Source organism: Cimex lectularius, unplaced genomic scaffold, assembly GCF_000648675.2.
Source record: "Cimex lectularius strain Harlan isolate CLEC.00 unplaced genomic scaffold, Clec_2.1 scaffold162, whole genome shotgun sequence".
Taxonomy (NCBI): domain Eukaryota; kingdom Metazoa; phylum Arthropoda; class Insecta; order Hemiptera; family Cimicidae; genus Cimex; species Cimex lectularius.
In genome coordinates, this window is record NW_019393086.1 from 674,268 (window position 1) to 818,446 (window position 144,179).

General features: G+C 34.7%; 2 protein-coding genes across 2 annotated transcripts; both read left to right on the plus strand.

Annotated features, from left to right (window-relative positions):
* Positions 1 to 15,392: 15,392 nt before the first annotated feature.
* Positions 15,393 to 119,494, plus strand: LOC106666137. Its single transcript, XM_014393073.2, has 3 exons — positions 15,393 to 16,500; positions 51,541 to 51,654; positions 119,159 to 119,494. Exons 1-3 carry the CDS (start codon positions 15,425 to 15,427, stop codon positions 119,220 to 119,222), a joined length of 1,254 nt encoding a protein of 417 aa, XP_014248559.1. The 5' UTR covers positions 15,393 to 15,424; the 3' UTR covers positions 119,223 to 119,494.
* LOC112128097 lies at positions 56,574 to 58,069 on the plus strand. The gene has a single exon (XM_024229889.1). It carries the CDS (start codon positions 56,644 to 56,646, stop codon positions 57,979 to 57,981), a length of 1,338 nt encoding a protein of 445 aa, XP_024085657.1. The 5' UTR covers positions 56,574 to 56,643; the 3' UTR covers positions 57,982 to 58,069.
* Positions 119,495 to 144,179: the final 24,685 nt, after the last annotated feature.

Below are 144,179 nucleotides of genomic sequence, written 5' to 3' on the forward strand. Positions count from 1 at the left end.
ATAGTATGCGCTTGAACTGAGTCTCGAGTGTCATACCCTATCGCTCCTTATCCAAGATGAGATTTGTGTCCAATGTTGGTTATTTAGTTTTGACTAGTTGATCTGCCTGTTCATTTCGTTCTTCAAGTCCTGTTACCTCTAGGCAACCTTATTGTGTTTTTCTAGGACAATTTAGGGATTCCCAGAATAGTGAAAACATACTCGATAATGGCATGATTATTCCATCTATCTAGTACATCCTTTTTGTTTCTATTTAATCAATTTAAATTTCAAAGTGTTTTATTCTTGGGGATCCTAGTGTCACAATTATCAAATGAGTTGACAGAACCAGTTATTTATTTCATTTTCTTCTTTAATAGTTCAACTATATTAATAAAGAAAGAATAAAATATGAATTTTGGGTTTTGGAGGCAATTTAGATTTGGATTTATACAGGCTCAAATCCGCACATGTACATACATACAATCAAACAGCTCAGTTGAGCCTATTCTCTTCTCGTAGTCCCACGGCAATTCCAGATTTTGTTAATTAAAGTAAATATCCGGCAGACTAGAATCAACCAACCCGTTGTCCGGGGACAGACCTCGCTCCGTCCATCACCGACGTTGGGCTCCGGGGGAGGGTGTGCGTCAACAGCTAGGTCAATTCGCACCCAATACATGCAGTTCCATTCGTACTCACGTTCATTCTTAAATACATTCACTCCTATTTACATACCATTCATTCAATTAGGATGATGGGATACACGATATTCCGCCATAGACCCTCCCACAACACACATTCACGCTAATAAATACTTTCACTCTCAATACAGCTTTACACATATTTTACATCTAACATAATTGAGGGTCGATGGGGTACTCGATCCACTCATATCACATATTCACGCTAATAAATACATTTGCTCTCAACACAAGCTATTATTTCTAAATACAATAGAACAACCCCGTTTCCTCTTAAGAATTTCAAGCACAATTTTTAAATTGGGTGACATTCCCAGCACTCTCTGTATATAGCAAAGAAATTGCACCCTTCAATTAGGTGGGACACAAGGAGCAACTTTTCTCTCCATGCCGGACGCGGTTGTCCCAAAAGTGTGTCAACCTCGCATGACCTTTCATTAAGTACAATAAGCTACCAATTAATTACTATTTGTAAAACAGTACATTTGACGCTCTTAGAAGATATTTCATATAAAGTGGTTGCTAAAAAGAAGTATAAAGGCCAGAACAAGAAACAATTAGATGGTCACATTTTGTCGGATTATCAACGCATTAAAGATCTATAAAACATTCTTGCAAGTGAGCAGTTTGAGATACTCTGGTTTGGCGTTATCAAAATTAAGCCTTTTTCTGAATTTTTTGGGATGAAGGTAAAACCATACATAATTTGTGGAATATAAAGTATTATTATATTATATACATAGAACAGTTCCGTGACTGACTGACAGACTACGCACAGACCAAAACGTTGGATCTAAAATGCTGAAATCTCGACAGTGCATTCCTACAATGACACGGGTAGCCGCTAAGAAAGGATGTTTTGAAATTCCATCCCTAAGGGGATCATATGGACAATTTTTACCATGTATAAACCGAAGTGAACTGAAGAAGAGAATAATTAGAGAAACGATACAATAAATTAGAAAGCCATACTAGCACTGCATCGCATTAGAAAGGTACATTAAAACAAAGTCCCACGTGGACGAAGTCGCGGATAAAAGTAGTTATACTACATAAAATACAAATGAAGTATTATACATAGTAAAAAAGCCTTGTGTCATCTGCTGATGGGCTCTGCTCGCGAGCGGATCAAAGAGTTAAGTCGCTTTAGCTTTTCTGACCGAGCGATGAATCTTTATGAAAAACAGAAAAAAAAGAGCGGTAGCTATTATATCCCCTCGAATCCGATACCAACCCTTCAGCGATCGTCTCTTAATTTTAAATTTTGTCTTTACCACCACTCAGCAACTTGATAAGAGACTTCACCCGTTTGCTTCTCCAGCCGTTCTCACCGCTTTCCGCTCTCATCATTCCAAGCAGTTCGTGAGTTTCATTCAGTCAAAATTTTCAGTTGCTCGTCGTCGAGAGACGAAATCTCAGAAACCGTGCATTCGCTAGTACGAGCGGGCCGTACTTCGAAAAGTTTAAATTCGTGCAAATAAATTTGATGAATATCTAGTTCGGGCATATTTAATTTCGCAGTCCTCACTTTAATAAAATTCAATATAAACTAAAATATTTTGTATAAAAGATAACAGTTAAAAGTATTTATTATAAACCATAAATTAGATTTGAAGATTTAGCTTTGTTTACATGACAAGCACCTGCGAAAATAAAACAAATTTTCAAACCTCGCATTAATTTTGCACCAAGCCAATACATGCACTTCTATTTGTTTATATATTTTGTTTTTGTTTTATTCACTTGTAATAAAATTACAGGGAGTTAATTGTTATGGAACGAAATGAGGAAGTGTTCAACATTCTTCGTTTATTTATTTATTTTTAAAGTTTTATTATTGGCAATAATGTTCGTCATTTCTTTCATATAACAACCCTGTAATTTCGACCGAAAGTCGAAAAAACCTAAAGTTTACGCGTACGTAAGATAAATTTGGTGAGCGCGAGCGGTGAGCCATGAAAAAGCGGTGATTCATTTCACTGTGTGAGCGGTTTTGTCCATATCTAGTTTTTCTCTAAAACTCGGAACAGGAAGCCCTTAATTTGACGACCAATACATGCGAAGCATCCCATTCCCGTCTTGCTAAAGATTTCTCTTCGTATCAACCTAATATCCATATATTTGTAGCGGGGCTGTTGGTTATCCAAAGAATAACGTATATCCAATTGAACACTAGGGGAAATACTACAAAGTTCTCGAATTCCACAGCAAGGAAAAGGCTCGAATTCTTACAAGAACAAGTTTTGATGTTCAAAACCGGTCAAATCACCCCTCTTGATTATGTCACACGAGTTTCTTGGCACTGCCGCCGTGCATGATACTTTCGACAAGTGTTTCGTAAAAACATATTTACCTATATGTGCTTTGTAATACATGATATTGAAGAGCAGTGGAATTTCCATCCAACCCATCATCTACCTGCTAGGTGACCGGTAGAATTTACAAAACCCCTACTAATCGGTGAAATTTACAATCAGACAGGAAAACATATTTGTAATTTGAAAGTTCAATGGGATTTACACTTATATTTCGAAGTTTTATTTAATTTTGTATTTGTTTATTTCTGAATTTGTATAGTGTAAGAAATATATATATACCNGTGTGTGTGTGTGTGTGTGTGTGTGTGTGTGTGTGTGTGTGTGTTGTTTTGCGTAATTCCAAGCTAGGGAGAGAGCTAGGCCAATGGAGATATTGGCCATATTTTAGATAGAATTAAGTGATTTGTGAGATAGGTTTTAAGGTTGGATGATGAAATCTGGGCCGATGAGGTCTTGTACGGTTGAACCATCATCACACTTTTGAACTGATTGCGCCTTAAGAACTCTGAAATGAGGTTATGAGATTATTTTAAGAATTGACTGTTACAAAATTGAATCAGAGAGGGCTTAAAAAAGAAATAACTCTAACTTTGTGTCTTTAATATTGCTGCTTTAGAATTTTCATAATCGACTATGGAATCATTAAATTTAAAAAAAGGAAAGAAATATTGAAAAAAAAAACTAGGAAAAGACAAAGCCCGAAAGGCTTTTTGTACTCGGAATTGCGGCACTTAGCCGCAATAGGAGAGATGTAATTAAGTTAATACATCAGTGAGGAGCGATTGAAGCTTGAAATCGCCTCTGTTCTTTTAAAGACCGGCCAACGGGATAAAGGGACCCCGTCCGCCCAAAAGGGCCACCCTGCTTCGAAAACCTCGGGCGATAATTGGTTTTGACGTTCCTTCGTTATTGTTGGCACAATAGAAAAAGCGAGAAGAAAAATCGTAAAAGCGACTCATTAAAAATAACTCTCTTTTCTTGTGATAATACTTTCGTTATCGTATTTCCCTTTCGTTAGAGAATAGTTGTAACAAAATTTCACTTATGTCCCTTGGATAAACGCGAAATTAGGTTTGGTGTATAATGGGGCACAGTTATATATTAAAAACGTAAGTAAATACTCATTTTAATCGTAAGACTTTCAAAGAATCCCGTTCATCAGGACGTTCAAACTATTATTAATAATAAACAATGTTATGAAATATGAACATCTATTACAATAATAAAACTGTTGCTTTGAGCTGGGTCTGAAACTTGAACTTATTGAAGTGTCTACCAGAAAATATCATATGTGTCTGATTTACACTAGAAACCCATCACCAACAGAAAGAACGCGATGCTCTGTCGGTGGAAAATAGTATGAAGCACCGTCAAGAAAATTGCAAAATATAAGCAATTAAATTGCAAGATGGACAAAAGTTGGAAAATCAAAATTAATAAGTTTAGTTCTGCATACAATAATTTTACAACATAGCAAAGTAGCTAAATGTGAGGCTTGATTCTAAACCGAAATCTAAAATTGAGAGCACACATGAAAAAAAATTTTAAAGCTATTTCTGCGATCATGTCACTTTTTTGAAGCCATTGTGAAAATGCATTGTTTTGGTGTTTCCGATAGAGACATCCTAGGACCAATAGAAATGATTAAGGTGGGTGAGTTTGCTGTTTAATCTCTTTAAAAGGTAGTTCTTACTCACAGTTTGTTGTTTTCTGTCTTGTAACATTGAGGTTCTTTACGTCCACCTAGCCGTCAGGTCTTATCACACGTTTAGTTTCTCAAGCTAGGAGCGACCCACCTCTGCGCGCGGTTGGCTATAAGACCGTGAGGTACGGTGTAGAATCTACAGACTAATCAAACGGACATGCTGTTTTCTCCCGCTCACCCCTTCGGAAGGGGTGGTAAACTCTACCATGTGTCGCGCGTAATTAATAATAATAATACCCGATAGGGCCGAAATGCATCATCCGGTCTCCAACGAACTCCATAGATAGAGACAACAACTCTATCTCCGTGGGCGTGGGGGCTCCGCAGCGTCGAAACCTCCGGTCCGTTCCGGAAGTTTAAGTGGAAATTCTAACCATTTCCTAGGAAAGATCGTTCCTTCACCACACAACATCCGTCTCCATCCACCATTTCTCACGCATTCGAGGGACTACGTCAGCGTGGTCTTTGCTCCTCATGCGTTGTACGCTTCGGCAGTCCGATCGATCCGTCTCCCGCGAGGTCGGATGTTTACTCGGAGGTCATACGCAATGGCTTACGCGGATGGCCACGGATAGAACAACAGCCTCTCCTCTAAGTTCCCGCCAGGAGCATCGCCACCAAGCCACTAGGAGTCCATTTCCACGTAGTTGGGCTTGGACTTGGAACATTTCGCTTCCCCTTAGTGCAGATGGTTATGCCCCCTCCCCCGTCTATACAGACAGGATCTGGTACCCTAACCCAGCACCCGCCGTCCGAAGTCAGTTCGCAAGCCAACAACTCCCTTAAAACATCTCGACGGGCTAGGTAGGCCTAGTCTTTGCATTCTCGCACGTTACACACTTCCTTGGTCCTATCATCCAAATGCACGTAGAGGATGCTTAAGGCGATCATGCGCGCCAGTACAAACCGGCCAGCGTGTGCTTTAGAGAGTGTGTCACGTTCTCAAGGCCACACCATTATTTTGTGCCTGGAAATGCAGGCAATTGTAGAGTAAACCCGCCGATCCAACGCGACGTTCTAATAACAAGCTGGTTTTAATTCGCTCAATTTCGAATGTGCGAAAAACGTGAATTCTAACGATACAAAATATTATCCTAATAAGTGCTGTAAAAAAAGTAAGTTTAAATTAGTGATTAGTTTATGTGTAAAATATTAATTAAGTAGATGCTTAAAATGGGAGGTAATCAAAATCTATTATATTATTTATGCATTTATCTCCATGTTTAATTTACAGTTTTTTATTTCAAATTTTTGAAACCAATCTAGTTCCCTCCCTTTATTGCAACTGTGACATTTAAATGGAAATTGTGTTTTGTTTCATTTAAATGGTCCTTAAATTCAGAAAATTTGTTCGATTTACGCAAGTGTTCTTTAACTCTCGTTTTAACTTCTCTGCCGCTTTGTGCTATCTTTGGTATAGCAATCATTACAATTAAGTTTGCAAATCCTGCTTTTTGACAAGTTTTCAACCTTGCTTTTAGGTTTTGAAAGAATGTTTCTAAGTAACGGTTTCTAAAATTTACTCGAAAACCTCGTTTAAAAATGTTATCTATCTTTTCTGATAGTTCCCCAACGTAGACAGCAAAGAAAACCTAAAGATTCATTTTTGGTAAGTAGCTGGGTTCGATTGTTTCTTCTTTTAATGTTAATTTTTTTTATTCTTGTTACAAGCAATCTATCGATAAATATTTCTTGATATCCATTGTTTTTAGTCAAATTTTTTATTGTTTGTAATACTTTTTTATAACTAGCAGGTGTTGATGGGTGTTTGAACATACGATCTATGACCCGAATGAGTGCAGCAGCTTTTTGGGTCCATGTGTGAGAAAAATCTGTTGCTATCATAGTGTCTGTGGCCTAACCTGTTTAAGCAACCATGTTTATTTATTTTCAATGTAAAATTTCAATGTACAGTACGGTGAAAAAATTAATTAATTGGAGGAATTCTTTTAACAAAGGGTGGGAACTGCATTGGTTTGAGAAATTTGAAGTAAAATAATTTAAAATTAAACATTGAGATAAATGCTTAAATAATGTAATATATTTTGATTTACCTCCTACTTTTAACATGTACGTAAATAATATTTGCCATATAAATTAACCAATTTAATAACTTTTTAATTTTACTAATTTTATTTTAATTACTTGTTCTAATTAATTTTACTAATCAGTAATTTAAACTTACTTTCTTACAGTATTTATTTTAGGATAATATTTAGTTGTGTGGTAATTCACGTTTTACGTACGTTCAAATTGAGCGACATTAAAAACTAGCTTCACATTGGCACGTCGACTGGGGGGGGGATCAGTGCGTTCACTGTTGCAATTCATGTCGAGGGACGTGTCTGTGACTCCTTCGACCTGATGATGAGTATTTAAAGCTTGAAATACTGATTGTTGAAAACAACAAACTGTGAGTAAGAACTACCTTTTAAAGAGATCCTAGGACCAATCCTTTTTCTGCTTTATTCAAGTGAACACTATGGAATCAAAATTCAGTAAGGTATTGATGTTAGATTCTAACCTGAAATCTAGAGCACATATTAAAAAAATAAAACGAGCTTTAAATATTTTTTTTTGGGGGGTGGGGAGAAGAAACTAAGATCCCGAACAAAATCCTCATTTATATCCGATGCGGAATAAATTTGTAGGGATTTGCAATTTCAGACAAGTGGAGGTTCCATTGAGGCAATGTGTTGCTGCTTATCAATATCACATAAAATTTTCTTACCTTTCTTTTTGGATTTCCTCAGAATTGGCTGAAGGTTGCCGGCCTCCCAATGGAGATGGGCCAGAGCTGTGGCGACCATGAGAAGGAGGATCATAAATATGCATAGCACTGTTAAAATTAAAATAACATTAGTAATGATAATAATAAAGTAAATTAAGATTAAAGGGATAAAAAATAAATTAATAACCAAGCATTAACGAAAATCAGTCTCGAACTCCCCTCCATGGAGGAAATCGGGCAAATTTTAACTACTGCAGATGATATTCTATGTGTTGGTCTTAACCATCCATCTCATATTTCAGATTTTTTGGAAAAGTCATGCAATAAAGAAATCACTCCTCTTTTTAATGATTTAATGGAATCTATTGATAAATTTCATACCGGAGAAGTTAGTCAAAAAGGAACATTGAAAGCAAAAGCTCTGCCCACTATGACCTTTTTTCTTTTCTGTACAGGATCATACTTAAGGGCTTCAAGACTATAACTATAATTGATACAATTACCTGAATATACCCAGTCCTCTGCTAAGGTGAAGGTGGAGGTCCTTCTACCCTGGTAATCTTCAGTTGTGACTTTCATGCGTATTAATCATTTACAAATAAAACGATATAGAAATAGTCACTGTAGACAGAGATTGAGGTTTTATGAAGCACATTAAGTACGAGAAATTTAACTAATGAAGGAAACATTAATGAGTCTAGGCCTGCAGGCGAACGAAATATAAACACTAAGTCCCACAATGTCAAACACAAAACAATAAAAGAAATTACCCTTAAAACTAGAACTAATAGCTAAAGCCTATCAGAGGAAAACTAACTCTTAAATGTAACGTTAAGTATAATGATTACAGTCCGACACTCAAAGGAAAACTAACACTCATAACTAAGAAAAATAACTACTAAAAACTAATTCTTGGAAAAGAAGAAAATGAAGTAAACTCACGCGGAGGCACCCAATCCCGACATCCTGTTTGCACCATACAAAGTCCTTTAGATAAATTGCGATAACGAAGGCCTGACTTCTCTCCTTCAATCATTCCCAGGTGGCTCTCCGAAGTCCCCATCCCTCTCTTCTCCGGGGCGATGAGTCCTCTATCTGTATCTCGGCAATCATGGTTTAGTTGGTCGATGCGGTTGGGCTGGCAGTGGCAGTATATAATTTTTTTAAGCTATAGCTGAACAATCATTATCCTCTTTTAAAGGCATAGCGAAAACACATGGTGTTGATGTTTCCTAGAAGGATCCTAATACCAGTTCTGTTATCCAGTTACAAAAAAAAAAATAAATAAAAAAAAATAAATAAATTAAACATTGAAGTATGGAGCGCTAGACTCTATACTGAAATGGAGAGCTACATTGAAAAAAGAGAATAGAATTGAGGCTTAATATAGACAACAGTTAATTAAGGTTTTTAGTTGAGATAAAAAAAGTCAGTGTCATGAGCGGGATTTGACCCACGATCTTCGACTTGATACTACCGCTACTGCTCTACCATTTGAGCTATCGTGACTTCGATCCCCTCGGGCTCTAACTTCCTTGAAAAATGGCAAAAACCCCACCTTTTGAATTTTCCCTCCTTTTGGCCATTTTTATATCTACTAAAAACCTTAATTAATTGAAAGATATTAATTGGTCAAGCAGTCCACGAAAACTAGTGAATTTAATAGACAACAGTATTGGCTTTTGGGAAGAAACTAGAATCCCGAACAAAATCCTCATTTTTAACCAGATCCGGGATCATTTTTGTAGGCATTTTGAAATTGATTCTGTTCAAGGTGTGAATGCTATTGAGTCAAAATGCTGAATTTCTCTTGTCCAACTATATTTTCTACCAGTGTCGTGCATATCATCGAAATTGCTTGTCAAAATGTAATGTATAAAACAACAAAATTATATCCTAGGTTAAATGCGAATATTATAAACAATTTTTCACATACATTGTACATTTATCTACATAGGGTGTCCGTTTTAGATAGCCCGGCTGAATTTCTCTTGAACCAATGACGCTGTAAAAAAAAAATAAATACATGTTTAATCATTTTCAGTCTAATTTCAAATTTTTACCTTTTGTTTGAAGAAAAATTATACAGAGCACCTTAGGCCCAATTCAACTTTAAAATTTCAAATACGACCCTATACGTCCCGACACATTATTTTAAAGGAGTTTTTACGCTTAGAACAATGGTGCAAGCGGATTGTAAATTGATCAAAAAAGGACAAAGCTATGGCAAAAATTTAAAAAAAAAAATACGGTCGTTTGGTTTGCTATTTATTAATCACATTTCATTCGCCTGCCTTGCGTAAAGATGCAAAGACTTGCTATTTTTAATCATTCTTCAATGGTGCTCAGAGCGAGAGACTCAGGGGGACGGATTGAAAAACATCTTCTATCCTTTGCCGCAGTTCTTCAACTGAGTTGCTGGATTATCATTGGTGTAGACACTGTTTTTTAAATGGCCCCACAGAAAATAGTCAAGTGGAATTAAATCGGGTGACCGAGGAGGCCCACAGATCGGGCCATGAGGTCCTATCCACCTTTCCCGGAAGTGACGATTCAAATAACGTATCACCTGCAAAGAATTGTGAGCGGGGAATCCATCTAACTGGAGAAACATTCCTTGTCGTTGTTGCAGATGACCTAATAGTGTTGGTAAAACCTCCATCAAAAAATTGAGGAAATGACGGTGAAATTGGATTCGTCAGACCATAGGATTAATGGAAGAACGTTTGATCCAACCTCCCAAAACGACATTTATGGAAGGAACGTCAGATGTCTGTCATAATCAGCGTTCCGAATTCCATGGACAAGATCAGAGCGATACGCCTTAAAAAAGTCCGGAGTACATCTCAAATTTTATATTTTGAAAAACTTACATCCCTCCCAACATTTCGGAAAGTGAATTCGTATTTTCGAGAACGTACGGTAAAATATTCAGCTCCTCGTTGAAATTACTCTGCCTGTTTCTTTTTGCCATTAACTTGTAATTTTTTTCCAATTTAAAATCCGATCGCAAAATTGTTGTCAGCGCAAATTCCTTTACAGTAATCAGTCAGGAGGTATAGGCTTGTATTTGATATTTAGAAGTTGAACTGGGCCTGAGGTACCGTGGATAATTTTTCTCCAAGAAAAGGTAAAATTTGTAACCAGTCTAAAAAGTATTAAACATTTTTGTTTGTTAGAGTCATTGGTTCAAGAGAAATTCAGCCGGGCCAAAAAAGGACATCCTGTGTAGAGAGCTGTAAACGGTAGGCGTTGGCACGGCGCTCATCTCGGTAAGGTAAAGGTCCTGGGTTCGAATCCAGCGACCCTGCATTCGAACCTGTCATACTTACAAATGGGCTTGTTTTCAAAAACACCGGCATCCTGAGGGTTGATATGACTTCTGCTGTTGCGAAACTTCGTTAAAAAAAAAAAAAAAAAATTATAACCAGATCTTGAATTCATTTAGATCTATAGCAATCAATCATATTGCATGCCAAAAAGATTAAAATAGCTATTTAACAAAAATTTCAAAACCAAGTGTTAAGGAACTTGTTTGATGCCCCTGTGTAATAGTTACGAATGTTTTTTACAGTTTATTTATTTATAGAAATTCCGTTTTAAATCTTGTGCGTTACAATATCTTTAAACGATTTCACCCATGACAATCTTTTTTTCCAGTTTGTTATCTTTGTTATATATTTTCATGATTTCACAAATGAGGGCACTCTCTAAATTCCAAATATATCTAAAACTCGATCGATGGGCAATATTTCAAAGTTGCCAGAACTTCGTCAAACTGAGTAATGGGTAAAGATAGTTTGTAACGGTTTAACATTGTTCAGGACAAGCCGTGTAAAATAAAATACTGCAGTCTCACAACAGTTTAGTGTTTACTCGGTAACTTTTCACAGCTTGTCAACGACCCGTACAAGACTAATCTGAACAGCTAGGTAATCATAAAAGTAGGACGGGGTTTTTTTTATGTTGCTTGGCATGTCTGTGGAAAAAAACATTACTTCGATTAATCCCAATTGTTGAAAAGAGGTCCTGTCGGCGTTGACTTCATGATTGGTTAGAAAATTGTTTGAATGTTGACTGAACAATTTAACTGTCATGTTATCAATTCAAATCAACTTAGTTGTTAACTAACATTAATTTGTTTCCAAAGATTATTGTGATTAATCAGAGTTGTGTAATTAGCTCTATTTTTTGGAAGTTGTTAATTATTTTAATTTGTACAGAATCTCCCTGCACTAGAGTTACAAGGTTTCTATTTTTTTACTTCCTTTTGAGGATTTATTTAGTAGAAAAATGCATGAGTTAAGATTAAAAAAAACAAAAAAACAATTGTACTGCTTTTTTGTTTAATCAATTTATCTGACAAAATCTTTTTGCAAGTCTCATATTTAATTCTCGTTTATCCACTCGGACATTGTAAAACTTAAAATTTACAAAATTATTTTGCAAGTAATCTCACGAAATGTTAAATTTCATAAAAGAAACGTTTTCATTTTATTTCCCCTTATTGCCAGGTTTATGAATTATTTACACTTTGCCGGAGATATCCCACGAGGTGCCAAGGCAGATAGCTCGTTTTGATGAAAGCGCAAATGTTTCATCGTCCAATTTGGCGAGCCGAGGCCACTCTTTCATGTCTGAACAGTAATCCAACAGACCACATTTACGCACGAACCCGATTCACAATTTGACGTGGTTGAAAATTGACAAATCGGAAATTAACGATCTACTGTCTGCAAAAAGATGTCAGCCTGGTTTGACAACCGATAAATTTTCATTCTATAACTTTTTGACAAAAATTTATCCAAATTTCTTCCGCTATCAAGAAAAACTTATTCCTTTTTACTACACATTAAAAATATATCTATTTCTGAAAATACCAAATCTTGTACACGAACAAAATGTCATTACTTCACACATAGGTAGTGAGAAATTTAAAAAAAATTAAATATTGTATAAATATTGTTTTCTGTGTTTGATGTGCACATATATCAATATATTAGCCGAGTAATTAACCTCGTATAAAAAAATAATAGCAGAATCGTACTAAATGACTGTTATAGTGTTTGGCAAGTTGGGACTGGGTCGGTCTTCAAGGAAATTTGAGATCGCCTGTAAAAAACTTAAGTATGTTAATCTGTGGACATATTTAAGATTGTTTTGCTCTGTAGGTCGAATAAAAATAGGTCGAAAGCATGACAGTTACAACTGAATTTACTTTCTTCTTCAAGACGATACCTTGATCTAGATTGTTCATGTATGAATATACAAGAAGTTAAAAAACCGAAAGATGCTTCCAGTAAAGTAGGTCGAAAACATTATTATCAAAAACAAATTTCAAATTCATTTTAAACACTTTTTAAAGTTCTTAACTTCGAATTTTTAAACTGATAAAAAATATACAGTTTTGAGCTAGTTTTTTTGCGGACTTGCGATTTTCATTTAAAATTGCAAAAATCTTCTGGATTACATCCAAATCCAACGTTATTAGAACCGTTAGAAAAGTGGATTCCTCTGCTTTGGGTCTATATAAATAAATAAGGATGGAATCAGTAAAGCTCCTGTAATGTTTTACTTTATACCTTCTAGTCTTTTTGTTAGGGCCATTACGTGTAGTTTATAGCGTTCTAAACCCCTATAAAGTTAAGTTGATGGTGGGTGTTGATCTGCGAGTCGGTGAACACTTGTTGAACCGGCAACTGTGTCACTGAGTCCGTCTACACTCGCGTTTTTTGATGTTATTCTAACGATTTTCAGCTGACATCTTCAGAATAACTAACTCCCAATGCCGGACCTATAATATTGTCAGTGGATCGGATACGAAGAATACGCAAAATTTGAGAGAAATTTTTTTTAAGTTTGTTTCCAGGGGTATTTTTACGAACAAAATATTAATATCAAATTTGTTTCTTGCTAAAACAATTTTTTAACATACTCTCTGGCTGATGTTGCCTCAAAATTTTCATTTTTCTGTTTGCTATAATCTATTGAAGGGGTTTAAAGAATGCTTAAAACGAATCCGAATTTCACCCAACATCAATTTTTTTGACTACTTTATTTTAAGCGTAATTTCAGTTTTGGTAATATTTGTGGAACTAACCTCATTTAATACGATCTTACATTAATATTTTGTTATCCTACTTAAAAAAACGAATCGACTGATATATAATAACTTTGTAATCCATGAACATCCAACATATCAAAAAAAATAAATTCCGCGAAATATTGGGTCGTAAAGTTAACCCATAGCGCTTTTTGATGGTAAATTAAACGTAAAATCGGAAACAAATTTAATCAACAATATATGAGCTTGTTTTTCCTTCGTCTACCTGTTGCCACCTTTCATACAAACTTAGATATGCTATCAGCCTGATGATGAACTTAACATCGGTCGAAATCATGGCAGTAGACAGTAAATTTGCTTTCTTCTTCATTACTATACCTTGATCCACAGTGTTCGTAAGTGAAAAAGTGGTCGATACTTCTAATACTGGGTTATTTTTGACAAAAGCTTAAATTTGATCATCACCTATCTTGAAGGATGATCTGAATGCTTTGCGTCTTCCAATTCAAAATTTTCCATTTCTGTACTGAGCAAACCACTTACGGACGGTACTTGATTCAAAAGCCTCATCATAATGTACATCACAAATTTTCCTCAAGTTTAATTAATTTATTACTAATGCTACTAAAATTTTACTCCATTTTAAATGAGCAAAATACCTTGTAAAAATGCTATATCTTCAGCTAAACCGACAAAGAAAAACACCTTAACTAATCCTTTTGCAGAATGTGTCAATTATGATTGCTTTATAACACAAGAAGGATAAAGTGTTTATGAAGTTGATGTTTAACCAATGGGCCTTAGGAATGGATTTTTTTAAAAGTATTTTAAATCGGCATTTTTATGAAATTATTAATTTTTTAATGGGTTTCTGTCTTTCTTTCTTATGTATTTTACGCTTAACAAAATAATAATATAAGAAAGTATTATGTGAGATTAATCATATAAAAAGTTACAAACACCTGTACGCCTCAATTAAAGTAGGTCAAAAAAATATTCTGAGTAGAATTCGTATTTTTTGAAGCACCTTTTACATACAATATATATCAAAACGCTTACATACGAAATATATGGCAAAGAAAAAAAAATAGATATTTTGGGACTGGACCGACCGGAGTGATGTAGCAAAGTAGGTTAAAATAGTATTTTAGCAAGAAACAAAGTTGATGACTTAAAAAGAAGATGGCACAAACCCGAAAAACTTTTGACTAACATCAAAAACCATGGAGTCTAGAGGGCCCCAATAAGTGACTCATTGTCAGTTGCTGGGTTTTGCTTACTGACAAAGTTAGTCATTTTTGTGACCATGTTTTCTTAGTTGTATCGTCCTTTAATGCATGACCATCTAAAATCTAATTCCTTAAAGATGTGCACTTTTCGTTTAAATTTGATTGTTTTTCAAAGTGCGTGCTTTTTAATGGTGATGCGACTTTGCAACATTAATTTAAAAAAGTATGTGTGAATGAAAAGAATCTAGCATCTGCAATAAATCAGAGAACCTTTTTGTTGAAATGCAGACAAAACAAGGCCCTGAAGATGATCTCAATAAAGTTCGAAACGTTGGCAAGATAAAGTAAATGTTTTTCTAAACGTACATCACACCAGACAGCATCTCACGATCTGTAAATAATCTTTATTTTAATATATAACTTAACAATTGAGGCTTAACAATTGAATTTAAGGTTTTCCTTAAACAATAAATCTAAAAAGCGGAAGCTTAATAAAAGCATCGTCAGTCGGGTTTAATTGTAATGTAACAACGCTGTGGTATGAGTTTATGAAATGATATACTAAAATAAATCACCAAAAAATTCGAGTAAGTTGACAATAAGAAGTGAAGGGTGAGGTCCTTGGTTGACGGGAGTGACCCGGAGAGGGGAGTGGAGCGTCCGTTAGAGAAGGCGTGAGCACAGCCAGAACAAGATGCAGCTCGGAGAGAAGAGGAGCTTGGGGAAGTGGTGGTTGTGCGCGGGTTTTTCGGGTTTGCTTTTCACATCCGCGTTCATCGCGGCGACTCTCTACCTGGGCTCGCGGGACCCGGCTCTCAGACCCAGGTTCAGGCATGTCTCGTCTCGAGCGACGGTTAAGCCGACTCCGACATCGACACCCGCCGACCGTCTTGAACTCGGCCCTGATCCAATGACCTACGAAGAGTTGTATCCGCTGAAGCGAAACCCCGTGAAGAAGAAGTCCGAGGCGGTGTACCCCGCCGACTGGCCCCGAGAGATGGCGAGGCCGGTCGTCGTCGACCCTCAAGACATCGGGGACGATTTCAGCCTCCCGGGCATCCAGCCCCAACCCCCGCCGTTTAGGTACATAAAAGACTACGAAGACAGTGAAGTCGAGTACGAAAACCCCATGTTCACATATTTGCAAAAAAGGCTGAAAGATATTTACGATCTCGTCGGCAGCAGGAAAGCGGTAAACGCCGACTGGCTGGACCTCCTTAGAACAGTCAACGAATCTATATACAAGAGTAACGCGACAATAATCATGGAAAAGCTAAAAACTATGTATTACAACACGTCCGCCCCTGAAATCCCGATGTCCTCGTTAATCTATCCCAATAGACAAACACTGTTGAGCAACTCGTCTAGTTTGGTCTCTTTCGGTCTGTTGGCAATCGATTTGTTCCTTCTTCATAACGTGCAGCAGATAGCTTTTACCGAGGAAGACGCATTGGGAGATCGTCTGCAAAAAGATCCGGAAGTTGTCGCCTTAAACGCCCTGTTCCTTCCTCCAGACCGGCTCGGAAAATCCAGCCGCTCCCGAGAAGAACTGGAGTCGCAGGGTATGATTCAGGAGGTGCTGGAGTTCCTTCTTGGCGTGATGAGAGCTGTGGGCAACCTGGGAAAAGCATACGCGAAATCGACCAGCCCGGAAGAGAAGAGAAGCAACGAGCCGAGCCCCCTCGACTGCATTTGGACCCTCTATTGTCGCAATTTGGATAAAACGGCGAAACTCGACGGACCTTACGGGTTCCTCGCAAAAATGAACAGGTACCCATGTTTATTCGATAATTTATAAACTCCTTGATCCCAAAATCGAAAGCTTTGATTTTATCAAGTATATAATATAACCTTGAAATTTATTTGACCTTTTTATATTTCTTATTTTAATAATATTGCACCGGTAGACGTAATCGCTTTGTACAATCAGTCTGATTTTATGAGACCCGTGCGGTAAAAAATGATTTGTTGAAGTCGTTTCGTTTGAACTAAATGCTAAATATGTATATAAGTTTTTCTCTAAAAAAAAACTTCTTTTATAGACCTATTATTTTAAATATACTTACTTTTTTACAAAGGATTTATAGAAGATACAACAGACTAAACATAGCCAACAAACAACTCTTCCTACTTAAAAATTTTATTTCACAACCTTGCCACCCTATTTCTTTGTATTTTTAAATTTTTATGTCGGTTACAAAGATGCCTCACATTTTGCATCGGTTGTTTCAAGTGTTTTACTTCCGTGGTGGATGTTCCGTTTAACCCGTTCGTCGACTTTATAAAACAGCCGAGTCAGGGCTATAAATTGAATCGGCTGCGTGTTCAAAAAAATGACATTTACGTGAAACTTGTTTCTTGCCGATTCAAACGAGGATGGATTCGCTGACGGTACAAACCAAGCGAACGCCTTTTGAATAAATTAATTTCGCTTCGAAAGTTTTGATTGGCTCTTTCAAAACTTCAGGGCACCCCGGTTCAAATGTATGAATGAGAGGAATTATGACCTACATTTCCTCAACATTAAATTCAGGAAATATGTGTTATCTTCAATTATTGGAAAAAAAACCTTAGTTGCAATAATTAATCAATATGTCTTTATTTATTAGTGTATTATTAGTGTGATTTTGTTGGAAAAATTTTAATTGGTAATTTGATTAGATCACTCACTCTTTTTATTATTATTTTTCATTATTCTTTCTCAAAGGAAACAGGTATTCCGTCAACTTTAAACCTTGGTGTTGCCGCATTCTTAAATTTTTTCTATAGTCAGAAATCAGAATAATAGTAATTCATAATAGTAAAACGAAAAAAAAAGAACTTATTTTCGCTCATCTTTTCTTACAGGCGAAACTAAAATTACGAAAGTCGAAAGTTAAAATTAATGAAAGAATAATTACTTAAAAGTAAACAAATTGTTAAAACTTCAGAAAATAGACTTACATTATCATCGAATTAATTATCCGACATATCGCCGGTCGTTATACGTTAATTGCACGTAATAAAACCTAGGGCATTCTACTTTAGAAAAAAGACAATCGAGAGGACATTTTTTCTTCTGATTTTTATTTATTTATTTATTTTTTACGAGGGTTCGCAACAAGCAGAGGTTATATCAACCCTCGGGGTGCCGGTGTTTTTGAAAAAAAGCCCATTTGTAAGTATGTCGTGTTCGAACGCAGGGCCGCTGGATTCGAACCCGGGACCTTTCCCTTACAGTGATGAGCGCTGCGTCAACGCCTAAACCGTTGCGGCCACCAGCGCTCCCTTTGATTTTTACTAAATCTCTAAAAACAAACACTCTCAACACGTCCAGTGACACATCGCACAAAACACACACTTTGAGCCCTGAAGATGATCTAAATAAAGATGGAAACGTTGGCACAGTAAAGAAATTTTTTTCTGAACACAAGATCGCATCTCACGATATCCAAATAATAATTAATTATCGGTCACTAAATATTACACATTTCTAAAAACAGGCTATCTTGGCTTAACTATATTTTATGTAGAAACATTTGCAGCAATTTTTTCTCAAACTGCCGGTCTAATATTAAAGGTTCGGTTTTAATTGTTAGCTGGATCGACTACTTTTTGCTCACGAATAGTCTTGATGAATAACAAATTTAATTTTGACTGCCAAGCTTTCGTCCTATTTTAAGTTAATAATCAGGGCAAAACGACCTTAAATATGTCTACAAATTGATATAATTAAGGTTTTATTAGACGATTTCAAATTTCTTTCAAGATAGACTCGGTCCAAATATTAGCAAGGACTGTAACCAAACCATTCTTTCCACCAAGACGATACCGAGATCCAGACTATTTGTAAACAAACTATTATAAAAACTTGGACTTTATAATTCTTACCTCTAAATCGAATCCAATTTCCAATTGAACCCAATTAGTTTTGAAAAATTGGAAGTATTGTTTAAAAATTTTAATGATAAAACTCATTCTCTGATAATTATTTAACTTCAACCTATGTTCCTTTTATCTCTTTCAATGGAGATATTCCCGACATATTTTAAAAGAGCATTTGTTCTACCAGTATTTAAAAGTGGATCAAAATATTAATAACTATCGGCACATTTTTTATTCCTATCATTAGCAAAAATCTTAGAAAATGTATCAAAAAGCTACTAATTAAATTTATTTGCGAAAATAATCTAATTTTTGATAATCAATTAAATTTTCTTTCTAGTGAATCAGTAGAACAAGCCACATTTTAAATTACTAATCTGACTGCTTAAGACATTTCTTTTTATTTCAGTATAATTAAAATTCATTGTTAATTTTACAACTCCTGCTCTCAGGTACAAATATTGATATTTATGGGAAGCAGGTTTTAATGGAAGAATAAAAAAATACTTTTATAATTAGGTGATAATTTTTTATTATTCGACATCGATTCCAAAAAAACTGTAATATCTTTTGTATTTTCCTCTTGGGGAAATAAAGAATTATTATTAGTTGACAATAAACGCCTGCTCAACTTTCTATGTCCAACTTTGCCTTATCACCATTTCTACAGAGTCTGTTGCCAATTTCAGACTCAGCCTTGATTTTGAAGTGTAAATGCTGTTATCTTAAGTTGCTTATCGTTTAAAATTGCCATTTTACGGTGTTATTTTTTTATCGCCAAACAATTTACATGAACGGGACTTGTTTTGAAAATAACGAGCGACAAAATTATATTTATTTATTTATATTATACATTAACAGAAAATTGTGATGCCTTTATGAAATACAGAATTATTATATTTATTTTAGAAGAGTAAATTTATTTAATTAACTATTTTTTCTTTTAAAAAATATTTTCCCAATTTTGAACAGCGCAAAAGTCTTCCCACCAGCATTGTTGTACTTTGTTGAATGTAATTCAACATTAACATCTTTCCATTAAATTATACAAATTGAAATGAAAATGAAAGAAATGTAAATCAAAAAAGCAACAAGCTATTGAATTCAGTAATAAGTCTATTAATTATTATAATAATCACCACGAAATATAAACTATCCGAATGTGAGCGACTCCCAAAACACCGGAAAAAATTTAATTACAACATTGATTACACGATAAAAGATTTGAATATCATGAGTGAATTTTTAAAGTTTATGGTTGCATGTAGAGAACCTTCTTTATAAATGGCTTTTATTTAGTGACTGCATTTATTAGCGTGACGGTTGGCGGATGTAAGCAAGTCTGTGACGGAATAATAATACCTCACAGACCCGTCAAAGTAAACTCGCTCAATATACGTTTTTTCTGTTTATAAGTTTCTCATTGAAGAAGGCGCAAAGCAGACGTTTGACTAAAATAAAAAACTGATGAATGGTGAAGTGTTTGTGTTAGAATGTGCAGTACACAGATCTGTTGATTCGGTTAGGTTAATTAATATTGTGAATGGGCGTAACGTGAGAGGTCGGGAAGGCAGCGAATAATATTAAAATCACGTTGGCTTATCTGGTTTTCGTTGTAGATGTGGTCTGAAAGTTTCTATCCGATATGAATGTATTTATTGGCGTAAATAATCTGATTGTGTGGGTACGAACATCCTGCCGGCCTAATAACTGTAGGTTTAGTTGACGTTATAGTGACAATTTCTCCGTGTTGTCTGCAGGGTGAAATTTGGACTTCGTCATGAAGGGATAAATTGCCTGGGCTTAGTAACCGTCATTCAGTAGATATCCTCAGGGGAAAAAATAAAACAAAAAAGAGTCCACCAATTAATTAGGTACTTAATTTATAACTAATAATTTTTAAAGTATGCAATTTTATATAATTAACGCAAATTAATTAACATATATATTCATTAAAATACGTCAATCGCTTTTTCAATAATGCTACAAATAAAATAATTAACTTCGTATAACCTTTCGAAGCAGTCTTAAAGTTTAATTAAGTGAGTTTAATTTCTAAATAATTTTTTTTCTCAATATTAACAGTAGTTGGTATTTGGTGGTTGCATTTTTCATTATAAATCCATTATAATTAGTCTATCGACTAATTTACTTCTTTCAATTAATTAATCTTTTTACGTAAGGTTTTGGTTGAAATGAAAAAGTTAGTGTCACGAGCGGGATTCGAACCCACGACCTTCGGCTTTTCATCTCAACCAAGACCTTAGATGAAAAGATTAATTTTCCCTTACATTCGTAATATAATTTGGTTTTAAGGATTTACCTGGTAATTCCAGTAAACGCAACAAATGGAAAAGCCTCGATTAATTCATCACTAGCCTAACTTTACCAGTTTACATTATATATTTTATTGTGTATGTTATTGTATAGATCGTCACAGCAACATTCGTACATTTGATAAAATATAAATATTCCACATAAAAAAAAGATATTTTGTTGATACTCTAATTTGAAATAAACGATGATTTACAATAGAATGCGTAGAAATAAATATTTTTTCTTAAACATTATGGAAAGACAAATAAAGGAACGATGGATTACTTTAATTAGGTTTCATATTCAAGAATAGTTAAGTTTCGACTGTTCTGTTTATTTATAATTTTTTTAATTTTTACCCCATCAGTTATTTCAATATATTGTTATATTAATAAAACACTTGAAAATAAAGTTTTTATTGTAATATTTTGATTAAAAGTGACTATTTAATTTAATGAGTGGTGTTAAGTGACCGTTCGAATACCGGTCGAAGTCGTAAAAAAAAGAAATTTTAGGTTTAATGAAAGTATTTGTATTAATTCAAAGTGTATGTTTTCTGTATTAAGTCTGATGTAATTTACAGCATCAATAGTATAAATTGACGGGCAACTTACATCGGAATTACATCCCAATAACTGGTTAGGAGGGTAAAATATATGATTGAAAAAACCCAATCAAAATTGGCTACCCACCATTTTGAACACCAACACATTTTCGATTTCAACAATCCAACAATATTAAACACAGAACAAAACCAACATAAACGTAACATTGTAGAAATGTGTGGTGTTTAGTGACTGTTAGTTAATGTGGTCTGGTGTGACGTAGGTTTTAGAAAAAACATTTTCTTTATCGTGTCAACGTTTCGATCTTTATTGAGATCATCTTCAGGGCACTCCCAACACTATTATTATTTATTATGATTCAACATAACATTCATAAATTCAACAGTGCAAATTATTTATATATATTATACAATTACATTTAGAAGTCTGATTATTTACACACGATAATAATTTTGAAGCTAGATATTTCTCGGAGCAACAGAAACAATTCGGACCAGAGAATAAAGAAAAGATTTTTTGTAAATATGAAATTTTTTAAAAACAAAATTTAATGATCATTAGTTATTCAGATATCGTGAGATGCGGTCGGGTGTGTTGTAGGTTTCAGAAAAACATTTTCTTTATCGTGCCAACGTTTCGATCTTTTATTGGGCACTCTCAACACGACACGCAAGGATGGCACAATTACACAGAAGACAAACACTTTGAGCCCTGAAGATGATCTCAATAAAAGATCGAAACGTTGGCACAACAAAGAAAATGTTTTTCTGAAACCTACATCACACCCGACCGCATCTCACGATATCAGAATAACTATCGATTAACGGTCACTAATCTCTACACATTAATGATCATTATTGTTTATTTTTCGTAATAATCAACTTTTAAACTGGTTATGGAGTTATTTACAATTTAAATAGTCTTACATAGAACATGCTACTGTAGTAATTAATGCTGGTGTTTTTTCCTCTTATCATCCATTTACTCGGCAGTTCTAGTTGCGACATGCCACTAGTGGGCTGCATCTAGCCGTAAATGGACGTGTGCCAATAATTCATCTCGCTAGATGTCGAACCTTGAACCCTCGAGATGAAAACATGATTTGCTATGTAAGAACCAAAGGGAACGAACTGTTTCATATGAATTATGTTTAAAAAAGAAAAGGGATTTGCCATGGCCGAGAGGAATCACGTGATCATACACTCTTGAGACGTCTCTGATTATGGTTAGGAAGTGACCCGAGGGAAATATGGATTAGAATGCAGGATCGTTTTTATGGGGGTTTCTTTTACAAAGTCGCGAATAGTGCGTTTCAAAACATAAAACGGCATGTTATTTGATCTTAGGAAAGAGTCAGGATTCGATTAAAGTCGGAAAGTTCGATGTAACCCATGCTGCCGTAAGTCCATATAGATTTCAATAAGTAATAATAATAAAACTTTATTAAAAGGCTACAAAATAGAAATATTAAATACTCGAATTGATAATGTAAAGTTAATGTTTTCCCTAGAAATAAATTATACATAGTTCTTGAAAAAGCACAGGATCGCGAAACTTCAAAATTTTTCGTATATAAAATCGGAAAATACATTTTTTTAAAATATTTATTTTATAAGTATGAATAGTAATATTTTATTGAGAAATTACATAGGCCATAGGTACAACATAAATTTATAATTTAGGGGAAAAGTAGCAGGGCTTTGTTCACTCATCCGCAAATTTAAATACTTTAGGTATATATTGTAGAAACCTCGGATTCACTTAGTTTGGAAAAAGTTTACAAAAAGCCACTAATCATCGTATAATTATGAGAAAAATGCCAGTAAGTAAAGTAAAGTAATACATTCCAGAAAGGATTAACGTCACCCGAACTACCTGTTTTGAGACTGGTGGACAATAATTCCCAGGTTTCTGTATGGTGTCATATATTTTGTCTGTCGTTTCGTTGTTTCCGTTGAAACGAAGGTTGTCGATACTCGCTGGTTTCGACAGATCTGGTTTTGCCTATCTCTATGCTGGGAAGTGGGTATGTACAGCAAGAACTGGTAGACCAAAAGGTCCAGTTTCAGGTAGGCCAACCTTCATACCGCGGGAAAAAATCTCAAAACTTTCTATTATATTTGTTTTGAGAATGAATTTGAATTATTGTACCCCTGGGATACTTCATCGAAATCGATCGAGCCTCAATAATTCTTTTATCACTTTTTATCATCGACCTGTTGAGTCTTCACATTCCATTGTAAATGTTATCAGTATTGATTAACCAGTTAAGATAAAATCTTTGTAATTTTGTAGAGGACCAGACGTTTTATTTAAATCGTTTAATTTAAGTTTAAAAAAATATTATCCCGAAATTAAACGCGTTTTGACAAAATGACATTAAGTGTTTTAAATTTTTTTAACACTTATTGACACTATGCTGTTTTTTTATTTACTAAATATTATTCACCAGTTAATAGATTATATGGGATTTAAGAGAATAAAATCACACTTTAATCAACCGGAAAAACGCCAACGATTCAGAAAATGATTTGCGCTCGATGCAAAGTTCGCCACAACTGCATATCGTCTTGCCTCACCCTGCTTATAACCCTGCAATCATGCTACCTGACAATAGTGATTTCCAGTCAGTGGCTTTTTTTTTAATATGAAACCTTTTTTTAATAATATTTTATGTGAGGCAAGTATAGGATGTGAAGGTGTGATATAGTTTCTAAATTTTTAATTTGGGTAAAAGTCGTATAGCTCACCGTCCTAGCTTGGACCTATTTAGATTTTGTATTAGTTTGTGAATTGCAGTGTTTTGAAAGGACAGGACATTTGCTTGCAACGTATTGCAGTAATAGAATTAAACGGAAAATCACTAGGTTAAAATTAATTTTATAAACATTCTAGATTATTTTTATTACTTATTGCTAATCTTAACTTTTAATTAATTGTTAAATGCTTGTGGTTAATAGCTTAAAAATAATAAATAGAGAACGGGTTTTCTTGGTTGTGTAAATTTTCGGAGAATATAGGCGCTTTTTCTAATCTTTTTATACTTGCATAGCGAAACATTTCGTTCTGTATCTGCATTCAAGTGAATGTTACTGCACACGGATGCAAAATTATAATTAAAAACAGAGGAAATAATGTAAGGATTGCCCCACTGATTAGAAAAAGAGCTAGGGTGTTAAGCAAACCGTTTCCCTTAAGGAAAAGATTGTTTTTATTTTAAACTTGCCAATCTACGTAAACATGGTATCGTGATCGTAAAGCCACGTCATTTGGTTTCCGCCGGTCTAATCGCATTCTGCACATTTCATTTCTTATTAACTATGATAGAGGGTGCGTCAAGGAGGGATTAACCTTCGTTCATTAAGAGTTTTAAAAAAGTTATGCGTTAAGTAAAAGTCTGCAAGGCGATTTACCCTTGAACCTGAGGTCTGATGATACTGTTAACGCTTTTAGAGTCCAATAAATCTCTTATTCGCTAAAAAAATTATTGTTCGTTCTGAATTATAAAACTGATATTATAAGATTAATTGAACGACCAGAGGTCAATTAAATCTTATTATATTATTTATCAAGCGCATTCAACAACGTTGAAGGATAGTCAACAAGCGCTTATGGAATTTTTCAATTTATTTTACATTCAAAAACATAAAATGATTTAAATAAAATCATAGAGTTTTGGCAGTTACAGTGTTATTTCAAGCCAAGTGATGATTTTCGGGGGATAAAATTATTAACATAACGTAATTCTTTTAGAAGCATTTTTATTTATTATGTAGCTTCGTCTTAATATTATTGCATTTTTCATCTTTTACCTACTAACTATAACCTTCTTTATTTGTGTATTATTTTTTTGTCTCAATATTCTTGATATTCTCGCTCGCACACTCACACACAATCTCTCTGTCACACCTGCATTCCCCCACTCCTTTTCTCTATCTCTCTATTTTCTTTTCTTATTAATTCCCTATCTTTCTTTCTAACTTTTTTCTTCTCTTTCCTTTTTACCTGCCTATTTTTTTCTCTCTCTCTCTCTGCCTCTGTCTCTGTCTCTCTCTTTCGCTATCTACCTATCTATCTCATTTGGTTATAATTCCTTTGATTGTAATTCTTTCTCTTCCTTTCCTAATCTCTTTCTGTTTTTCCAATTATTTTATCTGTATTTTTTCTCTTTTTTTAACTGACTTTTTTTCCCTTTCTTTTTAACTGGCTTTTTCTCTCTTCTTAACTCTGTCCTTCTATGTCTATCATTTCTCTCTCTTTCTCGTTCTCTATCTCCCTTTGTTTTCAATTCGTTATCTTTCTCTCTACTTTCGTGTCTCTGTTCCTTTCTTTTTAAGTACTCGCTTCGGCGATACATGTACGACAACTTTCTTTTTAACTATCTTTTTTTTCCCCTGTTTATTGTCTTTTTATCTCTTTCATTTTCCCCCTTTTTTTGTCAACTGCTTTATCACTCTTTCACTCTCAATCAATATCTCACTCTCTCTCTCTCACACTCCTTCCTTCACTCTCTTACTCTTTATCTTTTTCACACTCTCGGCTTTTCTTTATGATTCACTATATTCCTTTCTATTTTATGTTATTTCTTTCCCACTTTCTTCTTATCTATGTTTACTTTATTTTCAAGCATTTCTTTTTTCCTCTGTCACTCTCTCTCTCTCACCCATTCTTTATAATTCGCAACCTTTCTTTTTTAACTCTTTCTATTCTCTTGTCCGTTTTTCTGTCGTTTGCTCCTTTCTTTGTAACTGGCTTTCTTCCTTACTCCCTTTTCACAACTTATTTTTAGCAGTTTCTTTCCTTTCATTATATGCATACACACACCACACACACACACACACACACACACATCATTTTTACATTTTCTCTCTACCACTCTCTCTCTCTCTCTCTATATATATATTTTTTTTTCTCCTTTCTGCTCTCAAACTAAATAGTCTAAATATTCTCGCATGAGCGATCAAGTAATAATTACCAGTAAGTGACTGTCTCAAAAAATTCGATTAAATATATTAACCACCCTTTGGACAACTCTTTAGCATTTCACCAGGTATTGTACATGGTACCGCGGTAATATAAAAGAACATGATGTTGGGCCAATTTTACCTGATCGTTTGTACAGTGAGGAGGGAATTAAAAAGGTCCGTTCGATTTGTTCATTTTTCTTCTATTAGTTCAAGGAAATCAACTAAATTATTATTTACGCGTTATAATTCAGTGCACTTCACATCTGGCATTTCTTTTGTATATAACATTCCATAAGATGAATTATAATGTTTTGTTTCCTACATAAATGAGGTTTCTGTAGAACGTACTGTTGCTTTTATGGAAAAAATATTTTCATATGCTAGTCGTATAAATATTCGACAGCTAAAATAATTGATTTTAATGTTTGTAGGCACATCTAATAGTTTATACACTGCAGTCTATACTTTATGCATTTCTATACTTTCGCATACCTTTTTCGCGACTGGTGGTATGTAGTTATGCCCTGATTCGTTTTCACCCAACCGGATCAAGAGTATCTGGAAATTCCGTTCCCACACATTTCCTCCACAACAAAAATTCATAATATTCAGATCATAAAACGATAATGATCATTGCGTAATGTTTGGCACACTTTAGTGAAAAATTGATAATAGAACTAAGAATACTGATTACTAACCTTGCAGAATCGACAGTTTTATAATTTCGTAAATATTTCTTCTTTTAACCTTATGTAAATTTGAATATGTTATAAACTCATGTTTTACACCGTAGTAGTTGTACATGCGACAATTCTATTTTCGATATGGACTCAGGAATGTGTAAATCATACTAGCTGAAACATTTCTTTATAAAATTAGTGTCTGATTAGTAGTTTTTCTCGTCAAGTTTTTACTGATTTTTGACTTATATGAGCTCAACCCCACACCGAATGTACATACATGCACACATATACAGAATCGAATTTATGACATCTCGCTTAAAGAAACATCTAACTTCGAGTTTTCGGTCAGACTTCGTTCTTATCCGTCCCGCTGTCGAAGTTAGGCTCCGAGGCTGTCAAATTCTAGGTCATTTTAGCCACCAACCTCATTGTATTCTTTCCAATTCACGTATATCATTCACTCTATGCACATATAATAATTACAAATAATAATTTATAATCAACGGGGTAATAAATATTCCACTATCGGCCCTCTCTTAGTACACACTCACACTAATAAATACATTCACTCCCGTTATAGGCTAAAAAGAACCACAAGACAAGATATCTCAGCTTTATTTCTCCAAAAATCGGAACAGGAAAACAGAAAAAAATCGGAACTTAATACTAGCTCTCATATCCGATAGCTTCCCACACGCTCCCTATAGGAAGCCAAAGAATACCATTTCATTTATGTGGGACACATCGAGCAACCGGACACATTCGCGTGCTTTAGCCCAAAATTAAGGGTCCGGAAGTCAACTTAATTTTTTTTCCAGCCGTTTTGATGATTTTTATTATTTGTTATTAATGAACTGTTTTATATGTAGATATAGTTCAGTTAACTGTCGGTATAATACCGTTCGTTTTAATTGCTATGCTTCGAACGGATAATTGCTTTAATTAGTACTGTTTAATAATTATTTTGAGATCAGAAATCAGGAAAACTCTCAAAAACATAAATAAATTTAAAAAATGTATATCCTGCTATTAAATTAAATAAATAAAATAATAAAATGATGTTTACAGCTTAGGAATGTTTTTTTCACATACACAAAATTAAAAACCAGTTAAAAACCCAGAACATACAACTATAAAGTTGTACAAAACAGAAAAACACACTTAAAGATGGAAATACACCACTGAATTGTCCTATTTTACGGAATCTAGCGTATGAAAAAAAAAAATAACCTACGATTTTCAGTAAGTTGACCTAATTTCCTGTCATATGTCCAAATTTTTATTTAATTACTAAAGTTGGGTTCCATTTTTAACAACAAAATATAAAAATCTGAAACTCTCCCATAAGTTTTTTTTTCGAGCAAGGGTAAAGTACAATGTAAGCAATTTATGTACACATTTACATAATAAGTACTGTAATGTACTTGTTTCTTTATACAATAAATAATTAGAGTACATAAACATAAATAAAGTTACTGAAAAATGCAGAAATCTTCGGTTTTAAAGGAGCAAACGATTATTATTCACGAACTATGGGCACCGTAGAAAAGATACGATTTCCAGAATTACAAATAGAAGAGCTATCGGGTTGTCCGGAAAATAATGCAGGATTTTAAGTTTTCATTAAAAAAAATCTATATAAAATATTCTGTTTACGTTTACAGGATTACTCATTTGTATGAATGTCAANTTTTGATTAAAGAACATTGCTTTAAAGTAACTAGTTTCTTTTTTTTTGTTTAATACCAAAATCCTGCATTATTTTCCGGACAACCCAATATTAGTCGATACTGTAATTCATAATATAATTTATTACCAAGGCTATATAAACAATAATAATTTCTACCCATTTGTAAAATAACGTGTCATAATTATCATTTAAAAAACCCATTTGTCTAAGGGTAAACATCGTGATGGTGTTACACTTTAGGGGGAAAGACATTAATGTCCATGACCCCTGAATTCTCCCGCCGGCCGTAAAGTCGTTAGGCGTAAACTGTGCCATCTCTCCGAGACGTGAAACGGTTTCTCTCGGGAGTCGAGAAGGCAACAATCCAATTCACGCCGAGACGTCGCGGACCCCTTCGCGAACGGCCTGATCTATTTAGGCTGATGGACGACGAACGTTACTCGCCCGACTGACCGAGAATATGAACTTCTGCCTTATATGCTCGATTCAAAAGCTCAAAAGCTAGAAATTCAAGTAGACCGCTATATGAAGGCCTTGTATGAAGCTGAAAAGGATAAAGAACGCGGACGCAAAGGAATTAGCTCCCCCTTTTCCTTCTTAGGAAAATAATAACATTCAGTTTAGCTTATGAGCAGACTTTCAAGAACAATTAAAACACTAATTAATCTTAGCCTGATGACTTCTGACGGCTTGGAAATAACCTCTATTCTCTCTCTTTCACTCCCTCCTTATTTTCGTAATTTTCGACTTCAAGCTGTAGATGAATTTAAAACCATATCCTTAAAGGGAAGCTGTTTTTGCCAACCTTTGATCTATATCTATTTGAAGAATCTTTGGAATTTACCTTGATATAATTGATGTCTTGAATTAGGTTAATTTGAAAGAAATTAACGTAAAATTAAATCATGTAAAAATACACTTTTTTTTACTGATTACTGATTTATATGAGCTCTGCAAACAGATGTGCATACATACACGAGCCTATCCTTCTTGCAGTTGCCAGCTTTTGTGTAATTTACAATAAATTATTCGCATGCCTCGAGAATCGCCCATCCCGCATGATGGCAGTCCAGAGCCAGACCTCGGTCCTATTTGTCCATCCAGCGAGGTTGGACTCCAGGGGCTATCATCTACTAGGCCGTTTCAGCCCCAACGCAACACTTCCTAAATCCAAACCCATTCACACTCTCACTCCCTCGTAAATTCGGGAATATAAATATCTCTATTTACATACCATTCACTCAGTTGGAGTGATGAGTACGTCATATTTCTCCGTCACCCTTTACACATATTATATATCTAATCTAATTGTGTATGTGGTGCGGTGGATGGGGTAGTACAATTGGTTCTCTAAAATTACTCTTTCACGCTTATAAATGTATTTAGTCTCAATTTACACAAAGTAATACAAGACGAGATATCTTTAAAGTACTATGCTCAATAAAACAGTCTTGTTTCTTCTAAAAATTGGAACAGGGGACCCAAACTGCTCAAAAAAATTCTCATATCGGGTGGCATTCCTACACGCTCTCTATATGGTGGGACAATCGAGCAATCTTTCTCTAGGTGCTGGACATACAGGCCGTCTTTCGCCCAAAAGTAAATACCCGTGTGTCATCCCTAGTGTCCAGACAACAACCACTGTCTTTCAAATTATTATTCTCGAAAAAAGATTTTTTTAAACCACTTTACGGTCTATCTTTGACGAGCCATCTTGTCCAAATTCTAAACATGTAGGAACAAACCGCATCTTTCAATTCTAAATAGCAACTTTCCAACATTTTTCTCATATTAGACTAATACGAATAAATATTTTTTCTCACTTCTCAATTAATTATACACAAAATATTTTTTTCTACCAGCAATTCTGATGAAGTGTGAAATGAAGTGAATAGTTATTTGGGCCGCATGGTTTGATATTGAATAAAGAATTAGACAAAAAGTTAAACTAGACCTTTAATTGAATAATTTAGTTTTAAGTAGTTATTACATATAATCAATCATCAACTTTTGATCTGAAAATATGTCCTAACATTTTAAAAATGAACACAAAACAAAATTGATTGTAATAAAATTGCCGTTATTAAGAGCCGAAAGCGCTGATGCCCCTGAACAATCAATCATTTAGTACACTTCAACGGCCATTAGCGCTGAAATTATAAGTAAAAAAACTTGTCTTTAAGTCTCACATGAAAACGAAAGGCATGTGATTGATTAACTTCGAAATTAATTGAAATTGATTATCCCTTTATACAATAGATAAATTTGATTTTTATTAGTTATAAACTTGTGAAGAGAAAACCCTTTAGACAAACATAGATTCAATCATGATTTTTAAGAATTAAAATAATTTGAAATAGAAAATTGAGTTTGCAAGTTTCGTCTTAAATATATCATCCCAAATAGTCAATAAAACATTAGATGTATTCTTTCCATGTAAGGTCTTGGTTGAGATAAAAAAAGTCGGTGTCACAAGCGGGATTGGAACCCACGACCTTCGGCTAAATACCCCGCTGTTCTACCACTTGAGCTATCGTGACTTTTCAAATATCTTGTAATCGGATCGGATTCTCAGCGACTTATGAACTGGCCACGGGGAGCTGTTTAGTGAAGCGATAATTCTTTTTACGTATTAAATATTAATTCATTTAAGTTTTAGTGGTCAATTGACTAATTTTTATCTCAACCAAGACATTACATGGAAAGAATAATTACTTGAAAAATGTAATTTGGTCAATTACTTATTAATTTAATAAGTAAAAAGAAGTATCCCTTCACAATCCGATTACACGACATTTGAAAATGGCAAAAAGAGATAAGGTTCAAACGGTTGTAGGTCGAGATGGAGAGTTGGTGTCCGTTTGGATCGAAGTCACGATAGCTCAAGTGGTAGAGTAGCTGCGGTGTATTTAGCCGAAGGTCGTGGGTTCTAATCCCGCTCGTGTCACTGACTTTTTTATCTGAACCAAGACCTTACATGGAAAGAATAATTAATTGAAAGTTACAACTTGGTCAATTGACCACTAAAACGTAAATGAATTAATATTAGATATATTAACGAAACGTGCTATTAACTTTCACTAAATCTAATTGTTTAAATCTTATTGAACATGATTAAAAAAACAGATTTTTTAACAAGACGATTATCGCATTATAAAACAGAAAGATGGATATTTTTTAAACATTTTATTATTTTAATCTCCAGTCACTTATTGAGAAGTTGTAGATTTTAGCTTCTACCAAGATATTATTTTAATTCGTACTGAATGCGTGGTCGTTCACTATATGTTGGAGAATATCATAATCATGAAATGCCGACTCGATGAGCGGATCCGATAAATCCCACACGAACACCCCGATGAATATTATGATCATTTTGGTCAGATATGTATTGAAAAAGTTGTTTTGTTGAATATTTTCCCGTTTATATTTTATTCCTATCTTTGGTTGTGGAAAGATTTCAAGTTAGTTGAAAAAAAAATGTAATTTTACAAGTAACTCTGGCTTTCATTTAAAGTACAAACGTGCAGTTAAATACGATATTATTGAGGACAGGATAGTTTTGATCAGCATTTTAAACATGCTGATTATGCGTAATAGGGGAAACTTAAAAAATATAATTATGCAATTAAAATTTGTTTATCGCATTTATTATGTACTACGGCCATAAATAGGCATTAAATAACAATCAGCTTTGTCTGTTCTTAAAGAAAAATAGTTATAAATTGCTTAATACTCATTCGCCGATAAGACGTGATATGTTTACTCATGAGTCAAGTGCTATCAAGGTGTTTCTGTTTGTTTTAGGCTCGAAGGGCTTGAAATCCGAGTAGAAAGTGACTTGATACAACTATTTTTTTCCAGTTAACCCAATCCTGGATGGCCTTCGTCTGAAAGCTATTGTCTCCATCGTCAACTCTGACGTCAACGGAGAAAGCATCTCACGGTCAGTGTCAACATCGGATCCGATGTTGGCAGCTCGTTATTATCCCAAGGGTTGAGCCTAAGAATAAGACGGGTTTTTTTTTGCAGTTTTCCTTTTCAAATTATGATATCTCGATTTCTCTATCGAAAAAGATTTCTGCCTTAGCGGAATGACTCTTTAGGAACGATTAGCCTCTCGGACGTAATTCTCGACGAGAGAAAGTGGCGGTTGTCATTGGGAAGAGGACAGGGAGAAACCGATGAGAAGCAAAGTCCAACAACTAATCAAACGTGTTGCCAATTAAGTTTTCTTCCCGATGGGAACAGGTCTATAGCATTTCCCGTTCACTAGGTGACAAAAGTCATTTGAAAAAACGATTGTCATTATGTCAACTTGACAACTGTAAAATGTATTTTCACGAATAAAAGCTTAAATTTTAATTGCTTTTACAGTTATTTGAATTGTCAGATTTTTTCTTGTGGTCTGCGGTGGAAGAATGTTTTCAATCATTTTGACTATTCGTGCTGTATTGGCCTGTCAGACGTATTTCGGATTTTTTCAATTTTTAGTTTCTGTTTATGTTTGACAATTATCACTGATTTTACATATAAACCAGCAATAATCGAAAGAATAGGATCGAAAACGATCAAACGCTGTAGCAGGCATGAACAATTTTGATTTGATCTAACAAGTGGTCAAATTTTATTAAATACTTTCATTGAAAATACAAAATACTTTCAACATTTGGGTTGGGCTTGGGAGTTAAACAGTTTGATAAACCATCAATCACATATCAAAATGTTCTACTAGGCCAATAGACTTCACAGGAATCACACAGACAAGTGTCCTTGTCCCAAGACTGAACATGGCAAAGTGCGGAAACGCAATCCACAGGACGATAGACAGACGAAGATGATTGATTATAATCAAATTACCTTTACACGAGAAAGGATGATCATTATAATAAAAGCGTCAAGAATATAAGCAGGTAATTATTCAGAAATCGTGAGATGCGGTCTGGTGTGATGTAGGTTGCAGAAAAACATTTTATTTATCGTGCCAACGTTTCGATCTTTATTGAGATCATCTTCATGGCCTGGGATTTACAAACATTGTTTACATTTAACAAATACATGTAGGATGTGGAAAAAATTCAATTTATACAATGCAAAATATATTTTTTATATTCAATCAAAGTAGTTCTACTCAATCAAAGTGTTTGTCTTGATTGATTGAATATAAAAAATATATTTTGCATTGTATAAAAGATCGAAACGTTGGCACGATAAAGAAAATGTTTTTCTGAAACCTACATCATACCAGACCGCATCTCACGATTTCTTAATAATTAAAAAAAAAAATATTTTTTTTGCATCGTATAAATTCACTTTTTTCCACATCCTACATGTATTTGTTAAATTTAAACAATGTTTGTAAATCCCAGGCCCTGAAGATGATCTCAATAAAGATCGATTAACGGTCACTAACCACCACACAAATATAAGCAGGGGTGTATGAGCTGACATAACTTACAGCCCCATACTGATGACGGCGAGAAACAGAAACTCCGAACAAAACATTGAATCTAGATATACCAAAGATTATATATATATAAGACCACGACAGCAAAAACCTTTCACGATTCTACCATGCAGAGAGAATTTTTAATTCATTTAACATCAAAACTTCGTTTTCAACATAGCGTTTTGTTAACCAAACAACAACAAAAATATTCCTCAAAAGATACATTTCTTCCTTTTGTCTTAAAGGTCAGGCCTGTTCGATCAATGAGTTGACCAAGTATCTGAAAAAATAATCATAGTCAATCATGGGTTAACGGTATGGAAAATTGAGGAAGCGAAATGACACGCAATAGAGATTTCGCGGCGATTAATTTTTGTGCATTGTAATTTATGAAGCTTGACATCTTTTTGAAACCATTGATACGAGGCAGAACAACATACGAAAATAAATAAATTTTTCAATATATTCTTATAAACCCATCGATTTGTATAAAATCTAACTATTTAATATATCCATTATATTTAGTGGTCTACTGACCAAATTACTTCTTTCAATTAATTAATCTTTTTATGGAAGGTTTTTGGTTGAAATGTTAAAGTTAGTGCCACGAGCGGGATTCGAACACACGATCTTCGGCAGACCGCAGACCATAAGAAGAAATCTGCCAATTCGAATAAGTGTAAAAGCCGAAGGTTTAAGCCCTATTAAATAAATAGGGTAAAAGTAATTAAATTAAGCCCTATTTAATATACTTGCGTTTGGATATATGAAATACCTTTTGACTGCCTTCGGAACTTCTCTAGTCTTTTGGGTTTAATTCATCATAAGCCGCAGTGTTTTTTCCTTATTCAAACATTGATAATATTCTTACTTTAATTATGCACTATAGTTAATGTAATTAAGATATTCAACCTTTACATTTGATATAAATTGGATTAGCTCTGTTTTAAGCTGTTAGTCTCCATACATTTTGATAAAAACACTAGTATATGCCATGAAGACAAATGTACGGGCCGTTATGCTAGAGTTAAAATGAAATATTGTGGTCTATCGTGGATGGCCAAACGACCTCGTTTCGTTGTTTTTACATATTCGTTATTAGTTTTATAGATGGTGATATGTATTAAGTATTTTTAAATGTTTGCATGTAGAGTATAAAAAAGTACAGACATATTGACAATATTGGTTTTAGATACCAACTTTCTTTTTTTTTCCTCGACGTATTGTCTGTTTAACTTAGGCTTTCTGGTCAAAATAATTAGCAATCAGTAGTGCCTAACATTACGCAATGTTTTCTGATTGTTAGATTATATCTGTTTATAGACTCTACCAGCACTGAAGAATAATATTCAACCATTCATTCCGTACAGGTCGGATGTTGTCCAAAATTAAAGCTGTTTGACAGATTGAAATGCTTAGGATAGGAAGACCAAAAGGTGACTCTCATAGGTCATTCAAGAATAACTCACGGGCACATTTTGGTCGGAAAGCGACCACATAGGTGCACGGTATCCAAGAATAAAATAACATTCGACCACCTTTTCAATTGTAGAAGGCTTGAGGTATATAGAAAATATTTTGGCATATCACCCGGCCTGTGTGTTGTCTCGGGGCACGGCAGAGGGCCCTCAGACAACAGGGCTATATGGATTTTTAAATGTGTGTGTATATAGTGTTTAGGGGGGCCGCGGTAGCCGAGTGGTTAAGGCGTCAGACTCTCGGCTATTAGATCCCGCGGTCGTGGGTTCGATCCCCACCGTCGCCTCTGGACTTTTTCTGACGCCTAAGGGGACCGGTGGCCGCAATTGAAAGAAATTGACACGGCACTCATCAATGGAAGGGGCGGGATCGGAACTCAGCGACCCTGAATTTGGTCCCAACCCCCTTCAGAAATGAGTTTCTTCGATGGAAGAACACCGGTACAACGGGGACTCAAATTCACATTTGTGTTGCGAGCCCTCCCCCAAAATATGGAGCCGTGGATAAAGTACAATAAGCTGTACAGCTCAGCTGCAGTACTCAGGAGGGAACTCCTCCAGTCCCTGGTATCCATTTAAAAAAAAAAAAATATATAGTGTTTATGTATGTCTGTGTTGGCTTTATGTTAATTTAGAATGAATGTAATTTATTAGCGTTAAAGGAAGGGGTTATGTAACCCCGCCTCGAGGAATATCGAGTATTCTGGAGGAGTGAATGTGATCAGACTTTTATGTTTGTTGTGATGTATATTATATATTATGTATATGTTATATATTATATATAACATATATATTATACATATATATTATATATACATATATACATATATATGTATATATACACATATATATTATATATACATATATACATATATATATATATGTATATATATATACACATATATATTATATATTGTATGTTTTGTGTCTATTCTGTAGTTGACAACCTGAGGTACAAACGAGAGGCCTTGCATTTTAAGGTCCCGACGTAGTAACATATAAAAGCAGAGAGTCAGTAACCAGATCAAATGTCTGCAGTTCATAACAAAAAATACTTGTAAAAACAGAAAAAGAAGGAAAATACGCAGAGGGCCGGTGACCTAAGCTGTTTGTCGGCCCATACCCCCTCCTCCTTTATATATTTTTATTTAGTTTCAGCAAAAAAATTCATTGAAATCATAGAACATTATAGTTGAAAAAAAAATCGGATTTGTTTTAAGCTCCCTTAACGTATATTGATCGGAAAAATGGAATGAAAAATAGATTCCTCGAAGAGAAACCAAAACGGGCCCAAAAGAAAATTTCACTTTTCTAACGGTTGAATATAGGCCGTGTATGTTGGATAAAATTCAGAAATGTCATGAACCTCGGAACAGACAAATAGCCCCAAGTAGCCCTACTGACCCAGCCCAAAAATGTCCATTTTTGTTTTCAATAAAAATTCGAATTCAAGGGAATTAAAGGTGCATAAAAGGAATCTGAATATTAAAAAAAAAAAAAAAATAGAAATGTGTGGTGATTAGTGACCGTTAGTCGATGATTATTGAGAAATTGTGAGATGTGGTCTAGTGTGATGTAGGTTTCAGAAAAACATTTTCTTTATCGTGCCAACGTTTCGATCTTTATTGAGATCATCTTCAGGGCTCAATGTGTTTGTTTTCTGCATAAGTGTGCCATTCTTGCGTGTAGTGTTGAGAGTGCCACAATGGCACAATTGCACAGAAAACAAACACTTTGAGCACTGAAGATGATCTCAATAAAGATCGAAACGTTGGCACGATAAAGAAATGTTTTTCTGAAACCTACATCACACCAGACTGCATCTCACGATTTCTGAATAAAAATAGAAACTTTCGTTTTTCTTAAAAGGCGACTTTTTTTAACACATTTTGTAACTTTTTTCATATCTTAAATCATTTAATACGTGCCAGCAAACGTTTTTCTTATCTTAGGTACAAAACCACAAGTCGAATCATATGTAATACCCTTGAAACACATGTATGAAAAAGACAGAAAATTCTTCTTAATTAAAAGAAAATTAATTGTACTCAAGAATAATCTGGATCTGGATATGAACTGGAAGAAAAAAATGCAATTATCGCCAAACTTTCGACTTATTTTAAGGTAATCCTCACGCTAAAGCAATCTTAAAGTTTTCTACAAATTGATGTAATTAAGTTTTTAATATATGGTTTCATTTCTTTGAAGACCGACTCAATCCCAATATTGCCAAAGAATGTAACAGAATGTTATTAAGACAAGACATTATTAAGATTGTTTTGCCCTGATGATGACCTTAAAATAGGTCGAAAGCGCGGAAGATAGCTATTAATTTTTTTTGCATCTTGACCATATGGAGATTCAGATAATTCAAAAATATATTCCTTTTCTTTTTTTGTCCTACTTTACTGGAACTACCTTTAAGTTTGTGTAAATCTTGTATACTCTAACCTCATTTAATAGGATCGTGCATTTATTTTTTTATCATAAGTAAAAAAGAACAAAACGTAGATTGATACACATGCACAGCAAAGGTAAAAAAAACATATTTTCAAAAAGTCATACAATTTTCGTAATTCGTATGCTTCTAGGGTCCATTGGTAAAAACGTATGGACATGTGTCTAAAATTTTTCAACCTAGTATCATCATCATTAACTGTTTCATTGAAATCGGTGATCTCTTTGTGGGTGTTATCCCACCAATTGTCCCATTATTTCATCTGTCGTGATTAATTTTCAAATGTTTTCTCGTATTATGCATTGAAGCCTTTTCGTATTTTTCACTAACCGATATAATTAATATTAGATATAAAGGACGCCTTATTATAATATGCCATAATTACCAAGAATTAGTAGATCATTTCAATTTCATCATTTTAGGTCATATCAGAATTACTATTTTCATAAGATTTTTGATTACGATTCGATCGCAGTAGGATGCTTATTTGCAATACAGAAACATTGTTTCTTGGAACGTCACTGAGAGACAATTTCAGTCAAACAATGATTTCTAATTCAGTTCCTATTGCGATATTAACCCTACAATCAGAAAGTTACAACTCAACAGACAATCAGTGCATTACACGACAAAAACAATGACAGGTAATAGACACAGTAGGATGAAGGACGGAATTGTCCCATCCAGGGAGAAAGTCAACCGTAGTTCCAGCTTCCAATTTACCGAAGGAATCCGGCAGATTTGCGAGAAAGGTTAAACATCTTAAGTCGTCTGTTTGTACAGGGCCGTTCAAAGAGCCGCACACGAAGACACTATCGAGTCGGACGTGACGTTCGCCTTGGAGAGCTTCAAAACGAAACAGACCGACACATTTCACGTGCGTTTTAAACTCCGACCCTGAGAAAAAACAAAGCACGTCGAGAAAAATTCATAAAATGTTTTCATACTTGCGAAGTCCGATCGGTTGGACTTACCATCTTTCTCTTTTATTAGCATACAATTCTTTAACTAGTGCCAGTTTAAAATAATAGTCACGTTATTGTAGTTTCTTGAGTTTTAAGTGGAATTAAGTGTCTCGGAAACCAATATCAGAATTTCTAATGGTCATTGCTCAAGCACTGTTAAGGACTTGGATTGAGTCATAGGTGTTCTTATTGGTATAGTCGGTCCAAGGACGGTCTGATTTCCTTAAGGGCTTCAAATACCAACTTTGTTCTTTTATATTTTCTGCTTGTGAAGTGGTTATTTCTTAAATAATAATTTCAATTGCCGGTACATCAAATAACGTTATTAATCCCTGATAACACCAAAATGTAACTTATGTGAAATTGAAATGAATTTATACACAACCTCATTTTGTATTTCGACTATTTATTTGTCAAAATTGGTTGAGAGGCACCTCTTTTTTAATATATTGCTAAATGAATAACAAGAGATCACGTAATTTGGTTCATTTGCTGACGTTTTAAAGCCCACATATTAATGACAATTTTTGTCAAAATTGTTCCAACCACCTGTATAACGGGCTCAAGAGTATATTATAATATTTATTTAAAATTTTGTTGTTTTTGGTTACTTCCAGGACAAATTGTCTATTAAGTAGTTGGAAATAGTAAGATTGCATAGTTAAAAAATAAATCGCCTAGACGATAGTTTGGAGGATTTTGGATTATAAGGACTGGTCGGTGGAGGTTGGAACTTTGGTTGAACCACAAAAATTCATGTGAGGAACGCCGCTGGGTGTCTTACCTCACCACACGTTTCATATAATTTTTTTGATAATATTATTTATATCTGCTGTGATAATAACAATTGTACAAATAAAGTTTCTTCAATAAATAAAAAAATTAAAAAAAAAATTCAACGTCGTTCGTTTAAATGAGTTTCAGAACGGTGATGTAAATAAGGTTTTGGTTCTTCAGTCGGTTTTCATTATTTGTCCAGCAAGCTTTTAAAAAGTTAAAGCGTATTCTATTGCCAATGCATAGCTCAGGCGAACACTAGCTGGTGGGAGAGTTATAATATTGTACCATAGCGAGTAGCAGTAGTTATCCTTCGTAGGGTAACAGTTGAAATGCGGAAAACAACGGAGTAGTACTCCTTTTGCTAAGACCCGTAGTTATGATTTAGCGATGGCACTGCTGAATAGTGGAATGAGAGCGTCTGAACTCAGGAATAAGGTTGCGTGTCTGCACAATTGGGATAATGTGCTTAAGCAGGAGTTTTTCTTGGGTTTTGCCTATGATCTGAAATAGACTAATTGAAGTATGATGATGAAAAGTGATAAGGTGTTTTTAGTCATTGGTATCTTTCAGATGGGAAATAAGTGATTCTATCAATTTTTTTGTAAGTGTCGAAGAATTTTTACAGTAGGGGTATTCACGAACTTTGTGTTAACCCTGTCAACCCTGTTAAGTCGTGCAGATCGAGAAAAACGATGACGTGGGCTTGTAAGAATCGGCTAGTTAACATTGCTCGATCTAACAGGCCAGGAGCAATGTTAGATGCTAGGTCGAAAATGTAGTCACATTGCTATCCTTTAGGGCGTAGGTAATCAACATGTCAGCCATGAATTTAACAGCTGTTTTTTGTTTACACGTATTTTTATTCTTAAATACGCATTAATTAAATCAGAACAATACATTTCTTTTGTTAATTTCTGACCTGTCCTTATACACTCATTCATAAAAGATACATCCCCTATCCTATAAAGTTGTCGGCTGTTAGACGTTAGGATACAAGTTAGGTATGTCGGCACAAATTGATGCGTTTCAATTGTTAGAACTTGTCGAGTGCCTAGATAGCATTTTGAATGAAAGAGTTGATTATTTTTCTTTTTTATTAACTTCTGGCATCTTACAATTTATCACCCACCCTGGGAGTCGTGGCCCACTATGTGTGGAACTACGACGACGACGGGTGGTATAGTGTGGCTTGAGACTCGAGACCCCGAAACGGCTCACCTCGTGTTTTCATCCACGGCCCTTTTTCTCAATCCGAGTTCCTTCATTCTATCCTGTGACCCCTCCTAACCTTTGGTTGCAAGAGGGGTATCCGGGCACAAAATAAAGGTGCAGCCCAGAGGGCGTGGCAACCTCTCTAAAGCACAAGCTGTACTCTTGTCGGCTTAGGGTCGGCATGGGCGGCGGGTGCCTTGGCAGAGTCACACTACGGCCAGTGCACCAGATCCTGTGTGCATAGACGGGGGAAGGTGTATGGCCGTCTGTACCACGGGGTATCTAAACAGTCCAAAATCAGCCCTAGTTACACTGGGAATGGATTCGTGGTGACGCCCCTGGCTGTCTTCTATCTGTGACTTTCGTGAAGCTTGCGTATGGCCAGCGTAATTACCCCCGGCCTCACGGGAGACGTTGCGACCGGACGACAGCGTGTAAGCGTTGAGGACGCGATGATCATGCTGAATAGTCCCTCGAATGCGTGAGTAAGCGGGTAAACGGGTAGTGAATCGGTGTCTCTGACTCGAGTATGCTTTGTATTATTGTGCGTATGACCGGCGTGGTACCCTTGGGGAAGCGAAGGATCGGATCACCTAGGCTGAGCCTATGGCGTCCCTCGAATGCGCATGGCAGGTGTAGGCTGAGCTCGATAAGAGACTTTACCGTAGGCATGAGCACCGCCTAGGGTGTGGTTAGCAATTCCACTTTAAACTAAACCGCTGCCGGGCGTTCCCGGAAGTTTCTACGCTACGGAAGCCCCTATACTCTGGGAGATAGAGTGGCCTTCTCTATCTAGGGAATACGCGGGAGAACTGAGAAGGCTGATGTATTTCGGCATGTTAGCCCTTTGCGAGCGGCATACGACCCGATGCACAATGCGGACCCGACCATTGGGAGTGGACAAGAGGAGAGCGAGGTTGTCTCGGCCCTTAGAGGCTGGGGCGCCTCTACACCAATGCTGCGACGGTAACACCATTCCGTCGTATGCTGAGGTGCGTCAGCTCTCATCTTGAGAATCAAAACGTCCGATAAGGCCGAAAAGGCTAGGTGCAGACGCTAAAGATCCTCTTGTCTTGTTGACGATGAGTTCTCGGGAACGGAATCTTACAATTTAACAGAAAACCAAACAACGACAAGCCTTCAAGGATTGTTATAGCTTTATGTTTGGTTCTATCAATCGCCACGCGCACCATTGCGGAAAAATTAACTTTAACGTGCTAAGAAAAGAAGGGGGCGTTCACGACCTTACTGGACATTTCTCTACTCGATTAAACACGAGTTAACATCTTACAAACATAGTGACTATCTCTAGTGTCTAGGTCGAAAGCAGGAATTTTCTTGAGGGCTATATGGCATAAGGGGATACAACACTGGGTGTGCATGGTTGAGGTCTAGGGGAAAGCGGTACCGGTGAGTTTGAAAAATAAAAACGTTGGTTCGGTAGGGGGTAAATAACTTGGCTTTTTCTGAGGACGTAGTCCAAGAACCATCACCTCAGCGAAGAAAAGAACGTATTGTTTAGATTGTAGTTGCAGTTCTGAGAGATTAGTATTCCGTAGGCAGTGAGCGTGTGTCATCTTGGAGTCGTTTTTGTTTCAGGGTTTGTAATTCGTAATCCTGATTTGAAATGTACTATTTTTCGGCTAATTCCGAAATTATACCATAGTTGTAGTTTTGTTTGACATATGAAATGCACTCTTCAAAATCAATATAGACTGCATGAGCATTTAATATATATATATATATATATATATAATTAATATTAATATTGCTAGTTTGAAGTTGTAGGAGGCAGCGAAGTGTGTCAGTTTATATAACAAAATCAGTTTGGAAATGGAATTCAAAATTAATTATTTATTCATTTAAATATATTTGATCTGTATCATAATGGAAAATCTTGTAGCCGATTCGTAAATATGCATGGAAATCCGATGTAATAAATGTGAGATTCATACCTTAATAGGAGGAAAGATGCGTCTATTTACTCTCAATAGAGACCCACCGCAGAACAGATGACAATTATGCAAATGAGCGGGATAGTCTCCACTGTGTAATTCTCCTCCACCACTGAAAACCTTAGAAATTGGGTTCGCCAAGGCGTAAAAAGTTTTAAGGTAGTGAGAAAAAACGAGATCCACCCTTTAAATAAAGTGCGGAGGTATGTTCACCCTGAAAATAACCCTGTTTAACGATCCTGTTCCTAGTTATCAAATGTTTATTGCTAATTTGAAAGATAACAGTGTGGTTAATTATGAATTAAATAATAAAAAAACATTTTCGTTGGAGGTTAAGAGTCATTTGGAATGACTAAATTTAAGGGAGTTTTTACAATCGTGCAAAACGAATCTGTATACTTTATGTTACAGTTATTTCAAACCTTACTGAAACAAGTGATGTTATAAAGCTGGATTTATAAGGATTTTTTACATTTTATTTTTTAATCCAACCCGAGGGAGGCTATGCTTTTATCTAATTATTCTTCTCCTTATTATGCTTCATTTGTCGGTCTAATTGAAAAGAAAATCTGAAAAAAATAATGAAATAAGGTTTCCTTCAGTCAAAAAATATTCCATTATCAACCCTGGACGAAAGAGGATAATTCAATTTGTTGACGTTCTGAGTATAGTAAATATGTAAAATTTAATAAATCAGTGAGTGTGGTGATAAGTGACCTTTAGTCGATGATTATTCAGAAATTGTGAGATGCGGTCTGGTGTGATGTAGGTTTCAAAAAAACATTTTCTTTATCGTGCCAACGTTTCGATCTTTATTGAGATCATCTTCAGGGCCTGGGATTTACAAACATTGTTTAAATTTAACAAATACATGTAGGATGTGGAAAAAAGTGAATTTATACGATGCAAAAAAAATATATTTTTTTTTAATTATAAAGAAATCGTGAGATGCGGTCTGGTATGATGTAGGCTTCAGAAAAACATTTTCTTTATCGTGCCAACGTTTCGGTCTTTATTGAGATCATCTTCAGGGCTCAAAGTGATTGTTTTCTGCATAAGTGTACCATTCTTGCGTGTCATGTTGAGAAGATGATCTCAATAAAGATCGAAACGTTGGCACGATAAAGAAAATGTTTTTCTGAAACCTACATCACACCAGACCGCATCTCATGATTTCTGAATGACCTGCTGCTAAAACCACGTGGAAAAAGGATCTTCGGTGAGGTCACAAACGGACCGACAATTTTTTAGTTTTTTTCCGAGCTTTCCACGATTATATCGTTATCATCAAGGCCTGTTCATTATGGGAAAACGTAGCAGTTAGAAATATTGTACAATTTAGAAACAATTATATGTTATCATTAGTATATGTTATTAAGAGATATGTTTAACACTTGTTAGAGTAAAATAATATAATTGTTTTGAATTTCGTTTCTAAATTGTACAATATTTCTAACTGCTATGTTTTCCCATAATAAACAGGCCTTGATGATAACGATATAATCGTGGAAAGCTCGGCAAAAACCGAAAAAATTGTCGTTCCGTTTGTGACCATACCGAAGAGCCTTTTTATACGTAAATCAGTGAAATTTCAGTGTGTACAATTACGTCGGTTAATGAAGCAAGTCCGATGAAGGAAAAGCTTCACTCCTCGCGCCACACCTTTGTAAAATATTCTACCTTTATCCTGACATAAAAGGTACTGATCATGCAGAAATCAAAAAAAGAACTAGTCCAACCACTACCCCGAAAACCTTTTTCTTCAGACGTCCAACTTATTATCAAAAACATTACAAAAGCTGTGGGGTACGACCTTATAACCGCTGAATTTCTTTGATTCTTTAAAAAAAATTTACTTTCAATACACAATACTTTTCCTAAATATAAAAATATATAACTTTATAATGCTGTCACGAGAACTACTCACTTTCCCTTACAATGGAAGTTATTCATCAAAAAGATGAAAGGAAGAAGATAATCCTATAGCCCCATAAGTCTCTTACTTATTCTAACTCCTACTGAAAAGAATCTTTAAATTAAAGAAACTTGGAAGAACAAAACATTATCTCACAAATCTGTAAACACCAATCTAGCTGTGCCATCAAGTTGATGAAATCTCCACCTCTCAAGTGATAAGGTGATCTGGATTTGCTGTGGAAGCTCAAGCGCAACCTTATAATCACCTACTTCCTCACCTCCGATCATACCTGACTGACCGCTTTTTTCAGGTCAGCCAGCGAACATCCGCCTCTGACTACTATCTAGTTAAGACTTGAGTACCACAGTATCGTTGGCTCCACCCTGTATTCGTCGTACCGACTGCTCTACCTATCCATCTCTACACATCCACACGCTTGCCGATGGTGCTGCTATCCTCCAATAATGATCTCGTCTTCTCACATCGGTCCCTAAAAGCTTACCTTATCAACCTAGATAGAACTTTGGCTGAACAACTGAGGAATACATATAAATTCTGACAAAAGCCAACAACTAAACTTTACCCGCCTAAGTGAAAGAATGGCTGCAGTATCCCTCTCCTCCCACGTCCACTACCTTGGACAGTAAAATCGACAAAATCCCCAGGCACGATTTCAAAAGAAGAGAATTGAACCGAAAAGTTTAATAGACCACAGATCTTAACCCACCCTAGACAGCAATACTCATATTCATATACAAACCAACACGTAAACAATATGGACATACGGCATTGCACTATTGAACCAGGGAGGTCAATCAAACTTTCCGCTCTTCGCATAATCCAGACCCAACAATCATAAAATTTCATGTTCTATAACGGGTTTCGAACACAGAAGTGGTAACGCGGCAAATGCCTAACCTCTAGGCTACTGCGTGCGAATCTAAATGGTGGGAGGTAACAGTATGGTTCTGACATCTCAGTGGTACGTAAATGAGAAGTACTGAGTCCTAAAGTTGAGTCACTATAAGCTGCAGCTGAATTGAGAGGATAGAATTTCATATTGAGGCAGACTACATACTGCCAGGATCACCAGGGAGTATTTAGAGTGCAATGAAATCGATGACCTCAATCTTATGGAGTACTTATGGGGCCAGTTTCTAACTGCATTTGAAAGAAACTAAGTTAATAAAGTAACTTCTATAATTTCGATTAAAAAATACGATAGTAAATAATTTTACATCCAATAAAATCGTTCATTTAACGGTATCTCCTGTAAAACCGGTTCGGCCGTTATTTACAGAAAAAAATAACAATGTAATTCGAGACATTTGGACATGTCGCGTCTCAGAAAGGGGTTTTTTGAAGAAAGGATTGAGAAAACTAACATCAGGACAGAAACCATCACCAGGACAGTTTAATATTCAAAATTTCACAATAAATGCAAATAGGGCGGTGGCCGAAATCCCAGGGCTTTCTAGTTTGTATTTTGATCATTTGAGTTGGGCAACTGTTATCATTGAAAATCTCAAGTCCTCCACACCTTGGCACGGCTGAGACGATTTACTTTACGATTTAAAAAAAATGCGTATCAACATACTTATTTTTATTAATTTCTACACAAGTTTAAATTATAATGCATCAGGTTTTTTAAGATTATGCTTTGCGGTCAGGGCAGTTCAGAAATATAGTTAAATTTTTACAATAATTCTAAAATAAAAGTTCGTCCTTTGCATGATCAAACTTTGTATGTTTCTTGCTAAAATATTTGCAAATTAAATGAAAAGAAGGATTTTAATTATGCACATGATAAGTTTACCAAAATACGGATTAAATGACCCGGTTTTTATCAAAAACTTTGGTGATCGCCCGTCTAATAATTGAATCCGTTGGATAAATCCTAATCGAAACGAGACATATTTCAATTGCGTAACTGGCTTTAAAACTTTCATTTCAAACTCATTAACGGGGGATCGGGAGAAAACAATGCGCTGTCGTAACCGGCGCGCTTCTAATAAGCGGATGAGAAGAGGAGAGCGGTTATTGTTGTTGTTATTGTTCTCGTGATGGCGAAGTGGATCGAGACTCGGCCCTTCATGACTTCTCTTTCCGGGCAGGTATAAACGGTCCCAGAGACGTCTTCAACGGTTCTCGCACTTCCGAGACGAATTCCGATGTGATTGCTATGAAATCTGAAACGTCCGCCGAAGAAAAATGCCTCGAAAAGCATCCGGCTTTCTGCAGTTATTGACCGAATAAATTTTTTTGGTATGAATAATGATTTTGAAGAAAAAGAAAAACGTGTGGTGATTAGAGATGTGTTACGTGTTAATCGATGATTATTCAGAGATCGTGAGATGCTGTCTGGTGTGATGTAGGTTTCAGAAAAATATTTTCTTTATCGTGCCAACGTTTCGATCTTTATTGAGATCATCTTCGGGGCTCAAAGTGTTTGTTTTCCGGGTAAGTGTGCCATTGTGGCACTCTCAACACGACACGCAAGAATGGCACAATTACACAGAAAACAAACACTTTGAGCCCTGAAGATGATCTCAATAAAGATCGAAACCATGGCACGATAAAGAAAATGTTTTTCTGAAACCTACATCACACCAGACCGCATCTCACGATCTATGAATAATCAAAAAGAAAAACGTTATGTGATTGGTTATTTTTAATTTATTTATTGATTTTAGTAACTATTAAATACAGAAGTACATTATTTTACATAGAGTGGTGTGATAACTAGAGACCGGATATTTATGCAGTTGCATATTTTGTTTGCCACCACATACCTCCGAGGAAATCAATCGAACCGAATCATGTTTCTAGGAAACCGTAGGTTAAATTTTATAGCATATTTTTGCACATTTGATGATGCGATATAAAATTGCATATTTGAACAATATCGCATATTTGATTTTTACATTTTTTAGATAGATTTCTTTTTAAATCGCATTTATCGCGAAAAAATATTTAAAATATTATATTGGTTTTCGGGGGAAGCATAAAAAAATCTGAAAATAAGTTGACGAAAGAGAAGATTCCAGTAATACGACAAAAGAATATAAAACCCCTTCTTAGGTCTTATTTCAATATTCAATATAATCACAAATTTTACGTGACCGTAGGCACAATTTCACGGAAGACAATTTAAAAACGTACTTTACATATATTAATTATACCCAATTAGTATAAAATATATAATTTAATTATGTAAGTGAAAAAATAGTTTTGTTAAATGTAAATAAACTCTAGGGGGCGTCGGTGGTCGCAACGGTTTAGGCGTTGACACGGCGCTAATCACTGTAAGGTAAAGGTCCCGGGTTCGAATCCAGCGGCCGTGCATTCGAACACGACATACTTACAAATGGGCTTTTTTTCAAAAACACCGGTAGCCTGAGGGTTCAAATAACCTCGTAGTTGGTGGGTAAAAAAAGAAAAAAAGAAAAATTTGTAAATTAAATAATTGTGAATTTTAATTATTTTTAGTTTTAGATAGTTGTAATATCTATAAAGACCGAGATTTAATTATCTATATTTCTGTTTAAAGGTATTTTGATAGTAAAAAAACTGGTTTACTGCATATAATTTCATATTTTAACGTATTCACATTGCATATTATTGCATATTTCAAGGCATATTTTGGCAATCTTTACTGCATAAAAATCCGGTCTCTGGTGATAACACTTCTAAATCGTTGACTAAGTATATGAAACACTGAGAGGAGGTCACGGGGGCGACTATCTCAACAGCAGAAATCTTCTGTAAATGGATATTACTATACCTTTTATGAGGGGAGCATTTTGATTGATATGAAAGATGCAGCTGGGAAGAGAACGGGGTGTCTGTTGAAAATTGATGTAAGGATTTTGATTGAATTGTCTGAATTCTTCGGTTATTGGAATTATTCAGAAATCGTGAGATGCGGTCTGGTGTGATGTAGGTTTCAGAAAAGCATTTTCTTTATCGTGCCAACGTTTCGATCTTTATTGAGATCATCTTCAGAGCCTGGGATTTACAAACATTGTTTACATTTAACAAATACATTTAGGATGTGGAAAAGTGAATGTAATGATATATGTATGCTATCTATATTGAATTTGATTAATGATATTGGCGTAGCTGCGACTGAGTTTACATGTACCTGTTCTGTAATTGATGCTGTGTTTATCTCTGTTGATATAAACTATTTCTAAGAAATTACGTTTATATTTGTTTTGTTCTGAATGTAATATTTTTGGATTTTTGAAGTCGAAATTGTGTTGGTGTTCAAAATGGTGGATAGCGAGTGCTGTAGGATTTTGCTTGGGTTTTTTTGCAATCATAGATATGCTACTTTACACTCTTGTCCAGATATTGGGATGTAAGACCGATGTAAGTTGCCGGACAGTTTAAACAATTGATTTTGTAAATTACGTCAGATTTATTTGTTATTGGTGTGGAATCTTTAATTTTGGAAAAAAGTGTTTGGATTATTTTATAATTTTTGAAAGCTATTTTGAATTTATCGGACGAGAGAAATGTGTTTAATTTATGTGATAGGCCTTGAATAAATGGCACGGAAATGTATGCTGGTTTGTTTTTATTTGATAGACTTAATGTAGTATTATTAGTAATAGTGGATGGTGTTAGTGTTGAGTTGTAGTTGTTGATTATTCTGTTAATAATGCGTTTAGGGTAGAGATTGTTATGGAGGATCTGTTGTATATCTTTATGTTCTTGTGGTGAAATCATCCATGGCTTAGGGCAATCATTCTGTGAAGTAACCATTTGGCTGTGTTTATTATTGTATGAAGAGGATGGTATGATTTAAAGTTGAGGTAGCGATCTGTGTTTCTTGGTTTTTGGTACCAATCTGTGATTAATGTGCCATCTGGTTGTTTTATTACGAGTATATCTAAAAATGGTATTTTTTTGTTGTTTTCGGTTTCATGTGTAAATTGTAGGCGTGGGTGAAAGCTATTAAATGTATTAATGTAGTTTGAATTTGTTCTGTGGGAACTGCTGTCAACATATCATCTACGTATTACGGTTATTGGAATGTTTGGTTGACTCCCATTCACCTTGGAGAATGGCGTAAAGCAACGAAGAAATAAAACTATTCATTAAAAAAAGAAGGAGAACAAAATTAAAAAACAAAATTGCTTAAAAATCCAGTTTTTCTAATGCTGTTTTCAAAAAACAGCACTAAGATTATTTTTTAAAATTATTGATGAATTGCGAAGAGACGAATACAATGTGTACAAACAGCTTGGCCATTTTCGTGTTCTTTTCTCTTTAAAATGTTTTGCTAACTCTTTTTGTACTTACTGGCATGTAAAAAAATAAAACCAATTTGTTTTATGATTTATTTAGAAATTTTGGAGAATCCATCAACGTCTACTTGCCAACTATTTTGGCTCTGAAGCTCAATTTTCGTGCTTTTTGGCGATCACTTGGCAGCAGATTTTTGCTCTTATTATTCGGTCCATGTTCGATTTTTTTACAGCTTCAGCAATAAAACGGATTCCCTTTAATTCGGACACTCGAGAATGGAAATATTATTGTCGTTGAATTGCAGGCAAACGTGACCAAAATGAAATGCTTGTAGTGAAATTCTGCCGTGATAATCGATGGTTACTTGGCCAAAAACCATCGAAGAAGCCCAAGATTAGATTTAAAACGCAATACCGATGTCTTTTTGGTAGGAATTATGAGTTTTTAAGTTTTCCTTTCCTGAAAAAAAAAAAATCAACTTTTCACATATAAAAGTGCATTTTTTCTAAACGTGATCAACTGATTTGGATTATCAAATTTATAATCATTAAATATACAATTTAGAGTTGTTATGGCTAAGGAATTTTAAAAAAATACTATACAGTTTATGATAACAAAAATGTTTTTAGTTAAAAAATTAGACAATTTTTTTACGAACTTCTGATCGAATTAACATTTCTAACTTTAAAATAAATTTTGTTATCCAAACAATTTAGAACACATTCCGTTTATAAAATTTTATTCAAATTGATTGAACGGTTTTTGATAAAACTGCAAAAATATAAGGGGTTTTCGCCGCTCTTAGTTGCGAACTGCAGTCAAAATTCTGTCCAAAACAGATACAGAAATTTTGGACTGATTACATAAAATTTGAATTAATAATCAAATTTCAGGGGTACTTAATTTCAAGTTTTTTACATATATTAAGGTTTTAGTTATTTTCCAATAAAAGCATTTGTAATTATGATTTGTGACCTTTTATCAGTTTGGCAATCCATAAAACCGGACATTGTAAACAGTTAGCTTTTTTTGAATGAAAAATGAGTGTTTTCTGCGAATTAGTTTGTGAGAGATCTTTTGAAAAATAAAGTATATACGATGTTTATTTTGAACTCTGAGTTTAATATCAATGTAGGCGTAAATACCATATTGACCTACACGCCCACTTCTGTCCCAGTGCTATTTATCTCCAACTCATATTTTTATTTTTATTACTATTAGCATTTAAAGAGTTGTCTTTTAATTGTTTTCAGCCTTGGTTTACGATTGATGATGGGCGAATTTCCCGTCGAGCAGGCCCTGGAGAAGCTGTTCACCGAATTTACAAGAGGTTGGGGCCATCTGAACTGCCACAAACTTTTCCCCAGGTAAGTCACCTCGGCGATAATTTTGAAATAAACCCGTCACCGAAGTGGGGTAGCGGATTCACGGCTCACCTTTTCTTATCTATTTCCGTTATTGTGCGGTAAAATCCCAGTAAACCACGTTCATTTGTAGGCGTTTGACTTTTTTCATCGCTTTTGAAACTCATCTACCACGATGTTTAACGGTGCGTCGAATCCCCGGCCGTCACGAGTGCATAATTTTTTTTCAACATGATCGTGATCGACTTAGATGAAACTTGCAACTTTTTCTACTAAGCCAAATCAGCCCCAACTCCATCAGCTAAAAAACTATCGACAATTTATATTTTCACAAAAGTACAAACGGTACGGTTCGTCGTACCTTACTTTGTTCATTCTATACCATTTTTCTTATACCCATGTGAATTGCAAGTGATCAATGTAACAAAACATATTTTATGCACCATATCTCAGTATCTCTTATGAAAGACTTCTCACTATATGTTTTTTCCTATTGTGCTTCTGTTTGTCAATACGACATGGGAAGAAATATACCTTCTGTCGGGTTTGTCTGTCAAAAATTACATATTTAATCAACCAAAAATGAAAGATAAAACATAGTTAATGCTAAACATCAAACACAACTAGATTTTATTACTGCCAATTCAATTCCTGAATCAGCTCATATAGTCATATTAGTATATGGCAATACCTCGTTGCTGACCTAGAATGTTTTTGAGACCACAAATCAGATACTCTTTCGAAAACGATTGGAGGCAAGGCGCAATCAAACCAAGGACTGAAGAGAGTATTTGTCCATAAAGTTGCTCCAAGGACTGTTCGAAGGATGCTCTTGACTCGAGTTCTTGCTGTTCCAACCCAACCTATTATGTTAAACTACAGTTACCATAGGCAATTCCTTGTCGACTCTGGTGTTCATCAGGGTGTAGTGTTTAATCCTAACACCTTACCAGGTTTACACAGCTGACATACCATCCTTCAACTCATGCCTGACCTTTGCAAACGATAGAGCAATCCTAGTAGAAAACTCTGATCTTGTTGTTTCCACTTGATATCTTAAAAAACATGTCACACTACTCGAGACTTCGTGTGAAAAAATGAAATTTAACACCTAATCTACATGTTACATTTACCCTTCGTAGAGGTAGTCACTAACTAACACTAGTAGTAGGTAGTCTCTATGTCACTAACCCCTTGCTCTTCCAACAGTGGACAAGGTGCAATATGTAAGGACGTTTATAGAAAAACGACTGACGTGGAATTCACACTTGCGCCTTAAATAACAACAACCGATCAAACTATTCTAAATTCTCTCGCAGCTTCTTGTCAAACTATGTAATTTCTCTCTGCACAACAAAAGACAATTTTAAAACTCCATACTAAAACCAATATGGATAGGATGACGAAGTCTTTGGTCGCCCTAGCATTTTCCGTATTCAGAATGTTCAATCTAATACATACCCCCTACATTTTCACGCGTCTATTTAAACTGCTCAAAAATGGATAGGAATATTGCCAATTTTGTTTTATTTACTTTCCTTAGCATTTTTATTTTATTTCTATTATTAATTGAATTAATCTTTATTAGAAATTATTATGGTTTAGCAGAAGGAATTTTTTTAAGGGATTTTGAAAAATAACAAAATAAAAGGTTTTAATCCCATAAGTTTATTAGACATAATAAGTTTTTTTAAACAATTAATACCGTGTATAATGTCCTCTGATAGCTAAAACCTCTGTTCACCATTTAGGATTACTGTTAACTAATTTCATAAGGAATTTCACTCCATAGATGCTGCACTCAGTAGTTGCAGGTCAACTGGCTGCGGATGGTTATCCGAAAAGCCTCCTCTGCAATGGATCTCACATGTGCTTGATGGGATTGAGGTCTGAAAACAATGTGGGATGGAGCAGATGGGAAATTCCTAGGTTTTCTAACGTTGAAAACAACTCTGCCTCTATGAGGTCTGGCATTGTATCTAGAAATCGAAAATCCCTGCCAAAGAGATCCCCGGTTTCATGGATGTATTCCTCGATAAATTCTTAGATATTATGGGGGTGAGGTTGCCTTTATCAATATGGAGTCCAGTTCTTTCTCTGTGTAAATCTCAGCCCAGACCATTACACCGCTTCCTCCAAACTGCACTGAAGGGAATAGGCCCTGGGGCATTGACGCACCCCTGTCCTCAGTGGACTCTTTGGCACCTGCTATCACTATACAGACAGAAACGCGACTCATCAATTAACATAACAGCATTCCAATTGGTGTTATCTTCTAGGCGCTCGCTGCACCACACTCTCCTCAGTTGCTGGTGGCGGCTGTTGCTGCAGGTCGTCTCAAATAGTCATACGATGTGAGGTCGTCTACCCACAATCATTTGTGTTGAAGGCCTTGCCAGAACATTTTGTACTTCATTTAGGATCTGGCGGGAACTATGAAAATGGTTCCGTCTTGAAGCAATGAAAATATACTATCAGCCCTACTATTGGCAATTCCAGTTTCTCGGAATCGGGCTAAACCCCGGGAGACCACGCTCTGAGACACGCCAACTGCCTCTGCGATACTCACTTGCCGGTGACTTCGATGACTTATTGTCACAATACTATTTACTTGTGTTTTAAGATGTCTTTCCATGGTTAAAGAGAATACAACTGTATTAAAACTGAGAAAAAACGAGCAAAGTTGTTTGTTTACAAAATGGGTAATCTTCGTGTTTACTATTCTTAAGTAAATCCGTTATTAAAATTGATCGAAAAAAAGATTTATTTGTTTTCGATTCGTATTTTTTATCTTGATTTATCCAACTAACAATAATACATTGGTTAATTTCAATAAAATTATTAGAATAAGAATAAACTAGAAATATCCCTATTCATTTGAGCAGTTTATTATGTATGAAATAAAACTACGCACAAATATTTAAATGTTCCCTTTGCCCAGGATCCCGTTATCGTAAATTACACTCCATCGTATTCACTACAAGACTGAGTGAAAGTTGAAAAATTTCTTGTAAATCAACAAAGACATTGAAACAAAGCAGAGAATAGTTCCTTTACCCTTTGTACACTCTGATGATGTTTTGTTGATAAACAGACGTACGGGTCATGCGTGGTTCCTTAATTTCTTCTTTCCTTTTTTTAAATACGTGAATCGTATCTAAACCTGTCATGTAAAACACGTGTTTTGTTTTTTGGGCATCCCTTCCTAAAAAAATCAACTTTTCACGTATAAAAGATTATTTTTCTAAACGTGATCAACTGATTTGGATTATCAACTTTTATAATCATTTCATATATAATTTAGAGTTGTTATGGCTAAGGAAATAAAAAAATACTATACAGTTTATGATAACAAAAAAGTTTTTAGTTAGAAAATTAGACAATTTTTTTACAAACTTTAAATTCTCATCAAATTAAAATTTCTAACTTTAAAATAAAATTTGGTATCCAAACAATTTACAACACATTCGGAAACAAGTTTGTAAAATTTTATTCAGATTGATTGAACGATTTATGAGAAAACTGGCAAAATATGAGCGGTTTTCGCCCTCTTAGTTGCGAACTGCAGTCAAAATTCTGTCTAAAACAGATACAGAAATTTCGGACTGATTACATAAAATCTGAATTAATAATCAAATTTCAGGGGTAGTGAAATTCATTGAAGTTTTCTACATATGTTAAGCTTTTTTAGTTAAACATTTAGTTTATTTGAACAACACAAATATTTTAGTCACCATAAGTTAATTTATTTGTGTGAAAGCCATGACATGGAGTTTCGTTAGTGATTTTATTTCCCAACCAAATTTAATGGTATTATCCTTGTTTTAATAACATAAAGTCCAAAATTAAATTAATTAATTTCTTAAAAAAGTTAAAATATTAATAATATAATCGACTCTGACAAATTTTATAATCCAATAAATAATAATACTAATAAAATAAAATGATTGCATGACGAACAACTTTATATACACAGAAATACATATTACACATTATGTTTAAAATAAAAAATCGAAATAAATAACCTTGGGCGATTGTTTTTATCCATTTTCCATACTTACATTTATAATGATTTTATATAGTCGAAATTAAGCTTTTACTTAATAATTAATTGCCATGATGCCATTTGGTAATTTTTTATGCGAAATCAATCGATAAGGGTTCGCAGTAGTAAAGAAGATTAACAACAACATTTATTTTTGCCTGGTGCGCATCCATTTAGATGTTATCCACTGTCATATAGATCTGAGATTGTAGTTGTCGAGGAATGCTGATAACTTTGAATTTATAGCCGGAACAGCTTATCTGAAAAAAGAATCGATATACAATTAAAGGAGATAAAAAACAAACACTTTTATTTTATTGTTTATTTCAAACTATATGTGTGTATTTTTAGCATTATATAGATTACAACATACTTACTTAAATGAAAACTGGAAATTCAGACGATTAAAAAAAAAAAAATTATAATAGTTTGAAAGAAAATTCACCAAAACACACCGGATAATCATTTAGTGATAGAATAAATTTAAGTAAACGATTTTCCTTTGTTTTAGTGAATTTTCTTTCAAACTATCATAAATAATTTTTTATTAAAGTCACGAATTTTTGATCTCGTTTAATTTATTTTACATAAAAATAAGTGCCGATGTTTTAATTAATGTAACAATAAAAATCCATATAGTTTAAAATCAAAATCAAAATATAAGTGTCCGTTATTTTTTGGCTTTGAACATATTTTGTGATGATAGTTCAATTTTCAACGGAAGGTAAAATAAAATAGTATACCTTTCTTCACCATTTTAAATTTAGAATTTTCAGTCTGTGTTTATCCTTGGCCGAGTAAACATCGTCGTCAGATATCACACAGGATCCTGTTCCTTAAGCAGGAAGTAGACCCATTTTATAATTATTTCTTTTTTAAATTACTAGTGTAAATTATACGAGTAATTTACGCTTTGGTTTTCACCGTCACATTTTCAACGTCTCTGGATGGAGATAGAGACGAGGTCTGGGCATATGCCCTTTGACCCTTTACCTCCTGATAAAGCCGAATCTATTTTCAAACTGAAATCTACTTGGTGCAAAAAATACCTTATAATGTCTTTTGATAAAAACATGACTTCAAAGACTTTTAACGATTTCAGCCCCTTTAAAATATGTAAATTCGTTAAGAGCTTCTGCCCACAAACCTCCTTAAAATTTCTAAAAAACGGATCAATCTTACTCGATGTTGATAAGGAAAAAGATTTTATTAATCTCCAAAATATAAAAACGTACGACACTTTACCTATTATTTTTGAACTACACAAATCTCTTAACTTCTCACGAGGTGTTATTTCTGTGAGGGAACTTATCAACTGTGAGACCACCGAAATCTTAGCAGAATTAAAATCCCAAGGCGTCTCAAATATTAGACGTATATTTAAAACTGTAAATAAAGTGAAAATCCCTACCGCAACCCTTATCATTACGTTTGAAAGACCAACCCTACCGGAAGAAATAGTCTTAGATTTTCTAAAAGTTAAAGTACGGCCATACGAACCAAACCCACTGCTTTGTTTTTCGTGTTTCCGCTACCGACACATCAAAAATTTCTGTAAAATAGTTAACTGCGGCAAATGCGGAGAAAATTCTCACGATACTGCTAACTGCCCAAATCCCCCTCACTGCCTAAATTGTTCCGGATCACACGCAGCATACGATAAAAGCTGCTCAGTATATATTAGGGAAAAAGAAATAGAAAAGATACGCTGCTCTGAAAAAGTATCATTTAATCAAGCTGAAAACATTTTGAAAAAACGGGAAGCACAACTACAAAAATCTGTCACCTACGCTCAAATTACGTGTACAAACAACCAGAATAACACCTCGCAGCACTGCAGTACTCATAAAATAAACGAACATATCTCGAACTCCAATTCTAATAATAAGCAAAGTACAGATAAACACGCTGAACAAACATCTGCACCAGGAAACATTGAAAATCTGAGCTTACAAATTACCAAACTTAGCAATGCAATAGAATTTATTATTAAAAAAATAAACCTCCTCGAAAACCAAGGAAATGCTAGGGAAAACAAACATGTAATAATAAAAATGCCACCTCAAAGTGGCTCCACACAAACACAAAACTTAAAACCCCTGACCTTAAAACATTTAACTGACTCCCGAACAACAATAAAACGAGACAGACCCGCCTCTCAAGAATCCACCTACAGTAATGGCAGCACAACCCTAAAAAGCACTACTGACACGAAAACTGGACCTAAAACGAATAGCACTGAATTAAACAAAACCAAAAAACATGCTAAAATGAATCAAAGCTAACTATAAAAACTATACCTTTGTAAAACCCTAGACACAATGTAACTACTTACTGTTAATCTTATTATAAAATGAGAAACATATCTTCAAAAGAACATAAAACAAATTAAACAACTTACAAAACAAATAACAAATAGTCGACAAAATGAACATTATACAGTGGAATATAAATGGTCTGATTTCAAATCGACATGAGGTAGAACTACTGGTAAGCCACTTAAATAGCTCAATCCTATGTATACAGGAAACTAGACTAAAACCTGAAGATAAATTTGCTTTTAGACATTTTACGACTCTAAGAAAGGATTATGTCCAGAATCGAATTGCCAGTGGTGGAGTCTGTATAATGATTAGAAATAGTATACCTTTTAAAGTACTCAACCTAATTACCCAATTACAGATAATCGCAATAAGAATACTCAATCCTCCCCAGTTTACAATCTGCTCGTTGTATATACCACCAAGCCAAAACATATCAGCCCTCGACTTAACTGATGTATATAATCAATTACCAAAACCAGTTATGATATTAGGAGACTTTAACGCCCACAATTGCTTATGGGGAGGAGAAAACAATAATCCTAAAGGGAAAGAGGTAGAAAAATTCTTGGACCAAACTAACCTTAATATTCTAAATGATACTTCCCCTACACATGTTTGCATAAGATCGGGAAAACTGTCAAACATAGATCTGTCTATAATTAGCCCTAGTCTCAACCCTCTATTTACATGGCGTACGATTACCGGATACAACAGTGATCATTTCCCAATCCTAATTGAATCTTTAAACGACACCCCTACCTACTGCTCTCCCCAATCATGGCGACTACATAAAGCGAACTGGCCGTTATATAAAACAAACGTCGATCTTAAAAAGATAAATCTGGAAAATGAAATAGATCAAATAATCAATAACCTCAATAAAACCATTATAGATGCTGCCCTCAGGGCAATTCCACTCAGTAAGATATCTTGTCCCCAGCAAAAACGGGTGCCATGGTGGAATAATCAATGCGATAAAGCCCTGAAAGCAAGAGGTAAAGCTCTGTCCAGATTCATTAGAAGACCATCGACCACAAACTTAGAAAGATATAAAACAGCAAAAAAACATGCGAGATATATCATTAAACTAAGTAAGAAACAATCCTGGCTAAAATTCTTAGAGAAAACAAATTCAAATACACCACTCTCAGTATATTGGAATACAATCAGGAAAATTGTAGGTAAAAAACAATATAATCCAATTACATGCTTAAAAAATAGTAACAATGCGTACACTAATAACCCAGAAGAAATAGCAAATTTTATTGGTCAGTACTTCTACGAAATATCAGCTACAAAGAACTATCCACCACATATAAAACAAAGAAAAACTGAAATAGAAGCGATAAATACTCCTCCGGATTGCAATGCATATCATCCCCTAAACTTACCTTTCTCGTATGACGAATTCACTATAGCCCTGAATTCGCGGAAAGATACTGCCCCTGGACCAGATAATATATGTATTGCCATGATAAAAAATCTCAGACAGGCTGATAAAATGATCATTTTAGAAATTTTAAACAAAATCTTTCTATCAGGTGTTTTCCCAAAGATTTGGTCTTGTGCGACAGCAATTCCTATCCTTAAAAAGAATAAACCGGCTCATGAAGTCAATAGCTACCGTCTTATATCTCTCACATGCTCATTATGTAAAGTGTTAGAAAAAATCATAGCCAACAGATTGACATGGTTTTTAGAACACAACTCGTTCCTCCCTCCCTGGCAGAGCGGTTTCAGAAAAAATAGGAGTACAAGAGATAATCTTGTTAACTTGGAAGCTGAGATACTATATGCTTTTAATAGCGGAGAAAAACTATTGGCAGTCTTTCTTGACTTAGAAAATGCCTTTGACCGCACTCTTAAATTTCTAATAATAGGGTCATTAAGAAGATATGGAATAGTCGGTAACACCCTCACCTTTATTGAAAATTTCCTTAAGTCAAGGCGATTTAAAGTCAGATGTGGTAATTCTTCTTCCAGAGAATTTCAACAAGAGAATGGCGTACCACAGGGATGTGTCCTAAGTGCGCTACTTTTCTGTTTAGCACTGAATAAGGTCTCGGAACAAGTAAAATTACCTGTTCGTAGCATGCTATACGCAGACGATATTGTTATTTATTGTACGGGTAAAAACATCGATACATTGAAATCTAATATGCAAAATGCACTTAACGATGTAACTAACTGGCTGATGAATAATGGATTCAAACTATCTGAGACTAAAACGATTGCAGTCCTTTTCGCCAAAAGAAAGCCCATATCACCTCCCTCATTAATGATAAACAGAAAACCAGTTAGATTTTCAGATTCGGTATGCTATTTAGGGCTCATATATGACAAAACTCTGAACTGGTCATATCATATAAAAGCATTGAAAGCTCGGTGCAATAAAGCATTAGACGTTCTTAGAACTGTTAGCTCCACCTCGTGGGGTGCTGACAGGATAAGTATGCTTAGGCTGTACAGAACAATAATACGTTCAAAATTGGATTACGGCTGTAATGCGTACGGCTCAGCTTCTCAGAAACATCTAAGCATGCTAAACAGTGTACATCATGCAGGCATAAGACTAGCAATCGGCGCTTTTAGGTCGAGCCCGGTAAATAGCTTATATGTCGATTCGGGTGAACTGCCACTAACCTACCGCAGAGGACTGTTAGACGCAAAGTTCCTAGCCTCTATTCTGTCTACGCCTTCGCATCCGCTCAATATCTTCTTTCCGGCCAAACGGCTCATCCCCGCAGAAGAATACAACAATACCCCAAGAAAACATTTTCCAATCCGTGCCTCTCATATAATCTCAAAATTTAGATCATCCATCATAGACTTTAAGAAAATTCAAGACAGAACTGCAAGTTGCTCCCCTCCTTGGTTATTCCCTAAACCCAATATACATTTATCCCTTACAAAACTCCCAAAAAATACAACACCTCCCATACAATACCAACAAGAATTTTTGAATATAAAAAGTAATTTTAACAACGCCACATTCATATACACAGACGGATCGAAAGGCCTGGATGGAGTCGGGGCTGCCTTTGTATGTGAAGAAAGAAATTTCTATTTCACACTTTCACCCATTTGTAGTAATTTCTTTGCGGAGTTGCTTGCCATATATAAGGCAGTTAACATATGCGATACCTCGAAAAAACAAATAATAATTTGCACTGATTCCCTGTCCGTTTTACACACCATTCAAAATTTTTTCACCTATAATATTCTAATACAAGGAATATATTACGCTTTAAGGAATCATAAAAATTCGGGAGTAGCCGTAGATTTTATGTGGATACCTAGTCACTGTAATATTATAGGAAATGAAAATGCTGACAAGGCTGCCAAAGTCGCCACAGCCAAAGGACTCAGGTACAACGAGATCTCACGTAGTGACCTTAGCTCCATGATAAAACGTAACATCTGGATGCAATGGCAAAGGGAATGGAACAACATCACAAACAACAAGTTACGTGAAATAAAACCATGTGTAACTGCATGGAACTCCTCCTCCCGCAAATCAAGGAAAGAGGAAACTGTACTTGCGAGGTTGAGAATAGGACACTGTAGAATCACCCATGAGTACCTCATGAGACGTGAATCCCCCCCGAACTGTACGACTTGTGGCGTGCTTCTAACCGTGAAACACATACTCACTGAATGCAGAACATATAACCAATTAAGAGACAAACACAAACTAACAGACGATATTTACTGCACCCTTAGTGACGATGGTTCCATTTCCGATCTGTTTGCTTTTCTTAGGGAATCGGCGCTTATGTCAAAAATATAGTGTCATTTCATTGATGTTGAGTCCGGTATCGGGAACGCGTAGAAATTGTATTAAATTTAATTGACTTTTTTCGGCTCGTGAGGCTCGGGATCGGCGGGGTGCGGGGCCGTGTGGCCGGCTGGGGCGGGGGGCGCCGGAGGAGCCTACAAGGGCGAAATGAAGCCCGAGGCCTGGGATGGACGTGGGAGTGGGCGCGCAGCACCCGCACGTCCATCGGAAGGCCTAGTAGGACAATAGAAGTAAGAAGTAAGGAAATAATACATCCGACGCTCTTTCGCCCTTGCACCGGCCCGGGGGCTTCGTGGCTTGCGCCGGACTCTGGCCTACGACACTTGTGTGCCTTATGGATAATTATCAAGGCAAAAAATGACCTAAATGGTTGAGTTGCCTTTATAATTTATAAAAAAAAAAAAAAAAAAAAAAAATTTAGAATTTTTAGCCAGTTTGTCATCTTTTAATCTATATGAGAAACATTATAATGCTCAAACGAGGGATTTAATACCACAATCCGGAAAATTACCTTTAAAAAACAAACTTGCTTAATTAAAGACCAAGTTAATTTTCGGTTAGTTATTCTCACGTTTACCTTAGCCCAATGAAAATCAAAGGGCAATCATTAAAAGGGCGGAATTTGCGCAGATCGCCTTCCCACTGTTCGTAATATTAATTAATATTTAAAACAGCCCTCGGTCCTTGAAAACCGCATCGAATATTGGGTTCAAAAGCTCTGCGGTAGTCTGTTGTTTGACGAAATTGGAAAGAGTTCGCCCTAATTAAACCCGCGTCAGGGTCGGCATAATAAATTCTAGTTTATTGGTATCGATCTTTTGTATAAAAAAAATGCCAAGAGAAGAAAATTAATTAATTATTTCGTTTTAAGTTCAATAAAACCTCAATGAAAATCTTTTCTTTGAGACTTGGTTCTCCCTAGTCGACGAGATCCATTGATGGTGAAACGATTCATTTTTAATGGCAAGATTAATTAAAAAGACAATTATCCGTAATTTTATTTATTTTTTATGTTTTTATAGGTTTCAAATAGGCGGCCATGAATATTAACATAAAAATGGTTAAAACTAACATCCGTGTTCTACAAATGGAAACTGTACACTAGTTCTCAGTAGCATTTACGCACATCCTTGAGATTTTATAGTACCGACAAAGAACTCTTTGTTGAATTGACTTTGTCGATTTTCATCTCTAATCTTGACGAAGGTTTCTTTTTTTCAATCTTCCTCGTTTGAACTTGTTTTCTTTAAAAATGAATTTTAGGGTTTGTTCGCGCCTATTTAGGGAGATACTTTAGTTTGGTAATGAGAATGTATATTTCGAGTGAGAGAGTGTGAGGTGGAACAGGTGAGAGGGGGCCCTACGTAGGGCCGATTGTTTTCCCCCCTTTAAGAGTCTTCGTTAGTGCCCAGTCTGTTTCATCTCGATTCGCACGCGATTTGTCCTTTTCTTGGCTGTTGTTCGAGCCACCAGGATTTCTCTTTCTGGAACCAGCCGATGGGCCAAATGTTGAGGTAACACCTAGAAGCCCAGGTAAGGGTTGTCCATGGTCCTTTTCCCAACCCGACCGTCTTATCCTCCTGTTTCCCCCCTTACCTCGTTCGCCGAAGGAAGCTTCAACCGGAGGTGAGTGGGAAACGCTTGTTGCCAATTTAATTTATTTATATATATATATTTTGTAATTATTATTGAAATCGTCCCCGTAACATCGAAAAATACAGTCCACTCAAGATAGAACAGGGTTCATATTTTGTAGAAATTGCAAATATTGTTGAAAACAAATGGTGGCATATATAGGTGTTTTGGATGATACCGCGCTATTGCATACTTATTGTGTTTTCATATTGGAAACAACAATAAACATAGATAGAGGGTAATGAACGTGCGGACGAGGCGGCAAAGGCCGGGACGTCCCACCCTCCAGACCGGACCATCGCGACCAGGCCCTCTGACGCCAAGCTGTAAAGAACATGATAAAAGAAAGATGGCATCGTCAGTGGGCCGGGTCGTCCGAGAGGCTTTTGCGCGTCAAGAGCACGATTCGTAGATGGCCCCCCGGGAACTTGAGCCGCACACAAGGAATCGTCATTACGCGATTTGAATAGGCCATACACGGTTGACACACGGGCACCTGCTCTTCGGCCAAAGCCAGCGCAGGTGCCCCTTATGCAGAGAAAGGTTGCTCGATGTGTCCCACATACTGGAACCATGTCATCCAAGCGTGTAGGCATGCCATCCAATCTGAAAATGGTACTCGAGCGCTGCAGCGGGTTTCTGGGTCCCCTGTTCTGCTTTTTGGGGGAAATTGTTGTTTTTTTGTATTTAATGTCTTATGTGTTGTGTGTCTATATGTTTTGTCTGAGTGCATGTATTTATTAGCGTGAATAGCGAGGGGTGAGGATGAAATATAACGTCATCATCGCCCCTCGAACGTTGAGAGCGTATGAGTTTGTGTTCGAGGTCGATGGCGGAATATTTATAAAAGTACTCCATCGACCCCAAGTTAGATAAGTTTGAGTATAGGAAGGTGGAGGAATATCAAGTACTCCACCGACCAAACGGAATGAGTGTACTGTATGAATGTGTTTATTTGTATGAATTAGTGTTTGAAAGGGTAAATAGAATATAGACACACAGTTGGGGGGTGAAATGACCTAGATGTCAGAAGCCCCAGTCAAAAAAAAAAAAATAAATAAATAAAATATATAAATATAAATAAATATACATAGATACTTTTCCAGTTATTCTTTTATCTAAGGTGTTTGGCTGACATGAAAAATTAGCGTCACGAACGGGACAGGAACCTACGACCTTCGGTCCAATACTCCACTGCTCGAACGAAATTCGATTTTTCCTCTTTTTGCCATATTTTGACACTAATTTTTCATCTCACCCAAAAGCCTTGATTAAAAAAAATAATATGGTCAGTTATGACCACTAAGCAAATATGGATAGGTACATTTTTTAAACTGAAACTTAAAATTCATTCTGCTATTAAAGAATCAAGTATATTTCTCAGGTTTTTATATTTTTATTTTCCGCAATTTTTATGGTGTGTGGAAGTTATAATTGAGGTTAGGTCACACCCAGTTCTGAGGAAGAAGAGACCTCTTCTTCGGGTTTGACATTTTTGCTGTAATTAAAGTAAGGAGCTTCTGGAGACCTTCTCTTTGAAAATTTCCAGACTTGACATTTTTCAAGATTAATTATTAACTAGATCTTTCCGTAAGGCGAGCTATATTTGGACATATAAATTATATATATTGACGTATATATATTTCGAATACCAATATTGTCGGTCTAATTGTCTGCCTGCATATGGCATTTAATTTAACGTCCGACTTGCGAGTATTAGCAAATACATTGATAATGGCGATACAAATTCTCTTCCTCTGCGTCACCACTTTCTTCGCCGGTCTTTTGCCTATCATCAAGTGAAACCTGAGTAATTTGTATGTCAATAAGGAAATACTTTGGGAAAGAAAAGAATTATCAAACTGCCGCGGTTGAAATGGCATCATATTCTGTACAATTAATACTTAGACAGATCAAAACGTATTGAAACACTAATATTATTTTCATAATGCTTCGATTTATACTAAGCATATATTTTTGTTCAATTTCGGTACAATAAAAGAAAGGCTCCACCACCTCGAAGGATGTCGCATTACTCCAAAGTCACTAATAGAATGGTAGCAATGGAATAAATGGCAGCTTCGGTTGATAGCTTTATATAACCAATAATGCTGGTTATATTAGGTTATCTTGGTTGGGTTAACCATAATTCAAAATATTCCAAATATGAATACAATTTTTTTTAAAGTGTTTAAGTGTTTTAAAGTGTTAAAGTGTAAAATGTTACAAAAACCTAGGGATTATAACATATCAAACATCCGACTTTTTGAAAAATTTACATACCATTTGTGGAGCCTACACTGTATACAAGTAAAAACGAAATAAACCCGAGTGTTTTGAAAAGTTTTGTATCTGCTACTACACATGTTACGACGATAATTCTTTTTTGATGATCTATTTGATACCAATCTCTATACGATTTATTTACTCATACTTCATTTGATTATTTTAGACAGTTGGCACATTAGATAAAATATCTAATCATTACTTAATTATATTACTCGATAAGTAACAAGTAAATTGCTTTATCTTCCGTTATATATCAATAATACGCTCAAAACCTTTAGCTATTCATTTATAAAAATTCATTAAAATTATTAACATTAAGTTTTGCAGCTGAATGCTCTTAATTTATATAGAAATTACGTTGATAACACACACATATTTTTGTATTTTCGTAATTACACAATGTACGCATATAGAAGAAAACAAAGATAGCAGACTCCCCACTGAACGATAATTTTGCAGGCCGCACCCCTATTGAGCAACCCCCTTTACGTAGAAGTTAGGATAGCACTAAAAGCAGGTGGGTTTAGCAAGAAGATTTATTTTAAGTATTTTACTACCTCGCATGGGCTGCTAGTCTTGCGCTCATGTGCCCCGAAGGGCCGAACGAAATTGTTTTCTTGAAAAGTGTATCATGTCAGTTTGATTCTAAAACTAAGAATGTTTTGCAATATTGGAATATGTATCGGCATTAGAAGAATTTTGATCGTATAGCACTAGATAACGCTATGTATGTAAAGATTGGAGAAAGGGAAGGTATCCGATCAGTATAGCCTGGGACTTATTGAGGAAGAGCCCATTTTGAACGTTCCAGGAGCTGATGGCATTTAGGTCCTATTGGATTCGTGTTATAGAAATTTGAAGGTCATGAGGTGAAAAGGAGAGATAGTCATAGACGGAGAGAGTGAGAACAAAACAGATAGAGATTGCGTGAGCGAGAGGGGAAAAGGAGAGAGAAAGAGAACGATTTTCGGAAAGTTTGATTTTTGGAAATGCAATATCTTCCACTTGCTGGATATTACTTTTTTGGAATTGTTATATCGATTTTCTAGAAGTTTGAATATTAGAACTGTTCATTATTCATTATTTATTAGGGCACTCTCAACACGACGTGCAAGAATGGCACACTTACGCAGAAACCAAACACTTTGAGCCCTGAAGATGATCTCAATAAAGATCGAAACGTTGACACGATAAAGAAATGTTTTTCTGAAACCTACACCACACCAGACCGCATCTCACGGTTTCTGAATAATCATCGACTAACGGTCACTAATCAACACACATTAGAACTGTTGTTATATTTATTAGGGTTACATTTTAAAATTTGTTATAATTATGAACAATTTATCTCAAGTGCTATTTTAGTAATTGTTACATCTATTGACGAGTTGCTATAGGTTACTTTTTTGGAATTGTAATATCGTACATAGGAAAGTGACACAAGGCGAAAAATGATAAAAACCGGATTATTTAGTTTTTAAATTTAATTTATTTTAAGTATTCGTGTGTGGGATGCTACAGTGCTACAGGAAAAATGACACTACTGTAGGTGGACATAGCTGCTAGCAGCACTAATTGTCACTTTTGAATTGGCGGGATCGTACTGTCACCATTCACGAAAAGTGGCATCTCTCAGTTTTGTGTCAACCTTAAAACATCGGTATGAGTATTTATCTGCAAAAGTGACACATTTCAAGTTACGTCCGATATTTTCTTGTATAGTGAAAGATTTTGTGCTGTACAGGAGGTGCCATTTTCACATTATGAAAAAACAATTCTTAAATCATTTGTACAAATATGTTTTTCGTAATGGAAAACTAATATAGGCCGTGATGATGACGTTAAAGTAGATCGAAAGTTGAAAGCAACAATGAATTTTCTATTTTCTTTCTAGACCAAACCTTGATGTACAATTTTCGTGAATTATTTTAGTTTCATTGATTTTATTTTAATAACATTCTTAATTATAATCCATTACAGTTCGTGGTTGAAAAATGGAGCAAACTTTGGAAAATATAATTTAATTCCTCAACCTTTACACTCCGTTGTTAGACTTGTGTAATGACCTTGCTTAGACTTATACAATGAACAATTTCAATCCAACAAAGTTAAATATTTAGGACTTAGATTTGATAGAAGACTAACTTGGAATCCACACAATCGATTTAAGTTAATTAAGGTTTTTAGTTGAGATAAAAAAGTCAGTGCCACGAGCGGGATTCGAACCCACGACCTTCGGCTAGATACGCCGCTACTGTACCACTTGAGCTATCCTGACTTCTACCCTCCTTTTTGCCATTTTTCAAATGTGGTGTAATCTATTTGATTCTCGGCGACAAATAAAAATGGCAAAAAAGAGGGAAAATTCGAAAGGTAGGATTGGGAAGTTAATGTCCGAGTGGATCTGTCACGATAGCTCAAGTGGTAGAGTAGCGGCGTATCTAGCCGAAGGTCGTGGGTTCGAATCCCGCTTGTGACACTGACTTTTTTATTTCAACTAAAATCCTTAATTAATTGAAAGTTTACACAGGAAGTTTAAGTAGTGTATAATTTCAATTTCACACCTTCATACTTTTAACTCAGAAAATCTTTTAAAAAGAAGCATAGATTAAAAAATCGTCCGATCTTCCAATCTAAAGATAAGATTTTTTTTCTTCGTTTTAACTAATCCAAAACCGTGGGTTTTTAATGTCAGGTTAAATGTGTTTAGTAAATTTACAAGGGGTTTTGTGTAAAGCTTGTTTTTCCTCAACGATAACCCGCTTAGCTCAAATGTATCTATACCGATTCAAGTTTCAAAAGAAGTGAAATCACCCGTTCGCTGAAAGTGGCGGGTCGGCGAACCGGTAGACGGCTTACTCCTGGATATTCATTCATAACGGTCATCATAATCCAAAATTGTCCTCTAAGCGATATCGGTTCCGACCTCAGGAACGAAATTGGGCCGAGGGAGTTTTTTAAATCGTCCGATGCCGATATTATCAAAATACCCACCTACCTTGTTCATTCCGTTTTACTTCTGTATTTTTTCTTTCACTCTACCTGCAAAACAAGTTGTCATTAGATATAACAATTCTGGATGTGATAATTCTAGCAATTAATCACTTGGAATGTTGCCACTTTCTTGTTGTTTTTATATAATTTTAATGTTAATTTATTATTGGGTAATTATTACAAAAACAACTGTAATTATTATCAATAATTTAAACTATTTGTAAATCAGCAATAATATATGTGAAACAAGTTCAGAAAATCACCATGGCCAAAATACTGATACGTTGCTGAAAATATAACATTTTACTTATTGAATTAAAAAAAAAAATACTATAGATAGTTGTATACATTTGAAAAATGGAAAAATGTATAACTGTAACTAGAATTTTATTTTGAATAAAAGAGAACACTAATTTTTCTTTACAACCACAATATTAATGCTTATTACGTATTTTTGAGTAGTTGAACGTATACAGTTACACAGTACAAACAATATATATACAGTTATACAGTATACGTATACGTATACAAATATTTTGATTGAATCTAAAATTTATAGCATTGTATAAATTCATTTTTTTTCAAATGCTTCATGTATTTGTAAAATTTAAACAATGTTTATAAATTTCAGGCCCTGAAGATGATCTCAATAAAGATCGAAACGTTGGCACGATAAAGAAAATGTTTTTCTAAACCTACGTCACACCAGGCCGCATTTCATGATCTTCAAATAATCATTTTATTGTATGTTCGCGAAAATTCGAATCCTCTCTTCTAACTTTCGGAAGGGTTTTAGGTTTTTCAAAAAATAAAATTAGAAATATACTGCGGGCGTACGATTTTAAGCCTTATCGCTCTCATCTTGTCCAGGGACTTAGGGACTCTGATTATGAAAGGCGTCTAACATTCTTTGCACAAATGTCGATTTGGGAGCCTGAAAAAAACGTTTTTCCATACGTACTAAACCGTCAGTTGGGGCCGCGGTAGCCAAGTGGTCAAGGCGTCGGACACTCGGCTAGTAGATCCCGCGGTCGTGGGTTCGATCCGCACCGTCGCCTCTGGACTTTTTCTGACGCCTGAGGAGACCGGTGGCCGCAATTGAAAGAAACTGTCACGGCACTCATCAATGGAAGGAGCGGGATCAGATATCAGCGACCCTGAATTTGGTCCCAACCCCATTCAAAAATGAGTTTCTTCGATGGATGAACACCGGCACACCGAGGGCTCAAATTCACACTTGTGTTGCTAGCCCCCAAAAATATGGAGCCAGGGATAAAGTACAATACAACAAGCTACAAAAGTACAATAAAACAAGTACAATTAAAAAAACCCGTCAGTTCCTAAATTTTTTTAAGTAGGTTTTACCAACATTGTTAGGTCGTCTGCAACAACGACAAACAATGATTCTACAGCTTGATGGATTCCCCGCACACAATTCTTTGCAGGTGATACGTTATTTGAATCGTCACTTCATGGTCCGATCTGTGGGCCTCCTTGGTCATCCGATTTAACTCCAATTTTCTGTGGGGCCATTTAAAACACAGTGTCTACACCAGTGTTTCCCAAAGTGGTCCCTACGGACCCCCAGCGGTCCCCGGTATCATTCAGGGGGGTCCGTGGAAAATTAAAATTGATTTCGGCGTCTCTGAACAACGTCAGAGGGTCTGCGCAAGGTTTAATATAAAATAATATAATATAAATAATAATATAAAGTAATATAATATAAAACAGAAGTACGTTGGTTGTCTAAAAGTGCATGTTTAAATCGATTTTATGTGCTCTTTGATTCAGTGGTAGAATTCCTGGAAACCAAAGACAATTTAATTAACTGACAAAATAACATATCCTACATGTCTGATTTATTTGCCAAATTTAACGAAACTAATTTGAAACTACAAGGTGACCAGTTAAATTTAATCAAAACTAAAAACGTAATATCTGCGTTTGTTGCAAGACTTTTTCTTTACAAACAAGACTTGGGAAGAGGATAATGCTCTCACTTTCCAAATCTTTCGAAATTACAAATTCGAGATAAAGATTTGCTTGCTTATTGCAACACTTATCGGCTCTTCGTACAGACCTGAACCAAAGATTTGAAGACATTCTTCATTTCCCGACTGGGCGTTGAATCCTTTTGCACGTGGACACTCAGATCCCAAACACAGATGAATCCATACTAGTACAGGGGCAGCTTATTGAATATCCTCAAATGAGGAACTTAAACCACTGTTTGAACAAAGATAACACAAATTCTGGTTACAAAAACAGATCCCAATTTTATATCCTGCACTATGGGTCATTGTACAGACGTTGTTGACAGCTTTCCCGTCTTCCTATTTGGTAGAACGTGTTTTCAGTGCCGTTATGAACCTCATCACAAAAGAAAGAAACCGATTAGAAATTTTACACTCATAACATCTCATAACGTTCATCCAAGTCATTAATTTTGTTATTCATAATTTCGTGGTCCGCTTGACTAATTAATATATTAAAATTAATTAAGGTTTTTAGTTGAGATAAAAAAGTCAATGGCACGAGAGGGATTCGAACCCACGATCTTCGGAGGATACGCCGCTGCTCTACCACTTGAGCTATCGTGACCTCGATCCACTCGGACACAAACTACCCATCTCAACCGCACCTTTTGAATTTTCCCTCCTTTTTGCCATTTTTCAATTCCTCCAACTCCTTTCATCATTTATTCATGTCATTTCATTTGTCGCCGAGAATCCAATCCGATTACACGACATTTGAAAAATGGCAAAAAGGAGGGAAAATTCAAAAGGTGCGGCTGAGATAGGAAGTTTGTGTCCGAGTGGATCGAGGTCACGATAGCTCAAGTGGTAGAGCAGCGGCGTATCCTCCGAAGATCGTGGGTTCGAATCCCGCTGGTGCCATTGACTTTTTTATCTCAACTAAAAACCTTAATTAACTGTAATTTTTTATATATTTTATTTTAAACAAAAATAATTAATATTATAATTTATAAGTACAAAAAAACTTCTTCGTCAAAACTTTTTTTTAAATTTGTAATTTTTATATTATGCATTTATGTGGCTTTTTCACTTGGGGGTCTGTGGGCAATTTTTGACTATAAAAAGGGGTCCATGGGTCAAAAAAGTTTGGGAAGTCTACACCAATGATAATCCAGCAAGTCAGTTGAAGAACTGCGGCAAAGGATAGAAGAGGTTTTGGCCTCCTCGGTCACTCCACTTCACTATTTTCTCTGGGGCTATTTAAAAAACAGTGTCTAAGCCAATCGTAACCTCAGTTGATCAACTGCGGCAAGGATCGAAAATGCTTGTCAATCTCCCCCGACTCTATCCCTTTGAGCACCGGTGAAGTGTGGTTAAAAAGAGCAAATCTCTGCATCTTTATGCAAGGCAGTACGAACATGAAATCATTGAAAATGATGTGTACGGTCGTATTTGAAATTATGAAGTTGAACCGGGCCTGAAGTACCCTGTATAATGTTTATCCAAAAAAGGTAAAAATTTGAACAACAAATATTAAACACGTACTTTTTGTTTTTTTGGTAGTCTCATTGGTTCAACAGAAATCCAGCCGGGCCATCTAAAGGACACCCTGTACAAGCAGGATTATGTCCGGCTTCAAAACAAAAATTACATCCGAGAAATCACCGTAAATCATTCACTATAAAGGAACAGAACCGACCTTAGAGATTAAACTCTCACGTACAAAACCAGAACTATCCATGCCGCTGAAATTAATTGATTTTCCTATATCGTCCCTCATGAAAATAGATTTTGATAGAAAATAATATATGGGACGTGTAGCATATCTCTCATGTTTGACTCGTTAGTGAAAACGTATGTAGAAGAGTAAGATTAAATAACTAATTGATTTATGCTACATTTATTAAATTTCGTCATGTAACGTTTCGAAAGCGATACAATAAAATAGTTTAATCATCTGCCTTAATAGAATAACAAGTTCACGACTCGTCCTTATCTGTAGTGCTGCTAAGCCCTTGGAAACTTGAAGTATTAGTAAACTCCCGGCTTTCTCTAGAAGCGGCTATTCAAATTAACGATTAGGTGTAAGATAAATTACCTGGTAACAAACAATTAAATAAAGCTGTAATATAAGAGAACTTTTTAATTTTTTTTTCTGTTTTGACATTTGGCAATCCTAGGACTTTCCCGAGTTAAACTGAAATTAATTACCAACATCCTCACTTATAAACAGGTTAGGTTTGGAAGAAAAAAATTATATGTTACAAGGCAAACGGCGTGAATTCTTTCAAGACGATAATAGGCTGCGATTAATGTATCCGATCGTTGATGGTAGACATACCAGAAATATGGAAATATGTATAAATAAAACTAGAGAACCGAGAGAGAGTGAGAGCTGGAGAGAGAAAGAGAGAGAGAGAGAGAGAGAGAATGTGAGTGAGGGAGAGGGAGTGAGAGGGAGGGAAAGAGAGAGATAGAAGTAATAGAGATTGAAAGATCGAAATTACAATATCTGTAGAGGAGGTCACATTTTTGGTAGTGGTATATCTATAGAAAACTGGCTGGAGGGTCAAGTTTTGGAATCGTTTATCTATTGACAATTTGCTGAGGGCTACATTTTAGAAATTGTTACATCTATTGACCATTTGCTGAAAGGCACTCTTTTGGAAATATTACATTTATTGACCATTTGCTAAAAGTTAAGTTTTTAATTTTTAATTTTGGAAATATAAAATGTATTTTCAACCGGCTGGAGTTTACAGTTTTAGAATTGTAATATCTATGATCAGCTTGAGGTTGCATTTTTGTAAATGTTATATACTTTTCCTTTTATTTTTATAGTTTATATTTTTCTCTCGAACGAAAACCATACCTGCTAGTTTCTGCATTAAATGAATTTATGAAGTCTAACTGGCCCCCTCATAAGAACGTCTCGGTCCAAAATTTACTGGAGTCAATAGAAAATCCTGGAAGTCACAGTTTTGGAATGTAATGTCTATTGAACACCTACTGGAGGTTACATTCTTTGGCGCGATTTCTCTTAGATTGTTTATTAAAAAGTTCCATTTTATTTAAAACATTTTAATTATCAAAAGCCGGTATAATTGTCATAAATAATTTTTTGTAAAACGTCAAGAATTTAAAAAAATAATAATTAAATAATTTTACATTTGTCTTACAGTAATTATGTATTTTTGTTTTTATGATTTGATAACTGTTGGTAATCGTTTCGAAAGGATTTTATTAAAATAAACCGCAAGAGCGCAATACATATTGTTTTCCTTTGGTTTTCGTTTTTATAACAAACGACGAGAAGACTACACTGAACTAAGGCGAAAAAAGTATGCTTGAGAAAAGTTTTGAAACTTTATTTTCTAAAACACATCACAGGGCTTCTCTCTGATCGGCTGTTTAAAGTTTAACGGTCAAAGTTCTGTTTTTTTTCCACCGATTGCCGAAAGCCCAGTATCCTCATAGAAAGTGTTGGCTTTCAAAGCACGTCAAGCCGGGCACGATAATTGGAATAATTACACCGTACTAACCGGTCGGACAATCCCAAGGAATAAAAACGAAAGGCCCACAGCATTTCGGACCTAGGATAAACGTTTGGGGCAGGTCCGAAACTGGGACACGTTATCCCTGTAATCACCTTAACAGCCTTCTTGAAGCCCCTTCATTGACAGTTGGCTGAGATTCGATCGGTGAACTCTGCCGTAGTTTGAAATGTGATTAAATTCGCTGACAGGCGCTTTGGATTTTGGAAGCTACACGTTATTCCAGCACGAATGGAAACTTAGAAGCATAGTTTAACATGCACATGGGACGAAAAGCTCCGAGATCTTCTGAGTCTCTCCATCGGCCATTGTCGGAGTTCTAATTTTAGAATGTCTGTTAAATTACTATTGGAATTGCTGGAACAGCACTAACGGGCACTCCTCAAAGAAACCACATAGCTGCTAAAATTTTGAAACAATTAGAGATATTTCAGTCCAAATGCCCACTTCACGTCTTTTATGTATATTGCTCTTAATAGACATTTCTTTCCTTCAGAAAGAAAATAACATAAAAATAAAAAACTGTACACTTAAAAGTATCTATAAAATTTGTTGGTAATACATATGGCCAAAAAAAAGCACAAAGATGTCCAATTCAACGATACATCGCCCATATGGTATAAAAAGCAATTAACCCATAAACCAATATAATTCTGTTAAATAAATAATATAAAACATTAGCTAATATATTCATTCAACCAAATTTATGAACTAAAATCTTGTGGTTAGGCGTTCCATTTTTTTTATATTTTCCCTCTTGTTTTTCGTGTTAGATTAAATTAAACTTAAGTTTGTTTTATTAAGACTAAATACAATAGAAAGAGTAGTATTTTTATTTTTAGTTACTTCTGCAGCATATTCGTATTTCGTTATTTCTGAACAAATAGTCATTCTTTCTTTTATTTGTCTTTATAAAAATTGTGGAAAGACATAAAAGAAAGAACGTCTGTTTGTTGAGCTTCTCTCTCTCTCTCTCTCTCTCTCTCTCTCTCTCCTCTTTTTCGTCTTGATCTGAGTGTTTTTCTCCTTCTTGCTCTCTCTCTTCTCTCTCTCTCTCTCTCTCTTTCTCTTTCTCTCTCTTTTTCGTCTTGATCTGAGTGTTTTTCTCCTTCTTGCTCTCTCTCTTGTCTTTTCTTCTCTCCTCTCCTCTTCTCTCCTCTCTCTCTCTTTTCCCCCTCTGTATACTATGTAACAAAAATCGCAGAAAACAACGTTACGTCATTTATAATGTTATCTTATTGATTAGTTTTGCCAATTTATGAGTGTAGCTAGCTCTCCACGATGTTGTTGAAATGGAACCAATATCAACTCTAGATTGTTTCTAAAAACAGTTCTTAAGAGGTTTAATTTTTGGTCATTCCGTAGGTTATATTTTTTAAACATTGTAATCCAGGAGCTTAGATGGATGCAGCGGTTAGACTATTTACGTGGTAACCCATCACAGTAAGAGATCCGGGTTCGAATCTCAGTGGCCATGATTTTGAACCCAACTTGCTTACAAATGGGGAAACAAAATTGTTGTGAAGTTTGTGAGATAATTGTATTTGGTCATCTTCATTCAGTGATTGGCGTTTTTGATATTTTGTCAATCCTGTTTTATATTGCGAATAACGTTATTATATTTGTATTAAAGCTTTTACATGAACTTTAAAAAAAAGAAAAAAGAAGAGTAGGTGATATTAATGTATTTACATGAATTCTTACAATCGAACAGTATTATTTTTGATTCAAATTTCTAAGATGCCAGAGTAAAAAAAAAAAAGCTTCTATTTCTATTATACTACATTTTATTTCCTTATTTCCTTTCCTTATTCAATTTTTTGTAGTGTTATTAATTTGCAATTTAATAATTTGTAAGTTGGTTTTTGTGACCGATTTCGTTATGCCAAAAGAACTCTGCTATTAAAAATAGTTGATTTAAGAAATGAATAAAACTTGGGTGGCAATTAAAATTAGGATTGTTTATATTCATTTTTGAACAATTATCTGTTTCCTTAGCCCAAATATTGTAAATAATAATCGTATATGTTTCATTGATAAGCATTTTAAAATTATCTTTAACATGAATGCGTAATCGAGTATTATTCCAGGCTCTTTGGCCCGCTGAATAGGAACGTCCCACACGTTGTCCTTGCCTGGCGGCACTTTCACCTTGCTTTTTCCCTTCTAGGTTTTTCAAAAGAGGAACGTCCAACGTTTATTGGTAAAAAATCGGGAAGGAAACATCCGGGTCTTTGTTTGCTTTCGAAAACAAATATTGGAACTTGCGCAATAAATGATATCAGTCACGCCCCTCCGCGGTTCTTGAAAAAAAAAAAAAAAAAAAAAAAAATTGAAACGCAAATTCTGGCAATAATTGTTGTCTCACCTCAGGTGCAGACCAAACGTTGATTAATGGTCTGGATTTCGGTCGTAAAGGCAATTTATAACTTATGATTGTTTCGAGCGTCATCTTTTCTCATTATGTCGTCCGTATGATGCAACTGCGTGCCGTTTATGCTCTTTGGAGGCTATGGCCTCTTCTTGATATTAAAACGCTTAATTTATTTATGCGCATTTGAAGCAAAGAAACGTTGACAATTATTATTTATTACAAACTTTAGTACTAGTGGAATGTCCAAGAGTACAGATTTACGGTGATCTGGCGTCCGTTGAGTCAAATATATTATGGTTTTTCCTTTGTTTACAAATTCGTATTTTCATTTGTACTTATATTAGTTATTACTTATATTACATTAGTTCAGGTTCAATTTACGTTTAAGAGATATTATGTGCATGTTTTGAGAAAAATGCATCACTTAACCTTCAGGGGACCTGGAGACGGGTCGTAAATCATAATGCTTACGAAAAATAAAAAATAAAATTGCTGCTCAGGAGAGAAATTTGGAATTTTAGCCTAATTAAACTTAAATAATTGTCTATAAGTAAACATGTTATTGTCGAGGTCATTAACCCGCAGACCGAATGGAAAATTTTAAAATAAGAGATTATGTTTTTTCAGTAGCATCACTGATTCATGCAATATTGCGGTTTTAATTGGTAAATACTGCAATAGACCTGATTTTCTCAATAAAATCTTGTATGTTTACAATTCCGCAATATATATAAATCTAAATATAGTTCGTATCTTCTAAAGGTCATTTCCAACCCAACCCTAAGCTAGCATCGAACTTTTGACATTTTCCCCCATTTGGGTGATATCAAAACATTAAAAACCGCATAATCTTACATTATCGTACATTCTAATTAATCTATTGCTGATAATGGGCAAAATCTAGAAAAGCTTAAGCACATCTTCCCTAAAGTATATAAAAACGTTGTAAATTTCTTTACAACGCTGAACTTAGCACCACAGTTTCCATCCAAATGAACATTTTCTCTAAGTCTAAAAAACCTCGTAACCTTCTGTAATCTTACGGCCTAATTAGGCTACTGCTGCAGTCGGTTAAATGCCAGAAAAACTTTTGCTTAAGCGAATTTTCCATAACTTGCATTGATCCATCCTCATTCCTTCCAGGTTGAAGTTCAGATGCTTATTCCACTATTAACTATGTCATCACGTTGTAGAAATCTTTGCAGTTCTTGAACGATAGGAAGCTAGCTTTCGATCAAGTATGACACTCGGGTCTGCTCTGGAAACCTTAAGGGATTCCTCGTTTTTATTTACTACCTATTCCTAAAATCCTATTTAACCGACAGATAATTTCAAATCGTCAGGGGCTTCTCCCTATCAGCCGATTATCGTACAGATCCAGTAGCAACCAAGTATCTTAGGACTTCTCCGCAATCCAGCATACACGGCAGACAATCTTTGCCATCTACGAGGATGACGATGAATCCTTTGATCAAGCAAAAACAAGAAAGAATCAAGTCACATCCCTTGACCAATAATTCAAACGGTAGAGAATGACTTTTACCCTACGAAGGATATGCTCCCATCTACTACAATAGTATCCTTCTCCTACCAGCTAATGCTGGGTTACATATTAACAAACAATTTACATGTTGCCTCACGCGCGACTCAAAATACAAGTCCTTCATCAGAATTTTAAAAGACTGCTGGACAAACGATCAGAACTGAATCTGCATAACAAAGACTAGTCTTAATCGTAATGACATACAGCATCGAATTTTGGGGTTCAACCAAACGTTCGAACCTCCAACGTATCCATTATCCTTGTAATCCAAGTCCCCCCAAAACCGCCAATGCTTCTTTCTACGTATCTAATCTTATTATTTTTCTTATTATTTTACCACGACCTTAGCATACAATATGTCTTTTATGTAGCCAAAAACAGCTACATTTAGAAATATTAATTTAGTTTAGATTTTCGCAAAATTTTTCATGCACCAGGTACTAGAAAATACACTTTTCCCTTAGTGAAATTGTCAAGACAATAACACGCGTGAAATAGTAACACAAACTTTTGTTCCATAGTAATAATATATTTTCAAACGTGAACATTAGGTTAACTACTTAAAAGTATGAGTTTTGTTAAAAAGTTCACCTGAGACTAGGACAATAAACCTTGACATTATCTACTACCAAATGCGTTAACAATAAGAAACACCGGGGCGACGGTGGCCGCAACGGTTTAGACGTTCACATGGCGCTCATCACTGTAAAGTAAAGGTCCCGGGTTCGAATCCAGCGGCCCTCCATTCGAACCCGACATACTTATAAATGGGCTTTTTTTCAAAAACACCGGCACCCCGAGGATTCATATAACCTCTGCTGTTGCGAACCCTCGTAAAAACAAAAAACATTGTGGATGTTTGATAATAAAAAAATTATTCCTAATATAGTATGTGCGTTTATGTTATTTTATAAGACAGGACATCCATAAATTTTATTGGGGTGTTTAAATGTTAATGCAGTTTGCGAATACGGGGAGAGCTCTGATTCATTAAGCTATTATCTAAATACAGATTTAAAATTTGACTTTTTTCAAGTACCATAAGTCTCATTTTACAACCGTGTCCTTCAAGTAGAAGTTTCATGCCTTCGTTCTTACTCAATGATTTAAAAAAATGAATGCAACTCATCATCATCAGTCTTATATGCGAATAACTTGCACCGTTCCAAAATGAGAATACTGCGTAAAAAATTGACAAATGAATTATTTACGACGATGAACTTGACAACGGAGAAATTTAGGCATATCTTAGCGTATAAATTCATTGACAAAATAAATCGTAGGACAAACGCAAATTTGGCCTTTTTCAATATGTTTAACTTTTGTACAGAAGCATAAAATCATATTGTTATATAAAGTGGGCGCGGAGGCGAAATTACGTTAGAGAAAATTAAACAATTTGTGTCGCAAGAGGAAATCCTAATTAATACGTTAAGTACGTCGATTCGGAATTTCCCTGACTATGTGAAAGGATTATATATCGCTTATCATGTTTAAAATCCTTGAACGAGTGCATTTTTATAAAATAACGAACAGGTTTTAAAGTAAATAGCAATTATCGTGTCCAAATCGCTATAATTATCTTTTATAGTGAGTTAAAAATATTGGGCTGTTGTCAAATATAACCTTTTTCCATTTTTCATTTTTACTTTAATATTACATTGACATTCCATTCTTAATCCTTGTTAAAAAGATAGTTCCTACTCACAGTAAGTTGTTTTGCAACGATTCTGATTTCGAGCCCTTGGCTCATCATCAATCCGGATAGTTGCAAAACAACTTACTGTGAGTAGGAACTATCTTTTTAAAAAGGTTTGAAAACCGTTCTCACTCCATCATTCATCGTTTCTATTCCATTCTTAATGTATTAGTTTTTATCCAGAAATAATTCGTTCATTTAACTTAAAAGTCTTAGACCAAAATTAATTTGGCCGGTACCAAACATCAGCGCGTTTCGACAATTTGCCATATTCAGTGTTGGGTCTGTGCGATTTTTGTGAAGTCAAGTCTCTTTATACTTTGTCCAAGCGTTTTTGCCGATGGGCCCTACGACCGTGAAAAATTTTTTTATGTAGTTTACGTAATTTTTTAAATATGTTTTTCTGCCTTTTTTTGTGAATGTATTTCAACATTATTATTTATCATTCAATGGTTTTTTCCTTCGATAAGACAATAATTATCAAGGTCGTATTATATGAGACTAAATACATAAAGTTACAAAAAGCAAAAGACGTTACCAGTAGAGTAGGCAGAATAGTTTTTTTCTTTTTAATAAAAACATTTTTGATTCTGGTGGAACAATACATCGTTTGGAAGTCCACTGGATATAGAAATGTAATAACACTGAAGACGACTCATTTCATGATGTCAAAAACGTTCTGTTAATAAAGAAAATTCCATGCTGCGGTATATTGTTCAACAACTCATAGTACATAACATACATGTTTATTTATTATCGTATTCGCTGTACTTTCGTTATCGCTGACCTAGTTTAAATCGCTCTTGTTTTCTTTCAGTATGTAATATCGTTTGTTTTTCTTTTATGCCACTGTTTATTATTTATGTTTGTGAAAGATAATTGCATTTTTTTTACTGCAGCTTGATCCGGTTTTATTTAGTATTGTGCGCGCTAAAATATAAGTAACCTTAGGTCAATTGTTACAATAAACGTTTGCGTTTAATTTTTTTAAATTTTTAAATAGTATTCAAATTACATATCAAACTTGAATCTATGGGGGCTTATCATTTTTTGAATAAATATTATTTCTGGAACTTCAACCAGTCTGTGTTCTCCATATTTCCGTTATAATCCATTATTATTATGCAATAAATGAGGAATTCATTAAAAAAAAAGTAATTTTGTAAACGAACTTTTATCAACTATACCTAATATTTGTGGTTTTAAAGAACATTAAACCGCCGATAGAAACAGAGTCCCTCAATTCGTTATGTGATAAAATCTATAAATTCGCCAATACCCTTCACAAAACCTCATAGTTTCTTCATCGAAATAAACAAAGAGTTCGTTCTATCTCGGCGGGTTTTATTCAAGGATCATTTTTCAGACAATGTATGAAACACCTTTCCCCCGAAGGGATTCTGGGAGATGGAGGTCACAGCCACGAGATCATCTCCCCTCAGAAAAGCCCGAAGAGAAATACAAATGAAATATAAATATATAAACTATAAGATATGATTCTTTTTCACATCTTGTCGTCCGTGAAGATTCAAGACACGTTTTCCTCTTGCACTAGGAAGAAGAAATATAATCATAAAAAAATTGCATGTTTAATATTTCAATACCTTCAAAGAACACAGTAAAACTAAGTTTCTCTAAATTTTCATTTTTGTATCAAGAGGAACTTTTTTAATATACATTATAATATGCTAAATGTTATTTCTTATTGGTTTATTTAAACATTTTTTGTTTTTCTTATAATGTATTTGCCATTGATGTATTCATGTATTTCTGCCATACCACTATTCTTTTATTTTCTGTGTATAATTACGTGCGCTTTTTTCTTCCTTTCTTCGTACTCACTCTCTCTCTTTCACTCGTCCTCCTTTTTCCCAGTTTTACTCAATATTTATTTCATCAATATTTCTGCCTTAATTTATTTATATTTTAACCTCTCTCTCATTCTTTCTGTATATCTCATTCTCCAAGTCTGCCTTAATCTTCTCTCTTTTCTGTTCTCCCTTTTTGTCAAATTCTTCATTTCTCAGTCTCTCAATCTAATCTTGTGCTGTTTATTTCTTTATATTCTGTCTCTAACTGTTGTTCTCTCTTGTAATATCTTTTTCTCCGAATCACTCAAACTGTCTCAACTCTCTATTCCTCCCTCAATATTTCTTTCTCTCTTTTTGTCGTAATCTTCCTCCCTTTCTCTTTCTCTCCCTCTCTCTCTCTCTCTCTTTCTTTCTTTCTTGCTTTCTTCCTTTCTCTCTCTCTCTCTTTCCTTCTCTCTCTAGCTCTCTCTCCTCTCTCTCTCTCTCTCTCTCTCACTCTCTCTCTCTCTCTATTTCTTTTTATTTCTCCACATTCCACCTCCCTCCTTATCACCCTTTCGATCAATTCTCTATCTCTTTATCTTCTTTTTTTTAAATTCCATCTCTTAATCTTTTTCATTACCTTAAATATGTCTCATCCTCCGTCAATATATGTACTTTCAATATTTTTATTTCAATCTTAAGCACTTTTTCTTTCTTTCTCTCCGAATCACCATTTCTCTCTCTCTCTCTCTCTCTCTCTCTCTCTCTCTCACTCTCACTGTCACTCCATTTCTATCTCTGCATCTCTGTTTGTCTCTGTCTCAATATCTTTCTGCCTTCATCTCCCTTTCGATCTTTATTCTTGCCTTCTTCGGTCTCCTCACTTCTTGACTTTCTATCTTTTCGTTCCGTTTCACATTCTCCCTGTATCTATTAAATTTTCTTTCTCTTTTAATCTCTCTTTCTAGCAATCCCTCTTTCTCTTTCACTCAGTCTATTTGTCTGTCTGTCTATCTCTTTTTATCTCTCTCTCTATCTCTCCACGTCTCTGTCCTCCCTATCCCTCCTTCTCTCGCTCTCTCCTATTAAGATATATCTAAAAGAAAGCTGTTTATTTTGCAGCATGCATTTTAGTATTTACCATTACTCGTGCCACTTTCTCATTTTTAGAAAAATAACTCGTCATCTAAGTCGAAGTCCCGTCCGGTAGTCCCATGTGTGGCTGCCGATTACATTTGGACAACTTCCAGAGACTTGTTTATGTTAAGGAGATACTCGTTGAATACAAAGAGCGTATAATAAAAAGAAAAAAAAACTCGGCCTACAGAACAGTTTCTTTTTGTTTAGGCTCCTTACGTAAGAAAACCTAGCTTTTGAATCTCAAATATGGACATTATCTTCCAAACAGCGTTGTAATAATTTTTTCTTCTGCCTATATCGAGTTGCATGGGCTTCGTAGCACAAGTTTCGAAAAAATAGTGAAAATCCAGGCCGATTCCAGTCAAATGCCACTGTTTATAGAACACGATATTTTTTTAAATTAGTTACTTGAAATATATCGTACAGTTGAAATATTGCCTTGAAAAAATTCTTGTCGGTAGGCCACCCTCGTATCTGTATTCAGCAGAGCAAACGATATTAAAAGATTTCCTTTGTTCATAAAGTTTACGGCTGCGGTAATTAGAAAATTCCTTCGGAGAACGAAATGCTGCTGTTAAACCGTCTTAATATATAAAGACAAGGCAAAGCATATAAACCTCTATATTAAAAAACCTTTGAGCAAATATGCGAAATTCAAGAATAATAAATTTAAAAAAAACATTAAAAATCGGATAGAAAATTTTTAAACGTCAGAGGTATATAATTGATTGTTGTAATTTTTTAAGTAAGGGTAAGGTTAGAGGTAGTGACAAGCGAGTTGGAAAGTAGAATTTACTGAGTTATTTTGGGCTATTTCAAAAATAAAACGATTGTTTAATACCAATTGAACTCACTTAAATGCTAAGATTTCCCTTTTCTTGAATGGTTGTTAAGTGAAATACTTTCACAATTAAAAGTTATATTTATTATGGTCTAAGCTTTATTATCCCATTTTTGTTATAATCCAATTTTGATATTTACTTTCTAAAGTTATTTTTCCAGATACAACTTTATTAACAACTCTCTGATGGGCTTAGTTGTAATTCCAGTGTAGATCCATAGGTGATATAGGTGGGCACATTCTTTAGCTAGTTGGTAAGACTATTTATTCCTTGGGTATCTTTGTGTCTCAGAACCCACCTAAGGATACGTTGTCGTAATACCCCAAGACAATTTGGACGTTCCCAGTCTAGTTTTGAGCTAAAAGCACACGCATTTATTGCCTCTGTAGCTGCCTAAAAGTACAAAATTATATTATATTTTCTTTTTATCATCTGCTATGGACAGGTTGGATGGCATGACCTCAGTTTGGAAGATAATTGGGGTAACCAGTGCTAGGGTGTAATTCGGCCACTTTACGCATCTACTTCCTTCATTTTTCATATTTCATCAGTGTACCATATTAGAACCCTTTCCTGAATCTTGGTTTGCCTTTTCTTCAAAAATATATGCTATCTATGGTCACATTGAGGGGTCTGTCAAAGTCGAATTTTCCTTTCATCTTATCATGTAACGTTATATCTATTTCATTTGTTTTAAGGCTTTCCTTAGATCTGGTTTTATTTCCTTGTATATCAGGAGTCTGTTGACACTTTGTAAAGCCATGTGTGAATCCATCGCTATTGTAAGGCAAGTATGCATTGCGACTGTTAAGAAATCGTAGTCTGAGGACTTCCAAGTTTGTTTTGTGTCTCCTTGAACAGTTTTAGGCACCATGCTGGAGGTTCTTATGTGACCAAAGGTCTAGTACGCCATCCAGGGGTTTATTAGCCAGTTTTCGCTGCATCATCTATATCCAATACTTAGAAGTGCCGTGGCCTTTTTTTCCTTTTTGTTTCCTTTTTTCTGTCCTATATGACATCTCTACTTGATCCTTTAATCAAAGGTTATATGTAGTCTTGTCATTTGCGAGATTTAGCAAGGGGAAGGCTCTGGCTAAAATAAATAAATTTTGAAAAATAGGTGACAACAATGGGTGAAATAATCTAGAAATTAACAAATTATTTCCTTTAAAAAAAGCCTAACAAACGACACAATAGTAAAAAATAAGGAAAGAAAAGAAAAACGTAATTGGTCTTAGGTACAATAAGTTTATATCTTTCGATGTTGTAATTTTCATTAAAACAATATCAAGTATAAGGTATTTGAAAAGAAATATTTATTTCCTTCATCGATCTGTCGAGAAATAGTGAATTATGTAGAGTTGCCAGAGGTCACACTGACAAAATTTGCCCCTAAAAGTATTGGTACGTAAAAACTTTGGCAAAAAGGAGGGAAAATTCAAAAGGTGGGGTTGAGATGGGAAGTTAGTGTCCGAGTGGATCGAATCGCGATGGCTCAAGTGGTAGAGCAGCGGCATATCTACCCGAAGTCGTGGGTTCGAATCCCGCTCGTGACACTGACTTTTTTATCTCAACTAAAAACCTTAATTAATTGAAAGATATTAATTGGTCAAGCGGACCACGAAACTAGTGAATTTACTTAAAACGTTACTTTCAAAGTGATGAATGCATCCAAAATATAAATGATATGGGATGTTGCATATTTTGGGATTCAGGATCGAGAAGGATTATGGGCAGTGGCTAACAGACAAACCGACCTAATCTGCAGGACCTCTAATTGAGATAAAAAGATCAAACATAGACGCCTCCATCTCCGAATGGTCCGAAAAAAAAGTAAAGTGGACTCACTCCAGAGTGACCGGTCACAGTAAACTTATGATTAAAAAATTACATTTAGTTACGGTAAAGCTCTAAGATATAGCTATTTAACGAGCATTGACATCTAAAAGAATCTACACAACAAGGGTACATTCAATAATGAGCCAATTTGTTGTTAGGCATTGAGGAGGACAAACTGCCGCAAGTATCCGTTAAGAGAGACATCAGGGCACTAGATGCTCCTGGAAAAATAATTACTTCAATGATAGTCGATAGTCAATTGAACTGAAGTAAGGAACTAGGAAAACTAAGCTAAAAAATGTTTGGGTATTACCAATCCTCAGCTTCCTAGTATTCTCTCATGACCACCTTCATCATTTAAGCCCGTCACACAGGAGGGATTAATATCCAATTCTTTGTTGTCAACGGATGAGGGGTCAGAACCATTTTACAACTTAATCTTAATTAAACTTCCCAGGGTTTGTGCCTGGATTTGAATCTAAAAAACTGTCGCTTTGAAACATTAATTAAAAACATTAAAAATATAAACATTTATTCGCAATTTCCTAACCAATGGTTTCAGATTAAAAATTGAATTTCATCACCATTTGTTATGCATAGAACTTTTTTTCAATTATGGGTCAAAATATTCGGCAAACAATTCAATTTTTGTACCTGTTTTGTCTTATTTGTGGGACTTGTGTGGTAGAATATTATACTTTTTGTTGTTCCATGCAACTGATGATGATTACTTTTTTGGAACAGTTTTTTTATTGATCGAGGTTTTTCCATTGAACTTTTGCGGTAGTGATATCTTCCTAGGTCAATTACATTGATGTGTGTCGAACGTGCTGAAAACGTCCGTATAACCGTTATCGAGTTTTTCGAATAGCAGTGGAAGGATGTCCGATCAAAACGAAGAATCTCACGAAGTAATTCGTTTGTTCTCAATTTTTGGTCGATTTTCTTCCGCGAATGTTCCATCGAACGGCATCTTTACGGAAATATTTCGGATATTTACTTTGAAAGTTGCCTTCTTGCCCTTTCGTCAGCGAAGATCTTAAGAAAATCGCCAAGGCGATATTTTTTCGAATTGCTTCGACAATGAGTTACTACAAAAATTTCGAACAAGCCGGTAATCTGAGATAGTTGAACCGACTGTTATTATTTAAAGATCTAATTTCTGACCGAGATTATTTATTATAATTGTAAGTCTCCGATAACGAGAACCATCATTTCCCTAGAAACAGAACAAAAGTATAAAATAAAAAATTTACATGTTTCTCCTTGATTCCATCTTGCTCGTCTTCCAGGCCCGTAAACCATTCATATTTCAGAATTAATTCAACCTTTCTCTTTCTCAGGATTCTGAAGAATTTAAAAGTTAATTTAATATCTAAAAACTTTTCATCGGAGATCAATTATCTCTTTCCTCTCAGCCCATAAATAATTGCATACATTTATATGTCAATTTATAATATGTCCGTTAGGCTTAGAGATTAATTGCTTAGCCACTTTGAATTATACGACGACCCAAAGTTAAGACAATATGCATTTAATTACGAACAAATCTTCTCATTGGCTTTGTAAAGAAGATTAGCGACAAACATTAATCTGTCAACAGGGAAGAAACGCAGTTCAAAACAATCCATCAGGAGGAGTGTTGGTACTGTCGGCCATTCTGATAAATTAGTTCCTGCCATGATTTTAATTTTTTTCCACGTAGGTTTTCCTTTGCAAATGCAAACGTTCAAACATGGGAGAAATTAATTACTTTTCGCCAACTTACTCTTACTGAAAGCCGACGAGCAGGAAGATAGTTGAAATTATACTTTTGAACACGTCAGACGAAAGTTTGTTAATACCATCTGAAATTTCGTCGTTTATGATTAGTCGGATTATTTTGATTTATTCCTATCCAAAATGTAATCTGCTGGATTAAGGTGATGTTTCATTAGTAACGTTTACCTTATTTGTCTTCCAAAGAATGGCATAAAAAAAAAACATTCAGTTTGGACTGGTAAAATGTAGTTAAAAACAATTCACAACCAATCGAGTGTATATATATATATATATATATATATATATATGTGTGTGTGTGTGTGTGTGTGTGTGTGTGTGTGTATGGGATGTATGGTATAGATGTATATGAATGTACGTATATACCATACACACACATATATATACGTATATATGTATATAATATATATAAATACATGGTATCCTTTTTAGATGGCCCGGCTGAAATTCTCATCAACCAATGACACTAAAACAAAAAACAAAAAAAATACGTGTTTAATATTTTTTAGTCTAGTCCCAAATGTTTACCTTTTTTTAAGAAAAATTGTACAGGGTACCTTAGGCCCAGTTCAATTTCACAATTTGAAATACGACCCTATACATCAATTGTAAATTCGGAGTACATATCTAATTTTATTTTGTGTGGTGATTAATGGTGGAATGGCACAATTACACAGAAGACAAACACTGAGTGAGTAGAAATACTTTGAGTGAATATAAAAAATATATTTTGCATTGTATAAATTCACTTTTTCTACATCGTACATGTATTTGTTAAATGTAAACAATATTTGTAAATCCCAGGCCCTGAAGATGATCTCAATAAAGATCGAAACGTTGGCACGATAAAGAAAATGTTTTTCTGAAACCTACATACACCAGACCGCATCTCACGATTTCTGTCTAATTTTATTTTTTGAAAAACCTAAAACCTTTCCAACATTGAGAGAACAGAAGAGAGGGATTCGGATATTCCTGAACAAACAGTAAAATCGTTCAATTAATTAATCTTTATGTAAGGTATTGGTTGAAATGAAAAAGTTAGTTTCATGACCGGGATTCGAACCCACGACCTTCGGCTAACCTTCGTGTGTTCTAACTCTAACTTTTTCACTAACTTTTTCATTTCAACCATACCTTACGTAAAGATTAATTAATTGAAGGAAGTTATTTGGTCAATCCGACCACGAAATACAGTAAAATATTCAGCTCCTCGCCGAAATTACGCTGTCGGATTCTTTTTGCCATAACTTCGTCACATTTGACCAATTTAAAATCCGAGTGCACCATTGTTTTCAGCGTAAAACATCCTTTAAAACGTGTAGGGTCATATTTGCAATTGTAAAGTTAACCTGGGCCTGAGGTACCCTGTATAATTTTTCTATAAAAAGAAGATAAAATCTTGGAACAAGACAATAAACTATTAAACAGACGTAATGTTTTTTTTTGAAAGCGTCATTGGTTCAATATATATAAANTATTTATATGAATTATCTCTGATATAATTAATACCAGCCTTAAATATTATAATTTTATATTAAAACTCAAGGATAAGGCCTAGGATTATAAATAAGCATCTTATAATTACGACGTAAACAACTTAAAATTATACTGCCACTCAATCTGTTTTAACTAAAGATAAAAGAGAAAGTCATCGCATATCAACCTTTTCCCCTTTCCAAGTGCTTTATATACCGGGCGGATATTTGTTAATTTGCTTCCCGCTTAGAAATTAAAAGCTATTGTTGGCAAACAACACGACACACCCATAACGCCGTTTGATTTGCGTATCTCGCGGGTCAGAACACGTTTTTCGCTCATTCGTCGTATATAAAAAAAACTTTCGTTGTATTGTTTAGAGAATGGACGTCCAGTCCGTTGAATTATACGAGTTGATGAACCGATGTTCCTGTCTGGAATGATAATCTCTGGCTCGCCTACCCACGCTAGCTGTCTCCGCGAATGTCATGCGTTAGGATGTAGGTTAATACATGGATTAATATTAATTATATGACAGTCGATTAACCCGCCACCATTTGGCGGACTCGTTTTTGTGCATTTTTAAATCCTCCATTTGTTCCTGTTTCAATTCATTTCAACATCAAGTTAATTTGAAGTTATACGCCTCAGAGGTAAAGGATGTATCGGGATATCATAAAGTCCTTAATAGAACATCCTTACAATCTAGACACATTACTGGCATCAGAAGACAGTGACATTTACGATAGCCTATATAAATTTATTTCCTGTGAGATCACAGTGTAAATATTGTGGGCACGCTCAACACGACACGCAAGAATGGCACAATTACGTAGAAAACAAACACTTTGAGCCCTGAAGATGATCTCAATAAACATCGAAACGTTGGCACGATAAAGAAAACGTTTTTCTGAAACCTACATCTCACCAGACCGCATCTCACGATTTCTGAATAATCATTTATAATTTATTTCTTCAGTTAAATATACACATTGACATATAATTATTTAATTGTTATTATTCGTTAATTGTTAAAGTTAATTTACACATATTTATTATTCTATTTGTTTTATTTATAATAATATTTATTGCATTTCCAAAATATAAATAGGTGTGTGTGTGTGTGTTTGTAGGTGTGCTTGTGAATATATGTATTTTAAGGCCATGAAAAAAAGTTTGCCAAATTAAAAAAAGATTACACTGTTGCAAATTGTGTAAAAGAATTTAAAAAAAATTATTCGTCAGTCTTTCTTTCTTTCTATATCACTATATTTCTTTGTTATTGTAACCAAATATATATCTTTCTATCTATTTTCTCTCTTCTTCCATGCTCCGTTTTAATCCCTTCCTCTCTGTCTCTCTCTCTCTTCCTCTCACTCTCTCTCACTCTTCCTCTCTCTCTCTCTCACTCTCACTCACTCTCTCTCTCTCTCACTCTCTCTCTCTCACTNTAGCGAAAACAAGTGTTCGGTAGTATAAATTTTATCTTGTTATTATGTACGTTTCTGGCTTATTGCCCCAGCAGCAACATCACATGGTTATTCCTCTATCTCTCTCTTATTCTCTCTCTCTCTCTCTCTCTCTCTCTCTCTCTCTCTTTCTCTCTCCCCCTCCCTCCCTTCCCCTCTTTCTTTTAGTTGCTAGCTCTAATCTTTGTAAATATATCTCAATTCTCATTGTAACTCTTATTTATCCGTTTATTTATCGGCCAATCTTTTTTTTCTCTATCAAATTCAATATTCTCTCTCTCTCTCTCTCTCTCTCTCTCTCTCTCTCTTTCTCTCTCCCCCTCTCTCCCTTCCCCTCTTTCTTTTAGTTGCTAGCTCTAATCTTTGTAAATATATCTCAATTTCTCAATTCTCATTGCAACTCTATTTATCCATTTATTTATCGGCCAATCTTTTTCTCTCTCTCTATCAAATTCAATATTTTCTCTCTCCCTCTCTCTCTCTCTCTCTCTTTCTCTCTCTCTCTCTCTCTCTCTCTCTCTCTCTCTCTCTCTCTCTCTCTTACACGTACACACTCTCTCTCTCCCTCTCTTGGACATTCACTCTATTTCCTTCCTCTACTTCCTCATTCTTTTAATCACTCATTATACCTCTTTGCGAATGTATCTATTTCTCAGTTTTCAATCTTTTATTGCAACTCTTTCTACCTATTTATCTATCGGTCCATATCTTTCTTTCTATCAAACTGAATGTTTATTCTATCCATCTCTCTCTCTCTCTCTCTCTCTCTCTCTCTCTCTCGCTCTCTCTCTCTCTCTCTTTCTCTTTCTCTTTCTCTTACTCCCTCTTCCTCACTCTCAAACATTCTTCTTCTTTCCTTTTCTCTCACTTCCGCTTTTGCTCTCACTCACTCGACTTTTAACTTATCACATATTCACATAATGGCCCCTAGTGTATAATAAATATATATGAAAATCAGAATACTTCCATGGCGTCCAATTAAGGCCACATGCTTTGACCTTTATTGCTTTACTTTTCGCCGCCCTTTTCACCTATTTCAACACACTTCCATTAAAAACTTTCGCAAACCAATTAACCCTTTGAACATAATGTGCAAGCGCTTATAATTCGGTGCGTTTCTTTTTGTCGAAATTGAAAGTGGAGGCGTCGGTAAGTACATTACAACGCCAATCTCACATGTTCATTTTTAAACAGGTTTTAGTAACATTTCAGGAAACGATGTACTGTTTTTATTTTTAAAAATTTCGGACTCTGTAATAAAATTAAATTAATTTTTTCCTATACCTAGATATGTATATGATGAGATATATTTGTTATACTGTATAATTTCTGTAAGTTGTTTCAGTTGAAATAATAATTATCTAACAATTATTGGTCAGGAATCTACAGTAGACATTTCTCAAACTCAATAAGGCCAAAGTGCGTTTCAATATGAAAACCAAGGATATACATTTTTATATTTTGCAATACGAATTGTACGCCGTCGGCTGTTGACTTTTCGAAATGAAATGAATTCATACATTTTTAAAATTTTCAATTGACCGAGTGGTTTTCTTCTGTTTAAAAAAAGCCCTCGTTTTGCTTCTACTGCATGTTGTATTAGCCAAATGGGCATCCTAGCGTCCATTGTATTTTAGCGTTAGGACATAACGTCCCCTTGGACATGCTTTTCCATACACAAGGATTTTCTTTTCGTTTTCAACGTTCTCTCATTTGAATAGCGGCCCGGTTGTTCACTGGAGAAAGTCAATGTTTTTATTTTTATAAATGTTATCCGCTCGCTATGGTACAAATGTTTTGGCAGGGTTTAGCTTTTAAACGATTTTTTATGTTATTTTTCGTAATGTTTTGGTGTTCATAAATAAAGTGATTTATAATGTGATGATAACTTTTTTTTAAAAACTCCATTCTTATTGGTATTGCAAAATTCCCTAGCTCTGATATGATTTTTCTAGAATATTGATCTAAGAATTTTTCAAATTTGTAGTTGGTCTTGATATCATAGCTGTTTTGGTGTGTTAGATTCGATTGGCTTCTACCCACTTTCAGTGGTTCTGCGCATGTAAATGTATGTTCTGCGATTTTAATGGTAAAATTAAATGTATTGGGTCTTGTATTATTGTTTTTTGTATTATAAAAAATGACGATTTGTCTTTTCCTATATTCCTGGTCTAACACTTCTGCACTGAGGATGACGAGAAGCCGTAACGACGGGCAAGACAGCGCCCATTGGCTGTTAATTGATCGGGAACGACCAAACTTCTTCACCCCACGAACCGCGAGAGGAAATCTCACAACTTTCAAATTTGTTGAACCGCTTCTTAATTTGTCGGGGGGGGGGGTAAAATTTCTCAGCATAGTGAAAGGATTGGAATGCCATATTTTGGATTAACGTTTAATGGACTATAAAACAAAATCTGGCCTTTAAGGTCTTTAATCAGGAATTAATTCAGTCGATTATTCAAGGAGAAAGTGCGTGGTTTAAAATGTAAAACAAGTTCATCCATGATTTATTGTCTGTTTTTTTAATATTAATTTCTATAGATAAAATAATCCTTCCTGTCGATTGTTGTCGTTAGATAGTAAAATTCCTGAAATATAAATTTTTATCACATTGTTGGGTTGTAGAGATCGATTTCGCGTTTAAAGCCAACGTCCTTATTTGCAGTCAATAGCAATTTTTTGCCTAATCATCGATCAAATATAAAGGATAGTAATAAGTTCTTTTGGTCTTTTTCAGAGTTCTTTGTCTTGTAGTTTTGAGGAACAATTACGAACAAAGTCATTAAGTTGTGAGATTTGTCCGAGTTGTCTGCAGGGTGACGGGCTTGAATTTTAGTCGTTAACGTTCATCTTGGTCTGCCTATCCTTGCTGGGTTTGTCTGTCTACTGCGTTTACGCATTCCGCTATATTAAGAATGTGTGTGTGTGTGTGTGTGTGTGTGTGTGTGTGTGTGTAATTTTATTTTATTCTTCTTTTTTATTGGTCCCGTTGGATTTTTTATTTATTATTATTTGAAATAATAGTTGGCATAGTGTTTCGAATATTTTTAACGATTACTAACGATGTATTATGTTTCTTAGTTCTTTATTATCTTTCTTCTTTCTTCGTCTTGTCCGATAGCACCGCATTCGCATGTTATGGCATATGTGCCACTTTAGTCAAGGGTGGTTTCGTCATTTTTTTCTGCTGTTTTATTTTTTCTCTTTTTGTAGGCACATAATGCTAAATTTATATCATTTGTTATAAGGAAGTTGTTTAGGTAGATATGAAATAACATAGGTCCTAATATCTATCCATGCGGTACCGATGAAATTGCGGTACTGCCAATAGGGTTTCCATTTTCAACGGGGATTAAAAATTGTCGATTTTTCAATTATGAAGTAAAGTGAATGCATTAATAAGCGTAAATGATTAAGTGTGTGTGCTATTTACGGAGATATATAAACTATTAGGATATATGAACTATGAGTGGCGGTTATTTGTAAAAAAAAGCTCCCAGTATTCAAAGCCGCTGGATTCGAACCGGGGACTCTTGCAGTGAGTGCGTGTCAACGCCTTAACATTTATGATGTACCGCGTGGCGTTTTAATTCCTAATTTATCGAGTAGTATTCTTAGTTTATACGTTTCTTTTTGTATGTGGATGTGGTCCATTTATGGTATTTTGTTCATTAATTTGTCAATCGTTTTATGTTGTAGCCGTTATGGCGTTCAATGGCTTTGTTTATATTGTTTTTGAATATCTCTTTTGTCAGTGGTACTGTTTGTAGGCTATCTGTCATTGCGTATCGGCCTGGATGATTCGAGTCGGAGTGTATCACCTGGCCAGTCGATTTTGGCTTTCTGTATATGTCCAGTTGTAGGTGATTGTCAACATTAGTGATTATTAGGAAGATAGGGCCTTATTGAAGAGACTTGATTCCTCAGAAATCACGCAGACCAAACACCATGACCACATGTTCAAATCATCTGCACTGATGTCTTTACAGGAATTCTATTCTCAATGGTTTTGCCTATTTAATCAAAGTTGATGTATTTCTCTTAGTTTGTCTTCTACCCAACTTACAAGTGACCAGATAAACCACACATTTACAAGATAATAAAAGACGAACGCGAGACATACCAGAATACATCGAGAGACTTATAGTAAGACAACTTTTAAATGAAGAAATCCTAAATCAGGATACCAATGAATCCAGCTCATTAGAAATGCTCACCAAAATGTAAACTCATTCCTTAATCAATTTTTAACTTTTATTAACACTGGGTCATAAATGAGCATAAATAAAATAAAACCATGTATCAACGAAAACTGTGTTTTTTTTAAAACATTTTTATAAACCAGTGGTTCATGAATACAGAAAACTCTCACGGCATGATGTAGCAGTTTAAAAGTCGATAAAATCCTCGTAAAAGTATTGGGTTGTCCGGAAAATAATGCAGGATTTTAAGTTTTCATTAAAAAAAATCTATATAAAATATTCTGTTTACGTTTACAGGATTACTCATTTGTATGAATGTCAACACTTATTAATCCTCTTCCAAATGATATTGTTTGTTTACCTCTGTAGCATTCCGCTACTTGGAAATAATTCAGTCATCCTTATAATGTCAAAGCGAGAATTTCGTACGATTTTCTTTTACGAGTTTAAACTCGGCCGAAGCGGAGCCCAAACGGCTAGAAACATTAACCAAGTCTGGGGCGAGGGTTGTGTTAATGAGTGCACTGTGCAAAGGTGGTTTAAAAAATTTCGGGAGGGAGATTTCAGCCTTGAAGATGAAGAAGGTCGTGGAAGGCCTTCCTCTCTTAATGATGATGTTCTGCGATCAGTGGTGGAAGAAAACCCCAAAACAACTGTTCGAGAACTTGCAGAGCAACTCAAAGTCAGTAAAACGACCGTCGCTGACCACCTCAAGGCGATTGGAAAAGTGAAAAAACTCGAAAATTGGGTTCCACACTCATTAAACGATCGCCAAAAAATCAGCGCTTTGATGTTTGTGCATCACTTCTTTGTCGAAACAAAAATGACCCATTTCTGGCCAGAATTGTTACATGTGACGAAAAGTGGATTCTCTACGATAACACTAGACGTTCTGGACAGTGGCTCGACAAAGGAGAAGCTCCAAAGCCCCCAACTCATCAAAAAAAGGTAATGGTTACGGTATGGTGGGCTTCATTTGGTTTAATACACTACAGCTTCTTAAATCCTGGCGAAACCATCAATGCTGAATCATACTGTAACCAAATTAATACCATGCATCAGAAATTGGCAGTAATGAAGCCCTCTTTGGTCAATCGGAAAGGGCCCATTTTGTTGCATGACAACGCTCGACCACATGTGTCACGTGTAACGTCACAAAAATTATTGGAGCTTGGCTATGAAACTTTGCCTCACCCACCCTACTCTCCGGACCTCTCGCCTACTGACTACCATTTTTTTAGACACCTGGACCACTACTTACAACACATAATATTCAAAAATCAAACGGAACTGGAAAATGCATTTATTGACTTTATCAATTCTAAAAATTCTGAATTCTACTCAGACGGAATTAATATATTTTGATTAAAGAACATTGCTTTAAAGTAACTAGTTTCTTTTTTTTTTGTTTAATACCAAAATCCTGCATTATTTTCCGGACAACCCAATAATTCTTTGGAAATGTGACTGTTGAAAGGATTTTCTTTAGAAAGTGATACCCGTTCTTCTGGCTTTCCTCCCTTTCATCAATAAAACCTTCGATAGTTTTACAATTTAAAACCCAGCTCCGCTTTGGGCCGCGGCCAAGTGGCCTGGAATCAGGGAATCATTAGCTTAGGAGGAGAAAAGCCTGATTAAATCCCAAGTGATTTACGATTCAATCCGATCCCTGTTCTAATCGAATTAACTACTCCGCAAGCTGTTAATATTTCAAACGTGACATTGTCAACGCACAGTTTGTGTCAATGTTCCCGATAAATCTCACCACGGTACTGAACAACATAACTGTTCTTGCAATGCATTTTTCAGCCTTTTATCGAACATAAAATTAACAGACAACAGTTTAAACATTACAAAACGTTGTACGAGAAACAACCTAAATGAAAGGGGTTTTCTCTAATTGCATAACAGAACAATTGAATAAAATTTATAACAGTAATCCATATACGTTTAGCGGCCATAATTAACAAATTAATTATTTCAATTAATTTTTCTTTTTATCTAAGGTTTTAATTGAAATGAAAAAGTAAGTTTCACGAATGGGATTAGAACCCACGACCTTCGGTTCAATACGCCGCTACTCTAACCCACGTTCAAGTGATTTTGTGCAGCGGCGTATTGAGCCGAAAGTCGTGGGTTCAAAACCCGCTAGTGGCACTAATTTTTTCATGTCAATCAAGACCCTACATAAAAAAATAATTAATTTATAACATTCTTACTTTTTTTGTATATTAAAATGATCTTCACCAGGAAAGTAAATAGAATGAAAAATATACCTAGCTTGTAAAGAACACCCGTGCGTTTTTCCAAATCTTTGGGATATGATGGCTGGTGGAATAAAAATCAAATGAAGATAAATTATTTATATGAGTTAAGCCGACATCGTGAATCATTCTTCTTGTAGCATTAACACAGGGATGAACCATATGATTTTTTTATAAATAAAAATGAAACAATCTAAATTGCGAACTTACATAACTTGTAGGATGTTATTTGAAACAAAAATTTCAATGTAGCTTTCAAGAAATGGTAGATTAAATACTTTTTACTACTTTCCTTTATTTTTTGTTGTCGTTGAGATTGCTATTGTATTTTTGTTTAATATAAAAATAAAATAAATAAACCAGTTGGTCATTCTCCAAAGTTCGCAAAGAAGATCTCTGTAGTCAGTACGCTTAATAGTGTGAATGTATTTATTAGCGTGAATGTTATTTCCTCACTGAAATATCTAATACTCTTAACCCGACCAAACTTAGATTAGGCCACAATATGTTTATGTACGCACGTGTGTACATGGGTTGCAGAGCCTTTTCACCACGTGTGGAAGGGCTAATTAAGAATGGGCAGGTCCTTCTACTGGAAAAGAACTATTAAAGTGTGGAAAAGCCTTCGGAACGGTTGAAGCGAGGATTTAAATCTACCATCCCGACAAATTTCAATAGATAGGAATTGTGAGTGGCTACATACGATCTAAAAAAGCGCAGTATAAGAGGAAATATTAATAGGAAAATATATTAAAAAACCCAAGATTAGACGATCTGGAGAAACCTTACCAAAAGAGGAACCACTTATTATATGTCATCAATCAAGATAAGCCAACGTTGGAAAATGTACAGGATGTCCCATGAACCGACGTCAATACTTCAGGAGGTCATCGTACATGTCAAATTGGATTAAAACGCCTCTATTCTCATGAGCCAGATTCTCAATTCTATTGGAAATATTCCTCTTTTCAGGTTACTTCAACCTTTTGACAACTTTATTCCATAAAGGCCACCGTATCTCATAAAATTTTAATTCCACTGTAAATTTCATTATACCGCCAGAAATAACACTGAAAATCCTTTGAGTTTCATAATTTTATTGCAACCTTAAACAAGTAGCACACAAAATCACCTAGAAGATAACTTTTACGAGATTACAAAGTTTTGGTCTAAAATTTAAGTAAGAGTTCCTTGGCTCTATGAATATTGCAAATATGGCGCTTCCCAAAAAATTGCACTTACTAATGAGCATTAAACATTTCTACTTAATTTCTCAAAGCCCAGAATCACCAACGAAAAATTAAAGTTCGACTTTTTGGATACAAAAAAAATTACTTCTCAAAATTTTGTATTATTGCAATTCGAACGTTAATTTTACATTGGTAAATTTGACCCTTAAAAAATAAGTAATGTGATTATTATGCGGCAGCCTTTCTGTTAGCTTTAAGAACTTTTGAACTCTAAATTATTATGTATTTTGTTTGCTTAAGGGTCCAATAAAAAATGTACTTCTAGGATTTTCAATGCTTTTTCCATAATGTAATCGAATTTACAGTAGGATTAATATTTCATGGGGTACGGGGACATTTGAAATGCAGTTGTAAAAGGTTGAAGTTACACAAAAAAGTGAAATATATCTTATACAATTTAGAATCAAATCAGACCATAGATAATAGGGACTTTTTAGTCCGATTTAACACTTAGGATAACTTCCTGAACTGTTGACGTCTATTCACGGGACACGGGTTATAGATAAATGCAAGTACATACACTCCTATATATATATATATATATATATATATATATGTATGTATGTATGTATGTACGTATGTGTGTGTGTGTGTGTGTGGGCGCGCGCGCATGTGCGCGTGAGTGTGTGAGAGAGAGGGTCTGTGGTGTGTGCACACATTACAGTACAGCGTCACCACGCCGGAATGCGGTAGTTCGGTCTGGATGGTGAGAAGGACTATAAAGTCCAACGTTATAGCTAGAATAAAATGGGGCATAAAGTTCAAAACTGCTTCGGGTTATTCAATTTTGTCGCTCTTGGAGCAATTTTGTATTCGGTACCATTCCGGTACCACGGAGTAGCATTCTAACGACTCAATTGTACATTGTACAAAGTACGCAATAGCATCGTTTTAATTTATGGAAAAGCACACGGAACAGTGCCAAACTAGGCTTTACAGGTGAAATCCGGTCAAATTCCAATAAAACTAGAAAGTAAAAAGATAGTTGCTATATACGACCGCAAAAGATGCAGTCTAAGTGACACTATTAATACTAATAATAGATTCGATAAACCCAAGAATGGGCAGGTGTAGAAATATAGCTAACGAAGTACTACATTTAAGTTGCTATACGTTTGAAAGTGAAATTTATACATATAAATTATTTCGTGTAATCAAAGAAAACCCGACCTTAATTAATAAGTTAATGAATTTATAATGGCGTAAATACGGTGGCCGAGTGGTTAGTCTGAATGACTACTATTTTACACGCTAGCGGTTCTTGGTTCGAATCACGGCATAGATCGTGGAATTAGAATTGAAATTAATATGAACAAAGTGGTTTGACCCCTCTTCCTGGACATTGTTACATGTTAAGCACTTGTTACACTAGACAATATTTTGCTCTAAAAAATAATATTTCGATAAATAGAATAACTGTTGAAAATGGCAGATATTTAAAGAAAAAAGGGGCTAATTAACAAGAAAAGCAATAAGAAAAAAAATTATACAGCACACATAAATCAGTTATCTAATTTAGGTCGACGAGGAATATTCTGCGATCGTCCCTCAAACTACTCTTTTATTAATTATTCAGAAATCGTGAGATGCGGTCTGGTGTGATGTAGGTTTCAGAAAAACATTTTCTTTATCTTGCCAACGTTTCGATCTTTATTGAGATCATCTTCAGGGCCTGGGATTTACAAACTTTGAATATTGAATTAAAAACAAAATAAAAAAATATATTTTTTTAAAAATTCAATATTCCATGTTTGTAAATCCCAGGCCCTGTATTTGTTAAATGTAAACAATGTTTTTAAATCCCAGGCCCTGAAGATGATCTCAATAAAGATCGAAACGTTGGCAAGATAAAGAAAAAGTTTTTCTGAAACCTACATCACACCAGACCGCATCGCATGATTTTTGAATAATTATCGATTAACGGTCACTAATCACCACACACTACTCTATTATTATTATGTTATTTATGCACTACCGATCCAGCAAGAAATTTTACATAAAATACACTGCGATTTCTCCACGTGGTTTGCAGGGTTATTAGCCTGTAATTTGGACGTTATCGATCATTTTGGCCCTCTTATTCTCAACGGTAACAATCGAATACTTTATTACAGGAAAACTACCGAAAGAATTTTATCCAAAATCGGACTTAAATATTCCCTGCCGCGCTTGAGCTCAGTTATATCAATTAGGGGTGTCCTGCCGAAGTATGAAACGAGTCCTGTCAGTTTAATTAATTTTATACCTTTTATACTTTTTATGTCAGTCAATAGAGATACAGAATTGTAACAAGTTGCATGCTGAAATTAGAAAAAAATTGTCCATCCGGATGTAAAAGGGGTCGTCATCTCAGTGGAGGGTCCGGAACAACTGGCGCATAACGTACCATCCTGCATAAAATCCGACGAGGCCAAAATTGTGAGACATGTCGAAGAAATCGTCCAAGGTTTTCCGAGCCGTTTAACCGGACTGTTGGACGAGACATCTGGGCCGCCGTCATACACTGTTTCCATCCTCTCTTTCGCTCCCACGGATTCTCTCTCTTTTACCCCTTAGGAACGACTGCCGTTATGAACCGGGCACTCCGCTGCTGCATTTTTAGTACAGTCCTGGGATTTTCATCGGCACCGTTAGCGGTTTACCTCTTTTGTCACGCTGGTGACCGCTTAAAAGCGCTTTTCATCCCATCAAATGAAACCGTGACCGCGAAATAAAAAAAAATAAAAAACAATTTCCACCCGGTCTGTAATTGCTGTTTTTCACACCTCCACCAATTTAAAAGCATTATACACAAACATAAAACAGCTTGTAATGCTTAAGTAAACTTTTCAATTATTTTTTGTATTATTATTTTTTTAATGACCTTATGAACTTTGCATATTAGCTGAAGAACGTATTATACGCGGTCCGTTTTTTTTCTGGTCGGGGAGGGTTACAATGAATAAAAATGGGCCTGGTGTGATGTGGGAACAGGGCTCTTACTTAACTCTTACTTACTCTTACTTATCTCTTCCTCAGATCAACATAGACCTCGGTGCAATAAAAACAGTCAAAAAAGATTCTCCATAAGGTTTATGGCATTATTGCCTAATGTAATTAACGTGTGGTGATTAGTGACCGTTAGTCGATGATTATTCGAAAATCGTGAAATGCAGTCTGGTGTGACGTAGGTTTCAGAAAAAAATTTCTTTATCGTGCCAACGTTTCGATCTTTCTTGAAATCATCTTCTGGTATTTACAAACATTGTTTAAATTTAAAAAGACATGTAGAATGTGGAAAAAAGTGAATTTATACAATGCAAAAAATATTTGTTTTTTATTCTTTTTTTATTTTTTTATATTCAATCAAAGTATTGCTAATCACTCAAAGTGTTTGTTTTCTGAGTAATTGTGCCATTCTTGCGTGTCGTGTTGAGAGTGCCAGTGAGATATTGCTGTTTTATGTTTATATACGTTGGATTTTGAAGGGGAAGGAAGTCGGTATAGAAAGACATTTTTGTATAAGGAGTCGGCTTCTTTGAGGTGAAAAGTGCCGACGATGGGAAAAAACGTTGGTAATGGTTCGACCAGATTATCCTTTCAGGATTATATAGACAGGGATAAGGAAAGCTAAATTGTTATTAAAATAAAATCAATGAAACTATAATAATTCACGAACCTTGTAAATCAACGTTTGGTCTTGAAAAAAACAGCAAATTCAGTTGTTACTCTCAACTTTCGATCTATTTTAACGTCATCATCAGGACCTATATTAATTTCACATTACGAAAAACATTGATTATACAATGCACAATTGATTTAAGAATTGTTTTTTCATGATGTAAAAATGTGACCTCATGTACAGCATAAAATCTTTCACCAAACAAGAAAATAATTGACATAACTCGAAATGTGTCACTTTTCCTGATAAATACTCATAACGATGCTTTAAAGCTTGACACAAAACTAAGAGATGCCACTTTTCGTGAATGGTGACAGTACGATCCCACTAATTCAAAAGTAACAATTAGTGCTGCTAGCAGCTAAGTCTACTTACAGTAGTGTCATTTTTCCTGTAGCACTGTACCATCCTACACACGAATACTTAAAATAAATTAAATTTAAAAACTAAATAATCCGGTTTTTATCATTTTTCGCCTTGTTTCACTTTCCTATGTACGATATTACAATTCCAAAAAGGTAATCTATAGCAACTCGTCAATATGTAACAATTACTAAAATAGCACTTTTGACAAATTGTTCATACTTATAACAAATCTTAAAATGTAACCCTAATAAATATAACAACAGTTCTAATGTGTGGTGATTAGTGACCGTTAGTCGATGATTATTCGAAAATCGTGAGATTCGGTCTGGTGTGATGTAGGTTGCAGAAAAACATTTTCTTTATCGTGCCAACGTTTCGATCTTTATTGAGATCATCTTCAGGGCTTGGGATTTACAAACATTGTTTACATTTAACAAATACACGTAGGATGTGGAAAAAAGTGAATTTATACAATGCAAAATATATTTTTTTATATTCAATCAAAGTATTTCTACTCACTCAAAGTGTTTGTTTTCTGCGTAAGTGTGCCATTCTTGCGTGTCGTGTCGAGAGTGCCAGTGAGATTTTGCTGTTTTATGTTTATATACGTTGGATTTTGAAGGGGGGGAAAGGAAGTCGATATAGAAAGACATTTTTGTATAAGGAGTCGGCTTCTTTGAGGTGAAAAGTGTCGACGATGGGAAGAAACGTTGGTAATGGTTCGACCAGATTATCCTTTCAGGATTTTATAGACAGGGATAAGTACGAAAAGGGACGCTAAATTATTGAAAAATTAGACTACGTAAAATGTTTGATGTGTGGAATGTGATGAATGTTTTTATGTTATATGTGTTTTGTATAATATGATGATATACGACTTCCGAATAATGTAATTAACTCTCATCCAATCTGCCTAAGTACAAACCGGATCCCAACCCTAGTCTATACCTGACCCAGCCCGTCTCTAACCCGACCTGATCTAACCTCACCCCACCTAAACTTAAGTTTTTGTAATTTTCATTTTTCGCCTTGTGTCACTTTCCTTTGTACGATATTACAATTCCAAATAAAGATTTTCAGGCGATCTCAAATTTCCTTGATGGCCGACTTAGTCCTAACATAGCCAAGGGCTGAAAGAATTTTCCAAATTCAAAACTGTTCCGGTCCTCGGCAATGTTAGGACTGAGTCGGTCTCCAAAGATTGCGATTTAAAATAACATTGCAGTTAAATCTTTTCATATAAATATTAAAAAAAAAAAAGCTTGTAAGGACGGTAAAAATTATTTTTCGCAAACAGTGCGGGGCAGGGTGTTGATAAAAACCTGACTCGTGCTCATACCTGTACATAAGCTTTAATTGATGAACGATTCCTTTTTTATTTTGAACTCATAAAGGAAGCAAAAAGTAAATATTATTTCAATTAATTAAGGTTTTTAGTTGAGATAAAAAAAGTCAATGGCACGAGCGGGATTCGAACTCACGACCTTCGGCTTGATACGCCGCTGCTCTACCACTTGAGCTATCGTGACCTCGATCCACTCGGACACTAACTTCCCATCTCAACCCCACCTTTTGAATTTTCCCTCCTTTTTACCATTTTTCAAACCTTAATTAATTTTAATATATTAATTGGTCAAACGGACCACGAAATTAGTGAAAGTAAATATTATTGTACATTCTCACTTGAAAGTCCAATGTCAACTTCATGATACCCATATTGTAATTAGCTGGATCGCCTGTTACAGTTGTTGATCAACTCTATGCAGGATTTTAATGAAGCCGATTTGCATTCTAGTTGGAAATTTATGGATGAGGCTTTATGGAGGAATTGACTTGCTTAATCAATACAAATGGAAGTAGTTCTGACAATTTGGCCATATCGAAGAAGTTGTCAATAATTTCATTTTATAATTGTGATAGTTACATTTTGTGTACTAAGAATATTTATTATTTATATTTTAAAAAATCAGGTTGATTTTTCAATATTTCTAAAATAGTATGGATAGATATTTATAATATGTTGTTACAATATTGTTTAAGAAAATATTATTTTAAGGAGTTGCAGGTCAATTGGAAAATTTGTTCAGGATTGACATTGCCTCTTTGTTTATTTTGGTACGCTACAAATACCAAGCACATTTTCACTTCCCAGGTTGTCGTTACGGAAAAACTCATTGTTTTCCATTCTTAAAAAAAAAATCCCTTCAGTTGCTTCGTTATTTAGGACGGAAGGAAACGAGTTGAAAAAACAATTTCCATTCGTATTCACTTTTGTTAGTTAACAAATACGGATCAGAATAAACATTTGAATCATCCACGGTTTAATAAATATGTTAGGATAATAGAATAGTTGATTTATTTTATTTACAGGAATAAACTCACAGTTATTAGTACAAGATGAAAAAATTGCTACATATGTGTTTCAATAAAGTAATCTTAATATTATATTAATCTATATTACAGATTTACAGAGACATTTTGAGATATGAAACCTTACTTTTAATTACATCTTTTAGTTTATTTAAACTTTCGTGGAACCAATCAAATTCTAATTTGTTATCGCCTGACATTAAGGGACTGCAAGGATTATGTTTCAGATAGTTTGTAGAAGCCAGATTTGGATAAAATGTGTCTGCATTATTATAATTCCTAGGAACATTTGAATTTATGATTTCCAAAAGGTGCTCCTTCCATTAGTTAGCGTTAACAGTCCAATTCCTCGAGGATAGCAGAGTAATCATGGGGATCTCTATTTAATTTTATTTTAAGAGCTGTTTAAAGGAGAACCATTTTTTGTACAACTTCAAGTTTATGAATACGTTTATGGTAATTAGGTGACTAAACCGCACGATTAAATTTCCAGCTTAGATTTAATAAAGTCGAAATTTGCACATTTTTTAATGATAAAACCTGATGTTCTTAAACTATCATCTTGCACATTAGAAATATGTTTGTTGAATTTCAAATGGCCAATGAACAATACTATTTTGCTTGTGGTGTACTTGGCCAGTGTTTTCTAGCTATACGTTATTCAAAGATGAAATTTAAATTACAACATAGTTATTACCGTCAATCATAAACTTAAAGTAAAAAAACACACTTGTTTTTAAGTAATTTCATTTGCATTCAAACTGCAAATCCAAGTAGAATTAGTTTGTCCGTACACTTTGAGAAAAGTATCAATTTATATCTACACATTATTGGTTAAAAGAATTATAATTATCACTTTCCACACATCAAACATTTTTACATAGTCTAATTTTTCAACAATTTAGCTTTCCTATTCCTACTTATCCCCGCCTATATAATCCTGAAAGGATATTCTAGCCGTACTATTACCAACGTTATACAAAAATGTCTTTTCTACACCGACTTCCTTCCCCACCTCTTTAAAATCCAACGTGTATAAACAAAAAACAGCAATATCTCACTGGCACTCTCAACTCGAAATGCAAGAATGGCACAATTACGCAGAAAACAAACACTTTGAGTGAATATAAAAAAAAATTTTTTTTTGCATTGTAGAAATTCACTTTTTCACCATCCTAAATGTATTTGTTAAATGTAAACTATGTTTGTAAATCCCAGGCCCTGAAGATGATCTCAATAAAGATTGAAACGTTGGCACGATAAAGAAAATGTTTTTCTGAAACCTACGTCACACCAGACTGCATCTCACGATTTCCGAATAATCATCGACTAACGGTCACTAATCAGCACACATTAATATTATATATATATATATATATATATATATATACGATTCAATTAATTAAGGTGTTAAGTTGAGATAAAAAAGTCAGTGTCACGAACGGGATTCGAACTCACGACCTTCGGCTTGATACACCGCTACTCTACCACTTTATATATATATATATATATATATATATATATATATATATATATAAACTAACCTTAACCACAACTTTTACTTTAGCCTCGCCTAACCTAAACTCTCCCGTCCCTAACCTAATCCGACCTGACCCTAACAACCTAAAAGATAATAGTTAAATGCAAGAATTTAATTCATACGTACTATTGATCATGACTAGTCGAAACGTCTTTGACAGACGAAAACAGCGATGATAGACACGAAACGATCTCAATACTAACACCTCCAATAGGAAAACAAAACGTATACAAAAATTTTATTGTCTGTTCGATAAAGTATTCCTTGTGACAAACCTAGCTTTAGTAAAATGTATTGGATGTGTAATTATCATCAATTTTATTCATCTTGAATATTCTTGAGCCTATATTATTAAAGACATTTTTCCGGAAGACCTTTTGAGTACTTTGGTTATCACAACTTCTTTATTGATTCCACACGGTACCGGTTAATGTATTAACGAGCCAAGTAGGGTAACAATTGAAATATTAATGATCAGTTCAGCTTGGCAGTTTGCTTTTCTCGCAATGGTCGTCCACATAGATTCTGCCCCCTAGATTCTAGCCAAACTCAATCTACTCTATGTATTATTTCCGTACAACATCATGAATCGCCGTGGCAATTATTTTCACCTAATCCAATGATTAATTACTGTTTTTTCTTTTTATGCTTGCATGACATTTAACCTCAGTTATAATTAAACGATTGTGAACCACATGACAACTAGCACTAACGGAACTTCAAGCCGACCATCGTAATACGTGACGATAACGGTTTCTCGTTAATTGCTCTGAGTCTTCTAATCTTTTATACTAATGTCTTAGAACAAGGTTTATTTTTTTAAACCGACTAAAAATTCTGAACTACTGTACCAGACAAATCAATAGCCGGTTAGTAAGTTTTCAAATTTAAATTTATACATTTCGAAAATGAAGGATATTTAGAAATATTTTAATACAGATATATGTACAGTTCCTAACAATTCTAAATTAGTGCGGCATATTTGGATTATATTATATTTATCATTATTTATTTTTAATTATTCAAAATGTTTAATGTTTTAGTTTCAGGTTGATTGACTATCACATTTTTTATGTTTGTTAGAAATGGTGAAAATTTTCAATTACACTCAAAATATCTTACATTTAATTTGGTAGCGTAACAAATTGCCTAATTTTTTAATTAAAAAATTAACTATTATAATTATTTATATTTTAAATGAAAAAACAAAAACAAAAAAACAACAATACGAGTTGAAGTGGAGGATAACTATTTTTTTAAACGCATTTAGTAGCAACATAATTTTTAGTTATGTAGCTGTTTTTAGTAATTACATATCTGCTTAATTACTATATAATAGAGAGCGATCTATGCTGATCTTTTCCACTTCCTTCACATCAAGTTGGTTTCCGTCCTCGATTCAATGTTTCAGGGTTGTTGACTCTATTTTCTCTGCTTTAGAGAATATAGTACTTCTCGGGTGCATTCTTATATACGTCCTTAGCTTTTGACAAGGAAAATCCCGGAAGTTCTCTTTAAAGCACCCTCTCCTTATTACCAAATCCAAAAATCCTATCTAACCGACCGCTTCTTTAGAATGAGATGCAACGAGTTTGGGATATCAGATCGATCCAGGCCGGCGTACCACATGGGTACATTCTTGGTCCCGTGCCATTTACTCGACTTGCCGATACATCCCACCACAATCCTTACAATTTACGTTGACTATATTGCACTTTTATCTTCTAACTCCAATCCTACCCTAAGCCCCTCTAATTTCATCGTAGAAACTGAAACTGAACGAGTACAAATACATCCAAATTATATTCACGACAAAAAACATCCTTGCCTCCACGTTAAGAATAAAGAACTACCGACACTCCATAGATGAAATACTTAGTACACTGACGTGGAATTCTCATATAAGACTCAAGCGAAAAAAGTAAATACACGAGTTGGACAACTAAGTAGTTTTATACGACGGAAATCAGACATGGCGGTAAAGAACAAACTAACTCTCTACAAAATATTATTTCGACCTATTTGGACATACTGGAGCTGTGGGATACCACCAAGCCATCTTACTCCAACGAGTGCAAGCAATCCAACCAAACGTCATAGAAGAATTCTCCAAACATCATTCTATCAACGATGACCTTAACGATTCCTTCGTCAAAGAATTGATCCAGTACTGCTTCCTCACATTTCACTTAAGTCTTTCAACCCATCCTAACCATATTGTTCAAGCTGCCTGTACTTACCGTTCCAAGAACCCTCCACGTCATCTCAAACGACGATGGCCCCGAGACCTTACCTTAACACAATAACCCGAGCATATTGGCCTGCTTGACACGTGTCTTCCGGGTGAGTATGGCCGTAGTGTTACGCAGGCAACTGCGACGCAACTTTTGTCAAAACTTTAATTCCTATGCAATTAGGTAGGCAACCACTCGCAGTTCGACACCATTTCGATCCGTTCTCGACTTGGTTGCGGCGCACCTCGGATTCGACTCGTGCGACCTGCACTGCACTGCAAAAATCGAGCCAGTTGTTTCGGGTTAGTATCCGATGGAGTCGTCGAACATAAAATTTGTGCAAAAACATCCTGATTTGTACAATTACATCCTGCCTGCTTATTCCAGAAAGGACACAACGGCGAATGCGTGGAATAAGGTTTTTTTTAATGAGTTTTAAAAATTATTCAACCTTCTGCATGTTAAATGATATAGTTAAAAATATTAGAAACTTATGAATGAACAAAAAAGTAAAAAAGATAATACTTTATTCATTTACGTTTTAATTGTAAACTGACCAAGTTACATCTTTCAATTAATTATTCTTTCCATGTAAGGTCTTGGTTGAGATTAAAAAAAAATGGCCAAAAGAGGGAAGGTTCGAACGGTTGTAGGTTGAGATGGAGAGTTGGTGTCCGAGAGGATCAAAGTCACGATAGCTCAACTGGTAGAGTAGCGGCGTATTTAGCCGAAGGTCGTGGGTTCGAATCCCGTCGTGACACTGACTTTTTATCTCTACCAAGTCCTCACATGGAAAGAATAAATAATACTTAATATTCGTTTATTTATAAATTACATTCAATTTTTTTCTTCCGCGGCTTACTCAGTACGGATGAACCCATTCTTTTTTTTTGTCTCCTTTTCGTTTGAGAGTGCCAGTAGTACATGACAATGTCCTCCTCATCACTTGAACTACTCATTATATCCCTTTAAAAAACCATTTATATGGTGAGAACTCTTCTGGCAAAACACAAATAGACTGAAAAAATTCGTATGGATACCCTCACGTTTAGGTAGAGCCGAAGTTGCGTTGCTGTCGCATCGCGTTCAAGTTGCGTCGACCGCAAGTCGCTGCGTTTTGTTCGGGATTTTATGTTAAGATCAATATTTGTTATGTGTATAATACATATACATGATACAAATAAATATTATTGTAAAAAAGTATTAAATTTCGAGTGTAATTAAAGATTTAGGATGTTTTATTATCGAAAAGACTATGTTTCAGATTATTTCTATTTTGTTAAACAATTCTGTGAAATAAGAAAAAAATGTAAAAAACGAACTTCGGCGGATCAGAGGTGTTGGGACTTGGGGAAGGGTAAGAAAGTATTTATTTCCCAAAGGCATCGATTTGACACATACGTGATGCTCCAAGGAAACTAGACCACCCATATGTTCGCAAAGAGGAGCTGAAGTGGAAACAATATATTTCGAGGTAGTAAATTCCATACCGCTTTACGACAGTAATTATTTATCGAAAAACCCTAAATGCCGTCGGCTGCAATAAAGGGCGAACGGCTCGTAGATTCCCTACTATCGGCCGCCTTCGCGGTTTATCTCGGTTCAAAAATGTTATCTATAAGATCTCACGTGCTGCGAAAAGAATGCAAACATATTTGGAAGAGAAAGTACGTATCGATTGTGATACGTGAGACGAAGTATAAAACCGAGAAGCTGTGTTGGAAAAGATACTCTTTCTGAATACATAAATAATATATATCTGATTCTATTCAAACAAGACGGATTCCAGATTAAATCGACGTATCTCATTGTGGAATGTATTCGGGTTCAACAATACCGTTTATACCGATTTGTACCAGGGACAAATTGACTCAGGAGTCAAGTCGCAAAGCAAAAAATAAGGGAAATAAATCGCGGAATCAAACAAAACATAATTTGAATAAAGGTTACGGATTTTTACCCTCGCGTTATGACGGAAACAGTCTGCTGACAGTCGGGGTGGTGGAAAAACATAATTTACTCTCAGTGTGCAATAAATCAGCACTGTTTGGAATTGGCATAAAGAATTATTTGCCTTCTTAGGACAAAGAAGGCTGCGTATCAGGGCGAATCCACTTCGACCTCTCAATCTGAGCCAGATGGACTCTTAGGAATAATTTGTACTTCTTGCTTGATAAATTCACAGAGAAAGCGGCAGAGTACACCAGGAAAAAAAGCAGCCCTTCTCAAAAATTAAAACATTTATAACAGTGATCTCTGGAGAGGAAGAGACTCATTTTCATAGAGCGTATATCTTCTCTTAGTGCATAAAAAAGAATACCTCGAACGTCATTTCTCACATAAACATACGGAATTTTAAAAATTAAGACACATTAAACTTATAAAATTCAAAACCTACAAAGTGTATCTACTACCATCCACCCTGCAAGGCATTTTCGACGACACGATCAAATTTGTAACTTCAAATAAAATAATCAGAATTAACTAATCAAGTGATATAATCTTTAAAATGAATCGCAATATATTTACACGTACAGTCATTGGTCATTCCTAGTACTTAATCCTTGTTAAAATCCAATAATTATTTTTTTAATACAGTGTATTTACTAAAACTAGTCAAATGCGACAAATTTATTAAATATTTGAAATATATGGTGATTAGTGACCGTTAATCGATATTTATTTAGAAATCGTGAGATGCGGTCTGGTGTGATGTAGGTTTCAGAAAAACATTTTCTTTATCGTGCCAACGTTTCCATCTTTATTGAGATCATCTTCAGGGCTCAAAGTGTTTGTCTTCTGTGTAATTGTGCCATTCTTGCGTGTCGTGTCGAGAGAAGACAAACACTTTGAGACCTGAAGATGACCTCAATAAAGATCGAAACGTTGGCACGATAAAGAAAATGTTTTTCTGAAACCTACATCACACCAGACCGCATCTCACGATTTCTAAATAAATTTGAAATATAATAAAATTTACATTTTTAGTAAATATAAAAGTAGTTAACAATAACTACAATTAAGCACACAATCATAACTGTCATTGTGTAACTAGTTGAATCAACCTCGTAACTTTTAAAAAACTAAATCATACAACGGATTCATTTAAAAAAATATTATTACCAACTGAAACATTCTGACATTAGCTAGAAATAAATTATGGTTTTTTTTAAATTGAGATAAAAAAGTCAATGTCACGAGCGGGATTTGAACCCACGACCTTCGGCTTGATACGCCGCTACTCTCCACCTTGAGCTATTGTGATTTCGATCCCCTCGGGCACTAACTTCTCATCTCAACCGCACCTTTTGAATTTGCCCTCCTTTTCGCCATTTTTTTAATCTCAACTTAAAAAACCCTAATCAATTGTATGATATTAATTGGTCAAGCGGACCACGAAAAATAGTGAAATTAGTTAGAAAGTTTTATTAAAATGAGATAGGCAGCAAAGTGTTCAACATTCAAAGGAAATCGAAATTAAACAGAAATTAGGGTCTTTAAACAAAAATGATCGACGTAAAAACTGGAACAGAAGACTTAAGTAGACCGAATAAAATACCAATAAGCCAACTTGGTACATAAGGCTTAATCATCGAGTGGTATATATTTCCAAGTCCTCCTCACAATTTCTCAAGTTTGTTTTGCCCTTTCTTATTATTAAAATTATTTTACAGATTTAAAAAAAAATTTTATACTTTTGAATTTATACCTATTTACTGTCATGGCGATAGTTTTATTTAAGGATAATATACTTTGGGTCAATATTACTGACATGTATGTATATAGCTTTGTATTTACCTTCTAATGTCAATTTATTTTTAATATTACAGGGAACTCAATATGTTAAAAGAATGTCAATCCGATTACTTTGTCCCAGTTTCCTCTGAAACTATGCATTTAAGCTGAAGTAAAAGCTACTGGGCCGTAAATATAAGTGGTAACAGGGTACCGCTAGGCGTTCTAGAGTGTTAAAAGGGCATTTCTTTTTTAATTACGCCCTAATTTTTTTCCCTTCCATCCACTGACGCCTCATGTCTCATGTATCGATAATATCAGAAGGAGAAAGCAGATCGGCCGCTTTTTTTGTGAGCATTGACTTTCATCGTCAACGTTGATTACCCGATAGTGTTTTTTACTGGAGACCGGATCGCAATGGCGGTGTAATTTATGACCATTAGGTATAAAAAGTAAACGATTGAGAATAAAGCCTTTCATCCATAAAATAAAAAGTGGCCCCTTGTGGTTTTTTTTACTACCTATTTTCACCCTGTCCGATTAAGTCTTAATTTGTTTTAATTTCAAATTATATAGATCAATATAGAAAGGTACCTATAGGAATAATTTAATAAAATTATGAATACTAAATAGCTCTCCTAGTAGCTCTCCTTTTATATATATATGCAATACACCGCAGTCAGTACATATAAATATTTTTTTTCTTTTTTTTGGCCACAACCAAGTTATATTCACGTCAATTAGGTTTTGTAAAGTTACGATGACCGAATGACTCGGTTTCTTATCCTATTGCCATCCTATCTCTACCTAAGGGTCTTATGGATAACAAATATACATATAATAAACAGAAAATACTTCACATACGTATATATAAAGAAAATGTATATTTATAAAACAAGTTAGCATACTGCCCCAGCATACTCAATACTTCTCCGGTTAATACAGATAGAAGCCCCTGCGTTCACACTAATAGATTACATTCATACGCAAAACTGCCTCCATAATACTCGATTTTCTTCGGAGAGATTGGAGGAAAAGCCTCCTTTAGTTACGCCAAAAATTACATTTACACACACCAAATTTTATGTAAATTTGCCCAGATTATTTGATATTCCTCGGAGAGAATAGATAAGAAGCCCCTCCATTCATACTTATAAAGTATTAAATTCACTAATTTCGTGGTCCGCTTGACCAATTAATATATTACAATTAATTAAGGTTTTTAGTTGAGATAAAAAAGTCAATGGCACGAGCGGGATTCGAACCCACGACCTTCGGCTAGATACGCCGCTCCTCTACCACTTGAGCTATCGTGACTTCGATCCTCTCGGACACTAACTTCCAATCTCAACCCCACATTTGAATTTTCCCTCCTTTTTGCCATTTTTCAAATGTCGTGTAATCGGATTGGATTCTCGACGACAAATGAAATGGCCACGGAGAGCTTTAGTGAAGATATACTTCATTTTAAATCATTAAATTCACTAATTTCGTGGTCCGCTTGACCAATTAATATATTTCAATTAATTAAGGTTTTTTGTTGAGATAAAAAAGTCAATGGCACGAGCGGGATTCGAACCCATATTTCAAATTTGTGAAAAATGGCAAAAAGGAGGGAAAATTCAAATGTGGAGTTGAGATTGGAAGTTAGTGTCCGAGAGGATCGAAGTCACGATAGCTCAAGTGGTAGAGGAGCGGCGTATCTAGCCGATGATCTTGGGTTCGAATCCCGCTCGTGCCATTGACTTTTTATCTCAACAAAAAACCTTAATTAATTGTCTTATAAATTATAATCATACATAATAAACTTCATTCACATTCCCTCACAGTCCTCGGTATTCCTCGGAGGTCTTTCTTTCCAAACAAGTAAACAACATTTTCACTCAGTAAACTGTTTTTCTCATCATTTTCATTCAAGCTAATAATTACAACCATTCGACACCTACCCTTTCATCCATGCCTTAGTATCAATATTCTCGTGGATGGACGAGTCTGGTTTCCATTCTCACCGATAAATATGTTCGTTCTAATAAATAACATATTAACATAAATAACTAAGATACAGCTATAAACAAGGGTATTGGATCAGGTGCGTTGGCGAAGGACACCTGAATCTCCTAGGTTGGGAGATGCTCATTGTGATCCTAGTGTGACCTATGCGTAACCTGATATGACCTTTTCTCTTCTATACCTAGCCTCCGAAGACTAAGAAGCGATTACTTTGTATAATGTTGATGTATTTATTTCGGTGCAATGAGCCTCTATTAATTTTTTACTGCATTTGCAGTCGTTCTTTTTATATCTATGGCGACGTTTGGTGTCGCCGTGGCTAAACTTTGCTGCTTTATGTGCATACACATTACCTACTTAAAGCATGATTAACGATCAAAAGTCTTGCAGAACTTACCGGCACTGTTTACCGGATGTAAGATGTAATAAAAGTTATACCGTTGGAATAAAATTAAAAGTTCCCTCAAATGGTTTTAAACAAATTGGCAATAATAATTTACACAAAATGTAACCTCGTTGTATCCTAAACGCAACTATAATACATGACAATACATGTCGCAACATAATTAATACATGTCGCTTTTCCTCCCAATTTAATCCCTCACCCAGTTTGTGCGATTGGCTTTTTTCCTCGACGATATCGCCCAAGACGACTAAAACATCGAGATTCCATGTCGAAGCACTCAACTGATATTAAGTAATTAAGCGGAGAAAGAGGTTTGCGACAGGACTCTGGGGAGTTTGGTGATTTAGATACGATTTGGGACAAGGCCCGAAGAGACTTCCCTCGTTGAATAATTTCCGTCAAGAAGAGCTGCTGGTTTTTAGAGAAACACCAAAATTTCTGTTGTCACAAATTAATATATTCAGCTGTATGATTCATGCGGTTGGACGAGTTTGGATTCGAAAACCTCGGGCTAACCCACTTTTTTTTCCAATACTTTTCTTTCTCGTTTTTCCGATTTTGTTGTAAATCGTTGAATCGAACCCAGTCTATACGCCATTAGATTTTCCATGCCGCTGAATTTTGAAAATGAAATATTGTCTATTAATTTATTATATTATTTTTCTGAATAAGATGATAAATAAATATCTATAAAAGATTCTCTATGATTAAAGTTCACATAAGCCTGATCATATTCAGTCTGGTGTATGATTTCATGTATCCTTCTACTGGCCTCATTTGGTTGTCATGGCATATAAAGCTTGATTTTCATGGTTACTGTGCAAATTTTAGGCTTATTTTCGCTGGCTTTTAGGGTAAATTTTAAGCTTTGTTTTCTTGCTGATTAGGCATATTTTAGGTATAGTTCATTGACAAATTTTAGAATTATTCATTTTCTGCTATGACAGATTTTAACTGTAGTTTTCTTGGTTGTTAGGGCAGTTTTCAGTTTGTTGTTTCAGGTTTCGTTTGTTGTTAATGAAGATTTTAGCTTAGTTTCTTATCGCTAATTTTAGACTTACAAATTTAGTTCGTTGGTTGCTAGGCAGATTTCCGGTTTGGTTTCATTGTTTATTAATGAAAATTGTAGATTTAGTTTGGTTGGTTTTTTGTGCCCAAAAAATGGCTTTTTGCCCTGTAAGAGGACCAGAATTGACCAGAACACAGTCTTTGGACGATTGGTCGGCTGTAATTTTTACGATGAGTGAAGATTTGCTCTACGATCTCCAGATGGGCGTGAAAGAGTGTGGAGAAGGCGAAATGAAAGGTACGAAGCCGTAATTTTTCCCAGACCAGAGCCGACCTTTTCAACATAGCTCAGTGATGCTGTGGGCGGGATTTTCAATGGAGAGTCGCAGTTGGTCGTCATTGGTGGAGAGTCTTTGACGGCCACTCGCTATGTGGATGAAATTTTGCAACATCGCGCTTTGCCTAAATGAAATCAGCGACAATCCTAATGCCCGCCCGCACGTCTCTCGCATAGTACAAACGTACTTTCAACAGCATAACATCAGGTTCTTAGCCTGACCAGCCCATTCTCCAGACTTGAACCCCATCGAACATTTATGGGATAACCTCAAAAGACAAATTAGAGCACGTCCACCACTTCCTGATACACTCCACAATCTTGAGAGGACTCTTCGTGAAAAATGGGCTAACCTCCAGCAAAGAGACATTTCCAGACTGGTCGAAAGTATGCCGAGGCGTCCTCGAGATGCAATTATGGCAAAAGGAGGATATACCCGATATTGAAATGATAATTAAAAATTTAAAACAAATTTTATATGTCCGTTTTTAATTTTTTTTTCATTTTCCGTAGCAATTTACATTTTTTTAACTTTCTTAGGCAAAGACTTCAATTATTAAACGTTAAAAAACGTTAAACTATGATTAATATATAAAAGCATGTACAAATCAAGTTATATTACAAGTGGGTTGAATTTTTTGCCTGTCAGTGTAGTAAATAATAAATTATTATTCCCCATTGCAGCTGAAATTGGCTAGTGTGATAAAGTGAAATTAAAATAATATTATTTCATTACTGTTGATTGGTTGAATGCATTTTTAATCAAATAACCAGGTTTTGTAATTTAAAAAACTGAAACACTCTTATTAACAATTTTATCGAATAAAGAAATATCCAAATAAATATCTGGGCCTTTTTGCCTTTTGTACTTTTTATCCAAGAATAATAAGTCCAGGACGTCATGGACACAAAAGAACGAAAACAGTCACTTTTTTCTGGGACCTCTTGTTGTTTTAGAAAAAGCGGGCAAAAAGCCCGAATTGGACATATTACAGGCGGCAAAAATCATAAAGCCGGCCTGTATTGCGAGAACCTTGTGAAAAACTGTTTCCCCGCGGTGGGAAAGTGGGTTTGACGAGTTGGAAGTGACAGAATAAACGGGAGATTTCATATTTGCCGTCCTTTGGGGACGCTTACAGCCGTCGGAGACGGCCTACAGATGGATAAGAGTTTATCACCCCCGGGGGATGACGCAAGGGTTCAACGAATGATGATTGCTTTTTTCCCCCTCAGCGATTTCTTTACCTGCGCGATCAGCCAGGTGTGATTTTTCCTGATGTCATACGAATTTCTTTATAATAACTCAAAACCGGCAGTACGCGAGGTAAATTCGTGAACAAAACGTCAAAAGATCACTTATGGGAATGTAGCTCGTGGATTTTAGATTATGTGTGATACGCCGCTGCTCTACCAATTGAGCTATCGTGACTTCGATCCTTACAAATAGAAAAAAAAAGTTCGTTGGTTTAACGCTATTTAACAAACGCCTTCTCTAATATTTAAATACTACATATTTCGGATAAAGTCACGTGTAACATTTGAGGGGTCGTAAAGTGAGCAAAGAGGAGGCTACTGAGTAAATATTAGAGTACAGAAGGAAAGGTTAAGTGGAATGTAAGGTTGCTGGTTTTTGCAATAACAGACAAAAATATAAAAAATTCACCTTTGAGATTAGTATGCATCAGACCACACTATTCACAACAATTAATTAAGGTTTTTAGTCGAGATAAAAAAGTCAATGCCACGAGCGGGATTCGAACCCACGAACTTCGGCTTGATACGCCGCTGCTCTACCACTTGAGCTATCATTTTTCAAACCTTAATTAATTGTAATATATTAATTTGTCAAGCGGACTATCGTGACTTCGATCCCCTCAACTTCAGTTTATCTCAACTTAAAACCTTAATTAATTGAATGTTATTAATTGTTCAAACGGACCACGAAACTAGTGAATTTCACTAAAGCTCTCCGTGGCCATTTCATTTATCGCCGAGAATCAAAATAATTTGAATTGAATGGCAAAAAGGAGGGAAAACTCATAAGGTGGGCTTGAGATAGGAAGTTGATGTCCGAGTGGATCGAGGTTACGATAGCTCAAGTGGTAGAGCAGCGGCGCATCTAGCTGAAGATCGTGGGTTCGAATCCCGCTCGTGCCCTTGACTCTTTTTCATCTCAACTAAAAACCTTACTTAATTGTAACTAATTCACTATTTTCGTGGTCCGCTTGACCAATTAATACATGACAATTAATTAAGGTTTTTAGTTGAGATGAAAAAAAGTTAATGGCACGAGCGGGATTCGAACCCACGACCTTCGGCTAGATACGCCGCTCCTCTACCACCTGAGCTATCGTGACCTCGATCCACTCGGACATCAACTCCCCATCTCAACCCCACCTTATGAGTTTTCCCTCCTTTTGCCATTTTTCATCTCAACAATAATGACAGTAAGCGTACTGTAAGGTGTAATACTGTGAACATGTCACGATCGACCTACGAAGGATAAACACATTTTCTATATGCTGCAATGCCCCTATCCTACCAGCTAATAAAACTCCTGGCCTAGGAAAAATGAATCTACGAACCTACACACATCTCTGAAATGATAAGAACAAACTCTTATGACTATTTAAAACTCTCCTGGATAAAACAAACGCAAATTACTCCGAACTTTCCTCCATGCTCCATTCTCTTTCTATGTATCCAATGTCCAAAGGTAAATTAGTATCCAATAAGTCTTTGAAATAGCCAAAAACAGATATAAGAAATAACACAAATGATTACCATGTCCCGACGATTGAAGCGTCACTGTCCTCACATCTTTCTAAGTGTCAGGGAGTAATTTATTTAAATTTTGTCGTACTTATACAAAGTGATATCAACTTTAGCGCAACCTTTTGGCGCAGGTGTAAATAAATTAATTAATTAAAAAATGTGTGTTTTTTTTAAAGATCCTGAAACAATATCATATTAAATAATAGGTTCTTCTAAAAGTTTCAACATAGATCTATGATATGATCAATTAATATAAAACTCACAAATACATGTATAGTTCATTTAGTGAAAGTATAATTTTGAGCTTTTGGTTTAATTCGTTATTTCCTTCCTGCTGTCCTGCGAAATGCTTATTCGCTGCATGTCACGTTCCGGTCTAAATATCTCATATTCATTTCGCACATAATAGCATTCCAGGAATTTCAAAAAAAATTTGTATTTAACTTATTAAAGTTATAATTTTATATAATTTACCGTAATAATTATGGTAGTTTAATAGGCTACAGAAACAAAGTGTGATATATTAGTATAAAACGAACAACCCCAAAATAGCTTAGTTTGTTTTTACTAATGTTTTTTTTTTTCTAGCAAACCTTTATATTTTCGGCAAGAAATTTTTTTTGAATTTTACCTCTTTCAGTCATGATGACACGTTCACTATGAATTTATTGCCACATTGTTCTGTTTTTTGTACCGACGCCGTCGACAAATTGGCCGGCGGCGGTGGTACGTGCTCAAAAAGTGACGATGATAACCGAGCAATGATGTTGCAGATGCAGTGCGGATGAGGCGAGGCACGTCGTCATGGAGACAGCTTTGGGCGACAACAGGATTTGAGGCCGGTCGGGTGGGATATTAAAGAATCTGCACAACTTCCTAATATTTTGTAAATAGTATTTATTACTTTTTGATTTTGTTTCATTTGAACATTCCATTAAAGAGAGAAAAAGAGAGAGAGAGAGAGAGTGAGAGACGAAAGAAAGCCTGCATTATCAGCTCAGGTCTATCCTATTTTTTGTTAATGATAAAAAGTATCTCAAACGTAGCATTGTGAAATTAGGTGGTATTTAAAGAATAAATTTTGTACAAATAATAAATTTATAAATATATATGTTTATTTTATTCTTACCCTTTACTTATGGTTCTATTTTAATGTCATTCTGCCTGACGTTGGTATGTGATTTTTTTAATGAAAACCAAAATGAAAATCTTATTTCTCCTATTGCATCTGAACAAACAGGTACTATATATTTTTAATTACTTTATTTTTAATTACTACTGAATTATTTCTCAATAAAACAATGGGAATAAGGTTTTAGAATGAAATGTAGTATATTTTGACACAAGGATTTTTAAAAAAATAAAATTAGTCTTCTGTGAGGGTGTAGAGAAAATAATCCTTTTCACTTAGTCGTCCTTATTTAATTAAATATTTGTTCAGCTGCGTCTTGGGCCAAATGAGCGGAGATTTTCGTTCAAAGGTCAAGGATTTTCAGTAGACGTAACAAAAATATCGATTCCATCATAAAATAAAGCCGTTTGTTCTCTTTCACACGACATTTTAGAGCCAATCAATTTATCCACACCTGTTCAAACAATTCATTTTCAAAAAGGTACAAAATGACAAAGGTTCAGAAAAGACAGCGATGATGGATGAAAACCACGTTTTTCGTGTTGGAATAATTTCTGAATCGTTGAAGCTTTTATAAAATCCATGTTCTTCTAACAAAATTGTCTTAATAATTATGTGCAGTTAGCATAAATTGTATTATTTTATTTTACAAGGACGAGAGGCTAAGTGTAAAGAGTATTCTAATTTATGTGGTCTCTTTTTGGAAATCCAGCATAATTTTTTAGTAATATCACGTATGTAGATAAACTAAAGCATGATTAGATTTCTAGGTGAGGACTTTGAAGTGATAAATGTGTAATTATAATCATTGTTCGGTCATTAGTACATAAGTAAAATAAATGATTCACGAAATAACCCACATTGCCATAATAATTATGCGCATTTAGCATAAATTGTATTATTTTATTTTACAAGGACGAGAGGCGAAGTGTAAAGAGTATTCTAATTTATGTGGACCCTTTTTTGAAATCCAGCATAATTTTTTAGTAATATCACGTATGTAGACAAACTAAAACATTATTAAATTCCTTGGTGAGGACTTTGAGGTGATAAATGTTTAATTATAATCATTGTTCGGTCATTAGTTCTTAAGTAAAATACATGATTCACGAAATAACTCACATTGTGATAATAATTATGCGCATTTAGCATAAATTGTATTATTTTATTTTACAAGGACGAGAGGCGAAGTGTAAAGAGTATTCTAATTTATGTGGTCTCTTTTTGGAAATCCAGCATAATTTTTTAGTAATATCACGTATGTAGATAAACTAAAGCATGATTAGATTTCTTGATGAGGACTTTGAGGTGATAAATGTGTAAATATAATCATTGTTCGGTCATTAGTACATAAGTAAAATAAATGATTCACGAAATAACCCACATTGCCATAATAATTATGAGCATTTAGCATAAATTGCATTATTTTATTTTACAAGGACGAGAGGCGAAGTGTAAAGAGTATTCTAATTTATGCAGTCCCTGTTTGGAAATCCAACATAATCTTTTAGTAATATCACGTATGTAGACAAACTAAAACATTATTAAATTCCTTGGTGAGGACTTCGAGGTGATAAGCTTGTAAATATAATCATTGCTCGGTCATTACTACTTAAGTTAAATACATGATTCACGAAATAACCCACAGACCAAAATCAGGCTTCCAAAATATAAATATTGTGAGATTTCTCCGTTTTCAGTTGGGTGATCAACTTGAAATTAGGTGGTTTCATTTTTTCTTAAAATCGATAGATACCAGTCACCACGAAGAAATTACATAAGATATGAATTTATTGGGATCTGGTCGTTTTTGTTTTGCAAAACCTCACGTTCAGCATATCATAAATTATGGTTAATAGTTAACCCCTCCAATAGTTCTGTGAGAGCACAATAAACACATTAAATTTTTCTTGTTAATAAAAAAAAAGATTCGTACATGAGAAATAGAGGTGATTTTTTTAAAGTAAATTTCATAGCATTTTATAGTATTATAGAATAATGAAAAAAACTTAATTTAATTACCTCAAAGCCACCTTTTTCGAACATATTATGATATATATATATATATATATATATATATATATATATAATATCCGTTTAAGAAACTATCTGTTTTAAACGATCAAAAATTATTCTCTAACACAAAATTCTCGTTATCGTTACAGAGTTTTACCGTGAATTGTCCTTTATCCCGTGAAAATAAACTCTCACAATAGGATCACGGTCGTTAAATAAATCCGATTTAATACTTAACTTCAATCCTACTGAAAGGGCAAAGTTAGAACAAATCATGTCATCATTTGTCACAAAATGCGCATTTACACCAGATTCAATTTTTGTTGATTGGATGATGTGTACAATGAATTTGAGAAATAGTGTATTAAACTTGCGTAAACCACGGAAACCCTAAGCTCAACCAAGTCTAAATTTACTTCGAGTCGGGTGTACTAATCCTACGTTAATCCTATCATTAACACCACTCTCCGAACCCTTAACAACCCCTTGGATGTTTTATTGACTTACGCTCAAGGTGATAAATACAATAAAAAATGAATAAAAATTATTTTACAATAAATATGGGTCTGAAATTTTGGTCTACCTACCTCGTTGGGTTGGTCAACGCGTTTCGGCATTTCGTAATCTTCTTTGTATCTGTGAGTTCTGTAAAATTAAGTTAATTAGTAGTACATGAGGGTAGGGTGTGTATGTCGGCATTTTATTTGTTTGCTCGTGCCTTTAGTGGTTCCGGTAGGTGTGTTTGATCGTCTGTTCTTTTTCTTTTCTATGGTGTTTTGAATGATGTAAACGATGATTGTGAACGGTTTTTGTGTTCATCACTTTTCTTAGTGTTAAATGTTGGTATATTTCCAAGTTTTCTAGTACATATGTTAATTTTTGTCGTTGTTGTAGGTCATGTAGTAGTTTCATGTTTGTATTATTTAAGTAAAACATTGGTCGAATAACTAACTTTTCTTATTAGTCAGGTCGGTCTTTGTGATCATTCGTCCTTTTCCGTTTTAATTGGTAAACAAATTAGTCTAATTGTGGATAATTTGATAATTTGTTTTTCTTTTTTAATGTTAAATTTTTCTGAATTTGCTATTTTCTTCACTTATCGTCCGTGTTGTTGTTTCATGCTCCTTAGTTGAGGTGAGCCTTTCATGGATTAACGTTAACATGTTTTTTATTGATCCGGTCGGCGTTTGTGATCGCCGGTCCTTTGTCGTTTTAATTTGTATAAACAATGTAGATGAATTTTTATTAATTTGTCCATTTTTGATTATTTTTTTAAATTTTAAATGTCCGTTTATTTCCAGTTTTCTTCATTTTTCGTCCTTTTTGTACTTTGTACAGTTGTTTCTTACTTCCCCGTATTGTTGAGTGAGACTTTAATTGGATAAAGTTTGGTATTTTTTATTGCTCCGGTCAGTCTTTCTGATCGTGGGCTCTTTTTTCGTTTTGATTGTTATGAATAATGTAGAATTGTTGCTAATTTGTGTTTTGATTTTTTAATGTTAAATGCTTATTTATTTCCAATTGTTATTTCTACCCTTTTTGAACTTCGTAAAGTTGTTTCATACTTTTTAGTATTGCTAAGGTTAGATTTTGGTGATTGAACTGGATTTTTTTATTGGTCGGGCTGGTCTTTCTGATCATCGGCATATTTTATTCGTGATTCGTATAAATTATGTAGATGATTGTTGGTAATTTGTGTGTTTATGATTTTTTTGTTGATAATTGTTTGTGTATTTCCAACTTTCTTCAATTTTCGTTCTTTTGTAGGTCCTCTAATACATTCATGCTCGTAAGTATTGTTGAAGGTTCCTGTTTGTTTTCTGTGAGATGAACCACCTGGTTGGATTTTACATCATTGTCCCTAAACAATGTTATATTTAATTCATTGCCCTTTATTTTTGTTCTTTCTGTTGATGTATTTGTTTCCGCTTTCGCATGAAACGGTCTATGCCTTTTTGTCAATTCGGTCGGTTTTGTCAATTTGTTTTATTATTGGTTTTCCGATTTTAGGCGTAGGCTTCAGTGCTGTTTTAGGTTTTTGTTTGTAAAGTATATTTGTTAGTTTGCACGTTCCTTTCCTTATATATGTGAATTTGGTTAATTTAATGTCTGTTTATGAGTGTGTGTTTGTTTATCATTTTTGTTTTTATCTTTTGTCAGTGTTTTCTTTTTACTATATCTGCCGTTTTGTGATTATGTGTTGTGTGTGTTCACATACACAAGACTTAAAAAAAAATGGACTTCAGGGAAATCACACTGACCCAAAACTTTTAGAGGTGAAATGCCGAAACGCGTCTAACAGACCTAGGATAGGCAGAAAAAAATAGCCGGGAACGACTAAATTATGACATTTCATCCTTTTTATTACGATTACTTACAAATAGAAAAAAAAGTTCATTGGTTTAACGCTATTTAACAAACACCTTCTCTAATATTTAAATACTACATATTTCGGGTAAAGTCACGTGTAACATTTGAGGGGTCGTAAAGTGCGCAAAGAGGAGGCTATTGAGTAAATATTAGAGTACAGAAGGAAAGGGTAAGTGAAATATAAGGTAGCTGGTTTTTGCAATAACAGACAAAAATATAAAAAATTCACCTTTGAGATTAGTATGCATCAGACCACACTATTTACAACAATTAATTAAGGTTTTTAGTCGAGATAAAAAAGTCAATGGCACGAGCGGGATTCGAACCCACGAACTTCGGCTTGATACGCCGCTGCTCTACCACTTGAGCTATCGTGACTTCGATCCCCTCAACTTAAATTATCTCAACTTAAAACCTTAATTAATTGAATGTTATTAATTGTTCAAACGGACCACGAAACTAGTGAATTTAATAAGTTTAAAATGAAGTATCCTTCACTAAAGCTCTCCGTGGCCATTTCATTTGTCGCCGAGAATCAAAATAATTTGAATTGTATGGCAAAAAGGAGGGAAAATTCAAAAGGTGTGGTTGGGATGGGAAGTTGGTGTCCGAGTGGATCGAGGTCACGATAGCTCAAGTGGTAGAGCAGCGGCGTATCAAGCCGAAGATCGTGGGTTCGAATCCCGCTCATGCCANACCTTGCGGCCACCGACGCCCCCATTTAGGTTGTTATTATATTTATAAGCAATGCCTACATCCCCAATCTTATGTCTGAAGAGTCTTTTTAATTTTTGAGACACTTCAGGTATGTATGTGATAGACTTGAAAAAAGTAGGCTTTGCCACCCCATTATTTACCATTTCGATTTGTTGTACTATCGCACTTTGGTTTTGGTGGTTCGACATTGCCATTACTTACATTAATTTGATTATGCCTGAAATTGTTTATATGATAATAAAACAGGCCCTGATGATGACAGTATAAAACTGTCGAAAGCTCGGCGAAAACCGTAAGGAAGTTTTCTCTGTTTTGACCTCTTCCGAAGATCCTCTGAAAAGACTTCTTGTATCCAGCAGGTCGATAATCTAGTTCATCGTTACAGTTGTAATAACTTCACTAATTTCGTGGTCCGCTTGACCAATTAATATATTACAATTAATTAAGGTTTTTAGTTGAGATAAAAGATTGTTGAGATGGTGTCCGAGTGGATCGAGGTCAGGATAGCTCAAGTGGTAGAGCAGCGGCGTATCAAGCCGAAGATCGTGGGTTCGAATCCCGCTCATGCCATTGACTTTTTTATCTCGACTAAAAACCTTAATTAATTGTTGTGAATAGTGTGGTCTGATGCATACTAATCTCAATGGTGAATTTTTTATATTTTTTAACGGAATATTTGGTCAATAATATGAGAAAAAAGATCGATTTGGTATTCTTAAACCCTAAAAACAAAGGCATTCCAGTAGAAAGTTTTTCTACATTCGACGCATTTTCATTATTGTTTATCAGATTAGATAAAGGTTGAATTATTCAAGACTAAGCCAGGATTATTATCCGGCCTTTTATCCGGCACAAACGAAGTTTCAAATGCTACCTTAAGTCGTCGACTTAAAAAATATAATGTACGAATTATCCTAAGGTAAGTCTGAGATTAAGTATTTTCAGATAGTCAAATCGCAAATCTCAGATGGTTGGATTTGCATAGGTCCAAGTTCAACAGCATATCGATATCCTAACAATTTGTAGTGGTAGGTAATTATAACATCTCTCTTTCTTTAACTTATGAGTTCTGTTTAAAAAAATGATTAACTGTAATTATTGCCACAAATTAATGTGTATTTGATAAAAATGAAGTCTACATAAAATTGTACCTAATTTTCATAAAACAAATGTACAAATTTTTCTTATAATATAATGTTATATAATTCTTCTCTTATATAATTTAATGTTGGAATTACTCAGTACGAATTCGGGTGCTTTTCTGAAAAGAAAGTTTTTAATAACCTACTTTACATCCAGAGTTGTGAGAACCTAAGTACAATTGTACTTAAGTACTTCCTTCAAGTATTTGAGTAAATGTGTGAATTTATTATTTCAGGAACATCAGTGAAAGAAAGGGCGGGACAACGAAGTTATTTAAAGTCTCAAGTTCTTCAAAAGTAATTGCAAGTACAAGTATTTTTACACGTACTTGCAATTTGACTTCCAGCGAGAACAAGTACAAATAAAATACTTGACACTGGTAGTACAAGTACAAGTACTTGTGTTTGTACTTGTGAACATTGAATACAATTACAAGTACTTCTACCTGTACTTGTGTGTTCCTGAGTACAATTACTTGTACTTAAACATGTACTTGTACTTCCTTACAAGTAGTTGTAGTTGAAACTGTTGTCATTGTAAATTATTAATAACGCAATATTATTACCTCAATTTGAATTACAGTTATAATAATTTTTCCCAAACAATTTTACCGTATAGCTTTATTCATTCAATTTTATTCTTTTCTCACTCACAATCGATCCTTTCCTATTCAAATTGCCTTTACCGAAGTCGGTAAAGTAATTAAGTAATCTCATACCAAATATTTATACAGACATTGTATAAATTTTTACAATTACTACCTATTCCCTTAACAAATATAAAAGATCAATGTATGAGTCTTATACATTTAAAGTCTTAAGAGATCTCATTGAGATGGTTTTCTAGTTTAGAACTAAAATTATATTATAGATTAAAAACATCATAAGCTTAAAGATTCTTTAAATACACTAGTAATAAATAATCAAATCCTACATATGAAATGAAACAAATGAAATAAAACTCGAACTCTTACGTTAAGATACTCGTGTACATAAACAAATACACACACAAATATCATTAGTAAAATATTCAAAGATAAAAATTTCAGACGATTCCCTCATCTCCAATATTAACTTTCTTACGGGTTTTTTCTCCCTTTGAACATTGCAGAACCTAATCACTACTTTATAAATATCAAGACCAAGTGGAGTTGATATGGTTTTATGGTATTGTGTTTCTATAATGTTGTAATTATATATAATCAACTCAATATAATATGTCTTTATTTCCACAAGGTCGGTTCAAAATGTGAATGCGAATTCAAATTCAAGCTATTAAATTCACAGATTGCTAAGTACGGGTTTAACAGCGGGTAGTTTATGTCTTTCAAAATAATCCAAACAAAATGTGACTAAATATAGGCAAGAACCCCGCAAAAACTGTTTTTGCGCAGTATCTACAAATCCATCACACTGGTAAAGTCCCAAAAAAAGAAAGTACTCGTTGTACTTAAAGTACAATTACTAACCACAAGTACAAGTACATGAGTAATTGATCTTAACAAGTACAAGTCTTGAAGTGCATGTAATTGCACCCTGAGTAAACAAGTACAAGTACATAGACTTGTACTTGTAATTTCAATTATATGTACTTGTACTTGAACTTATTCACTCTATTTCAATTCCAAGTACAGTATTTGTAATTGTACTTGCAACTATTTTTCAAGTACTGTACTCGTACTTTGTACTTTCTACTTATAAGTACTGATTTTCCAACTCTGTTTACATCTGAGGGTGTCGGTTTAAGAGGAAATTCTTTAGCATAGATTCAAGATGGAAAGTACGTTCATCAAAGACGTCCCTCAAGTAATAATAATGCTGGTTTCTTGTTCATTTAGAATCCTTTACCAATATTTACAACCAATCTTTGTCAGTTATGTTTTGTTAAATTAGTAGTAAAAAGTTTGTTTTTATTGGTAAATTTTGTATTACGAAAATCAGGGAAAGTCTAGTCCAACAGAGTTGGATATGCAAAAGATTATGCTGGGGACCGAGCTTGCCAAAGGTAGTTTGCCAAGTTTAAGAAAAAGAGACTTTTATCTGTAAGACAAAAGACCGTCATCAAGGCCGACGAGGAACAACTCCAAAAGATTTACTAGACAATAATCTGCTATAAATCTTAGAAAGACATTTACATTTATCACAAGCAGGTGAGATTTTTTTTGTTGAAATTATAAGATTGGAAGAAAGTATCTTAGTAGACAGAAATTTAATTAAAAGAAACTTTTCAGCTAATGATGAATTACTTATTTTTAATGAATTGACAGATTTTTATTTTTATTATTTAAATGAAGTAAATTAAAATTAATACCTGGTGATTCAATATAATTCTTTACAAATAGAAATGAATTCTAATGAACTATCAATCACATGTCCCCTGAGAATTTCTGACAATATAATATGTTTTTTATAAGCTTGTTTTGTATAAAAGGGTTTTCACTCAGAAACATATTCTCCGTTACAGTTAAAGGGCACAGGTAAGGCAATTTCCAGAATGATCCAATTCAATCTCGTGCGACTAGTACATTATCAGAAATCTGGTTAAACGAGTCAACCCACTACCCGGGTGGATGCTAATTCGGCCGATTCAATTAGATCCGGGCAATAAAATAAGTGTTTATTGCGGCCGGGGCGATATCACCTGGATGGGGTGAGCCTCCCTCACCGAACTACCGATTGTGGATAAAGAACGCCGAAGAGACAGAAATGACGCAATTGTAAATAGTTTGTACGCTGGGCATTTCCTAAAAATGGTGGTATTTTCTTAATTAATTTATTTTTGTAAATTTTCATCAAGATTTGTAAAAGAGAATAGATTTGATCGTATATGCAATCCCGCCATACAGCTTTGTATTTCAGGTTTAATAGCAGTGTTTTTTTAAGGAATTGATAAAAATAAACTACCTCATAAAGTTGTAAACAAAATAATGTTCTCAAAATTTTATATTTATTTATAAAAAATTTATGTATTCACATTGTTAAAAACAAAATATTTCATGCAACAAAACATTTCCATGATGTATGCCTAAAATTAACACACAATTATTATTAAATTCACTAGTTTTAGTGGTCCGCTTGACCAATTGATATATTTCAATTGATTAAGGTTTTTAGTTGAGATAAAAAAAGTCAGTGTCACGAGCGGGATTCGAACCCAAGATCTTCGGCTTGATACGCCGCTGCTCTACCACTTGAGCTATTGTTACCTCAATCTACTCGGACACCAACTCCCCATCTCAACCTACAACTTTTCGAATTATCCCTCCTTTTTGACATTTTTCAAATGCGGTTTAATCTATCTTATTGTTAAGGCGCATTTTTTCTTTTATATTTTATTGTAAATTACGAAGTCTAGTCTCCTTCCCTCTTTTTTTTCTCTCTCTTAATTATCTATTTTAATTTTGATTTATGTTTGCATGCATTAACTTTATTATTATTTTACACATGTATCGGGGATAAATCTTAATTTTGTTAAAAATAATTGTTGATTTCGCGATCCATAACGGATTAAGCGGACAAAACAAGAAAGGATTAGCCGTTATCGCGGACACTTGATCGAGAATGAGACGTCGAGAAGCCAGTCTTTGCGCAACTTTGAAAGACACAACTGCTATCTCCCGTATATCGGTCTATCGATTGTTATATCGATTTCGTTACGTTCCATCGATACCTATACCTTCAGGGACCACCGCCGAAAGATCAGGGAATCAACTGCTTATACCGTGACGTCACCAGGCTGTATTTTCTTTTGATCATCTTCATCTCATCTTCATTATTTTTCTTCATCGTCGTTTCGTCTGGTTTTCTTCATCATATTGACTTCTTCATCTTCTCCGCTCCTTCATTATCTGTGGCTTCTTCATCATTTGCGACTTCACTTCTTCAATTTTCATACCTGCTTCGCCATTTCACTTCATACTTAAGTTTACTTTATTTTATTATTATTATTTATTGCATGCAAGTTTATTTGTTAAGTTCATTTAACTCATAGTTAACGTGCATGTCTTTACATGAGTAATATTATTAAAGTCAATTTTCATTTATTTTCTTTTCATTAAAATTTACAAATTTTCATTTTGTTTCAATCTGGTCAATCGAATACCACGATCTGGTCAAAGAATCGTAATTCAGGAAGTTGTTTAATTTTAATTTATATATAGATAGAAAATTCAATTCAAATCAATAAAAAAAAAGAGGTTTATTTTATTTTATCTGATCATGTTTATGTTTAAATCAAGTAAGAATCCATTTATTTTATATTTTATTATAACAATATACTCCTTATATGTGTATGAAACTGTATTATTTATAGTTTTACCCGTATACATGTGTGCATGCCATATATTCAAATTTTAGGTTTTTTCATTTATTCAAAAGATAAAAAGGGGAAAGGAGAATTAAATATTCGGCATAACTATCTTCAATTTAATAATAATATATATTTAATTTATTCATCTTCTCTGAAATTAATTGAGATCTGGAAAATTAATCCCCACATTGAACCAGTGGGATATTGGGTAAGGAAATCGGTATTTCAAATTAACGAAAGCCCTTCCCCCCAACACTGATTCTCGGCGACAAATGAAAATGACAAAAAGAAGGGAAAATTCGAAAGGTGGGGATGAGATGGGAAGTTTGTGTCGCGAGGATCGAAGTCACGATAGCTCAATTGGTAGAGTAGCGGCGTCACGATAGCATCTAGCCGTGGATTCGAATCCCGGTTGTGTCACTGGCTTTTTTATCTCAACTAAAAACCTTAATTAATTGAAAGATTACATAGGAGGTTTAAGTAGTATATAGTTTCAATTTCACACATTCATACTTTCAACTCAGAAAATCTTAATTAATTATTATTATTTTTGTTACAACGTATGTTTCAGAGATATACCACCTTTCCATTGTATATTACAATCGCAACCTCTATCCGGTTATTCTAGCATATAACACTGTTTTCTCTTGAAGGTGGTCTGCTACATCGTTGTTTATTTGGGACAAACCTAAAGAATTTGCATTGCCCAACATCAATTTTTTAATCAATATTTGAGTTGCATGTGTCCAAGCCTGACAGTCCTATATCAAATCTGGTTCAATCTACTTTATAAATGAGGAATGTTTAAAAAATCCCATTCAAATGCTGTGGCACTTCAGCGTAACCATTTCAATAGCGATTTTACCCTTTTTACAGTGTCACTTATGTGGCTGGAAAAGTTCGGTTTTCGGCACAAAGTCGACCTAATTGTTTAATTTTATCTTTTAATTCGGTTTTGTTCCCTTGAACAAGATTTTTGCTCTAAACAAAGACGCCTTACGTTTAAGATTACTTTCTTCTTACACTCCCCTTAGTATAAACTGTATTTCCCAGGAAAGGCCTCTTTACAGAGCTATATATTGGCATAGTGCGCTAGCAAACAGTCTTATAACGAAAATAAGCTTGATGTTAATATTGTTCTTTGAGAGACGCCGGGGACAATAAAAATCTATTTTGATACCGCGCTCTTTAAGGGAAACATGTAAATGATGATTTTTCAAGGAAGCTGTAATTGTACATGTAGACACGTTCAGTTTAATAAGTTCAAATAAGAACTTAGAGAGAGAAAGAGAGATAGATAGACAGATAGATAGAGATAGAGAGGGAGGGAGAAGGAAAGAGAGATAGATAGACAGATAGATAGAAATAGAGAGGGAGGGAGAGAGAAAGAGAGAGAGTCTGTAAGTGAAAAAGAGAGGAGAAAGAATTAAAAAAGGATAAAAAGAGAAGAAAGAAAAAATATGTTCAAAAGAAAGGCAGAAAGTTAAAGAGGGAGTAAAAAGAAGAAAAAGAAAAACATATAATAACCAGCCCTAACGAAGGAAGAGAGAGAGAAAAAGAGGGGTAGAAAAAAGAGATAGAGAGAAAGAGAGGGAGCGAGTTACAAAAGAAGAAAAAATATGTTGCTTTACTCTCTTGTCCAGATATTGGGATGTAAGACCGATGTAAGTTGCCGGACAATGTAAACAATTCATCTCGTAAATTACCTCAGATTTATTTGTTATTGGTGTGGGATCTTTAATTTTGGAAAAAATTGTGGGAATTGTTTTATAGTTATCAGAAGGGAGATATGTGTTTTATTTATGTGATACGCCACGAATGAATGGCATGGATAGGTATAGTGGTTTGTCTGTATTTGATCGATTTGTTGTGGTATTATTAGTAATAGCAGATGGTGTTAGTGTTGAATTGTAATTGTTGATTATTCTGTTGGTTTTGCGTTTAGTGCAGCGATTGTTATGTAGTATATGTTTGTATATCTTTATGTTCTTGTGGTCAAAAAATTCATGTCTTAGGGTAATAATTCTGTGAAGTAGCCCATTATCCGTGTTTATTATTGTATGAAGAGGATGGTGTGATGTAAAGTTGAGGTAGCAATCTGTGTTTCTTGGTTTTTGATACCAATCTGGGATTAACGAGCTATCTGGTTGTTTTATTACAAGTGTATCTAAAAACGGTATTGTTTTGTTGTTTTCGATTTCATGTGTAAGTTGTAGGCTGGGGTGAAAACTGTTAAATGTATCTAATGTAGTTTGAATTTGATCGAACTGCTGTTAAAATATCATCTACGTATTTAGTGAGGAAGTTGTCATATAACACAAATCGCTAATTTTTTCACATCCTACATGCATTTGTATAATTTTAACAATGTTTATAAATCCCAGACACTGAAGATGATCTCAATAAAGATCGAAACGTTGGCACGATAAAGAAAATGTTTTTCTGAAACCTACGTCACACCAGACCACATCTCACGTTCTCTAAATAATCATTAACTAACAGTCACTAAACACCACACAAATGTAAGTTTTGAAATTCAGATAATGCATTACTTGTTATTGACATTTTCATTTGTACATCCCATTTACGGAGAGGAAGTTTTATTCTGAAATTGTTAAGACTCCCTGGCTTCCTGCGCCTGTAACCTTATTCTTTGTGTGGTTTCCAGATTATAATCGAAAATAAATTATCCTGAGCCACGAAATAAATTTTTCTGTCAGAATTATTATGAACTCTAACGATAGAAATTACCCTTTAAAAACACTATAATTATTTTTGTTTTACTTTATATTAATTTTCTTTGTTTGAATTTGGTGGTTTTTCTTTCCTTTGCTATACTTGGATATTAAAATGTCTGAAAAATCCCTGATATTTCGAAGCTAAAAATGGTTCAAAGAAGGTAAATAAGGAAGGCTCAGGAAACAAATCATATCAGCGCCATAAATTTCCTCCCATGATTTTCCTACCGTTGGCGGTTTAAGTGACAATCGAATGGACAGGAAATGGACCGAGGTGATAACGTCACATCTTTTTCGACCGATTCGAGAGACTGAAGAAATGAATTTCTTTGCCCACGGATTCTATAAATAAAGTTCCAAATCTCCATAAAAACTCGTATGGCACTCTTCAGCTACTTACAGAAGGTTAATCTTCTAAAAGAGGTCCTTTTTTCATTGTTTTAGGTTTCCAGTACATAAAACAGTGTAACCCAATGTCTCTTGTAACAAATTGTTTTTCTAAACGAACAGCACTTGAAAAAGATTGGAAGTACAAGGAATTTTCATTTTAAACAAAAATTCATTGTTTGTTTATTTTAATTAAGGCAAAAAGGAATTACATATTTGAAACAGTTTCGGAAACCATTCTTGAACGTCAGCGCAAAGGTAGTTTTTTAGTAAGAATTTTATGTTAAATGATTGTATCACAGAGCATTTCAACAAAATAAAGTGAGTATAGTAGTATAGTGAGAGAGCAAGCTAAAGAGAGAGAGAGAGAGAGAGGGAGTGAGAGAGAGTGAGAAGGAGGGAGTTAAAAAGTGAACAAAGAGAAGAGAGAGAGGAGAAAGGAAAAGTAAGTTAAACATAAAGGAGAACGATAAAGACAGTTAAAAGGAGAGTTGGAGCGAGATTGTAATAGAAATAAATATTGAACAGATTGAATAAGAAATAATACATAAATAAGTAGGGTAATAGTTAATAGATGAAAATATTAAAAGTAAAAAAAAAATATTAAGACGAAGCGACAGAATAAATAAATATGTTCATACAAGAAGGTGAAAAAGAGAAAGAAAGAAAAAGTAGAGATAAACAAGAAATAAAGAATGAGAAAAAGTTTTAATACATCCTCTCAAAATTTCAACATAAAGTTGTTATTTTCCATACAAACCTTATCTGTACACCATCAAGTTGAATACCAATTACATATATAAATTTGATATATGTAAATCAATATTTTCTTACAACCCACTTTGTTATAATATAGGAATCGGAATAACAATTAACCTGCTTTTGATTCGATTTGCTAATTGAATTTGTTGTATGTTGCCAATCTCCACAGACTCAATTAACCGTGATATTTTTCTGTTTACTTAGTTAGAAACAAATCTGCTTAATTTACTGCCATTATCATCAACAGACGAGATTAGTTTCACATGTTCACCATTCTTTAAATTAAAAATAATCGTTATACCTTATTGTCATATTATTATTATAGATAGGAGATGGAATTGGTAATTGTTTGCTATTTTTTATTATGTTTCATGGATGTAATATCTAATGTAGTGGTGCATGCTGTATAATTAAAAAAATTAAACAGACACACAAAAGGCATAATATTATAATATTGCCCAATAAATGTTTTTCTTCTTCTTTCTATCTGTCAAACTTTCTTTTATCGAACTCAATATTTATGGCCTTACCTTATTTTTCTCACGTTATTTCCTCTCTCTCTCTCTCTTTCTCTCTCTCTCTCTCTCTCTCTCTCTCTCTCTCTCTCTCTTCCATTCACCTTCTTTTAATGCTTTCCTCTCATTATCATTAATCTCTTTCTTTTCCTCTCTCTCTCTCTTCCATTCTCCTTCTTTTAATGCTTTCCTCTCGTTATAAATAATCTCTTTCTTTTCCTCTCTCTCTCTCTCTCTCTTCCATTCACCTTCTTTTAATGCTTTCCTCTCATTATCATTAATCTCTTTCTTTTCCTCTCTCTCTCTCTTCCATTCTCCTTCTTTTAATGCTTTCCTCTCGTTATAAATACTCTCTCTCTCTCTCTCTCTCTCTCTCTCTCTCTCTCTCTCTCTCTCTCTCTCTTCCATTCACCTTCTTTTAATGCTTTCCTCTCATTATCATTAATCTATTTCTTTTCCTCTCTCTCTCTCTTCCATTCACTTTCTTTTAATGCTTTCATCTCATTATCAATAATCTATTTCTTTTCCCCTCTCTCTCTTCCATTCTCCTTCTTGTAATGCTTTCCTCTCATTATCAATAATCTCTTTCTTTTCCTCTCTCTATCGCTCTCGCTCTCTTCTCCCTCTATGATTATCAATTAATCTATGTATCTTTCTTATATATTTTTGGTCTTACTTCTCTTTCTAACTCCCTTACATTCTCTCGTCCCCATTGCACCCTCAGTCTTACTATCTATTTACTTTTGATGTATTTGGGAGGGCAAATAACATTTACGTGTAATTTTTTGGTTTCATATGTATGGCTCATTTTTGCTGTTATCGAGAATTTCAAAAACCACACTCATATAACTCTCCAAACATTACTTGTAATTAGCAAGGAACATTCCATAACGAATTCGCGTTAGTTCGAATCGTGCTCTCGCATCCATTTTTTTCTCCGGGTTCTATCTCCGCTAATGAATATAGGCGGTCAGCAAGCGGCCATTTGTTTACTGAGAGATTCAACGTAGGCCGTCAGCAGTTGTGTTTGTATATACGTTGATCGTAGTAGTCAGCCCTCGTCGGATGGGATAAACGTAATCCGGAAACAAACAACTCACGGATCAGAAGGAAGATTCTGTCTTTAATTTGTTCCGTGTAAACAATTCTAGAGGAGGTAAGGATAAACAATCCACACGCTTGATTAAAGGTTTCAATTCTGAGTTTATTTCTAACCAATTGCACTTCTAGTTCTTCACTTTTAAGTATTCAAAAAATAAAACTATATGGAAGTGTTTGCAATGACTTGGACGGAAATAGTTGTTTGTAGTACTGAAAGAATTCAATCAAATTGAAAAACATTAATATTTTCTGTTTGTAATTCTTTATTGATTAATGAAATCCGAAAAATATATACTAAACACAAAATATAACATTTGTACTATGTAGAATTATGAGTTTCTGTAAACAGCAGTGGTTAGCTCAAGACCTCTCCGATTATTTTTTTTCCCGGTGCCGTCTCAATCCATATGCCAATTTGATATCACAACCCTTTTAGCCACGCCACATTTTTAACTTTTTAGATTTCCAGGCATAAGTTTAGATCGCATTTTTCATTTTTTTAACTAGGAATGAAGTTCAAGATTTTTATCTTCCAGTCCTTTCTCTAGAATCACACATCCAGTAGCAGTTACTTTTTAGCAGTTTCGCGTTCCGGACTGCATGTCATCCCTAGAGTAAAAGAATACTGTGTGGTGAAGCCTTTCTTGACGTCTCACAAGTATTGTATTTGACTACGTGTTGCATGAAGGTCCCCTGTACTTCTTTCTTCTTCTTCTAGATTCGTCAGTATCCACCAAGGATCGGCCTAATCCTATTATTGTCCTCTGCGAGACGGGGTACTTCATGGCAGACTACTTGAACCGATCCTTTACCTCCTCTACACTGCAGATATACCAATTTCACTTAACACCATCCTTAGCGGATGGTGGATGTGCTATCCTCTCATCGCGATTCCACATTTGATTCGGACGAACTGCAGTCACATGTCCTGCAAATCGCCAAATGGAGCAAACACAATCATATAAAGCAAAACTCCATATACCACGTACCACTACGAATCCATTCCCAGGGTAACAGGGGCTGGATTTTGGAACATTTATGTTACCCCATAGTACAGAGGGTTATGCACCCTCCCCCGTCTATGGCAGACAGGATCTGGTACCCTAACCCTCGTGTGCCTCTGGGCCACCGGTAGGGTACCCCCCGCCCATGCCGACCCCGGGCCGACACGAGTACAGCTTGTGCTTTAGAGAGGTTGCCACGCCCTCTGGGCTACACCTTTATTTTGTGCCCGGATACCCCCCTTGCAACCAAGGGTTGGAAGGGGTCACAGGATAGAATGAAGGAACCCGGATTGAGAAAAGGGCCGTGGATGAGAACTGGAGGTGAGCCGTTTCGGGATGTCGAACCTCAAACCACACTATACCACCCGTCGTTGATGTAGTTCCACATTGAGTGGCTACAACTCCCTGGGAGGATACTTTATTCATACTATTCACAATTAAAATTTCACAGGTTTTGACAATATTTGAACCCAGAACTGCTAGCGTCTAGTACAAGCCTATGCCCACCCCCGCCATGTTACTGCATAAATAAAGAAACTCATTAAATAGTTTATTTAATTTATTATGTGGTTAGTTTATTTTTTGTAGATCAATGTTGTCAGCAAATTGTCCATTTATTTTGACTTGTACTTAAACAACCAGAATCACCAATGAAGTTGATTTTTAATGAAAATGTGTATTTTATTCCAAAAATCATCTGAAATTTCAAATATTTAACATGGATCGCTATTTTTATAGCTGAATTTTAAGCTCAGACAAATTTTAACTTTCATGTTGGCACGTCCTGTTTTGCTCGTTTAGATTATTTTCGACTGTAAACAACACAAATGTGTCAGTAGTGCACAGGATACCTGTTGAGGCTGTCGAGGCCCGGTAGTGGGGTGGTGTGGGGGTTGAACGTTTCCTATTCAACCCTCAGTCAGACTCGGGCCTTCGCCAAGCTCTCGTCTCTCTCCTCGCATAAATTCCGAACAGAGAGAAAAAACAAAACAACGACCTTTACCCCTCTCGTTCCCATAGAAATATCATTAAAACAAAATAAATTGATAATATTGGATTAACCGAATAAATCAACAGGTACATTTTAAGGGTTCAAACTAAAACCCTGGCACTTCTTAAGTTAAAAAACTTTCATTTTTCAATATTGACGAAAGGTTTTAATTTTTCCAATATTGGTAGCTTGTGCATGATTTCTTTTTTTTAAATATAATTCTTTTGCTAACACTTTACAGCAATTCGCTATATTATACGACTGGCAACTTGCAATTTTTTGCTTTTAAATAGTAATCAAATTTTAGATCTACATCACGTGAAGAACACAAACATTCAATATAACCTATCGTTGTCACAGTTTTAACATAAATAAATTTAATTATTTAAATACTTGCACATTTATTTTCAGTTTTTGACACGCAGTTTGATTTTTTAAATTTCCCTTTCTTATAATTTTGCGGAATTTTTAGATTATAGAATCATGTAGATAATACAGTTTTTGAAGATGAAATAATATTCTAATTGGCTAAACAATAGTACATGCAATATTAAATACAAATTAGAAAAATAATTATAAATTTCTATCTTCTTTCGCGTAAATTTAATTACAAATATGTTGAAATAACTTAAAATAGCTTGTTACGAAATTGATGTAAATAATTATTCCCTTGGAAAATCACTGCATTAATTCAGTATAAAATATTTTCTTTTTTTAGTTTCTATTAGGTTTTAATTTTTATGGTATCTGAGTTAAAAAGGCCTTAAATATTGGTCTGCAGTATTGAATATTTGTGAAAGCAATACTTTGCTTTATTTCTTGCCGAAATATTACTTTCTACGGAACCGTCCATTAAAATGTTTATAGGACAGAATTAGATTTTAATTATATGCATTTGGCCAATTTTTATAATTTTTATTATTAACCAGTTTTAAACGTTGACTTCTGGTGAAAGGTTAAATACAACAAATTTCCATGTTTTTTTTACTATACTTTTAACAACTGCATTATTCGACGCAATAAATTTAGATGAAATAGATTTTAGATAAAAATCGTGTTTTTTTATTGTATTAATTTTAAGTAGTATTTTATAATAATTTTTACAGTCTGTTTGCAGAAAATAATGATTGCATTTCTGAAAACTTCAATATTTATAAAGGGTATTTTTAATACACCATTTATCCTATATATTTTACTTAATATTGATACTATTGATTGTACAAGCAAACAGAACAAATTGTAATTTTTTGATAGGGGGGCATCTATTCAGAATAAACACGAAACCTTGGATATAAGTTATTAATTAAAATTGCTTATACATGTTATGACATTTTAATAAACAAAACGTTGCCACTTACAAACGTCAATTTTCATACAGAACATAATATTAAAATTTTGTAATGGCTAAATGATAGTAACAATTTCGACTTATATTTTCTTGTTTTTTCATTTTTTGTAATATGTAATGTGTAATTCGTAATGGTTGTATCTTTTTTAAACACTTTTGCGTTGTTTTTTTATTTTGTTTTGTTATGTGAACATATTATAACTGTATATATTATAATTTATAAATTATATTTTAGAGACTTAACTTAAAGTTGTTCAAAAATTTAACTTATTATAGTTTATTGCATTTCTTATGTAAATATTTTAAATTTTAACAATAATGCAATGCTTAACCGTTTATTTTTCTGAAAACAAAAACTGCGAATATAGCTTGCGCCATGCATCTCCATCTTACGCATTTTGAATATATGTGTACGAACATAATAAATATGATTTTTTTACAATTTTGTGCACATTGGACAGGCTAATAAAGTGGGATCACCGATTTCAATGAAACGTTTTGTGGTTTTGTAATGATACTACTACGAAAATATTAGATAATTAGCCTGAGCATTTTATGTAATCTTTTTTTGTTATGATTTTCAGTCTTTATCGTGCATGTAGTCAAGGTTACATGGTATTTTTAATATTTTCTTCGATCCGTAATTGTGGTAAAATTTGTCTTATATATTATTCCAATAATTATTCAGAATCGTGAGATGCAGTCTGGTGTGATGTAGGTTTCAGAAAAACATTTTCTTTATCGTGCCAACGTTTCGATCTTTATTGAGATCATCTTTCTATACCGACTTCCTTCCCCACCCCTTCAATTATAAAATGGAATTATTGACACCTTCTTCGATATGGCCAAATTGTCACAACTACTTCCATTTGTATTGATTAAGCAAGTCAATTTCTCCTGACTAAAGTCCATAAAGCCTCTCCATAAATTTCCAACGAGAATGCAAATCGGCTTCATTAAAATCCTGCATAGAGTTGATCAACAACTGTAACAGGCTATCCAGCTAATTACAATATGGGTATCATGAAGTTGACATTGGACTTTCAAGTGAGAATGTACAATAATATTTACTTTCACTAATTTCGTGGTCCGTTTGACCAATTAATATATTACAATTAATTAAGGTTTTTAGTTGAGATAAAAAAGCCAATGGCACGAGCGGGATTCGAACCCACAATCTTCGCTTAGATACGCCGCTGCGATAAATGGCAAAAAGGAGGGAAAATTCAAAAGTTGGGGTTGAGGTGGGAGGTTAGTGTCCGAGTGGATCGAGGTCACGATAGCTCAAGTAGTAGAGCAGCAGCGTATCAAGCCGAAGATCGTGGGTTCGAATCCCGCTCGTGCCATTGACTTTTTTTATCTCAACTAAAAACTTTAATTAATTGAAATAATATTTACTTTTTGCTCCCCTTATGAATTCAAAATATAAAAGGAATCATTCATCAATTAAAGCTGTACAGGTATGAGCGCGAGTCAGGGTTTTATCAACACTCTGCCCCGCACTGTTTGCCACAAATAATTTTTACCGTCCTTACAAGCTATTTTTTTAAAATATTTATATGAAATGATTTAACTGTACTGTTATTTTACATCGCAATCTTTGAAGACCGACTCAGTCCTAACATTGCCGAGGACCGGAACAGTTTTGAATTTGAAAAATTCTTTTAGTCCCTGGCAATGTTAGGACTAAAAGTCGGCCAACAAGGAAATTTGAAATCGCCTGTAAAAAACTTACAAAAACTTAAGTTTAGGTGGGGTGAGGTTAGATCAGGTCGGGTTAGAGACGGGCTTGGTAGGTATAGACTAGGGTTGGGGTTCGGTTTGTACTTAGGCAGATTGGATGAGAGTTAATTACATTATTCGGAAGTCATATATTATATTACACAAAACACATATAACATAAAAAATATTCATCACATTCCACACATCGAACATTTTACGTCTAATTTTTCAATACTTTAGCGTTCCTTTTCCTATTTATCCCTGTCTATATAATCCTGAAAGAATAATCTGGTCGAACCATTACCAACGTTTTTTTCCCATCGTCCGCACTTTTCACCTCAAAGAAGCCGACTCCTTATACAAAAATGTATTTCCATATCGACTTCCATCCCGACCCCTTCAAAATCCAACGTATATAAACATCAAACAACAAAATCTCACTGGCACTCTCAACACGACACGCAAGAACGGCACAATTTCACAGAAGACAAACACTTTGAGTGACTAGAAATACTTTGATTGAATATAAAAAATATATTTTGCATTGTATAGATTCACTTTTCCACATCGTAAATGTATTTGTTAAATGTAAACAAGGTTTGTAAATCCCAGGCCCTGAAGATGATCTCAATAAAGATCGAAACGTTGGCACGATAAAGAAAATGTTTTTCTGAAACCTACATCACACCAGACCGAATCTCACGATTTCTGAATAATTATCGATTAACTGTCACTAATCACCACACATATGCCAATAATCATGTGTCATACCATGTCATGTGTACATAGAGAAACACACAAAAGGCACAGATATGATAGCATGACCCTTATAATTTTAACATATTTTGCACTATTCACTTATTTATAAATCTTTTCATTTATGAAATTTATAGTCATTGCATTATAATAAGTTCGACTGTTCTATTTTTTATTTTAATAACTTTTATATACATTGTTTAGTCGTCAAGCCTACCATTTGAAAGTTGTATATTTCAAATATTTGTAATTATTAAATACATATAATTTTCTAATGCCTGCATATAATATGCTATAAACTATAGTAAGGCTATTTCATATTTTCCAAAAAAAAGGTTTCACCAATATTGCATTCTTTCCTTTGAAGTCGCTGGAATACCAGATGATTTAAGTACTAAAAGAAAAATATCCAGGCATTTTGCCAAAGGGATGAAATTGGGCGAAAATTCGTTTCTATACAGGGTGAATTGCTACTCGTGCTACAAACTTCTCCAGTAGATTCTTCACCCTAAAATGAACAAAAAAGTTCATATTGTCCATGGTCCGATTCTCAACCATTTCAGAGTAATTTCGCTTTTTATCGATTTTGAAAGATATCACGTCCTGGCGTCGGAAAATCGTGATATCTTTTAATCTAAACATTTCTCTGAAAATCTAATAGCACCGTTGAAATTCCCGTTAATTTTTCAATAAGAAGATGACGGTGGCAAAATGTTTGGGCTAATTTTTTGTGTTTTATTTCAGCCAGAACTACAAAAAGAGTGGAAAATTGTGTAAATCGGAAAGTGTATAAAGTAATCCAGAGTTTCTAATTTTAGTCTCAGAAGGCAGCAAATTTGAGGAAAACTACCTGATTTAATAACGCTTCCAACGCACTCGTCATTTTCTTATTTAGTGGTTGTGAGACCAAGATGTTGATGACAAAAAGAGAAAAAATGGTGGTTCAAGGATTGCTAATGTTTGAGAGTGACTTGCTACTCGTGCTACAAACTTCACCAGTAGATTCTTGACCCTAAAATGAACAAAAAAGTTCATATTGACCATGGTCCGATTCTCAACCATTTCAGAGTAATTTCGCTTTTTATCGATTTTGAAAGATATCACGTCCTGGCGTCGGAAAATCGTGATATCTTTTAATCTAAACATTTCTCTTAAAATCTATAAGCACCGTTGAAATCCCCGTTAATTTTTCAATAAGAAGATGAAGGTGGCAAAACGTTTGGGTCTTTCTTCCTTGACCTTCTAGCTGTTTGTAAACTTCTTAAGCATTACATACTAAATGGGCATTAAATTAAATTAAAAAATTTCAATGGAATTATGATTTTGATTCTCTCTAAAAATTAACGGGGATTTCAACGGTGCTTATAGATTTTAAGAGAAATGTTTAGATTAAAAGATATCACGATTTTCCGACGCCAGGACGTGATATCTTTCAAAATCGATAAAAAGCGAAATTACTCTGAAATGGTTGAGAATCGGACCATGGACAATATGAACTTTTTTGTTCATTTTAGGGTGAAGAATCTACTGGAGAAGTTTGTAGCACGAGTAGCAATTCACCCTGTATAGCGCAAAAGATTGATAGAAAAAGTTTATAACGCAATACTGGATCGATCTTTTAACATAAATAAAGGTCAGATGTAGTTTTTGTACTCGTATACATATATTTAAAATGATAAAGGTTTAAGTTTAGATTTTTTCTATATATATATATATATATATATATATATATCATTTTATACTATAATTCGGTACAAATAAGCATTTAATAAAAAATTAACATAACTATAATAAAACGTAGAACTTAAAAGATCTTTTAGGTGCAATGAAAAATATGGAAATACGTGACTTACACCACATGTTCTCAGAATACAGAAAAGCATGTAACTCCTCCAGTCGTACAGAAATGTCTAAACATACTAAAAAAAAAGTAGGAAATATAAAAATAACACATTTAAATTTCCAATTTCAAAAAATGAATCAATAAAACCGATTTAATACACCAAAGCTACCTATAAACAAATATGACGCTGACAAGTGCACCCCACCTCCCGAGATCTTAGAAAAGGGACTTGACATAACAAAAATCACACAGACATACAAAAGTTGGAAAAATGCCCATAGGCAGAACAAATTGATCGACAATGATAAAATTTCGAATACTGTCCAAATTTAAAGTATAAAATATTAACTGTATCGACCACTTTTTTACTCAAGAAAAATTGGGATATTGGTATGACCAAGTGGATGAAAAATACAATTAGTAACTGCCAAGCTTTCGACATAATTTAACGACAGTATCAGAGTAAAGCAATCTGCAAATTTACATAATTGAGTTTTAAATAACTGGTTTTAAATTTCTTTGAATATTTACCCATTCCCTAAACTGTCAAGGCCTGTAACACGTGAGTGTTGCCCTGATGATTACCTTAAAATAGGTCTAAAGCTTGTCAGATAACAATTGAATTTGTTTTTTTAACGAGGTCCAGATTAAGTAAAGTATAAAATTAGGCCGATTCATTTCATTCGATCAATTTGCGACCAATTTTGCTATATTTCTTTTCATGAAAATTCCAAAAATAAAACAATCAATTTAAATTTATTGCCTAATAGAAAGACGCATTAATAAGTTCACGATACGTAATTATGTCGTTAAATTAGCATGAAGTAATTGTGTCGAGAAATCCGAACTCGATCATAAATCTGGCTATTTATGCTCTTCCTTTAATGCTAATGTTAGCAGTTTTACTTGGTTCTTAAAACAAGCATTAAAACAACCACGTG

Coding starts and splice junctions, on each gene's coding strand:
- LOC106666137 (XM_014393073.2), top strand. CDS start 15,425: ATGCAGCTCGGAGAGAAGAGGAGCTTGGGGAAGTGGTGGTTGTGCGCG. Junction 16,501..51,540: donor TTCCTCGCAAAAATGAACAG/GTACCCATGTTT, acceptor AATTGTTTTCAG/CCTTGGTTTACGATTGATGA. Junction 51,655..119,158: donor TGCCACAAACTTTTCCCCAG/GTAAGTCACCTC, acceptor ATGATGTTGCAG/ATGCAGTGCGGATGAGGCGA.
- LOC112128097 (XM_024229889.1), top strand. CDS start 56,644: ATGGAGATAGAGACGAGGTCTGGGCATATGCCCTTTGACCCTTTACCT.